At 38.5% G+C, this 121,896-nt stretch overlaps 2 protein-coding genes across 5 annotated transcripts; one reads left to right on the forward strand and one right to left on the reverse strand.

Annotated features, from left to right (window-relative positions):
• Window positions 1–26,960: 26,960 nt before the first annotated feature.
• Window positions 26,961–43,697, reverse strand: ANGPTL5 (angiopoietin like 5; the record flags this gene model as incomplete). Its single annotated transcript, XM_079786871.1, has 8 exons — window positions 26,961–27,280; window positions 29,104–29,289; window positions 32,644–32,764; window positions 34,817–34,917; window positions 37,058–37,151; window positions 38,245–38,348; window positions 41,574–41,718; window positions 43,605–43,697. The coding sequence occupies 8 exons, from the start codon at window positions 43,695–43,697 to the stop codon at window positions 26,961–26,963; spliced, it is 1,164 nt and encodes a 387-aa protein (XP_079642997.1).
• A 5,748-nt stretch (window positions 43,698–49,445) lies between these two features.
• CEP126 (centrosomal protein 126) lies at window positions 49,446–120,245 on the forward strand (the record flags this gene model as incomplete). Of its 4 annotated transcripts, none has more annotated exons than XM_079786998.1 (11): window positions 49,446–49,830; window positions 54,060–54,179; window positions 72,018–72,163; window positions 78,601–78,712; window positions 92,509–92,698; window positions 93,147–95,265; window positions 102,335–102,447; window positions 104,984–105,059; window positions 108,958–109,167; window positions 114,584–114,648; window positions 120,112–120,245. In XM_079786998.1, the coding sequence occupies exons 1-11, from the start codon at window positions 49,703–49,705 to the stop codon at window positions 120,172–120,174; spliced, it is 3,342 nt and encodes a 1,113-aa protein (XP_079643124.1). In that variant the 5' UTR covers window positions 49,446–49,702. The 4 variants fall into 4 exon arrangements, with proteins under 4 accessions (XP_079643124.1, XP_079643125.1, XP_079643126.1 ...); XM_079786999.1 differs by having other exon boundaries at window positions 78,616–78,712; XM_079787000.1 differs by lacking the exon at window positions 120,112–120,245 and having other exon boundaries at window positions 108,958–109,171; window positions 114,584–114,620.
• Window positions 120,246–121,896: the final 1,651 nt, after the last annotated feature.

Raw genomic sequence — 121,896 nt, forward strand, 5'->3', positions numbered from 1 at the left:
ATATTCTCTAGATGAGGAAACAGAAGCTCAATAATTTTTAAAAGTTGTTCAAGACTGAATAATAAATAATAGTGGGTTTGGGGTAATAATTGGGTAAATATATAAAATGTCTACAATTTATGACTGTACATTTATTTAGGTATTTTTAAATTTCAAGGTAAAAGGCATTATAACTCTTATTTTAGACATATGGAAATTTCCACTTAATATTCTGAAAATAAACACCTTCATAAGGTAATTCATGTATATCTTTGTACTTTGCAAACTAAGGAGTCTTAAATAATTTATTTTAGTACTCTTTTAGCCAACATGAAAAACTTCACTATGCAAAACATCACATATATGCATATGTATTATTTAAATAAGGTTCTTTAAAAGTTAATTTTGCTAAGAAAATTAATTTTTCTTTCTCACTTTTCATATTCTTTATTTATTTACACATTCATCCATCCCTACCTCCCAACTACAGGCTTTGACCAAACCAAGGGCTGAGATAACTAAGACACTCCCTGCTCCCTAGGGGCTGATACACAGGTAGAGGAGACTCAGAGAAAATTAACATAATTTGAAAAAATATTATAGAATATTAACAAAGAGCTTAGAGACTACAGTAAGAAGAGACTATAAATAATTATTTCTATTTTTATGTACTTTTAAGAGTCCTTTTTTATTTTCAAATTTTACATTTGAAGTAATGTTTAAAATTCAGGACAAAGCACCAATATTTCCATTGTGTATTTCAGATAAACAATGCAGTGATTTTTAGTGTTTTTCCATAAGTGGACTTTATATAATGTTATAAAAATGTTCAATATGAAACCATAAAAAATTGAATTAATATTAAAAATGACAGCCCAGCCTGCATGGCTCAGTGGTTGAGCATTGACCTATGAACCAGGAAGCCACAGTTCAATTCCTGGTCAGGGCATATGCTTGGGTTGCAGGCTCGGTCCCCAGTGTGGGTCATGCAGAAGGCAATCAATCAATGATTCTTTCTCATCATTGATGTATCTATTTCTCTCTCCCTCTCCATTTCTTTCTGAAGTTAATAGAAATATATATATATATATATATATATATTTTTTTTTTTTTTTTTAAAGAGTTAGCATAGTATCATGGTGAAGAGCACAGACACTGAAGCCAAGCTACCCGAGTTCACATCCAGCTCTACTATACATATTACATGAGCTTAGAACAAGACTCAATCTACCTTTATGAGGAAACTCATATACTCACGCAATTTAACAAATCAGTACTTTCCACAATGTTTCATGTGTTAATTTTGTCCTCTTAGCTTAATAATAGATTTTTGCATCTGACAAAATTCTGGAGTAGATAATTAATATTGTTGAATGTTATTGAAAAATCCATATGTAAATTAATATTTAAGGTTTTGGAAATATTCCTATGTAACAGCATAAAGTCACCAGTTCTGAGCACTTGAACTTGATTTCCAACCTGTATGCTAGTTCCACGAGCCTTTCAGTTTATTGACAAGAAATCAAAGCTCAGAAGTGGTGATAAGATCAAAACAAACAACTAATTATATGCAGGACCAATTCATCCTGACTTTTATTCTTATATTCTTTTTCTTATATCATGTTGGTAAAAAAAGGTTAAAATGGCTCAAGGACAGCCCTAGCCAGTTTGGCTCAGTGGTCTGAAGTGTCCCTGGTTTGATTGCCCAGTTGCAGCCTCGATCCCCAGTAAGGGGCTTGCAGGAGGCAGCCAATCAATGACTCTTTCACATCATTGATGTTTCTATCTCTCTCAATCTCTCCGTTCCTCTCTGAAACCAATAAATACATATTTTTAAAAAATAAAAATAAATAAAATAAAATAGTTCAAGAACAGGCCTACCTTTGTTTTCATTAATTGCTTCTTAAAAGTCTCTCAAGTACTATTTTCCAAAATCAAAAATATATCAGATATTCTTAGAAGTCAAAGAGGGAGACCTGTGAATAAAGTTAAGCTATCTGTAAGGTGACTAAAATAAATAAATACACATATACACACAAACACACACAGTAAAAATGTGAACATATGTGTATCTCCTGGAGAATAGAGTCCAAAATTTTAAGATACACATACTAACCCAGAATCCTAAAAAAGGAATAAGAACCATTGATATACATGATCTATTGAGCCTCTTCCATTCTAAAATTCTAGGACTCTATCATTAAACCTGCTAATTATAAATAGCTAAATTTTTGTGGTCAAATATTTCATAGTTAACATGGATTGGAATGTAATACATACTATTTTAAACTTCAAAAGAATGAAATTAACCACTATTTTTAAGACAATGTTAAAATAAATATTTTCTCATCTCTTCTGGCTTTGGGTCACTGCATTTTGGAACTCAGAGAATGAATGAACTTTATATGACTGACAACAGAGGGCAGTGCAGCACAAACTGCAGATGTGCTTGCATCCAGGAAGGCCACGCATCCCTTCATCACAGTAAAACACTGCTTTCCAATCATGGATAGTCTATAAATGATCCAGTTGGTACTAGGTCATTCCCATTTTTAAAAACAAAAACAATTCAAACCCAAATAGAATAAATTCGGTTTAGGAACAAGACACAAATCATGAGAGATCAAGAGATATCTCTATCTTCTTTGGCAAATTACTTAACCTTGTCCATGTCTCACTTTCCTCTGTTATAAAAGTAAGAAAGTAAGAAATCAAATCTCCTTTACTTTTCCCCATCTGCCAAAACCTTAGACTAGAGATGGATTAAAGACAGTCCCAGATATAAGCAGGATCAGAGAAAAAGAAATAAAAGGTATCTAAATTGGAAAGGAAAAAGTAAAACTGTCTCTCTTTGCAGATGGCATGTAGTATATACAGACTTCATTAAAAAACTATCAGAACTATTAAGTAAATTTAATAGTTTCAGGATACAACATCAATACACAAAAAAATCTGTTGTGTTGCTAAAAATAATAACAAGCTATCAGAAAGAGAAATTAAGAAAAAAATCCCATTAATAATTGCATCAAAAAATAAAATATCTCAAAATAAATTTAACCAAGGAGGTAAAAAGCCTATACTCTGAAAACTATAAGACATTGATGAAAGAAATTGAAGAAAACACAAATAAATGAAAAGATATTTTGTGCTCATGGATTAGAACAATTAATATTGTTAAAATGTTTATACTACCCGAGCCCATCTACAGGTTCAATACAATCCTTAAAATTCCAATGCCATTTTTCTTAATCCTCACCCAAGGATATTTTTTTCCATTGATTTTTAGAGAGAATGGAAAGGAGGGAGGGAGCGGGAAGAGAGAGAAAGAGAGACAGAGAGAAACATTGATGTGAGATACATAGATTGGTTGCCTCCCACACCCCGATAGGGGCTGGAGATCAAGCCTGCAACCCATGTATGTGCCCTTGACCGGGAATTGAACCCATGGGCCCCTTCGGTGAGTGGACCAACAGTCTAATCACTGAGCAACACTGGCCAGGGCTCCAATGCCATTTTTCACAGAAATAGAACAAATAATTCTAAAACATGTATGGTACCACAAAGACTCCCAAAGAGCCAAAGCTATCTTGAGAAATAAGAACAAAAGCTAGAGACATCACACTTTCTGATTTTAAACCATATTACAAAACTATCGTAATCAAAACAGTATGATATTGGCATAAACAGGCAAGTAGATCAGAATAGAGAGCCCAGAAATAAATGTACACATATATGGACAATTAAGACAAAGGAGCCAAAAATATACAATGGGGAAAGGACAGTCTCTTCAATAAACTGTGTTGGAAAAACTGGACAGCCACATGCCACAGAATGAAATTAGGCCCCTATCTTACACCATACACAAAAATTAACTCAAACTAGATTTGAGAGTACCTAGTTTAAGACCTGAATCCATAAAACTCCCAAAAGGAAACAGGCAGTAAGCTCCTTGACATCCGTCTTTGTGATGATTTTTTTGAATTTGACACAAAAATTAAAAGCAGCAAAAGCAAATATAAACACTGGGCTACATCAAACTAAAAAGCTTCTGCACAACAAAGGAAACCATCAACAAAATAAAAATGCAACCTACTGAATGGGAGAACATATTTGCAAATTATATGTCTGATAAGTACTTACTTTTCAAAATATATAAAGAATTCATGTAACTCAATAACCAACAAAAAAATAACTTAAAAATGGGCAAAGGATCTTAATAGACATTTTCCAAATAGCACATACAGATAGATGGCCAACAGGTACATTAAAAGATGGCCAACATCACTAAACATCAGGAAAATACAAACAAGCCATAGTAAGATATCTCTTCACACATGCTAGAATGTGAATCATCATGAGGACAAAAGATAACAAGTGTTTGCAAAGATATGGAGAAAAAGGAACCTTTGTGCACTGTTGGTGGGAGTGTAAATTGGTACCACTACTATGGAAAGAAATATGGAGTTTCCTCAAAAAATTAAAAATAGCCCTGGCTGGTTTGGGTCAGTGGATGGAGCGTCGGCCTGCTGACTGAAAGGTCCTGAGTTCAGTTCTGGTCAAGAGCACATGCCCGGGTTGTGGGCTCAATCCCCAGTAGGAGGGCATGCAGGAGGCAGCCAATCAATGATTCTCTCTCATCATTGATGTTTCTCTCTCTTTCTCCCTCTCCCTTCCTCTCTGAAATAAAATATATATTTTTGAAAAATTAAAAATAGAACTACCATATGATCCAGCAATTCCACTTATGGGCATATCCAAAGAAAACAAAAACACTATCTCAAAAAGATACATGGAGCCCACTGTTCATGGCAGCCGACATGGGAACAAATTTGAATTTCTAAAGATGATAACTCTAATGTCTGTGAGGGAAAACACACTTAATGGCATTAATACTATATTAGACATTGAAGAAAAAAGATTAATGAGTTTGGTGACATAGCCCTGAATGCTAACTAACATGAAACAGAAAAAATAACAACAAAAATAAAACTAAATGAAAGTGACCAGAGCATCACAGAGTTCTGGAGACTTAGAGTAGACTTACATATGCCAGTGTAATTAGAGTTTCCAAAGTGGGGATGGGTAAAAAATGTTGAAGAAATATGACCAGCCCTAGCTGGTTTGGCTCAGTGGATAGAGCATCAGCCTGTAGACTGAAGAATCCTGGGTTCAATTCTGGTCAAGGGCAGGTACCTCAGCTGCAAGCTCCTCCCCAATCCAGGCCCTGGTCAGGGCTCATGCAGGAGGCAACCAATCAATGTGTTACTCTCACATCGATATTTCTCTCTATTTTTCCCTCTCTCTTCCACTCTCTCTGAAACTCAATGGAAAAAAAATATCCTCGGGTGAGGATTAAAGGGGGAAAAAAAGGAAGAAAAGAAATATGACCAAAAGTTTCCAAATTTGATGAAAACTATAAATCCATAAATATAGGAGGTTTAACAAATCTGAAGAAAAGAAATATGAAGAAAATTAAACCAAGTTACACCATAATTCTGAGAGGGAAATTTATAGCTTTAAATGCTTAGTTTATAGAGAAGACAAAGCAACACTCGGCTTCCCCCAAGTGGGACACACGCCACGCCACCATCCCAGAGCAACAACCCACCAAATCGCAACCAATGCTGTCATGGCACAAAATGCAGCCCACAGCCCAGTCCAGCCCAGAAATGGTGGCTGTGGGGGCTGGGTAATGACGTCATGTAGTAATGCCTGGCTTCCTCTCCCTAGAGACTAGCATCCTTGCAGTTTCTTCAGCCAAGGAACACAGCTTGCTTTATAGCCAGGTGGAAACATTTACACTTTAACCAAATGTCTGTGAAGGATATTCCTGTGTCTCATCTCATTTGATCCTCACAGAAGTCCTGCAGTAGGTAGATAGGAGACTCGGTGGAATCCTATTTTCTTTTCATTAGCTAGAAAATGGAGATTTAGAAAGCTTAGAAACTTGACCTGACTGAAAAGAAGTAAGAAATGGTGGACCTTGAAAATGACTTCATATTTTCTCACTGCGCAGAATATAGTCAAACACTGCTGCAGTTAAATATTTTACCCTTTATTCTCCCTGCGTGATCTACAATAGTAATCTACTTTGTGTTGATATTTACTGCTGTGTTGCTGACAATTACGTACAAGAGAAGTTGGGGTTCTTCACTGGGCTGGAAAAAATTTAGCTACATCAGAAAGCAGGTCTAATTAAGCAAGTTTACCTATATATATAAAGCTCTCTCTGGCGCCAATCGCACCTTTGTGTTTCAATCTGTCATTGTCGATCATGAATTTGGTTTACACTTCTATTATAGAGAAAGGGCAAATAGTGATATTAAAATATTTCTTCTAATTAATTTCCTTTCAATGTGCACAAATTCATGCACTGGGCCACTAGTAATTTATAATTATGACATAATTTCAGTAAAATAATTTCTAATTCTAGTTCTTCATTAACACTTCTAAGTATTTATTTAGCCAATAGTTGCATGCCAATTATTTTGTTCACTCATTCATTCAACAAATAATTTATTGAATATCTACTATGCCAGGCATATCCTACCTAATAATAGACAAATATGCAAATTGACCGCACCTTCGCTATGCCCAAGCCACGCCCACCAACCAATCAGGACAAGCATGCAAATTACCCAAACAAAGATGGCGGCTAATTTGCATATCAAGACAGCCAAGAGCTGCAGAAGGGAGCAAAGCTGTGGAGAAGCAAGCAAGCCTGGGGGGAAGAGAAGGGAGGAGCAGAGGCGGGGCCGGGGGAGAAGGGAGAAAAGCAGGCGGGCTGGCAGAGAAGGCGGGGCGGGGGAGAAGGGAGGAGAGCAGGCAGGCTGGCGGAGAAGGCGGGGCGGGGGAGAAGGGAGGAGCGGAGGCGGGGCCGGGGGCGAAGGAAGGAGAGCGGGTGGGCTGGCGGAGAAGGGAGAAAAGCAGGTGGGCTGGCGGAGAAGGCGGGGCCAGGGGAGAAGGGAAAAGCAGGTGGGCTGGCGGAGAAGGTAGGGCGGGGGAGAAGGGAGGAGTGGAGGCAGGGCCGGGGGAGAAGGAAGAAGAGTGGGCAGGCTGGTGGAGAAGGGAGAAAAGCAGGGGTGCTGGCGGAGAAGGTGGGGCAGGGGACAAGGGAGGAGAGCAGGCAGGGCGGGGTAGAGTGCAGCAGGAAACCCTATTGCAGGATTTTTCCTGCAACGGGAACGCTAGTATATATATAACCAAAGATTAATAAATGCACTCAAACTACATTGAGGCTGCATTTTAAGTTTCCACAGCATATTCTGTAATTCCTGGATATTTTTACCACTTAACACATCTGTCTGTGCTACCTAAATGCATCATAGAATGGAGACACATTTAACTAGTAGAAATGTGTATCATAATTAACTCCTTTGTGAAATTGTTATTCGAAATCTTATTGTTGACAATATTCTGTGAAGATTTCTGTAAGTACTCAAAAGTATATTTCAGATTTAGGGTAATATGAGTATTATGTAATAAAACACTTAGTGTAAAGAGGCAAGCAACAGGAAACAGAATTATTTAAACATGAACTCTGAAAGTTCAAGTTGTGTTCATTATTATAATAATTAGAGGCCCAGTACACGAAATTTGTGCAAGGGCAGGCGTCCCTCAGCCCAGCCTGCACCCTCTCGCAATCCGGGACCACTCAAGGGATGTCCCTGCAGGATCGGGTCTAAACCAGCAGTCAGACATCCCTCTCATAATCTGGGACCACTGGCTTCTAACTGCTCGCCTTCCTGCCTGCCTGATCACCCCTAACCACTCTGCCTGCCTGCTTCATTGCCCCTAACCACTTGCCTGCCTGCCTCATCACCCCTAACCACTCTGCCTGCCTGCCTGATGCCCCTAACTGCTCGCCTGCCTGATCGCCCCTAACCACTGGCCTGCCTGCCTGATTACCCCTAATCACTCGCCTGCCTGCCTGATTACCCATAACCCCTCTGCCTGCCTGCCTGATCGCCCCTAACTGCTCGCCTGCCTGCCTGATTGCCCCTAACCACTCCGCCTGCGTGCCTTATCACCCCAACCACTCGCCTGCCTGCCTGATCGCCCCTAACTGCCTCTGCCTCGGCCCTCACAGCTGCAGCTTCGCCTGGAAGGACATCCAGAATGACATCTGGAAGGTCGTTCAGCTGTCCGGTCTAATTAGCATATTATGCTTTTATTATTATAGATGAGCAACTGAAAGCCCCAGCATCTGTTGGGTCCTCTATGAAGCAGATGCCCAGGAGCAGGCAGAAGAGCAAGAGACTTACTAGAAGCAGTGTCTATTAAAATAAAGGGGAACGGGAGCTGGAATAAGCAAGGGAAGTCACCACACTGATGGTGTTATAGGAAGAAGGAAGAAACATTGAGTAGGAAAAGTCTCAGACTGAGGTGTAGCTCTGTAAGAGTCTCACTTTACCCACTAGGAGCCCTAGAGCAAAGACCGCTGGTAGAAGAGACTCATCATGTCGGGCAGCAACGGTCAAGCCCTGGCCACCTCTTTTGTCAACAGATTCTGGGTCTGAGAAATGAAGTAGGGCCAGTTGCTGAGTAAGATATGTCACTGGGGAGGAGGGGGTGACTGACCTCAGTCTCCTGCCCATGTATTCTTGCCTTCTTCTGCTTGTAATATGTAGGGCAAAGCTTGTTTTGCCCCTGGAGATACCATGTTCTTTAACCATCTCCACAATTCCCTCAAGATTAAGCCACTTTGATGATTGCCTTTCCAACCTATCTGACCCTGGCCACCTGGCTCCTGGAAGTTAAACACCACCACCTTCTATTGCTGTGTGGCCCCATCACCACCACTGCAATTAACAAGCCAGCTCTATGACCACTTTTCCTACTGTCAACCTTGGCCTGCAAAGAGAGTCATCACAACCTTTGCAGAGGATGCTGGTTTTCCGTTCACAGTGCGTTCCTCATGGTGGAACGCATCCCTTGGGCCCTCCCGTGAAATAATAGAATTCCCTATTGGGTCTTCTGGCTTCACAAAATGCATCCATTTCAGTATACCTCCTTTCCTGCATCCTTTAATACTTTCCTACAGATTGTCAATTACTAAATTTAATATTATGCACTCTATTACAAAACTGGGTAAGCAGGTGCATATATTTGCACTCCAAAGCTACTTAGAGTATGTTACCAGCAATGAAAATATAGGAGACTTTTTTCTTTATGCATTTAAATATTTTCTAAGATCTTTTTTCATAATAATTTTTAAAAATAAAAGTGATGACAAGTAAGCACATTGGAAAGAATACACAAGCAGCATGAAGCATTTCTTCCTATAGTTAGTTTTGTTATGGCTGTATAAAACTTCAGATACCAGACAGTTTGATGGCCATGGTACAATAGATGTCAAAAAAAAAAAAAAAAAAACTAGAAGACCATTTCTAGCCCTGTTGTATAGGAGCTAAAAATATAAAAAACCACATAATTAAAGTAGTATTTCTTAAATTAGAGCTAGACTATAATTCTCAGAAAATTAAATCTGTTTTCATTCTTATCAGGAATTATAGAATGCCTTCTCCCACCTTAATAGTACTAAATTGATTTGGATTGTGCAAGTAGAAAGTAGGTAGAGTTTTATCAATTTTATGCAGTATGAACAAATTCCCTGCTATTGATTGACCTTTCAAACTGCAACCCTAATTTCATGATTTGAAACGTACTGGTAGGCACAAGTATTGACTACGTGTGTTTTTTTAAAACATTGCATTTAATCAAGGTGTCATGAGAGATGACCTCTGTACCCGCCTACTACAGCAAGTATCAGCAGAAGCTCTTTTTTTCCAGCCACTCGCCTTTATTTTATATGTCCAAGCTACCAGAAAATTGCACTAAGAGAACTAGAAAAAGAATAAAAGGACCTGGCCTAGAATCATAGATAATCACTAAATTCTCCGTGTTTCTCCTCTAGCTGTTTATAACCAAGATCTCAAGCAGCCAAACTGTATAAATGGCATTTGTTGTCACATCTGACACCAAAGGGCAAATAATTATGTGATGCTACACAATATTATTTCTTCCTGTCTCATCCTGGTTTTTAGAAGCTTAAATTAGTAATCCCAGGGAGTCAATTCTCCCCAAAATAAGTGTCTCCATACCTGCCTTCTTTGTTCCGTCCCCATTATTAATATTAATGCAGTGTAAGATTTTGGAGTTAGTCTTGGGTTTGAGTTCTAGTTCTCATGCGTGACTTTTGACAAGTTACTTCACCATTTTGAGCCTAGGTTTCATCATACATAAAATGACAATATCTACTAACAAAAACACTAAGCACATTATTTCCCTGTTGAAATATTTAATCACAATGCTTTCAAGATCAACTCTCAAATCCTATCTCATTATAAAATACCTGTACGACTCCGCACTCATTTCTTTCCACTCCTCTCATTCATTGAGCCAAAGGCAACATTTGAATATCCACCACTTGCCAGGTTTAGTAGAGGTGGTGGTAAGCAAGACTCCCATCACCCATATTCATGAAGCATATGTAACAAGCTGCAGTCACTATCAAGCATTAACTCTTTCCTGGACAGAATGCTTATTCACCCCATTTCTTTACCTTACTTATGGAAGCATAAATATTCATACCTTCAAGGAGGTGCTACAATAGAGACAAGGATGAAGAGAGGGATCAAATTATTTAGGGAGCTTTCAAAGGAAAGGAAGACAATGTTAAATTGGTGAATTCTACTTCTGGTTTTAGTTTTAACACTAGCAAGGGAGGAAACGTGCTACGGGAGCCACTGGAAGTATAAACAGCTAGAGCAGAGCTCAAATTCTTTAGAGGTGATCATCAGCAAGACTTCCAAGACAAATTGGCACTGTGCGGGGCCTTAAAGGTGGGTAGAATTTCTACAACTAGAAGAGTAGGACACTCCAACCAGTGGGAAGAGTATCAAGCCAGGCCAATCACCTTCCTGGCCAAGTTTAAAGTGACTATCAGAGAAACAAATTATTTGCTCAAATGGTAATCTTCAGGATTACTCAGCTATAGGAATTCTAGTTGTGTTAAAATAACCATTCTCAAATGTCGGTGTGAGTCAGTATTACCTGGAGAACTTCTAATGTATACTATGTCCCAGGCACATTAAAGTGTACTAACTATTTTTACCAAATTTCCCAGGTAATTCTAATACACACAAAATATTGAGAACCACTGTCTTAAAAGAGCTAAGCCTATTGTTTTCAAAGTGTGGTCCTTAACCACTAGCATCGTCACTGGTTATAAATGCAGGAAATCAGAACCCACACCAGATTTATTGAATGAAAATCTGTGTATTAATAAGATCCCCATGTGATTTATATGCACATTTAATTTTAAGAAAAACTGATCCAAACCAGTGACTCTTTATCCTACTTTCACAATGGAATCATACTAGGAACTTTAAATATCACTGATATCTGGATCTCAGCCTCAGATTCTTATTTAATTGTATGGTATGGCCTTGATGTGGGAGTTTGAAAAGCGTCCGAGGTGATTATAATAGACAGTAAAGTTTTCAAATCACTGTGCTAAGCAAATTCCAGGTGTTTCTGATATACCAAGATAATATGGACTCCTTGATCACTTTAAACTAGACTCAAATTTTTTAAAATGTAACTGAAGAAATTTGAGTTAAATTATAGAAAATGTCCATAAAGTAATATTTTCCCTAACTTACCTCATTTTACATACATGTGCACATCTTAGTTTATAATATATATTGTAGAAGGAAGCAATAGAACTTAACAATGTATCATATATGCAAGCTCTTCAAGTTATAGAAGTGTCCAGATTCCCAATTTAGCAGCTGGTTACAAAAGTTCCTGTTGTTTAATTTGTTGGGAAACGTACTTGATTTTAGGATTCTCCCTAACCAGTAAGGTCCTGACATTTAAAACAGGGTATTTGGACCTCATAAATCAATGCCTGCATACAGACCATGTCTGAATTGTCTTCATTTCAGAGCTAGCATGTATAATTTAGTTTGGTTTTGTAGTCTAATGAAGTATTTTAATGACACTATATATTTTTAAAATCTTTAAATTAATTATTTTTATAGCTTTTAAATAGGCATTAAAAGAAAAGACATAAAAAAGTCTTGGTTCAGGAAAATTATCTGGGTGAAATTGAGTTGAATCAATCAGTTTAATATGCTATTTCCATCTTCTGTAAATTATTTCCTACTACTAGTAATATTTAAGATTGTGTTGCCACCTGCTGGTCGATATGATATAATGATGTGGTGCTTATTTTGTTTTAAATTAAACTTTACTTTTTGTTATGGTTTTCAATGAATATATGTTTCATATTAAAATTTAAAAACTAATAAGAGAAAAACATTGCACCATCATATAAATCAGGAACACAGTTAGGGCATATTACAAACTATTCTCTGGGAAAATACACAAACTGAGGATTTGTATGGAGTATTCATTTACATGCAGCGTTTGGCCCATTGTCATCCTCAGTTCTAAGGCTACAGGATACTTAGCCAGATCACTAAAGCTAGGGAAGTCAGCAACCACAGATAGAGATGTATTCTTTGGCAAAGGTATTGACGCAGAGAAAGCAGACAAGTCAGGATTTGTGGGAATCATAAAAGAGCAAAGCTCGCATAAAAACAACTAGTGGCAGAACAGAAAGCAAAGCAGAGAGAAACAGAAAGTTATATATATACACACATGCCCACGTGTATATAAGATGTCCCCAAAAGATGTATACACACACTTTGAATAATTATAAAGGCAGTGTTTATTAAAATACATTTCATTTTCAAAATTGAGCTATCAGCTGTTAAAGTGTGCATACATTTTGGAGATACCCTGTATATATGTGTACGTTCATATATTCTCTATATGACTATATATATGATTTCTGTTTCTCTCTTCTTTTCGTCCTGTTCATATAAAAATGTAAATATGTGGACTTGTATAGAAAGAGGTAGACCATCATAGCCCTCTGGATGTGTTCGACTTCTGTTCCTAAGGAAATAATTAGGTGGAACCCATAGAAGGGGCTGACATGTGTCCCAGCTTTCACAAAGTGGGACTGCTCTCTTAGAATTCTGACAAGGCACTTACAGCATTGCTACTGATACAGAGACCCTTACACAGACTATATCACATATTGAATGCTACGAGTATAACTTTATGAATCATTTATTTTCCTTAGAAATAAAACATGGGCAGTTACCATTCTTTATGCCCAGTTTTTAGGTATATGTTCAATGACAAAATTCACAAATATTGATTGATACAAATAGGGATACCTAATATTTATAAGCGCTCATGTAAGTTAGATAAAGACAAAGCCTAAATAAACTTTGAGCTGAGAATACTATCTCATAAACCATGAATTAGGTTTTATTTTTATGTTCAGATTAACCATTGTTATCCCAAGGAGGGAACCTACGTGTGTGATCAAACTGCAATGACCAAGCCTTTATACCCTGCCCTATTCAGTCAATGGGAGTGAATTTCCCCAACAAAGGATTGACCTTGAGTGAGGAATGACCCAAGCGGTGACTGGGGGACCCTGAAGGAGCTGGCGGAGCTTTCTGTGTGCAGCACTCTGCACAACCGGCCTGTAAATCCTTACCTGAAGAGCAGAAGGAGGGAGGCACATCTCTATGTCTACCACACGGTGGCAGTAGAGGAAGAACTGGACTGAGATTATGAAAGGATATTTCTACGTGAAGTTGGCAAAATATCGGAAACCTATATGAGATTGGGTTGAAAAATGTAAAGCTACTAGACCAAGCACGCACTAACTTTTATCTCAGGTTTTATGTAGTGATATGGGTATAATTACTAGATTATGGATTCAACTATAAAAGCCAAAGCAGCTAGGCATTGCTTTCTCTTTCCTAAGCTAATTGATAGAAATTTGAACTCCACGTTCTGACCCCTTCTACGTTCTGGCTTATACATGGTAAACAAGAATTTATTTCAATTAAGGACTTCACAAAAAAAAAATTCTGAGTGGATCTATAACATAGAAATTAGGTGATTACTTCCTGTGCTCAATTATATTCTATTAAAGGATGCAGAAGTCACACTCCCTCCATCAGAACACAGGGGAGGAATATGCCAACATTTTTAAAGCACTGGAGTCATGATTCCTTGTAGATCAGATATGCTGGTGGAAGATGGTTAAAATTAAATGGCCTCTAAATACCATGATTGAATAGGAGTTTCTTACCCAGGCCTCTTTCCCTGCCCATAGCTTCAGAAACTGCCTCTCTATAGAGTTTCTGGCCTGGGGAGAATCAGAGCAACAGGGCATCTGGCAGCTCACAAAAACCATAATTGATCACTGATCCACCCACCCGGGATAAACCATTTCCTTAGAACAAAAGGCAAAAATGACACAGGGTCAGAAAGGAATTCTCCCTCCAGCCTGAAGCGGAATGAACACCCAGGAGAAGAGTGCTCAGACCGAATCACTGTAATGGGAACCCAGGAAGAAGAATGAAGACGGGACCGCAAGGAAGAGGAACCTGGGGAGACCTAAGAATAACTGGGGATCAGAACCCTTTCCCACATCCCCATATTTCTTCAATACAGTGAGGTAGAGGCTTCAGAGCTCACAAGTGTTTAGTGCTTTGTTCTCTTAAAAAAATCTAATTGAGGAAATGAGACATGTGCCAACCATTGGGAAGAAATAGGATTCTAATTGCAAAGACACCATGCAGAAACAAAAACTAAATATGTCCAATTTTGCAGTTAGGAAGCCTTTGAAACTTGAATAGGATTTTAACATTCTGGAAAAGATGATCATTACTTAAAGGTAAAGCTCATTGAGATCTCACTTCAGTATAAGCTTTAATATGAAGCATAGCATATGTCTATGCTGACAAGATTAGTTATCTAGAATTATAATAAGACTTGGCTCTTGATTTATTTTCCAAACCATGGCAATATTCAGTACTAGAGGCGTGGTGCACAAAATTCATGCATGAGTAGGGTCCCTAGGCCTGGCTGGCAATCAGGGCCGATCAGGGCCTTCTGGCTGCCAGTCAGGGCCTCCCTTCTCCTGCTGTTGGCTGCCAGTTGGAGCCTTCTTTTGTTCTGAGCCACCCCCTGGTGGTCAGCACACGTCATAGCAAGCGATCAATCTCCTGGTAGAACTCCCATGGGGACGATTTGCATATTAGGCTTTTATATATATACTAGAGGCCCAGTGCATGAAATTCGTGCACGGGGGGGGGGGGGGGGGGCTGGTGTCCCTCAGTCCAGCCTGCACCCTCTCCAATCTGGGACCCCTCGAGGGATGTCCGACTGCTGGTAGGATCAGGCCTAAACGGGCAGTCGGACATCCCTCTCATAATCCGGGACTGCTGGCTCCCAACAGCTCGCCTGCCTGCCTTCCTGATTGCCCCTAACCGCTTCTGCCTGCCAGCCTGATCACCCCCTAACCACTCCCCTGACAGCCTTATTGATGCCTATCTGCTCCCCTGCCAGCCTCTTTGACCCTATCTGCCCTCTCCTACAGGCCTGGTCACCCCTAACTGCTCTCCCCTGCAGGCGTGGTCCCCCCAACTGCTCTCCCTTGCAGGCCTGGTCCCCCCCAACTGCCCTCCCCTGCTGGCCATCTTGTGGCAGCCATCTTGTGTCCACATGGGGGCAGCTATCTTGTGTGTTGGAGTGATGGTCAAATTTAGACTCTTTTATTGGATAGGACTAGATAGGAGTGATGGTCAATTTAGACTCTTTTATTAGATAGGACTAGAGGCCCAATGCACGAAATTCATGCAAGCGTAAGCCTTCCTTCCCCCAGCTGCTGGCACCAGCTTCCTTCTGGCACTGGGGACCTGGGCTTCCCTCTGACATTTGGCAGGCACCCAGGACTCAGGCTTCCCTCACAGCCTCGGCTTCATCTGGAAGGATGTCTGGTCTAATTAGCATATTACGCTTTTATTATTATAGATAGATAAGGGCAAGGGCCACTTTTAGTAAGAAAATACTAGTGTGATTATAATTATTTTGAATTAATTCTGTACTGATTTTATTCTAACTCATAATTAAACACTATTTGGTTGTAATTAGCAATATTAATTTGATTTTTAATAAAGCCTATGATACTACTACTGTCAATAGTAAAATGTACTGAGAGTTTCAATTAAAGACATCTATCATATATTCTTCCATTTGAACCTGATTTTTCCAAATCAGATAGGTTCCTTTCCATAATCCTCAAAAATTCCATGAAAACAATGAGAACACTGGGTTGGTTTTTTTTTTTTTAATATATTTTTATTGATTTCAGAGAGGAAGGGAGAAGGGAGAGAGATAGAAACATCAATGATGAGAGAGAATCATTGATCGGTGCCTCCTGCATGCCCCCCACTGGGGATCGAGCCTGCGACCCAAGCATGTGCCCTGCACCGGAATCGAACCCAGGACCCTTCAGTCGGCAGGCCGATGCTCTATCTGCCAAGCCAAACCAGCTAGGGCTGGATTTTTTTTAATTGTCATAATGAACTTGTTGCAGAACTCTAGAAATTAATCAAAGGCTTACAACAATTTGGAATAATTCACTCAAGCAAAACTGCTGAATCTTTGTAAAAAACAATGAGCCTGTGGCTCTATTATTTAATTTACTCCTGCCTTTCCTCCCCAGATCATCAATAGCTTTAAAAACAATAACCTTCAATCACAGTAAAGAACCAACATTCTGGAACATTCAGGACAGGGTATAATGAGCCCAGATATCCACCATGATCTTGCTGACGTCCTGAGATTTGGGGGCATCCAACTCTACATTCAACCTAGAGTTTACAATCTGGTTTTATAGACCATTTGCTTCCTCCTCACGGTTCTTCATGAAGAGCAGCTCCTCCTTGAGAGCCTCCATTTTTGTCTCTGGCTGCAGCTGAATGACATTGTTATCACCAGTTACCTTTCAGAGCCCAGTGATGTCACTGTCTAAGGCATGGCCAGCTCTATCTCAGACTTGACTCTGAAGTCACCAGCAATAAGATAGGCATTCTCAATCTGCAGAACAGTGTGGCCATTGTCCAGAGAACTTACAAAGATCTGAGCCCTCAGGTTCTCGTTGGTCTTGAAGTAATGTCCCCAGTCTCTCACCTGGGGTCCTTTCTTCTCCAGGTGTTTCCGGATTTTGCTCTCTGGTCTCCATTTATCAGCCTTCAGGCTCCTCACCCCTCCAGATAAGAAGCCAAGCAGTCATCTAGACATTGCATAGTCTCCTTCTTGCTCTGAATGTGTCCTATGCCTACCAGATGTCCAGCCATCCCTCCAGCCAGGACCCCAGACCCTCAGCCACCCTGCACACTGTGGAGTGGGACACAGAGATCCCAGAGCCTGAGCCTCCAGTTCCTGTATAGACTCTGGCCAGTGGTTATTGGAGAAGCTAGAACGGGTGCTGAAGCTCATGCTGTTTAGGGAGAAATTCAACAGGCCAAGAGTTAGTTTCAAGTGGCCAAAATTTTTATTTAAGAAGCCCAACAGCAGACTTGAGGAGGCAGAAGAAAGAAATCAGCAAACTTGATTATGGGATATTTGAAATTACCCAGTCTGTGAATAGAAAGAAAAAAAGAATAAAGAAAAATGAATAGAGTCTCAGAGTCCTGTGGGACTCTAGCAACTGTACCAACACATGCATAATGGGAGTCCAAGAAGGAGTGGAGAAGGAGACAGAAGCATTTAAAAAATCTGAAGAAATAATAACCAAAAACTTCCCAAATTTAATGAAAATTATTAATCTAAACATCTAAGAAGCTCAATAAACCAAATAAGATGTACTCAAAGACAGAATAAAAATATTCTAAAATTTATTGTAGTAAGGGTTGCAGAACTCTGAACATACTAAGTACCATTGACTTGTACGACTAAAAAGCTGTGAATTGTGTAATAGGTGAATTATAAAGCTGTTTTTTAAAAATAAGGGAATGAAATACTGATACATGCCACAATGTGGAAGAAACTTGAAGGCATTATGCTAAGTGCAAGAAGCCAGTCACACACAAAAATAACATCTATATATACAAAAGCCTAAGCCAGTGGTCGGTAAACTGCGGCTCGTGAGCCACATGCGGCTCATGAGCCGCAGTTTGCCGCTCTGTTGACTAATGAGTTTGCCGACCACTGACCTAGACTCTCGATTCCAATAATTACAGGCTGTCGTTGTTCCTTGTGATTAAGCCCCTATCCCAGTGGTCGGCAAACTCATTAGTCAACAGAGCAGCAAAGGGCAGCTCACCAACTTTAGTTTGCCGACCACTGGCCTAAGCGACAGGCCAACTAGCAGGTAGCTATGACACACACTAACCACCAGGGGGGGCAGATGCTCAACACAGGAGCTGCTGAGCTGCAGTGACTTGGCAGCTGCGGTTCTCAGGTGAAGCACCTGGGACCAGAGAGGAGGGAGCCCGATTCTGGGGTGCAGCACCCAAGAACCGCCCTCTCGCAATCCAGGACCCCTTGGGAGATGTTGGAGAGCCAATTTCAGCCAATCCTTGCAGGCCAGGCTGAGGGACCCCACAGGTGCATGAATCCATGCACCAGGCCTCTAGTATTGTATGAGTTTGTTCATAAAAGGCAGTTCTATAGAGACAGAAAGTAGTGATTGCAGGAGCTAGAGGGAAAGGCTGTGAATGGGTATGGGATTTCTTTTGGTGATAATGAAAATTTCCTGCAATTCGTAGTGATAATGATTATACAATCTTGTGAATATACTAAAAATTACTGAGCTGTATACTTTTAAAGGGTGAGTTTCATGGTTTATAAGTTATATCTCAATTAGTTTTAAAAAGCAACCTCCCTCCTCCCCCTCCCCCATCACCACCAAATTTTCAATGGTGGAAGGAGATAAAACTATTGTTAAGCTTGTATATGATTAAGAGCATTCTTGTGCTGGAAATTTAGTAAATTAAAATGTTTAAAACAATGCCTATTTAAAACAGTACTCACTGGAAGATAGTTATTACTTTTAAAAAAAATGTTCTCTTTCTTTATCTGTTTTATAACTAACCAAAATTTCAGGGAAGAGAATAATATGCAATATATAATTTAAAAGTTATGACCAAGTGTCAGAGGGAGATGGTATAGGATAGTTATCTTACAGTTGGACCAGGACAACTCTATGCTTATCTCTGAGAATGCCTGGGATTTGGGCACTGGCTCTTAGCCAAGATAAGGGCAGTGAGCTCATGATTTATGAGATGTGGTTTCAAGTTCAAGCTCGCCTGGTGTCAGCCAGGACCAGATTGTTTATTGATGACTCACACCCAGTGTAACCAGTGGGACAGCCTGGCTTGGCTATGTGACCAAGAGGGATGTACGGTAAAAGACCCCAATGGAAACTTTTAAGTACCTCTCCCAAGAAAAAGATCGATCAGCACACAGTTCTTGGCAATTCAATCCGGATACAAAGTACATCCTTACACAAATAAGAAAGACACTGGGGAACTACATTGCAGTTTCTTGGGCTCCAGATGCTTGCTTGCATTCTCTTTCTCCTGCTGTGCTATGTCCTTTTCCTTTATTGATCAGGCTCGTTGAGGCCTCGTAAGTCTTTTAATTATCCAACCTAATGCACCCTTTGTCCTAGTAATACTTCCCATACTGCAAACTTTTTCGTTTTTATAAAAAGTAAAGGAGGCGCAGCCTCAGAATTATATCCCAGCGAAACTCTCAAAACCCCGTGATCAAATATAAGCAGAGGGTAGCCCTATCTCTGGGGCAGTGCCAATGTATCCAGCAGTTATTCATGCAAACGATGCCAAAGAGAATGCTGTCTACCCCAAATCTGGAAACTCAAAGCTGGTTGACCAAATCAAACCACCAAAGTTGGGGCATTTCAAAGACAAGGGTATAAGAGTTAGAGGTGAGGAAGAGAAACTTACAGTGACCAAGAATTTTCTCGGTGAGTCCAAGAAGTAAGGGTCAGGCATCCAACTCTTGAATCTAAGAATCTACACTTATGTACCAGCTCATCCCACATCATCTATCATCTAGACCACAGGTCTAAATCAGATAGATTTGCATCTATCATCTAGACCACAGGTCTATAGCACTTCAGCAAATTCATCACAAACATCCTCTGATCATTTTGGGGTAGAAAAAGGATTTGTTTGGGTTGAAATCCATCAGAAAAATTCTGGAGCCTGAACATCTAGATCAGAAGGACAAGATCCTTCAAGATCCTTCCACAACTCATATTCAGGTCCGCTAGAGCCACCAGAGCCTTCCCCACATATAATCCTATCTCTCCGGCACAAGCATTCCACTTTCTCCCAATTCCACCTCTGATAAGTACCAGGGGCACATGGATCCACAGCCTCACTGCTTTAGGTCTTCAATGTTTTTGTCTGTGTTCCTGAGCTCACGCTATCAAGGAGGTACCCAAAGAAAGGCACAACTCCCTGAATCTAATTACCAAACCCACCCCTTCTGATTGCTATTCAATCACTGTCATTCATTCTATCATGATCACCTGGATGTCATCCTTTCCACCCAAAGTGTAACATGTAGACAGCCTGGCTTGCCCCCACCCTAGAAGATTTTAACAATATCCTGGTTCTCAGTATACTGGCTTGTATTTGTCACTCACTCTATGACCTAGACCTCGCCACCTGGGACCATGTGGCTTTAAAATCCTAAAATCCATGCATTAAGACAGCACCCTGGCCCCCGCAGCCCATTCTTCCCATTTGTGTAAGTGATAGAGGGGAATACCATGATCTGCTGGAGCCCTAGCACAAGGATTCCTTCCAGGAAATACTCAGAGCCAGTGCAAACTCCATCTGAGCCAAGGATTTGCTTTTCCTGTTTAAAATACCTCTGGACGGCCTGGATGGCATGGCTCAGTAGTTGAGCGTCAACTTATAAACCAGGGGGTTCCTGGTTTTGGGCTCGATCCCCAGTGGGGGGCGTGCAGGAGGCAGCTGATCAATGATTCTCTTTCATCATTGATATTTCTATCTCTCTCTCCCTCTCACTTCTTCTTTGAAATCAATAAAAAAAAAATTTAAATACATACATACATATATACATACATACATACATACCTCTGGATGTTTCTCTGAAAGCTGATAGCACAAGGGAAGAAATAGATTCTCTAAACTTTTGGTTTTGTTTGTTAATTTTGGGGTGGAAGGGAGTGTAGTTGATTCTCCCTCAGGACCACCCACTTCCTAGGGGAGGGAGTGAAAGCTGAAGAACAATTCTCCAAAGACTCTCTCTTCCAGGAGGAAAAGGCTCTGGTCTTAGTCCTAGTCCCCAGGAGGATGACTCGACCTACCTCAGCAAATGAAAGTTAAACACATACAGACACATACTCACACATAATAAATATAAGTGACTTTATTCTTCCTCATACCTTAGTTTAGGGCAGACATAAATCCTTTTTCTTCCCAAACTTCTTTCGTTTTAAGCTCAGTGTTGGCTCTGTCAGGCTAGTGCATCTCCACCTGAGCACCTAAGAGGAACAATGTCACCTAAACCATGAGGTGTCATCTGTCTACTCTTGCAGATGTCTGCCCCAGTGCCCAGAAGTCTTGTCAACACCCAGGGGATACAGACACCTAGATGACTGGATTGAAAACATTGAAACTAAGACAACACAATGGTTGGCATATACAACAATTGCATTACAAGGTAATCCTATATAATAAAGAGCTAATATGCAAATGGTCATCACGCCCTCACACTGCAAAGCCGTAACAGCTCAGACACTCAACACTGGGGAGAGAGAAATGGGGACCAGCCAGGCACAAATGAGCTCCCAAGAGAGGAATGGAGAGACCAGCCAGGCACAAATGAGCTCACGAGAGAGGAATGGGGACCAGCCAGGCTGCAGCCTGGGAGAGGGACAAGCCACCTGCCCCACGGTCCTGGGCACCAGTGGCTATGCCTGTGCCTGCAGCCCGGGAGAGGGACAAGCCATCCACCCTGCAGTCCTGAGCACCTGCAGTTGCGGCCCAGGTGAAGCCACTGGCCCACAGTCCCCTGTGGCTGTGGCCGGCCGGAGGGAGGGAAGCCTGGGTTCCAGGTTCAGGTTGAGGCAGAGGTGGTTAGGGGCGATCAGGCCAGCAGGGGAGCAGTTAGGGGTGATTAGGCTGGTAGAGGAGCAGTTAGGGGCAATCAGGCAGGCAGGCAGTCAAGCAGTCCCAGATTGGGAGAGGCAGTTGGACATCCCCTGAGGGGTCCCGGATTGGAGAGGGTGCAGGCTGGGCTGGGGGATCCCCCATCTCTGTGCATGAATTTCATGCACGGGGCCTCTAGTATATATATATATATATATATATATATATATATATATATATATATATATATATTCATTTATATGCATATTCATTTAGAATTAAAAGTTTAATTCAAGCACCATTGTTCAGTTGGTAGAAGACTGAATAAAGCACTTAATTTTCAGATTATCAGCTGCTTTGATTTTTTTTTTTTTACTTTTTTTAAATATATTTTATTGATTTTTTACAGAGAGGAAGGGAGAGGGACAGAGAGTTAGAAACATCGATGAGAGAGAAACATCGATCAGCTGCCTCCAGCACGCCCCCTACTGGGGATGTGCCCGCAACCAAGGTACATGCCCTTGACCGGAATCGAACCCGGGACCCTTGAGTCCGCAGGCCGATGCTCTATCCACTGAACCAAACCGGTTAGGGCTGCTTTGATATTTTTGATATATGATACTAAGTCTGTTCATTTCCTATATATTTGGCAGGTTTTAAGAATCTTATTTTGAGATTATTTATAGAGTTTTACCCAAAACTTACATTTAAGTGTGAAATTGCAGTATTGTTAAAGATGTAAATTAAATGTTTTTAAATGCATTTCTTAAAAATGTGTATAACTTATAGGAAATAAAAGTTTTCATTATATCATTTGTTACAGTTTCAGAAGATTAGTATTGTTAAAATAAAAAATGTTCCAGGCATTAGTGGAAAATGAAATACCTCAAGTCTTATTCCCAGCTGTTTAATGCATTAAATTGCTAAGTGCCATGTAACAAGTATTTGACTTCTTAAAGTCTGCTTTTATAGAAAAAAAAAAGCAGGAATATATTAAAGGTATAATACTAGGGACCATGAAATGAAAATAGCCTTTTACATGCTTTAGTATTACCCATTTTTCTCATTTCTAGTTCTCAAAGTTTTTCTAGTTATGCTTGTTTACTTGAACTGAAAGCACAGGTCCTGTGATACTCTTACATCATCCCTTGGATAGTAGTAAGCAGCCACTAAGAGGCTGGTGGTAATCTTGCTTTGGGCCAATTTCCATAGACAATAAAGTTTTGCTTTTGTTTTCTCCTACTTACCTTGTTATCTCCTATTAGATCAACATAAGGCTTTCCAAACTCATTTTTAATAACATCACTGAAAATCTATTTCAAACTAGCAGAATTGACTTGTCTTGGCTGATGCCATTTTGGTCTCAGCCCTTCTGGCTAGCAGATGTAATAATAAATTTATAATTCTTTACCACCCCTCCCCCGCCCAAAAAAAGAATTGACTTGTCTTTATAAGAACACTAGAGACCCAGGGCATGAAATTCGTACAGGGGTAGGGTCCCTAGGCCTGGCTGGCAATCAGGGCCGATCGGGGCCTCCCTTCCCTGGCTGCAGGCTGCCCAGATGAGAGCTCAGCCTGGATGACTTTTTTTATTTAGTTAAGTATCGTTGTTATACAATATTATATTCATTACATTAGCTTCAGGTGTACAATAGTGATTCGACATTTTTATACCTTGATTTCAGCGTCATAATACCTTGAGCAGAAAGCCCACCCACACCTTGTCAAACATCTGACATACAGAACTGTGAGCTAATAAATGAGTGTCTCTTAAAGCCACTAAATTTGTGGTCATTTGTTACACCGTAATTTTAAAAACGCATATGTTTATAATATACTTTCATAATCAACTTATCATACTTCTAGAAGCACTTCAAATTTCTGCAAAATTTAAAAAAAAACAAAATCCTATTGACCTTTTATGGGGTCCTTATTTTAAATTTATGGACTACTTTGGAGATGGATCTGAATAGCCGAGGGGCTCATTGTCTCCCTTCTTTAGTAGCTTATCAAAGAGCAGGCTCAGTGGATCTGTGGTGGCTCAATGGAAAGAGCAGGTACCAGCCACAGAGCTTCAGTGGACTCTGCCTTTCAAGCAAGATCACTTTCTCAACCCTGAAGCTTATCCTGTTACAAAACTGGCCTCCCAGAGCACACTGCTCATTAAGATAAGCAGGCTCTCCCATCTACCAGCCTATACATTTCTCAGTAAAAGCTATGTCATATCTGCCAATGAGGCAATTTGTGTCAGTGACCTCTTGATACAACCTAAATCCTCCTCACACATTGTTCCTGCAACTCCAAACTGTTCTTGGTTCTCACACCCCATTACTCTACTTCATACATCTTGACGTAAGTCTTCTAATCAAAGATCATGCTTGTGTTGCTATTTAAAGTTGTTTATGTTTCTTAGTAATGCTTTAGAGTTCTTTTTTAAATAGATTATTACTTGCTTTTGGACTACTTCTAAGATCTATAGCTCTCAAAGCTATTATGTTGACTTTTTTCTATTTGTAACTAATCTATGATGGTTTAGAGAGAAACTTTCAGATCTGTATCTCTTTCTTTTGATTTTTAACTGGACACAGTTTCATGTTTACTGGTGATTACATTGATGAAAGAATAAAGTAGTTATGTTCTTAAATGGGACCATTTGCCTAGGAAAGTCCTCAGATCCCGAAAGAATGGATCTATAATGATGTCATTCAGACCACATGTGACTGAGACCTTTAAGGCCTCCAACATGTGCGTGCATGCTGTTGAAGTAGCAGATAGCAAAAAGGGACCAGTTGTCCTGATCTCTTAACTTCTGAGGGTCAGGTCACTTCATTTTGGGGAGTGTGAAACTCAAGATTATTACCCAAGGTATACCTTCTCCTTTGCAATGGTACTTTTACAACTTCTCACAAGGCATCCTGGAGGTTATCGTCCCTTAGCCATTCAAAATCATATATAGCTTCCCACTCCCAAGCCTAAAGAAAGTAAAATTTCTTGCTGCTCTCTGGATCTGTCTTTTCCGTATCATCCCAGCATTTATTCCCATTCTGCTTTTACCTCCAACGTTCCCATTAGCACCAAAGTCTTTATGGTGGGATTGAAAATATGAAGCCCCTGTACTTTGCAGTGCAATAAAGGAGATTGGCCCTGTGCAAGCTCAGCAAGAATTTCAAGATCCAGATCCACACATTAGATGTGGTTTACTAAGTAGCAACATAATGTCCTTAATTCGTAGATAGCGTTTTCTGGTGTTCAAATCACTGTAGGTATAAAAGGCAGTGCACCCACAGTTCTGTACTTCTCCAACCCGCACCTCAGCTGTGCCTCTGGGGCACAGGAGGCCACGTTCGTGCTCCTGCAACCTTATCTCGTGTAAATGCTGTCACATGATTTATTCACTGCTTGGAGAGTAGATCAAAGTGAAAGCAATTTTGAATGGTGACCTTGTCATTTTGCCCATCCCTAAACTCAGATCAGGTCCTATGTTCTGAGCTAGGTTAGCTCTATTCTGGGCTCAGGTCTCTCCCTGATATCTATATCCTCATACGTATTTTTAATTCAGTCCTCTTCCCACCTCATTTCTAAGCCACCTCTACCCTCCTTTGTACACGGTATAGTCCTAACTCTGGACAAAGTACTTTTCTAATTCTTAGTTCTTTCCCTCAACTTTTTTATCAATGACTGTCACTTGGCACAGCATGTTTCCACCTGTAGACCACTGATTCATCACTTTTTTTTCCATTGTCCTTCACTTAAAGTTCATACCATTCCTATTGGCTTAAAAAGAGAAAGATGTAAATGTGTTTAGAATGCAACTGATCAGGATATACATAATAAATTTATTACAAATACAAATAAAATTATTAATCACAATAAAATGCGAAAACAAGGACTTTATTTTTATAGAAAATTCTTATTACCTATAAAATGTTGTGGAATCACCTGGATATAGTAAGTTGTTTTTAACCATGTGAAGTTTATATATTAATCAGCACAAAATTTTTTCTTAGAATTGTCTTCAATAGAAATTATCTGTAGATTACATAGGTACCATTTAGAATAAGTATAGAAATAAGTATAATGTTCTCTTCAATTTTTCTAACAAACTATGATGGTTTGATGCTTTTTAAAAGGGGGAGAGCACCCCTATGTTCATAGCAACACAATTTACAATAGATAAGACTTGGAAACAGCCTAAGTGCCCATCAGCAGATGAGTGGATAAAAAAAAAACACTAAAAAAAAACTGTGGTACATTTACACTATGGAATACTACATGGCAATAAAAAAGAAAGAACTCTTACCATTTGCAACAACATGGGTGGACCTAGAGAGTATTATGCTGAGCAAAATAAGCCAGTCAGAGAAAGATAAATATCACATGATCTCACTCACATATGGAATTTAATGAACCAAATAAACTGATGATCAAAAATAGACCCAGAGACATAGAAGCATGAACAGACTGTTGAACCTCTGAGGGAAGGCAGGGGAGGGTGGGTGGAAGAGAGCAACCAATGAACTTGTATGCATATATGCATAACCCATGGACACAGACAATTGGGTGGTGAGGCCCTGGGGGTGGGGGGGAGCAGGCTGGAAGAGATTAATGGGGGATAAAGGAGGACCTATGTAACTTTCAACAATAAAGATTTTTAAAAAGGGAGGAGGTGATCCTTTAAAAGGACAACAGACTCCAGAAGACATCATAATTTACTTAAAATAAATTTTATTATTTATTATATAGGTAGTAATGAAAAGCATACATAGAGCCATGCTTTCTTTCATTAAAACTCTACAAAATACACTCTCAACCCCTAGATGTCATCCATAGTTAAATTTTGGCTAAAATGTTTGAAACACTCAGTAAAAAGAGATACTATCTAAAGTCTTTTATGTTTTATAAAAAAAAATAATTATGGAACATGAATTACAATTTAAAATGAAATTACTTAAAATATGGATTGTAAGTTCTTCTGATTTTCATTGAAACAGATTTAATCTTGACAGGTGAGTTGTTTTTAGTCCATGTGCCCCATTGAATTCCAGTTGCAAGCAATTTTCCAGGGAAGCGATGAATGCCGTTCAGATTTGCTAGTCCACATTGGTTGAACCACCAGCCAGTGTTGTTATTGAGGTGACTGCAGCTCTTCACAGACTGACCAACGACCAGGCATGCGGGACGACATCCATCATTATCAACATCTGCTGTGCTGAAAGGCATTGCATTTTGATTATCTTCTTTTCTGAAGCCCCGGAAAGCATCACCTGGGTAAAATAGATCTTGTAAATGACTAAATTTAAAGGCACTTTTTGTAATTTTTAATTGACCTTTACCAGCCTATTATGCAAAAGCATTGCATCTAAAAGTGAGATTTAAATTATTTTCTACAAGATGTCATATGACAAACTCTCCTCCAGATTGCAATATGGCAAAACATGTTGATAAATTCCTTAGCATAATAGGGATCTTTAAGTGGACATTTGATATAAAATTACAATTTAAAAAAATCACAATCCAAAACAGAAGTTTGGCTGTGTTGATTTATTCAGCTAATTTAGGACAAAGATGATGGTGTATAGACCTGTCATTCTTCAGGGAAGAGTAATGTGATCATTGTTAATTTAGAAAAAGAAAATAATTTATGTATAAGAGGTTTTCATACCACTACCATTTTACAACATGTAAGATAGATAGGTATGAGAGAATGTGAAACTTCTACATTTAAAAAACTTAGATTTGTTACTGCAAAAGTTGTTTGGTTTTATTTATAGGCTACTAAGTTTATATAAAACTAGAGGCCCAGTGCACAAAATTCCTATACTCACAGGGGGTCCCTCAGCCCAACCTGTGCCCTCTCACAGTCTGGGCGCCCTTGGAGGATGTCCGACTGACAGCTTAGGCCTGCTCCCCCCCGTCAGTCAGACATCCTTAGCGCTGCCACAGAGGCAGGAGAGGCTCCCACCACCGCCACTGCGCTTGCCAGCCGTGAGCCCAGCTTCTGGCTGAGTGGTGCTCCCCCAGTGGGAGTTTGCTGACCACCAGGGGGCAGCTCCTGTGTTGAGCATCTGCCCACTGTTGGTCAGTGCACGTCATAGCAACCAGTTGTTCTGCCGTTCGGTCAATTTGCATATTAGCCTTTTATTATATAGGATGCCCAATGCCCTCAAGAAAAAAATTAGGCACACTACTGAAGTGTGCCTTTTCTTTGTGGCTCTCCAAATGATATTTGAACTAACTGGACAATAGTTAAAAGAATACAATTTTTAAAGGGCTTACATTGGACATTATATGTACCATATCCCTGATATTCCCAATGATCTTCAAAGATTACGGATCTTGGCCAAGGCAAAGCAGTTAAATAAATTGCAGGGATAGGAGTCATGTTTTGATCACTTAAAGACTTGGGAATATATATCATTTCTTTTTGGATTTCTATCACTAAAAATACATAATGAATGAGTACCATGATGAGCAACAAGAGAGTTGAATTTCATATTTCTTAACTCAAATTTAAAATTTTAACATAAATTTATAAAAATATAAATTTAACAGCAAGTACTATGAATTTCTAACAAATTAAGCTTATTTGTAAATGAGTAGGTGTGCCAACATATAGTGAAAAAATACTAAACTAATTATTCTATCAACCTGATTTCTTGCCCTTGCTCAGATGTGATGAGCTGGGACTCTTGGGCAAGACACTTAATCTTTTCATTTTTTTCACCTGTAGAGTGAGACGAGTGAAGATCAGCTCTAACATTTATGATTTCTAAATGCCAGCCTCTTTGGACATAAAAATGTAAATAATATTTCCCAAGCCTAACCCACAGGCTCTCTAGCTAAAGAATCAACGGAGATTACATGTGGCAAATTGTTTCAAAGAGTATAAAGCACTGCAAAATCACAGGTGGTGCAATAATCATAACAGTTTCAAAACTCAAGACCTGGCCAGTTTTTCTCATTCCTAATCTTTTCTCTTATCAGTCATGTGTCATATACCAAGAGAAATGCATTACTTTTATCTTTACCTAATTCTGAGTCAGTTATATTTAAATCCTCTGGATAATTTTAGGAATAAAAAACTTACCAGCATTTCCTGAATACTGTCCTACATGCATTTTAAAAAATCTTGTTTCATCCTCTAGCCAAAAATTATCATACGAAGCATAAGCCAATGTATCATCTTCAGATTCCAATGCCACATGCAGCATAAAACTGGTATTTTTCTGATTTACTATGTAAAAAATCTTTTTTAGACCTAGCCAAAATTCACCTGTAAAATAAAAACACAGCTTTTTAAAACATATTTTAACACAAATTAGAATAACCCCTTAACATTGAGTGTTTGGTGTTATTTAATAACATAAATCATTGGAGGGACTGGATGGATCTCGTTCAAATTATCAGTGATTGCCTAATTTGGAGGGGAATAAAACTTCACACTTCTACTTCGCTAGACTGTGGATAACTAGACTCAGTTTTATTTCCCCAAATTAAATTCAAAAATTCATTTAAAGGTTAATTAAGTAAAAAGTCAAGTTTTACCTTAAAGCATGTCAATAAAAAGCCAGTTGAAATATTATAGCAAGTAACAAAATGATGTGTCCTGGTAAATATAAGAGGTCTAACCTCCAAATCAGCACCTTTTAATGTGACGTCCCCTGATAATGCTCAGTTGAAATAATTTTTTTCTGTCTTTGAGACTAATGCTTTGTGAACAAATATTTCTTTGTTATAATGCAGCTTGTGAATGACCTACAAATGGAAGCATAATGTAATAACATTGGAGTACCCTCAGATTTAGGGTCAATATTTCCAAAACAATTATAGATCTACTGAAGGAAGTAAGGGTCTAGTCAAAATAAACTTCAGAGAGTTGGGGGACAGTGTGACAGCATTCAAACTCTTAAAACTATAGCTAAGATACTAAGTCCCTCTCCAGGGCATACCTAAAATCCCAAGGTATTTTAGCTACACACCCACTTGGAATTGAAAATTATCCTGAAGAAGTAAGGGAAGAAGGGGTGTACAGGAAGTAATAAATAAATACAGGAAGTAAAATGGGTCCTCAAGGGTCTGTGTAGTGTCTCAAATCTATGACTGTCCATTTTAAATGTCCCTGCCATCTCTCCCCTCTACCATCACCCCAAATTTAAGACTTAAGATAGTTAACTTAATTACAAGTTGTTTAAAATATATATGAAGTACAAAGCAGTCTGTTTGTGTGAAAGAAATCAGCCTGAAGACCATTTTATCAAAACTCATATAATTTCCCCATAGAAACAAGCATAATGTATGGTAAGGAAGATGAAAATTCAAAGGCTGAATTCAGGAAGAAACACTCACTGGAAATTTATAGGTTAATGCTGAGAAAATACCAGTATGTTAACTACACTCCATAACATGGCAGATATTTGGCCTTATACATAACATTTTATTACATTTCATGGCCCTTCTAAAATCACTGGCATTCAGTGCTAAATCCTTAGATGACATTATTATGGGATGCTAAAGATTTAAATTATAACAACAGTAACTTAAACTAGCATAAAAATGATCGAAATCACCTGCAAATATTCCAACAATGTAAAATCTATAGTATTCAGAAATACTGATATTTCTATTCACCAGCAAAAGTTATGCTGTTGTGTGGCAATAATGTAAACAGATTTTACAATCAACCTGAGGTTTACATTTTTCAGATTTTGAATATAGTGATTTTAATTGATATTTTTATAAAACACTACTCCCAGTTCACATAACTCGAATTTGTACAGCCACATACCTAAATTCTCCATTTAATTTACTTGTGTAGACACAACACACATCTGAAGAATTTCAAGGTTTATGACAACCATGCCCATACATTTTTCATTCTACAAATATTTCTTGAGCACCTGGCCAGAACTCTTCTGGGTACATAGCAGATACTTAATAAATACCCAATTTAGAATTTTCACACAAATCATATTTCAACAGGTATCTAAAATTAAAGATTTTCAAATTCCAACTAAAGACCTACTTATCTATATATACTAGAGGCCCAGTGCATGATTGAATCATGCATGTGTAGGGTCCCCTACACGCTTTCGCTTTCGATCACAGGGGAGCTGGGTGCCTGTCCGCTGGTGCACCAGGCCTTTCAGAAGCCTCCGGCGCGGCGAAGGCTTCTGAAAGGCCTGGTGCCTGAGCGGACAGGCACCCAGCTCCCCCGCTTTTGATGGTCCGCGGTGGGACATGAGCTCGCTGCCCCAGAGGCCCCTTCTGTTCCGCAGCACAGCCATGGCGCAGATGCTGAGCTCAAGCCGCCGCTGGCGACTCGAGCTCAGCGTCCCGCCGGCCCAATCAGCCACCCCAGCCACCCCGAGTCCCGCCCCCCCCCCCCCCGCGCCTCCTGGCCAATCGCGGGCATAGCTAAGGTACGGTCAATTTGCATATTTGTATATTATTAGGTAGGATAAAATCCTAAGTGACCAGCCAACCAGCCAACCGTTTGACCAGCCAACCTGTAGCTATGACATGCACTGACCACCAGGGGGCAGACGCTCAACGCAGGAGCTGCTGAGCTTCAGTGACTTGGCAGCGGCAGTTCTCAGGTGACGCACCCAGAACCAGAGAGGAGGGAGCCCGATTCTGGGGGTGCGTCACCCAAGAATCACCCTCTCGCAATCCAGGACCCCTCAGGGGATGTCAGAGAGCTGGTGTTGGCCTGATCCTTGCAGGCCTGGCCAAGGGGCCCCACCGGTGCACGTATCCATGCACCAGGCCTCTAGCCCATTGGCTCCCCACTTTGGGTCTGGCTCCCCACCTGGACTCTAGCCCACTGCAGAGGTCATGGGTCTGGCCCTTACAGAAACTTTCCGACTCAACTAGCTAAATAGTGAGATGTGAGGCTGCAGCCCTAAAAACTAACGTCTGTGCTGGCCCACCTGCTTAATATTGATTTCCTGTGGAGGCCGCACATTCTCCCACTACCACTCTCGGCTGAGAAACTGGCCACAGCTTCCCTCCTTCCGGGCAGACAGTAGCACCAGCAGGCAACCTCCGGGAAGGGAAGGAGGTGAAGGAGCAGCTCAGGTGGGAAGAAGGAGGTTTCCGCCGCCACAGGACTCCACCTGGGCAGAAGGGCCTGGGTGGGAGCCTGACATTGAGCAGGGTCCTGCCCTAGGCCGACTAGATTCCAGGCTAAGTAAATCCCGTTTGCTAAATAACTGCATTTTGCAGCTAAATGCCCGCAAGTCATCAGTTACCACCAAACTTAGGGTAAAGTGAGATGAAAGAAGTGAGACATAATATTGGGAGAACGGAGGAGGGAGCCCGATTCCTAGGTATGTCACCCCAGAACCACTCTCTTACAATCCTGGACCCCTCGGGAGATGTCAGAGAGCCAGTTTTGGCCCACTCCCTGCAGGCCAGGCCGAGGGACGCCCTCATCCCCGATGCATGAATCCATGCACTGGGCCTCTAGTTTTAAATAATTTGTCATATTAAGAGAGAATGATTTAGTCATATTTGTATATTCACAAGTATTTACTATTTTCTTACTAACAATTTGACCAAGAGACAGTCTATAGGTGTAATACCAAAAAGAAGAAAAAATATAAAGGAAAAATAAATATAATTTGACCTAAAAGGTCGCCAAATCCATCCAGATAATCACACCACAACCTTTGGAAATCAATTATCCCATCAATCCTTTTCTGTATCACAGTCCATCCACCTCCTCTGTAATCCATGTCACACATTACCTAAAATAGACCCAGAAAAGACAAAAATAACATACTATGACTTTCATTCTTTTATATAAAACTCATGCTTCACCCTTAAGCCTAGAGAAAGAGAAGATGCTTTCACTGAAAGTTTCAATGCAATTGTATAATATTAATATATTCAATTGACTGATGCAGAGACTATACTTCCATTAACTGTAAGTTTGTTTTATGATAAACTAAATTCTTTGTAGAAATTTAAATGTCATTTCTATGGGTTCCTGCATCCATCATTTTTTTTTTTAACATATAAGTGTTTGTAGCATTTTAAGGTTATTCTCTTATCCCTTAACTCTAAATATTTTTCAGTTGAGTAATAAGAGTACCAATAAGATGTGGCAGAGTGATGTATTTCTTTACAAATTAACTTTTCCTTTGAATGAAAATGTTTATTTTTTTTAAATACAGTGTTAAATATGCCCGTGTACCTGTCTTTGTTCTTCTCTCCGAAAGCCCGGGAGGACTGTGTGTAGACTGCAATTTTCAGGCACAGCGGTATGATCTGTGTCCCATCTCAGCAGGCACTCATAGGTGAGGTGTATCTGTCGGGACTGTGTAAGATGCCCCTAAGAGGACAATTGTAGGGAACCCATAGAAGTGACATAGGGGGGAATCAGAGCAGTCCTCTCCAGTAGAAACTTCCTGCTGCACAGAGAAAGGCAGTATGGAGGGAGCTAGGGAACAAACGCTTTCCCACAAAAGAGGTAATTATGTGTCCTGCTCTTCAAAAATTAGAAGCCTCCTCTTTCCACATCTGTTCTGGCCCATTTTTTAATTAAATAATTTAAAATTATTTCCTGCCAAATTCCTAATTTTTTGACATCTTGTGAATAGGTATGAAAGAATAATGATAGCAATTCTAAGAAAAGAAATTGCTAGTATCTAGTTAGAAAAAAAATTATTTTATTTGTGTAATAAATACTATCAACAAGGTGTGATGCCAGTGAAATAAACTTTCTTATGCATAAAGAAGTATCAGAAAAATTATATATATAATATATATAAATATACAGAATTTCTAGTAGAAATTTCTTCTAGAAATCCCAGTATAGAACTACTGAGAATAGACATCAATGATTTATTTCATTCAATTTATGAATGAATCAGCTTTTCAATGTCTCACTTTAATGTTTTTTAATTATTAACTTGTACAATCACATAAAGCCACTTGTCATACAAAAAATTATAACTATATATAGGAAGGTAAATCAAAAGTATTTTTAGTGAGCTCTAAGGGAAAGCACACCATTATTTTCTAATATTTATAAGCTAATTAAAACAAGTAAGTATTTATATTGCACAATTCTGCCTACTGTAAAGATAATATAAGATCCTACACCAGCCCAGCTGGCATTGCTCAGTGGTTGAGTGTCAACCTATGAGTCAGGTGATCACAGTTCAATTCCTGGTCAGGGCACATGCCCGGGTTGCAGGCTCAATCCCAGTGTGGGCATGCAGGGGGCAGCCAACCAATGATACTCTCTCATCATTGATGTTTCTATCTTTCTCTCTCTCCATCCCTTCCTCTCTAAAATCAACAAAAATATATTTTTAAATATATTTTATTGATTTTTTACAGGGAGGAAGGGAGGGATAGAGAGTTAGAAACATTGATCAGCTGCCTCCTGCACACCCCCTACTGGGGATGTGCCCGCAACCAAGGTACATGTCCTTGACCGGAATCGAACCTGGAACCCTTCAGTCCACAGGCCGAAGCTCTATCCACTGAGCCAAACCGGTTAGGGCAATAAAAATATATATATATTTTAGAAAGATCCTAAACCAAAAGGATTTACTTTGAAAAGTATAACCATGAAAACTCAGATAGAAAAGTGAAAGACTCTGTAGTCTCTTTACACATTTGTGGTTTGGACAAAGAACTTTAAAAAACCAAAATTCGAAACTAGAACTTATACTAACTTATTTAAAATTTTTCAAGAGATATGTTAAGTATTAAAGCAATTAAATTTTAACATTAATTAATTTTGGTTGGATATTTATCCTATTTCATATAGTAAGGGAAAACTTTACCTCAAATGGGTAGCTAGATCCTTCCGGATAGATGATATATAAACCACTTGGTGTTTTGGTGACAGAGCCAACAGTATCTTTAATATCAGTACAATCTAAACCTAGAAAAGTAAAATTAGTTATTTAGGATATTTTCAAGTGTACATTTAAGATAATAACTTTACTGTAGAGAATTAATAGTGTTCTTTGAGATTATTACAAATTCCATTAATGATATGATGATTTTAACTCATGGAAATGAAAAATGATCTCAGTTTTGGAAATAAGGAGAAAATACATGTAAAAACTGGGATTAAAGAATGTATGCTGTAACAAACATAACATCACTGTTAGTTATTAATATTCAATACTGTTTAAAAGTTTCATTTGAGATCAACATTTATTTAATTTATAACTATACATCTCATGCCCAATAAATAATGCCTTTTCAGGAATGTAGGCTTATCTCTAGAGAGGAGAAAACCCAAAGGAATTATATAGACTAACTACTATTAACATACATTTGACTACTATATTCAAAACTTCAGAAACTTTGATGTATTGGGGACCACTATTACAAGCAGCAAAGGGAGAGGAGGGGGAAATCACCTTCTTCACCAAGAAGTTATGCTTGAAGCCTGCTCTGTTGACAATTGAATTGTAGCACCCTATAACCACCCTCCCCAAAGCTTTCTACAATTGCCAGGGAATTGTAAACATACTGTATTTGTGTGGATATGGATATTACATTTTACTCTACAATGCTTTATTCTGTATTACCTTTTATAAATCTAATAAAATAAATTCAACCCTCACAAGTGTCAATGACCCAGAAAAACAAACACATGAAAGCTTAGGACTCCAGAGCCAAGAGCCTGGGTTAGAGTCCTACTTCCTCTCCTTACTAATCGAGAACATTCGGCAAGTTACTTAACCTCTTTGCTTCATGTGCAATATAATAATAAATAATGATAATAATATCTACTTTGCAGTGTTAGCCTGATGATTTACATCATAAGGCTTTATGTAAAGCACTTAGCACAGAGCCTAGTACACAGTAAATGCTCAAAAGATGTCATCTACAAAAAATTAGCCATAAAATTATTTGCTTTTCCATTCATTTCCAGGAGATATTGATGTGTTGCCTTTGTTCTGAATTACTGAGACATTCTTGTAATAAATTTATGCTCAGAGATATGATAGAAGTTTCCAGTGAAAGACTGATCTGGATTGGAATCTCTTCTTTGACATCACCATCCATATAAGTGTGAACAGATTACTTAGATTTTTCTGAGCTGCATAATCCTCATCTGATGATAATCACTATCACAGCAAACCCTTATACTGTCTTACTACATGTCAGGCAATATTTTAAGAGCTTTTCATGTATTTACTCACTTAATCCTCACAACAACCACATGAGGTAGGTATTGTCAGTTTACAGATTAGGATACTGATTTTAAGGAAACAGTGGGTGAGATCTGAAGAAGGCAGTCAGACATTACAGTCCATGCTCCTCACCACCATGTAACACTATCTATCTTGGATGGTTATGGGAAATAAATGAGATACAACAAAGTGAAAAAAATAACAAAATAACATGAGAAAATGCCTATGTTAATCCCTGACACATAGGAGATTCTCAGTAGCTGTTTATTCTCTTCCCTTTGTAAGGGAAAAAAGAGAGATCATACACTACTAGGCCCTCAATAATATTCATCTACTTGGAATTTTTTTATATTAATTCATAGATGTAAGATTTATAGGCATTTTTCTTAGAAACCCAAGCCTCCAGGAATTACTATACTGTATTTTAGTATTTAAAAAATGCTAAATCCTGGTTTATTTCTGTCTTGTTCTTTTCAAATTTTAAGTCCCAATTTGAAATGTTTCAAAAATGTCAAAAATATTTTTAGAAGTGGGGGGAACTCTGAAACTTTCTTTTCTTCTAACTGAAGATTAATTATAATAAAATGGAAAGGGGAGCCCAGAATTCAATTACATAAATCTACACTATTTTCAACAGATTCATAATATCTGTATACAGCCATGGCTTTCAAAAGATCAGAAAAGTTTCCCAATTTAGGAAAGTACACATAGTGTGGGTTGAAATTTGTTTTATGGCAGATATTACTCCTCCAGTCTGTTAGATAATAGTGAGCTGTATTGTTTAAACAAAACTTCTAAACGCCCCAACCTGTCCAGGAAAATTTTAAGCAATAAAAGAGAAATATGAAAAGGTTGAAATACCAAATTTCTCACCATGTGACTGAACTGGTCTGTGAGGAAAAGGATCCAGCTGTTTCCTAAAAACTTCAGTGGTCAAAAGGAGAACTCGATTCATGAGCTCGTTAACCTAAACACACAGGCACACATTTAAGCAAATTTATAATTGAACAAACTTCCTTTAGCTGAATTCTACAACTAATATCTCTAAGCTTCTTATAAATCCAGCTCTGAAAAACATATGATGGCCATATTTCTACACTGAATCCATTTACTGTTTTAACAAAGCAGTAAAGGCAGAGCTAAATAGCACCCATTACATTCAGTACTGTTTGCCTCCTGCTCTTGCTTTTATCTGCCTATTTCTGCAGTGGACTGCTCTTGCAAATCTGTTCTTCATATCTTGCTTGAACCACTGTTGTAGTTGCCTATCTGGAGTCTCTCTTCCCTTCCTCTGCTCCTTCTGAAGTCATCCTTCACACCAGCTGCCAATCTAACCATTTAATTTCACTGCTCAGACATTTGGGTGGCTTGTTGGTGTGGCATGATTTAATTCCTATTTCTTTAAGTCAGTGTTTCTTCTACATCCTTAACTCAGCAGCCACTCCACAGCTGCACCAACTTCCAAGTATTTCTGAGAATACCATGCCCTACCCTCTTACCCACCCTTTGTGACCTTTGAAGCATCTATTCATCTGGGAAGGTTCCTCACATCTTGCATCTTGGATGCCTTTGTGTCATTCTGACAGCATTCAAAACGTTTTCAATACATTATTCTGCTCTTCTGGACCATATTGCCCTTAAGTAAAGGTAATTTGTTGTTGTTGTTGCTGTTGTTGTTATTTTCTGTTTGCCTGACGCTTACTATGGTGCCTCCAATATAGTAGACACTAAATAGATGTCTGGACATGAATGCATTCAAAAAAATAAATGATTGTACTTCTAGATCAGTGGTCGGCAAACTCATTAGTCAACAGAGCCAAATATCAACAGTACAACGATTGAAATTTCTTTTGAGAGCCGAAAACCGACTTCTGTGCATGGGCCACGAAGTTTCAATCGCACTGTATGTGAGAGCCCGCACGTGGTATTTTGTTGGAAGAGCCACACTTAAGGGGCCAAAGAGCCGCATGTGGCTCGCAAGTCGCAGTTTGCCGACCACTGGTCTAGATAACTATATCATTCTGCAAATACAATAACAACATGATACCAAAAATTCATACCTGATTAGATAAGTAATCCAAGGAAGCTTGCTGCTCATCCATTATATTTCTTAGTAGTTTTTTGGTACTTCGTGTGTAAGAAATAATAGAATTTTGCAAATTTCCTTAAATCATAATAAAAAGTGTTTTCTAAATATTAGATTGTTATAGAAACTAATTACAATGAAAAATAATGAATTTCACATAATTTTGGACAAATATGTAAACAACAATATCTATAAATACTCAGAATTGCATATTCTAGTTAGTGTATTTTTTGTATAACTCAGGATGAACCAAGAACACAACTTTTTTAACACTTCTTAATGAAGTTATGCTTCCTAATAATTTAGATTACCCCCAAATAATTTAATCTGATATAATTGAGAGACATCATTCTGAATATCAATTTTCACTTTAGAAGATGAGAGGTATAGAAGCAGGAGGTCCAAGACTCATTGATTCTTCCTATATGAGAAAGTAAAAGGCAATAATCCCCTATCATGAAATTAAATATTAAAACTTTTCTTTTAATTTTTTATAATAATGTTACATTTTTATATAAACAAATTGCAAGCACACATACATATACACACATCATAACTCTTAGTCACAAATTTTGGTTGGTTGGTTTCTGACTGAATTTTCACTATATAATTTCCTTTTAAAATGTTTTCATTTTTAAATAAGCTTAGTTGCAAGAAGAATAGTTGCAAGAAGAGTACAAAGAACTTTTTCCTAAATTATTTGAGAGCATCCTGCCATGATATCCCTGGATATTTCGCTGTGTATTTCTTACAAAAAGGCATTCTCTTCAACACAACTATCAAAAACAGGAAATAAACATTGACTGTCATGTATATCTCAGACCTAACGCAAGTTTTCTCCAATTATACTGAAGATGTCCTTTATAACAAAAGGAACCACACATTATTGCATACATTATTATTTAAAAAATTGTTTTATTTCTATGTTCCTAACTTTCACTCTAGCAGAATAACATTAGTAATTCTTGATATTTTAAAATCTACCTCACCCAGCCTTCATCTCTCTTCTTTTTGATGGGATCGGGCCTAAATGGGCAGTCAGACATCCCTCTCACAATCCAGGACTGCTGGCTCCCAACTGCTCACCTGCCTGCCTTCCTGATTGCCCCTAACCGCTTCGGCCTACCAACCTAACCACTCCCATGCCAGCCTGATTGATGCCTAACTATTCCCCTGCCAGCCTGATTGCCCCTAACTGCGCTCCCCTGCAGGCCTGGTAACCCCTAACTGCCCTCTCCAGCAGGTCTGGTCACCCCTAACTGCCCTCCCCTGCAGGCCTGGTCCCCCCCCAACTGCCCTTCCCTGCAAGCCCGGTCGCTCCCAACTTCCCTCCTCTGCCGACCTGGTCACCACTAACTTCCCTCCCCTGCAGGCTTGATCACCCCCAAATGCCCTCCCTTGCAGGCCTGGTCCCTCCCAACTGATCTCCCCTCCTGGCCTGATCGCCCACAACTGCCCTCCCTTGCAGGCCTGGACCCTCCCAACTGCCCTCCCCTGCTGGCCATCTTGTAGCGGCCATCTTGTGTCCACATGGGGGTAGCCATCTTTGACCACATGGGGGCAGCCATCTTGTGTGTTGGAGTGATGGTCAATTTGCATATTACTCTTTTATTAGATAGGATAGAGGCCTAGTGCATGGGTGAAGGCTGGCTGGTTTGCCCTGAAGGGTGTACTGGATCAGGGTGGGGGTTCCCTTGGGGCATGGGGCAGCCAGGGCGAGGGGCCTGTGGTGGTTTGCAGGCCGGCCATGCCCCGTGGTGACCCAAGCGGAGGCCCTGGTATCTGAGATTTTTTTATCTTCTATAATTGAAACTTTGTAGCCTTAAGCGGAGGCCAGGGCAGGCCAGGGCGGGTGGAAAGCTTGGCTTCCTCCATCGCCAGGGGCAACCCAAGCCTCCGTCTGGCTCCAGCTCTGTGGCTGCCGCCATTTTTGTTGGGATTTATTTATCTTCTATAATTGAAACTTCGTAGCCTTGAGCGGAGGCCAGGGCAGGCCAGGGCGGGCAGAAAGCTTGGCTTCCTCCATCACCAGGGGCAACCCAAGCCTCCTGCTCGCCATATTTGTTGGGTTAATTTGCATACTCACTCCTGATTGGCTGGTGGGAGTGGCTTGTGGGTGTAGGGTAGGTATGGTCAATTTGCATGTTTCTCTTTTATTAGATAGGATTAGAGTCTTCCTAATTTTAGACATCTATCTTTTTTTAGAAAGAACTTTTTTAATTGAATGTATTGGGATGATATTGCTTAAAATTATATAGATTTCATGTGTACAATTCTACGTCATCTGTATAGTGTATTGTGTGTTCATCCAAGTCAAGTCTCCTTCTATAACCATCACCCCCCATACCCTCCTCTACCTCCTCCCACCCCTCTTTCCCTCTGGTAATCATCATACTATTGTCTGAATCTATGAGTTTGGCGGGGGGGTGGGGGGGGGGGGAATTTGAAGGGGTGGGGTTATTTGGTGTGTGTGTGTGGCGTGTGTGTGTGTGTGTGTGTGTGTGTGTTTGGTGTTTTGGTGTTGTTGTTTTGGTGGGGTTTTTTGCTTAATCCCTTCACCTTTTTCACCCAACCCACCTCCCCTCTGACAGCTGTCTGTTTGCTCTTTATCTATGAGTCTGCTTCTATTTTGTCTGTTAATTTATTTTGTTCTTAATGGATAGAAAGCTTCACTCCCTGGTTTGAGAAGCCTGAGACACCTGTGTTACACATTGAATTAGGCGCATTAAAGTGAGTTTTTCATACTTTCTGACCAAGAAATTATGGCCCTGTAAGAACTGGTCCAAATCATCACCTCTTCCATTTCTGATTCCCCTTCTTCATCCCACCCCTCTGTACGTATAATAGACCATGAAATTTTCTGCATTGTTACTAAATAGTTCTAAACAAAAATTGAGATTTTAAAACTTGTTATGCTTTATTAAATAAGTTGTAAATTTGTATTATACCTTTTGTAGCAGTTATTCAGAATTAATGAATCCCCCCCCTTAAAGCTAAGGTGAAATTTCCTACTATCTCAAATGGAATTAACAAAATAGATTATACTGCTATCAGTGCCCTCTGGCTTGCCCCTGCCTTCTGTGGTCTCTTGATGCCAAGGGGCTATATAGAAGAAGAATTTGCTCATTTACCAAATATTTACTAAGCACGCACTATGTGTCAAACACATAAAACTACCAGCCTAGGATAATCAGGATATATATAAAATAACCCAAACAAAATCTAAGGCATATTTTTCCCATGTCCACCCTAGAAATAATAAAATCATATACCTTTATAATTATGGTTATTTGTAATACTTACTACACATGAAATGTTTTTCTTCTCGTGTAATTTTAGTTTTAATATCACATGATTTCTCACATTCTTCCTTATAAACAGTATCATTACTTTTACTTTCATCTTTTATATGAGATACATTTTCTACAATGTTAACTACTGGAGAATCCTTTACAATAAGAAAACAGAAATAAGAAAAAATATATGAAGCATGTTATATGGTCTAATTACACAATAAATAAAAAGACTAAAGAAAAAAGATGAGATATAAGGACTTAAAAATGATTATTAGGAAAAAAAACATGTTAATAAATTGGTTAGTTCAAACTTCCATAAATAAACCTTATAGGTAGATTTGGGGTATGAATAATAAGTATATGTTAATTCAATACTTTTGTTATCCTCTTTTCTTCTCAAATTCCAAAAGGACTTACAGTCATCCCTTGGTATCCACAGGGATTGATATCCAAATCTACAGATGCTCAAGTCCCTATGTAAAATGGCATAGTATTTGTATATACTCTATACATACCTTCCTGTATACTTTAAATTATATCTAGATTACTTGTAATACCTAATATAATGTAAATGCTGTGTAAATTGTTGTTATGCTGTATTGTTTAGGGAATAATAACAGATGAAACCATCGTAGGCCTAACTACATGGTAAACATTGCAACAATGTAACTTTTCCCCCAAATATTTTCAATCTACAGTTAGTTGAATCTGTGTATGTAGAACCCGTGGATACAGAAAGCCAACTGCACTTAGGGTCTACGGTCTACTCTCTATAACCATGGCTGTGTGGCTTTAATGTTTGCACATTTGGGAGGGTGATACAGTGCTGAGCCATCCCCCTTCTAGGAATCTGCAATTTTAAGTTCCTTGAACATGGACTAAGAGGGTTCCCTACAACATCTATGCCAAATGGACTTTCTGCCATCAATAATTAGGAATCATGTTGAGGGGTAGAGTTTGAGAAATGTGTAAGAGAATTGTCACGTTTGTATGAGCTAAACATTTAAAGATTTAAAAGTAAAATATTCAGGTTTGAGAGGTAGCAATAATAACAGAAAGAAAGCATGGAATTTTGCTTTGCAAAATCAACAACAGATGTCATTTTAAAAAGCAAACTGCAGCTGTCATTCCAACAATATCTATTCTGTTAGTACTCTGGTTTCTTCAATGTTAAAATATTCTTTGATAGAAGTTATATCGATTTAAATAACTGTTATATTTTTTTAATAACAAGCTTTGTCCTCCTTAGACCTGGATATTGAGAGAATGATAAACACATTTTGTTACATAGATTTATTTTTAACTTCCTGCTCTTTCTCTTCTACTCCTATAATGACTAACATACCAGATGTTTTCAAAAACCTACATTATAGGTTATTTTTTCAGATTTAAATAAGATACTTAGTTAGTATTTTAGAGAATTAGATTATTAGTATTTCTGTAGCTTCCCTGGAATTTATTCTTCCTTAACCTTGGAACTTCGGAATTTGGTATCTATACAGTGGTAAATACATTTAATAATGTTTAAAAATATATAAACCAATATTTAAATATGTAACATTCAAATCCTCATCTCTTCATAGTATTGTCTACACTATATTAAGTTATTATTCTGACATTATTTTGAATGACATTTTCTAACATCCCAGGTAACCACTCACAGACTATATTGGAAATGTGAAAGTTTATAGAATAGTGTTTTTATAAGTGAAGTGAATCTTTTTTTTTTTTTTTTACTTACCAGATAGTTCATTATCAAAGTTAACCAGAAAGTTGCTGGCTAGTTTTTAACCTAGGCCTGCAATTTGAATAAAATATTCTCACAAGAAATAGGTTAAGAGTCAATCCTCAGTTTACGGTTTCCTACATTTACAAATAACATCATTTAAGCAAAGTTTCAACATTTCTAAATTAACACTCTAATTTTGCCATAAATTATATTGGGTGGTATAATTAATCTTTTCAAACATCTAATATAAATCTATAAAATCATATAATCATGCTTTCCTAGCTAAAATAATATTGCTGAAATTCTTACCGTAGATTGATATACACAGTTACCTTGTATAGTTTCTCCACAAATAAAAATACATATATTAAAGAACAAGAGTGAGACTTGGGAAAGATACATTTTTCTTGGAGAAATAAAAAACTTCTTCAAATATCAGTCAGCTCTCTGTGGAAAGAACTACAGTGCATAGAGTCTTCAGTCAAAAATTTCTGGAAACTGTACAACAAAAACAGAAGCCAATACTTACTGGTTTCCATGCCCTCATTCAAAACAACACCCTTCACATGAAAAACAAGGTAGCTTCTAGAGATGCTGTCATTTGAAGTTATAAACCGCCCTCCCCTTTTTTTTTATTACTACAGGTATTCATTATAAATCCATGCCTTTTTAATATGAGCAATAAATAGCTAGATCATGTATTTATAAAGTCACCTAGTTTTATGAGTCATATTTTTTTGCTTTAGAAAAAAAATGCCTTTGATAAGATATACCTCAATAATTATGAGCCAGTTTAAATAAAAATAATAAGTGGAAATAAGTGATGGTGTGGAAATAGTTTTACATTGAAGCTATTTCAACAAAATGCTAAGTAGAAATTTAATCAATGAGGATATTCAGAATAGATAGATAATTCAGAGTTAAAATATCTTCTAACTGAATTTAGCTATCAATAATGGTTGTATTAACCTCAAAAGTGCCAAATTTCTAGGACTCTAATTGATGTGTATGTTTTACATCCAGATTGTTAAAACTTAAAAATTTTTGAACATAAGGGAACTATTGTTATTGAAAATTACCACTCTCTGAAAGTTGATAGATCAACGTCTGTGACAAGTCTTCATTTTCCCATACAATGCCTCCTTCTCTTCATTATGTAAACATAAATATGTCTTCTCTATCTTAAAATTAAAAGGCAAAGCAAAACTTTCCTGAGTCTTGCTTCCTATTTAAGGCATTATTTCCTCCATTTCCTTTCCTAGTCTGAGAACCACAGGGCAGAGACAATCATTTTTATAGTTCTAGCATAGTGATCCTATATAATAATCCTATATAATAAAAGGGTAATATGCAAATAGACCGAATGGCAGAACAACTAAACAACCAATCAAAGCATAATATGCTAATAATATGGTAAGGCTGCTCAACTGCTCGCTATGACGTGCACTGACCATGAGGGGGCAGATGTTCCAACCAGTAGGTTAACTTGCTGCTGGGGTCCGGCCGGTGGCCCCTGAGTGAGATGGGCTGGACATGCCCTGGAGCCCTCCCGCGGTCCCTCCCTGGCCCGATCACGCACCGGTGGGGTCCCTCAGCCTGTCTTGCACCCTCTCGCAATCCAGGACCCCTCGGGGGATGTCGGAGAGCCGGTTTCAGGCCGATCCCACAGGCCACTCCTTTTGAGAAGGCACCAGGCACAGGGCTCATGGCTGGTGAGCGCTGCTGTGGCAGCATGAGCCACTCCCTATCAGGACTGATTGGGTGCGAGCCCGCGGCAGGCACAGCAGGGCCAGGATGAGTGGGAGCGGCAGGTAGGAGCTGCAGGCAGCGTTGGACTGTGGGTTTTGGCCAGATCCCTGCAGGCCACCCATGCATGAATTCGTGCACCGGGCCTCTAGTTGGTATATAATAGGCACTCAAATATAAATTAATGAAGCAATATCCTAAATTAATTCTCTATTCTCTGACTTTATTTCCTCAACACCTATTATTTAAACAACTCATCTCTTAACCTAGTGAAAATTTCTCAGTTTCTCCAGTGAGGCAGTTATGGGGTAGTTAGGAGTGCTGGCTCTGGGACCAGACTGCCTGGGTTTGAATCTTGAGTCCCCCACTCCCTTGCTCTGGAAACTTGGGCAAAATTACTTAATATCATTGTAGATTAATTATTTCCCTTGTAGAATGGGGACGGTTGTGTGGATTCAATGATTTAATATATGTAAGCACTTAGCACAGAACACGGAAAACACAAGCACTCAAATGTTAGGTGGTGTCATTATCATTATTTAACTTGAACTATACTACAATTCTAACATTGCTGACAATATCGATGACTTCTGAAAACCACATTAGGAGTAGATGAGTGTATATCTTAAACCTTAAATGTCTAGTTGAAGTCTTATGAAATTGAAATGAAGATGGTAAAACTTAAGCAATTTTTTTAATCAGCAGACATTAAAATTCTTTTTTCTTTCACAGCTTGCCCAGAGACAAATTCAGAAAATTCTTACTTGAACAAAAAAATACTTCAGCAGAAGATGGAAAAAATAGCTTCATCCAAGATGAAAGTAAAAGCTCAAAAATTGTTCATCACAGGCTGTCTGAATATATGTCACAAGGTTATAGCGCTATTCAAATTAGATAAGTTATGAAACATGCTTTGTAGCCATAAAGTGGTTGTTATTAATTTATGTTATAAATACAACATATTTTTATGAAACCATGTTAATAAAGTTGTGTGTCTAATAAGCATCTCACATTTTACATGTTTGAAGCCTAACTCCTATTCCTTCTTCCATCCTCAGCCCATCCCACTCTATCTTAGTATACGGCAATTCCCTTTATTCAGTTGCTCCAGTTCCAAATCTGAGTCACATTTAACTTATTTTTTTCCCCTACTCACCACAACCACTCATCAACACTTCTTATTGGATCAAGGTTAAAATTTTGAACACTTCTTGCCACTCCCATAACTACCATTGTAGTCCAAGTCTCCATAATCTCTCACTTGACCAACTATAACATTCAAACCAGCCTCATTGTGTCTAGTTTTATCAATTAGTCTAAATTTCCCCACAGCCACTAGTATGATTATTTTTAAGGTTAAATTCTATCATATTACCCACCTACTCAAAATTCTCCAATGGCATTCCCTCCATTGGAAGCTGGATTTTATATTTATGTCCTGCATAATGAATCTGCACTTCTTCAATCTCATATACTAACACACTTCCCTTACCTCACTCTGTTCTAAATACAGTGTTCTTGTTGCTGTTCTTTGAACACATCAAATAACACTGCCCTCAAAGCCTTTTTCCCTTACAGCATCCTTTGCCTATAATATTCTTCATTCAGATATTTGAATGACAACTTCCTTTCTTCATTCAGACCTCTGCCCTAATTTCCCTTTCTCAGAGGACTTCCCTGAACACTCTACCTAAAATAGAACTGACATCGGTCTTTATTCCCCCTACACTATGCCATTTTTCCTCGTAGCACTTGTCACTACATGATATATTCTGGAGGGAAAGAAAATAAAAATACAAGTGAGCATAGGGACTTGGAAATTTTGTTCACCACCTAATCCTCAACACCTAAAAAGCTTGGCACATGCTCAATATATGTTTCCTTAACTAAAAAATAAATAAATAAATTATTTTAGCCCTAGACAGTTTGGCTCAGTGGATAGAGCATTGGCCTGCGGACCAAAGGGTCCTGGGTTCAATTCTGATAAAGGGCACGTACCTTGGCTGCAGGCTCCTCCCCGGCCCCGGGCCCTGGTTAGGGAGCATGCAGGAGGCAATTACATGGATGTTTCTCTTTGTCTTTCACTCTCACCTCCACTCTCCCTAAAAATCAATGGGAAAATATACTCAGGTGAGGATTAACACAAAAAAAATTATTTTATGGTTTTGGAGTGTAGAAGAATCAAGCATTATATTTAATATGAATATCTCTTCTGACAAAACATACAGATTTTAATGTATTCTTTTTTTTGCTTCAATCATATTTGCCTTTCTTGTCAAGAGATAAAATTTATAACTAATTAAAATTATCTTTCTATTATCCAAATATCTAATCATAAAGTCCTTTTAAAAGAATTTATGACTATGTAACTAAATAAAATGTGGAAAACTTGTTTAATATTTTGAAGAAATAAATAACTTAGGGCCAAAAAATTAGCTCCTGTGATTTATTTTTAAAAAGCTGGCAATATTATGCTTACAATTTACTTATTGTTTTGGTTATTGTAATACAACATATAAATAAACAATGTTTATATGAGCAAGTATTTGTAGGCAACCACGTCATGCTTCTTAATGCTAATATACCATACAACAAAGCAGTAAGGTGTCTAGGAGTTATGAGATACTAAACTTAATAATTAGCAAATGCTAAATTTTCAGGAAGGCTAAAAATGCCTAAATACTCCAAACAGCAACCACAACCTTCTCCCTTTTATTTTCACTGTGTACTATTCTACTTTACTCTCTCTCTCTCTCTCTCTCTCTCTCTTTTTCTCTCCCCTGTCCCCTCTCTCTCATTGCTCTATTTGGCACTAGAGAAACAGACTTGTGATAATGGCGATGGGAATAGAATCAAGGTCAATGGCTATGGCTAGACCAGTTAAAAGCTTGCCAAGATGGTTAATCGTCCAAGTGTACACATTTAGTCTTTCTCTGCCAGAATTATCCTATATAATAAAAGCCTAATATGCAAATTGTCCCCTCCACCAGGAGTTCAACCAAAATGTGGGGAGGCCCTGGCCAGCATCCGGCAGCTGCTAGAGACCCTCCCCGTGCACGAATTTCATGCACCAGGCCTCTAGTATATCATCTTGGCATTGTCCTTAAAGGGGCTTATTTGTTTTGTGTTTCAAGTTAAAATTGGATTTGGCCCTGGCCAGTGTGGCTCATTTGGTTGAGTATGGTCCCATGCTCCAAAAGGTCGCCGGTTCTATTCCCAGTCAGGCAACAAATTAATGTTTCTCACATTGATTTCACTCTCCATCTTCTTTCCTCTCTCTCTAAAATCAATAAAAATATATATATATTTTTTAAAAACTGGATTTTTTGTGGCACTTTAAAATCTGTTACCAGAGCACATTTTGAGTCAATGCACGCACCCAACTTTGCAAAAACTTCGTTTTAAATAGTTTCAACTGGAAAAGTTTATTACTTAAACTCTAAAAATGAACAAATAGATTCACAAAGGCAGAAATATTTGAATGATGGATGAGTGATCTTTATTTGGTTTGTACATTCTGCTTCCAATCTGGGAATTTTTCCACCAAAATAAAACCTGGCTGAAATACAGCCCGAAATTTATATGTACTTTTATAATGGGCTCCAACAGAAAAGTTCAGCCTTTTTTCAAATTTTCATTACACTGATGGCTCAAAAACCCATTCAATTTTCCATACCTCCTGGAACAACTTCAGTATCTCTTTTGGCAATACCTTCCCAGGAGATTACTAGGCTAAATCTGAACTTCTTTCCAGGCCACAGATGCTATGATGGTCTATTTCCAGAATCTGGCAGCAAGGCGGGCACCATTCGGAGCCTTGGAAATGTAAGCCTTTCAGGTAGGGAAATAGCCAGGAAAACGACTGCAGATCCCGGCAGAAGTAGCCTGGAGTGGGTGAGAGAACGCAGAGAAAGGAAATTTCCATTTCAGAAGCTTTTTAAAAGAGATGGTGTTGGGGATAATAATGCCCCAGAAAAAAAACAAAAAACAATTCAAAACCCCACAACAGCATCCAGGTAGCTAAACAACAATTATCTCCGAGGAAATCATTTCCGAATCTCCACGGCAGCTGTAGCTGGGGATTCTGCATCTCACGGTCTCTCGTGACTCAATACCCCCACGAAAACACCCTCATAAAAAAATAAAAAATAAAAAAAGATGACGGGACTGAGTCAGGTTCTGACGCACAATTGAATTCTCCACTTCAGCAAAGACGCGGGTCCCAGGAGACGCCAGGGCTCGCCCCGGTCGCCAGCGAGGCAATTGGAGCAGGCGGGGCCGCCGGAGCCTCCTATTGGCTGCCTCGGGCGTCGGCCCCGCCCCGCCGCACCCTGTCCCGCCCCGCCACGCCCCGCCTCGCCCTGGTTTCTGTCGCGAAGGACGCCGCGTCGGTTGGTTGTCAAGATGGCGGCGGCCGCGGGGTCGCTGTCACCACCTCTCCGGCTGCCAGGAAAGTTTGCCGCCGCAGCCGCCGTCGCCACCACAGCCACCAGCGCCGCTGAGCGCGAACCAGAGCCGCCGCGGGCCACCCTTCCTCGCCCGTGACTCCGGGTCCCGAGTGGCCGAGTGTGGGGAGGGGCCGAGGAGAAAGAGGTGGAGAGGCCGGAGCGGCCATGAGGGCGGCGCTAGGGGCGAGCCCGAAGGCGGCGCGGAGGTGAAGGATGCTGACCGGGAGGCCGGGAGCCCGGAGCGCGGTCGCGAGCCTGGGCGCCGAATCCTCGGACGTCCGCGACGGAGGTCCCCTCGACCCTCGGTTGGGCGACGGGCGCCGCCGACCCGGCGCTTACCTGTATCCTTCCTTCCCAGCCGCGGCCCCCGGGGTAGCGTGTTGGAAGCGGGCCCGTCTTTTCCCCCGTTAGATTCCCGTTACCAGGGACGCTAGGTCATGGAAACTAGCCGTCACCCCAGTGCGGACATTTGCTTTTAAGCTCCGTCGTTGCTCCCCCTTAGACCTGAAATTATACCGTTTTGTCCTGTGACCGCTTCCCCCGCCGCCTTGTTCTGCCGCCCCGTTCGTCCGCTTGGGTGTGAAATGGTTGCGAATTTTAAAATACAGACACGGCGTGTGCTGTGGGGATTGTTTTCTTGCCTTCTGGAATTGAGCCATATGTCCTTTCCTTCATGGTATTCTCCTCCTGATTCATCGTGCTACTTGGAGAGAAGGATTCCACAACGAAGTAAAAATGTCCTGCTGTGTTGCGTGTTTTAACAGTCACCCTAACACGCCGCTAATTCATTCAGCAGAGCTGCACCGCGGGGCGTTGTTTTGTTTTGTTTTCCATCCCCTGCCCCGTCCGTCCGTCCGTCCGTCCGTCCGTTGCCAGAGCGACAGCGGGGAGAGCAGGAGAAGCCCAGGACCGGGTGCTGCCTGCTGGGTGATCTCTGACCGTCCACCTGCGAGGTGGCTTGTTGGTGGCATGGTAGAAAATCGAAAGTTTTATTTTCAGAATGTGTTAAGTCGTGTTTATTCCTTTGGAGAATATTAGGATAATTAGCATGGAACTGTTGTGCTCTCAAAGGACTCGGTTGGCAGTGATGGTTGTTGCCTAATCATCTTTCTTTTTTTGTCAGGAAGTGGAGTGTCTTCTCTCTGCAAGTTAACCCCGTATTCCCCTCGTTGTCTCCCACTACTTCTCGGATGTTGCAAATTTAGCAGCAAGTTGACACGTTTAGCTTAGTGCCTGCTCTTTGCAGACTCTGTTCTAGGTCCTGGGGATAAAAAAATCTAGTGCGGAAGGCATATGTACAGAGCTTCATCTTTATGAAAACACCTCTCCTCTGATGGTGCTTTCCTCGAGCTTCCACCCTTCTGCCCTTTCTTTCTTTGGCTAAGTTCTGAAAATGGTAGCCTGCAGTAGCACCTTCTGGTCCCTCTTATCTCCTCACTATTCACCCTACTCATTTTGGCTTTTGCTTTGCTACTCCCCAAAATCAGTCCTCTCAAAGATGTATTCTGGAATAAGCAGTGTTGTTTTGGGTAGGGATTTGATTCTGACCCCTCGGCATTCATTGTATTTTCTTGAACACTAAACTCCTATTACACTGACCCTAATTTATCTCTAAATCTAGAGAAGCATTGTAAATGACTCATTGCCAGAGGGTATAGTTCCATCATTTTCATTAATGAAATGGCCGTAGACTGAATTATTTTAATTTTATGTAGCATGAATGTTGATACATATATCATAGAAATTCAGCAGTACCTCCAATGAACAAAACCAAAAAGACTTAATTCCAGAATTGTAATGACGGCTTTCTTAAAGACATCATATTACTAAAAATATACTTAAATACTAAATGTATTTATAACATATGGTTACAATTTTTAAAGCTGTAAATGATCATTTTAATAGATGCCCAAGGGGCTTTAACAAAACCCAATAACGTTTGCTAGTATGTATATATACACACACATATATAAACATGTACCTACATACATATTTTGCTAGTGTGTATAAATACTTAAATTGGAATAAAGGAATTCTTTTTTAATATAATAAAGACTGACACTAAATCAAGAATATCATCTTACTAATTAAAGAAACACTTAAGCATCTTTTATAAATATTAATTTGGACTTTCTTAATGTCTGTAATGCTCACATTTATTTGAACGAATGACTAAAGGAGAAAAATGAAAGACCTGTCATCTTTTAAAAAAATTAACTAACTTGGTAAAATTTCTACATGTGATTTTCAAATATGAAGTCAGTACTGAGAGACATCCAGCTTTCTATTTGTCAAAATTTCTTGACTCTAAATGCATTCTCCTAATTATAATTGGCTGAAGTGAATTGTCTCATGTCCCCTTCACACTGTGCTTCTTTTTCTCATAATTATCTCCACTCTCTTTCTCTTCCATTTTTATCCTAGACCCACTTTGTCTCTCTTTCTTCTCTACCCAATTTATACCCTATTCTTGATTCTCTCACTAACATCCTTGGTTCTTTGCACCCTGAAAAGATGAGTTAGCCAAGCATGTGCTAAGAGATAATGGCATGATATATCATGGCATGTTCTGTTCATAAGTATCCTTGTGTGGCTGGACATAGGATTCATGCAGGGAACTATTGAGGAATAATGTTGAAATTATAGAAAGCTTTATATTCCAAGAAATTTGGAATTTGTCATAAAGATGATAGGAACTTTTGGAGAGCAACAAAGAATGAAAAAAACTAATCAGATTTGCAATTAACTAGCTTAATAGAGTTTCAAAGGGTGGGTGACAAGGATAGAAACATGGATGAGAATCATCAATTGGCTGCCTCCTGCACACCCCCTACTGGGGGTTGAGCCCAAAACCCAGGTATGTGCCCTGACCGGGAATCACACCAGGACCTCCTGATTCATAGGTCAATGCTCAACCACTGAGCCACGTGGGCCGGCAGGATGACAAGTTTAGAAGTAAAGAGATGAGTTAGGAGATTACTGAGTGAGTCCAGGCAAGAGATTTAGAATGTGTGAGCCAAGGCAATGGAAGGGGTTACAGAGAAGAAAAAGTTTTAATCAGGAAAGCTCTAATAAATTTGGCAGTAATATAGGTTGTATGATACATAGTTGTTTTTATGGTAACATATTTAAAATAACCGTAAATGAGCTCCAATTGGAGAAAGACTAAATTGGGAGAGGGAGAGATGAGACTGAGGTGGAGTAGATTAGACTATGTTTTTAAATTATTATGTGTTACTTAATTCTACAACCCATATTATTCTTGGTTGGTTTGTTTTTTAATGTTAAGTATATAAAAATTATTTTCCTTTGAACAGGTATTTAACAGTGATGCTTATGGAAATATTTTACCTATATATTACCGCTTATAGGAAAAACAAAAGTTTAACCAACCATCTAATATTTTCTAAACTTGAAGAGCATACTTTGAAAAAATACAAAGGCAGCAGCATTCTTTATAATTTAGCAGGCAAAATTGTGTACATAATACACTTTTTATATGTATATATAAAAGTATTTATACGGGTATATATGGAGAGAGTCCTTTGATTAAATTTAACAATATATATAACTGTCAGAACCTTAGACACATTACATTTGTGATTTTCTTTAAGTTCTTATGATGAGATCTCAAACTTATTCAACGGAGAACAGAATTGGCTTGCTTCGCCCGAGCCAAAGCACCTTCTCCCCCGAGCCCCTTTCCTGCTGCTCTTGTGCCCTAAAGGAGCTAGCACTTTCCTCACTACCTGTGTGACTCTCAGTAGTTAGCTGTCTTGTTGAAGTTTGACTCCTTCTAATAAAATTCTGTATTAGAAAAGAACAAGATAAGTCTTTAGGTGTTTCCGTGCTAGCAAAGAACAAGATGTCCTTCCCTTTTGTTTCGTTTTTATAAATCCTCAAGAGAAACTTTAAGTGTGTGTGTGTGTGTGTGTGTGTGTGTGTGTGTGTGTGTAGGTATATGTTTGTGTTGAGGTGATGCAAAATTTTATAGTGAAGAAAAAATAAATTATTTTCAATGGTATAAAGATGGTTAAATAGCAATATCATTGAAAATTAATAAGCTCCCATTAGCAAAGTTTCAAACACTCAAAAGTTCAAATAAACATGATTGTTTTGAAATATATAATAAAATTTTTATAATATTAATACTGAAAGTATCCTGAAATCTACTGAAAAGTATAATTCATATACTATCTATGAGTAAAATATACCTTCATTTTCCTACATATATGCCTAGATAGTAATTTGTTCATCATCACTCAAACAGCTGTGTAATAAATGAAATGATATGCAGTCTCCTTATCTGAGCTCATGATGTCTAAAAGTGATCCCGTACTCCTCTTCCTCAGGGAAAGCGATATCTATCTTCAATTCTAATACCAAGTCAGAATTTTTTTTTACATAAAAAATTTGCCGGTCATATACTGACACTAATGTGTACACATACTAATTGTTCCACAAAAAATCATGATGTCATTAATATGAGGCTGTAATTGTATTTATCATATAGCATTGACGCTCACCCACTAAAAACATAAACCATCTCCTTAACTTTATTTATCATTAGAGATATGAAAATCCATCTAGAGAAAAATTTAGAAGAAGAGCGCCAAATATTACTGCAGCAACAAAAAATATTTCGAAATCGAGCACGTAAATATTTCGTGGAGTCAAACCGGAGAAAAAAGTAAGTAATTGTATTTTATTCAGAGTGTAGAAATTCAAAGTCTTTAAAAAATAATAATTCCTATACTTTGTAGCATTTTATGAGCCTAAGTCATGATAATGCTTTATCTGTAAAACATTGATCAAGATTTAGGTGGCTTTGTACATTTCATAATTGTTTTTCTGCCTAAAGCACAAACCTGGTGGTATAATATCTAGATTGCTGACTCTGACCATAAGCATCTTTTCTTGTCATAGAACTTCTGATTACAGTATCATATGCACTTCTTAAAATGACTATAAAATGTATTCTTTATTTTTATATAATTTCGTGATAAATTAAAAGATTACCAATTAGTATTTAGTCTCTAATAGAATATAATTTTATTTTAATTTATTATTCACTTCTATGTACTTTTTCTGTAAGAGCTATTCTCATTCATCTAGTCAGAATATGATAATGGTGAAAATGTGATAAAAGAATTTTATAAATGACTGCCACAAAAGATTTTTCTAGTATAAGCTGGAAAGGAAAGTAAAACCATCCAATCACTGCTTAACATTTTTCAAAATTTGTTTGAATTATTGGATTTTCTTAACATATAGTAAGTAAGCCATTTTTTATTATTGTTTTTGCTACCTTCTCTATATTCCTACAATGGACAAATGGCAGAAAAGCACTGGAGTTTATTAACTATATCATTAAGTATATGTTTCAAGTCCCATTTCGGAAATACAAAATTGTTTGCCTATAATTTGTTTTTCTGGCATATGTTTCTTTGTCTATTAACTCTTTCATTATCTGGTGTACTTAAAGTTATTTAATAAAACTTGTTTTTGTTTTGTATTTGTGTGCTTCTGTTTTTCTCCTTTTAGCTCCTGAAACCTACAAAAGGTGCATGATAAATGTTCAATGAAGATTAATGAAAGGGTCACGGGCTTTGGAGTCAGAGATCTAGGTTAAAGACCTAGCTTCATGAGTTAGAGGAAGTTATTTAATCTCTTTAAGTCTCAGTTTCTCATTTATTATTTGAATTAATACTATCTATTTCAAGGGTTTGTTATGTAGAACAAAAAGGGTAATATTATAGAGGAATAGTTGAGAACACATATACTAGTAAAAGTAATTATCGTGGTGTCTGTCACAGAGTGCTTCTTCCCTATTAAGCGTATTTATTTTGTTGATTAATAAATTAACATTTGTCCATTGTGTTTTCTAATAGTTGATTTGCTCTGTGAAATAGCAGACTTTATATGTGGATTTGATTTTTTTATTTAAAAATGTTTTTATTGATTTCAGAGAGAGGAAGGGAGAGGAGAGGGAGAGATAAAAACATCCTATCTAATAATAGAGTAATATGCAAATTAACCATCACTCCACGACAAAAATGGCAGCGCCCATAGACACAAGATGGCGGCGCCCAGTCTTCTCAGGCCCGCCGGAGACCCCCAGTCCCAGGGAGGGCTGCCGATGAGAGCCGGCAGCGTGGCCCAGGCTGTAGGCCTGGGAGGTGGCTGCGCCCCCCGCATGATCTGCTACTAGCCTCGGCCCTGGCCGTCCACCTGGGAGGCTCCCGCGCCCCCCCCCCCCCCCAACCCCCCTCCTGCGATCAGCTTCCAGCCCCAGCCCGTGGGCCTGCGAGGCGGCCACACCCTCCAGCGCCATCGGCTCCCAGCAGTGACCCAGGTCGTTGGCCTGTTGGCTGGGAGGCGCCTGCACCCCTCTCAGCACGTTCTTCTGCTCCCAGCCATGGCCAGGGCTGTAGGCCTGTCAGCTGGGAGGCGCCCATGCCCCTCTCAGAGCGTTTTGCTTCCAGCCGCGCCTTCCCGGTGAGATCCGCTCCCAGCCGTGGCCCAGTCCTTAGGCCTGTTGGCTCGGAGGCGCCTGTGCCCCTCTCCGCGTGTTCTGCTTTCAGCTGCGGCCATGGCTGTGGGCCTGGGAGGCAGCCGCACCTCCCAGGCGTGATCCACTCCCAGCCATGGCCAGGGCTGTAGGCCTGTCAGCTGGGAGGCGCCCGTGCCCCTCTCAGCGCGTTTTGCTTCCAGCCTTGGTCAGGACTGTGGGCCTGGGAGGCAGCCGCGCCCCTCTCCGCATGCTCCACTTTCAGCCACCGCCAGGGCCGAGGCCTGTCGCCTAGGAGGTGCCTGCGCCCCTCTCAGCGCGATCCGCTCCCGCGATCCGCTCCCAGCTGTGGCCCTGGCTGTAGGCCTGTTGGCTGGGAGACGCCTGCGCTCCTCTCAGTGTGTTCCGCTTCCAGCTGTGGCCAGGGCTGTGGGCACGCCTCTCCCATGCGATCCACTCCCAGCCATGACCTGGGCCGTAGGCCTGTTGGCTGGGAGGCGTCTGCACCCCTCTAGGCACATTCTGCTTTCAGCCGCCGCCAGCTTCTTTCCAACCTGCAAAACTCCAGCTTGAATCCCCTATAAAGGGAAGAGAATAGGACAGGACGTTCCCAGGAAATGGTGACAACAGGTTGCATGTGTGGACTGTGCTGGAGCTGTGTCCACGGCACTGTGGGAACACTGAGGAAGGAGCAAGCAGATCTGGCTGCAAGCATGGGGAGAGGGCCACAGAGACTTGGCCAACCCTCAAAGGGCCCAGTAGAACTTTCATAGGTAGAGAGGATTGAGATTATTAAGAGGAGAAAGGCATCTTGGAAGGAGTATTTCTAGCAGAAGGGAAAAAATGGGCCAAAAGTTTGTGGGAAAATGGATAAGTACAGTGTTAGTAGACCTCTATGTGAAAAAGCCTTCCATCTTGACACCTACATTACTTAACAGACTTGGCTCCAATTGACTTTGCCCTTTCAAAATAATTTTTGGAGGGAAAGATGGACAGTTGATTACATGTCTATTGTTTATAAAAGAAAAGGAAACTTTTAGAAAATATGAAAAAGTGTGAAATCACCTATAAACCTTCTACTTATTCAAATATATGCCCAACAACCACATGATATCACCTTTCCAAGGTCTCGTGAAATTCCTGTTTAAGGAGTTTATTTTATGACACCTTTAGTTTGGGTTTACATTTTTACTGGTTTGTTAAGACCACAGCAGGTACACTGTCCAATATGTTAAAGAAAAAACCCTATCTAATAAAGAGGGAATATGCAGGGGAGGGCATTTGGGGGTGACCGGGCTGTCAGAGGAGGGCAGTTGGGGATGATCCGGCTGGCAGGGGAACAGTTAGGCGTCAATCAGGCTGGCAGGGGAGTGGTTAGGGGCAATCAGGCAGTCAGGCAAGCAGTTGGGAGCCAGCAGTCCCGAATTATGAAAGGGATGTCCGACTGCCTGTTTAGGCTCGATCCCACAGGGATCAGGCCTAAACAGGCAGTCGGACATCTCCCGAGGGGTCCCAGATTGGAGAGGGTGCAGGTTGGGCTGAGGGACACACCTCCCCCCAGTGCACAAATTTCGTGCACCGGGCCTCTAGTCAATAATAAGAGAGAATCATCAATTGGCAGCTCTGCACACCCCCTCCTCGGGATCAAGGCTGCAGCTTGGGCATATGCCCTGACCAGGAATCGAACCGTGACTCCCTGGTCCATGGGTTGACAATCAACCACTGAGCCACACCAGCCAAGCTGGATTTGATCTTTAAACTTCCTACCTGTCTTCTCTCATCAAACAATTTATATAAATTTTGATGTGGTAAATATTGATTTAAAATTCTAAAAGACAGAACATTTTCCAGTACAATTTCATTACTTGTTATTTTTCAATTATACTACAATGCTATGTAAAGACATCAAAATTTCTTTTTTAGCCTGGCCAGTGTGGCACAGTGATTGAGTGTGGACCTATGAACCAGGAGGTCACAGTGCGATTCCCCATCAGGGCACATGCCTGGATTTTGGACTTGATCCCCAGTAGGGGGGCATGCAGGAGGCAGCAATCAATGATTCTCTCTCATTATTGATGTTTCTCTCCTTTCGTCTCTGAGATCAATAAAAAATATATTTTTTTAAAAAAAATTTTTTTAAACAGCCATTTGTCTCTATATTTCACCTTTTATAAAGGGGGTCAAATTATATATACACTAATGAATTTTAAAATATGTATCATTATGGTCTTTTTGGCCTTACTATTATCTATCCATTTATGCTTTACATCATCTAAGTTCATACTGTCCACTCACATTATAGTCACCAATTTGTTGGGGGATTTTTTAAGTATTTTTTTCTAGAGACCGTCTACTTTCATTATTTGTCAGATATACTTTGACATTGTCAGTGCTATCCCTAGTAGTATTCAAAGGAAAATGTTCATAGTACCAAGTGCTTTCTTTATTTCCATTAATTGCTAAAAAAAAAAAATCTCACTCATTTGATTTTTTTACTCCTTTTTTGCTTTTTTATTTGCCAGTATTTTTCTTGTATGTTTTTACCATATTCTCATGTTTTCCATTCTCGTATTGAGTGTCTATACAATGGAGTCCTTTGTTTCCCTTTAAGACCTCTTCCCTTCATCAATAGGTACTGGTTACGTTTTAGGCCTAGTGCACACTGGCATCCTGGGACTTCCTTTTATTGCTCTTAAGAGTTAGAGCCACAGTTTCTTGCCTCCCATAGCATTCCTTTTTCATTTTGTCCTATATCATTAGTTTGCTGGAGCACATCTTCAAGTAACTTTCTAGACCAGTGGTCAGCAAACTCATTAGTCAACAGAGCCAAATATCAACAGTACAACGATTGAAATTTCTTTTGAGAGCCACATTTTTTAAACTTAAACTTCTTCTAACACCACTTCTTCAAAATAGACTCGCCCAGGCCGTGGTATTTTGTGGAAGAGCCACACTCAAGGGGCCAAAGAGCCACATGTGGCTCGCGAGCCAAGTTTGCCAACCACTGTTCTAGACCAAGTAACTTTGTAGACCAAGTGATTTAAAGATACACATACACATGAAAGAAATAAACTAATTTATTTTCTACATTGCTTTTAATTTTCCATTTTAGAACTATCTCTTGGTAAATAAATGAACAGGCATTTCTTAATTCAACAAACATAGTTGATTACCAATGATTAAACATAATATCAGGGGAAAATATTTTATTTTACCATTAAACTTTAGAAATGGCAATAGATTAAATGTGAATTCATAAAAAAATATATTGTAATAAATTTTAAGAAGTAAAAATTCCAAAAGGAGCCTTCATATATTTTTTAAACAATATGATGTAAGCATATACAGATGATCAGAAAAATTTCTGTGTAACTAACTGACAGAATAAGAGAGAAAAGGTCAGAATAGGCAAAATAGCCCCAAAAAAGAGAAGAGGAAACACTACCAAATAACAGATGAGGGACAAGCACTTGGGAAGAATCACTAAAATATATAATAAAAAAGATTCCTTTAAATATCCTAAAGGCATAAAAAACTACCTAGAGAATAATGAAATGAATTATTTTGTGAACATGAAGTAGGGGATAGCTGCATTACCTATTAGTGAGAATGACAGAGTTTGGAGTTGTCCATAAAGCAGAAAAAAATGTACCCTTATAATTAATAGGAAGGAATTTTACTTTAAACAATAAGTCTTATTTGTCAAACCCCCATAAATGAAGATATGATATAAGCTAAAAAATATAAATAGGTTCAAATAAATTTAGATAACAGTAGGTTTAAATATCTGTGAGTATATTATTGATAATATATTAAATAAATTTAGTATATTTGGAAGTTCTCATTTACCATTTAAAATATTTATTTAACTTTTACTGGGTTTAAAATACTGGAGACTAAAAATAAAACGCATGGTAAAGTAATAAAAGATGGCAATGGTATGCAATAAATACTCTGATAGAGTCACTTATAAGGTACTATGGAAGCATATTTTATACGCTACAAGACAAGAAATAATAAAGGTTATTAGGTAACCAGGGAAATGAGGAGTAAATATGTTTTAAGCAAAGAGAATAATTGAAAAAGCTTAATGTTATGAATATAAGAGAAAAGTTTTGTGTAACTTAGGCACAGAAAAATGTAGAAGAGCATCAGGAGATGAAGCTATAGAGTTGGTAGGAGACATTTCAATAAAAAAAACTTTTCTGCCCAATCTAAAGAAATTAAGCTCTATCCTTAGGACTCTGAGATGCTGTTGAAATAATAAAATAGAAGTGTCATGATAAGATTTATATTTTAGATCATTATAGCAACGAGGTGGAGGATGACTTGAAGCACAGGCTGTAGGCAAAGAGAAGAGGCAAAAAGCTGTTACAGTGATCTGAGGTAGAGTTGGGTTTGAGTAGTTAGAGTCAAAAGGAGTTAAAGATCAATTATGGGTGGTACATGAACAGCATTATCATAAATGGGATACTTATAAATTATACAAACTTTATTTTAACACTAGGGGCCCGGTGCACAAAATTCGTGCACTGGGGGTGGGGGGTCCCTCAGCCCAACCTGCCCCCTCTCACATACTGGGAGCCCTCAGGGGATGTCCTGCTGATGGGGAGCGGGCCTAAGCCGCAATCTGGCCTCCCTTTGTGGGAGGCAACCGGGCTGATAAGGGGAAGGCACCAGCCCCATCACCCCGCTGCTGCAGCCACTGCCAGTCACCACAGCCACCAAGGTGTTTTCATCAACACGGACTCCAGTCCCTTCACCAAGAAAAAATGACAACTTTCTTTAGGCATTTTCAAGATGTGTCTTTCATAGGATATGCATTTCTTTATTTTTTTTTTAATCCTCTCCTGAGGATATGTTTCCATTGACTTTTAGAGAATGTGGAAGAGAAAGGGAAAGACAGAGAGAAACATCAAAGTGAGAGGAACACTTTGATTGGTTGCCTCCTGCATGAGCCCTGATCTGGGCCCCGGCCAGGGAGGAGCCTACAATCTAGGTACATGCCCTTGATCAGAATCAACCCAGACCCTGCTGTCAGCAGGCCGAGGCTCTATCCACTGAGTCAAACCGGCTAGGGCAGGATATGACATTTCTTAGCCCTCCAGCAGCGGACCTTCGTTTTTTTCTCCAGAAGTGTGGTAGAAAAACCCTAGATCACCTTTTTGGATTCTTATTACCCAAGTTACTAAAAATATTACCAGTGGCATACAGGAAGCTTAGCCAATGTGCAGTCAGAAAAGGTGTTTCCTCTATAGTTCACACCAATCGCGGGCTGGGCCCTGCCCAGGCCTAAAGCCTCTGGCCGAAGCTTTAGGTCTGGGAAGGGGCCCTCCAGCTCCCTCTGATCACCGGCCCAGGTCTGCCCAGACCGAAAGCCTCTGGCGGAGGCTTTCCACCTTGGGCAGGGGACCCCAGGCTCCCTGTGATTGCAGGCTCCGCCCCTTGGGCAGGGGACCCCCAGCTCCCTGCGATCAATCGCAGGCTCGGCTCCTGCCCCCTCATTCTGATTGCAGGCTTGGCCCTGCCCTGGAGCCCCCTGGCTCAGGCCCTTCCGAGGCTGCTCTGGGCCCACGCGGCCTTACCTCACAGTGACCTGGGTGCCAGGATGTTCCTGGGACACAGGCGCTGGGCACCTATGTATGCAAATTAACCGCCATCTTTTTTAGGTTAATTTGCATACTCACTCTGATTGGCTATGGACGTAGCGAAGGTATGGTCAATTTACATGTTTGTCTATTATTAGGTAAGATTTTAACATAAATCTAAATTACAATGTATATTTCTATAATCTTTTATACAGATAATGATAAGTATAGTTTGATCTTTTCTTCATACACTGATACTCATTATTGTGAGAATCAAATATTCTTTTCTGCTATATTACTAGTATTGTCTTGCCCTTGAGCTGTTAAGCTTTTTTAGTTTACAATGGCAGCCTTTGACAGATATGCCTGGTGAAATCTTCTGATCAAAAATTTTCTCCCTCTGTCCTGGCCAGTTTATTGGGACAGCATCCTGTGCACCAAAAAGGTGGCCAGTTTAATTTCCGATGAGGGCACATAGCCAGCTTGCAGGTTCAATCCCCAGTCAGGGCATGTGCAGCAGGAGGCAACCAAGTGATGTTTCTCATGTCCAAGTTTCTCTTTCTCTTTCTCTCCCTCTCTCTCTCTCTCTCTCTCTCTCTCTCTCTCTCTCTCTCTCTCTCTTTCTCCACCCACTCCTCTCTCTCCCTTCCTGTCTCTAATATCAATTTTAAATAATTTTAAATTTTTCTCCATTAGCTGTAATTTTTTTTAATTAAACTCTTTAACATAATTGTAGATTCACATGCAGTTTTTAAAAATAATATGGTAAGATCCCATAATACCCTTTATTCAATGTTTCAGAATGGTAAAATCTTGCAAAACCTATAGCTCAGTCTCACAACCAGATGATGACATTTATACATAGTCAAGATACAGTACATTTCCATCACCACCACGTTCTCTTTTTATAGCCAAACCTACTTCCCTCCCACATCAGTCCCCTGGAAATCACTAATATGTTCTCATTTCTAGAATGTTATATAAATGGGATTATACTGTTTGTAACCTTTCAGATTGGCTTTCCTCCCTCAACACAATTCCCTGGGATTCATCCAGGTAGTTCTTTCTTTTTTTTTCTCTCTCTCTCCTTAAATATATATTTTATTTCAGAGATGAAGGGAGAGGGAGAGAGAGATAGAAGCATCAATGATAAGAGAACCATTGATTGCCTGCCTTGTGCATGCCCCCTACTGGGGATGGAGCCCACAACCCAGGCATGTGCCCTGACTGGGAATCAAACTGTGACCTTCTGGTTCATAGGTCAGTGCTCAACCACTGAGGCACACTGGCAAGGCAGTAGTTCATTCCTTTTTATTGTTGAATTTTAATCCATGATAGAGATGGACCATAGTTTATTTAACCGTTTGCTCATTGAAGGACATCTGGGTAATTTCCAGTTTGGGGTTACTGTGAATAAAGCTGCTATAAAGATTCATGATAGGTTTTTGTGTGAGCACAAGGTTTTGTATCTCTGGAATAACCAAGAATACAATGGTGGTATGTTTAGTGTTGTAAGAAAATGCCAAACTGTTTTTCAGTGTGGCTAAAATCACCAGCAGTATAAGAGTGATCCAGTTTTCTAATCTTCACTAGCATTAGTATTTATTTTTTATTTTAACCATTCTTATAAGTGTGCAGTAATATCTCATTATGGTTTTAACGTTCATTTCCCCAATGGTTGGTTAGTGAACCAGAATATCTTTTCATGTACTTATTTGCCATCTGCCTATTCTCTTTGAATGAAATTTCTCTTAACATCTTTTATCCATTTTCTAGTTAAATTATTTGCTTTTTCACAGTTGAGTTTTGATAGCTCTATATATTCTAGATACTAGTCCTTTGTCAGATAAGTGGTTTGCAAATATTTTCTCTTATGCTAAAGCTTATCTTTCTATATTCTTAACTAGAAGCCTGATGCACGAAGATTCGTGCTGGAATGGGCCTTCCTTTCCCTGGCTGCCGGCACCACCTTTCCACTCCGGCCCAGCCCGAGAGCTGCCTCTTTCCGCTCTAGCCCCGCCTTTCCACGCTGCCCAGAGGCCCTGAGAGAACGGGGGGGGGGGGGGGGGTGCATCGTCGCCATAGTGACGACGCAAGCATCCCGCCTGCCCCAGGTCGCTTGGCACCTGTGTATGCAAACTAACTGCCATCTTTGTTGGGTTAATTTGCATATCACTCCTGATTGGCTGGTGGGTGTAGCAGAGTGATGGTTAATTTGCATGTTTCTCTTTTATTAGGTAAGATTTGGTCTTTCTCAGAACAAAAGTTTTTAATTTTTAGGAAGTCCAGTTTATCAATTTTTATTTTTATGGATTATACTTTTGATTTCAAGTCTGAGCTCTTTGCTTGACCCTGGATCCAGAAGATTTTCTCCTATATTTTTTCCTAAACGTTTATAATTTTATAAACTTTTTATAGCTTATCGGTTAATAAACTATATAAAGTTTATAGTTTAATAGTGATATATTTTAAGTTAACTCTTATATAAGGTATGAGACTTAGGTCAAGGTTTTTGTTTTGTTTTGTCTATGGATATTCAATTAGTCTAGCATCATTTGTTGGAAAACTATCTTTTCTCCATGAATTGTTTTTGCACCTTTTCAAAAACCAGCTGAGCATATTTGTGTGTGTTTAGTTCTGGGTTCTCCGTTCTGTTAATTTTATGTCTATCCCTCTACAAATACTATACAATTTTGAATATATATATATATATATATATATATATATATAGTAAATCTTCAAATATAATAGACTGATTCCTCTCTTTTTATACCTCTTTTTCAAAATTGGTTTAGGTATTCTAATTTGTTTGCCTTTACATATAAAATTTAGAATAATCTTGTCAGTACTTGCAAAAAGTATTGCCTGGATGTTTCTAGAAATTCCATTATTACCTGTATATCTATGTGGTATAGGGAGGACTGACATCTTTTCTATGTTTTCTGCTAATAAATCTGAGTTTTTCATTTTAGTTGTATTTTTTAAGTTCTAAAATTTCCATTTGGGTAGTCTTTATATATTCTATTTATTTTTGAAACCTATTTTTTTTATTTGCAAACATGTCCATAGTTGTTCATTGAAGCATTTTTATTATGCTTCAAAGATTTTTATCAAGCATTTAAAATCTTTGTCAGATAATTCTAACATCTCTATCATCTTGATTTTGGCATCTTTGGATTATCTTTTTCATTCAGTTTTTAGATCTTCCTGGTTCTTGGAATGACAAGTGATTTTCTTTTGAAATCTGGACACTTTTGTATTGTGCTATAGATTCTGAGGCTTGTCTAAACCTTCAGCTTTAGCTGGCTGTCTTTGGCACTGTGCCAAAATAGAGAGAGGTTAGGAGACACCACCTCATTGCTAGGTTGGTTGGGATAGGGGCTCTTTATTACTGCTGACCAGTAGTGGGAGTTCTAGCTCTTCACATGGTCTCCATTGACACCCTGGTGGGAATAGCCTCATTTTAAATGTTATATTTTATTCTTAAAAATATTTTTTTCTCCAATTGCATTTTTTAATTTGAAAGATAGTTTATCATATTTTAAAATTTCTTTAATTTCTAATTATCTCAAAAAATAATTGAATTTTAAACTAAAATATGATCATATGTCTAGAAAGTTGTAACTACCTAAATCTGAAATGTGGTTTCACTACAAAGAAAGAAATGCATCACAAAAGGCCAACTCTCCAGTTCTGCCTGTGTCTCCTGTGACCTTGAGTACTCTTAATACTGCTTGAGTTCTATTGTTAAAGAAAGTTGGGGCCATGATGGTTATTTCTGTGGTAACAGTTGTCACTTCTCCTCTTTCATTTTTTATTTTATTTATTTGGGTCCTTTCTCTTTTTTTTCTTCATGACTCTGGTTAAAGGTTTATCAATCTAGTTTGTCTTTTCAAAGAACCAGCTCATAATTTCATTAATCTTTTGTATTATTCTTCTAGACTATTGTGTTTGTTTTCATTGTGATCTTTATATTTCTTTCCTTTTACTCACTTTGTTTATCTTTTTTTAGTTTCTTTACATGTAAGATTAAATTGTTTATTTGATATTTTTCTTGTTTCTTGAGGTAGGCCTGTATTGCTAAGAATTTTCCTCTTAGGACTGGTTTTACTATGTCCCATAGATTTTGGGTTGTTGTATTTTAATTTGTCTCAAGGTATCTTTTTTGTTTTGTTTTGTTAATCCCAAGGATATTTTCCCATTGATTTTTAGAGAGAATGGAAGGAAGTGGGAGAGACACAGAGAGAGAAACATCATTGATGTGAGAGGGACACATTGATTGGTTGCCTCCCGCATGTTCCCCAACCAGGGCCAGGGATCGAACCTGCAAACAAGGTACGTGCTCTTGACCAGAATCAAACCCAGGACCCTTCAGTCTGCAGGCTGACACTCTATCCACTGAGCAAAACTGGCTAAAGGGGCTCAAAGTATCTTTTGATTTCTTTCTTAATCTCATTGTTAACCCATTTATTGCTTAGTAGTATGTTTTTTAACCTCCATTTGTTTGAGTGCTTTTCCGTTTTATTCTTGTAATTGATTTCTAGTTTCATACCATTGTAGTTGAAAAAGATGTTTGATATTACAGTCTTCTTAAATTTATTGAGACTTGTTTTGTGTCCTAACATGGTTTATCCTGGAAAATTTTCCAGGTGAACTTGAAAATAATGTATATTCTGGGGCTTTGAGTGAAATACTCAAAAGTATCAATTAAATTCATCTAGTATAATGTGTCATTTAAGGCTGTTATTCCCTTGTTGATTTTCTGTTTGAAAGATCTATCCATGATGTCAATGGTATTTTAAAGTCCCATAATATAATTGAATTACTGTCAATCTCATCCTTTATGTCTATCAATATTTGCTTTGTATATTAGATGCTCCTATGTTAGGTGCATAAATGTTTACAACAGTTATATCCTTTTGTTGGAATGATCTCTTTATCATTGGATATTATCTTTGTCTTTTATTATAACCTTTGTTTTAAAGTCTATTCTGTGTGATATAAATAGTGCTACCCAGCATTTTTGTTTCCAATTGCATAAAATATCTTTTTTTATTCCTTTATTTTTAGGCTGTACGTATCTTTTTATCTGAATTTGGTCTATTGTAGACAGCATCTATATGGATATTGTTTTCTTATTCATGCTGCTACCCTATGTCTTTTGATTGGACATTTAAATCTATTTGTATTTAAAGTAATTATTGATGTATACCAGTTATTAACAGTTTATTATTCATATTTATGTTCCTTTTTTTCATCCTCCTCTTCTTTAAAAGGGATTAGGTGTTTTCTGTTCCCTTATCTTCCAAATTGCCAATTCAGGCCTTTGCTTTATCTAATCTGATATTGGTTCCTTTTAGTGTAGTGTTCATCTCAGTTATTGTATTCTACATTTCTGGCTGATTCTCTTTTTTATGGTTTTTATGTCCTTTTTATACCATTGAAGTTCTCACTAAGTTCATAGAGCATTATTTTAACCACTAGAGGCCCGGTGCATGAAATTCGTGCACGGAGGGGGGTTGTCCCTCAGCCCAGCCTGTACCCTCTCCAATCTGGGACCCCTCGAGGGATGTCCGACTGCCCGTTTGGACATCCCTCTCACAATCCAGGACTGCTGGCTCCCAACTGCTTGCCTGCCTGCCTTCCTGATTGCCCCAAACCGCTTCTGCCTGCCAGCCTGATCACCCCCTAACCACTCCGCTGCCAGCCTCTTTGCCCCCAACTTCCCTCCTCTGCCAGCCTGGTCACCTCTAACTGCCCTCTCCTGCAGGGTTGATCACCTCCAACTGCCCTCCCTTGCAGGCCTGGTCCCTCTCAACTGCCCTCCCTTGCAGGCCGGTGCCTCCCAACTGTCCTCTCCTGCTGGCCATCTTGTGGTGGCCATCTTGTGTCCACATGGGGGCAGGATCTTTGACCACATGGGGGCAGCTATATTGTGTGTTGCAGTGATGGTCAATCTGCATAGTACTCTTTTATTAGATAGGATAGAGGCCTGGTACAGGGGTGGGGACCAGCTGGTTTGCCCTGAAGGGTGTCCCTGATCAGGGTGGGGTTCCCTTGGGGTGTGGGGCAGCCTGAGCGAGGGGCCTGTGGTGGTTTGCAGGCGGGCCACGCCCCCTGGCAACCCAAGCAGAGGCCCTGGTATCTGGAATTTATTTTCCTTCTACAATTGAAACTTTGTAGCCTGGACCGGAGCCAAGCCTGGGGCTCCCTCCACGGCCGGCAGCCATTTTTGTTGGGGTTATAATTGAAGCTTTGTAGCCTTAAGCAGGTGGGCCCGGCCAGGGTGTGTGGAAAGCTTTGCTTCCCCTGTTGCCGGGGGCAACGCTGGCCTGCTCTCTCAAGCTCCATTCTGCCGCCATTTCTGTTTGAATAATTGAAACTTTGTAGCTTGAGTGGAGGCTTAGGCCTGGCAAGGGCAGGCAGAAAGCTTGGCTTCCTCTGTTACCTAGGAAACCTTGCTCTCTGTGGCTGTAGCCATCTTGGTTGGGTTAATTTACATACTTGCTCTGATTGGATGGTGGGCGTGGTTTGTGGGCATGGCTTGTGGGTGTGTTGGAGGTATGGTCAATTTGCATATTTGTCTATTATTAGGTAGGATTGTTTTGAACTCTGTATCTGGTAGATTACTTGCCTCCATTTCATTTCATTCTTTTTCTGAAGATTTCTCCTGTTCTTTCATTTGCAATGTTTCCTTTTCTCCCCATTTTGGCTGTCTCTCTGTGTTTGTTTCTATATATCAGGTGGGTCTTTTATGTCTCCCATTCTTGGTATCATGGCCTTATGTAGTAGGTGTTCTATGGGGCCAAGTGGTATATGTCCCTGATCACCTCAGCCAGGTGTTCCAGGAGTGTCCCTTTTGTGGATTATGTCTGCCCTTCTTTTAAGTTTTTGTTTGTTTGTCTTATATTTGCATTTATTGCTTTCAGTTTTATATTCCACATGTGAGTAAAAGTCATATGGTTCTTGACTTCTATATCTGATTTATTTCACTTAGCATGATATTCTCAAGATCCATCCATGTTGCTGCAAATGGCAGTATTTTATCATTTTTATGGTCGAGTAATATTCCATTGTATATATCAGTGGTCAGCAAACTCATTAGTCAACAGAGCCAAATATCAACAGCACAACGATTGAAATTTCTTTTGAGAGCCAAATTTTTTAAACTTAAACTATATAGATAGGTACATTGTTATTAACTTAATTAGGGTACTCCTAAGCTGGCCTTTGCTAAAAACTCAAGGGGCCAAAGAGCCACATGTGGCTCACAAGCCACAGTTTGCCGACCACTGGTATATATGTACCACATCCTATGTATACCATCATCTATCAAAGGACACTTCAGTTGTTCCCATGTCTTAGTCACCATGAATAATTTTGCAATGAACATAGTGGAGCATCTATCTTCACATATAGATACCAAATTTTTCTAACATTATTAGCTGAAAAAACTCTTTTCTTCATTGAATGGTTTTGGCACCCTTCTTGTAAATCATTTGACCTTGCCAGGGTTTATTTCTTGATTCTATACTCCATTGGTCTATGCATCTGTCTTTATGCCGGTACTACAATGCTTTGGTTGCCATAGATGTTAGAAAGCTTTTACATCAGAAAGTATAAGACTTTTGTTATTGTTCTTTTTCAATAAAGCTTTGGTTATTTGGGGTCCCTTGAGATTACATATGAATTTTAGGATGTATTTTTATGTTTCTGAAAAAAAAAAAGTCATTGGGATTTTGATAAGGATTGTCATTTTGGGTAGTATTAACATCTTAACAACATTAAGTCTGCCAATCCATTAACATGGAATGTTTTTCCATTTATTTGTGTGTGTTTGTGTGTGTGTGTGTGTGTGTAATTTCTTTCAGCAATGTTTTGTAGTTTCAGTATACAAGTCTTTCACCACCTTGGTTAAGTTTTTTCCTAAGTATTTTATTCTTTTTGATGTTATTGTAAATGGAATTTTTTAAAATTTCCTTTCCAGATTGTTGTCTATTAGTATACAGAAACACAACCAATTTTTGTGTGTTGATTTTGTATCCTACTGTATTTGTTTAATTAATTTTAACAGTGTTTCCATAGAATCTTCCAGTGCTATGTTGAATCAAGTGGTGAAAGTGGGCTACTTTGTCTTGACATGGAGGGATTATTGAAGGAGTTTGTTTGGAGAAGTAAAAATCTTCTCTCCCTCCTATGGCACTACACTACAACCTCCTACTTACCACAGGGTTAGACCACTTGAAGATCAATAGCCCTACTTCCCAGAAATATTGTTCCACAAATCTGAGTTATTTAGACTGGAGTAATGCCCCAACCAGTGGATGCTTTGGAAAGATAGTTACTAGTAACCTATGACACTAAAAATCTTAAAGATTAGTTCTAACCAACCACCCCCATCACCATGCATTCCAAGAGGTTTCTCTACCAATGAGTTGCATGCTTGCTTTTTTTATTTTCCTCATTATCCAGCAAATAATTATTGAAACACACACATATTTTTCAAAAATTAATTCTTTGAAACAGTTTAAACTACAGTTTAAATTAGATAACATAAACTCAAGTGCCCAGGGGCAATCAGAAATAAATAAAATGTGAATATTAAGAAAAATAGGGACTGCTAAGGATTATAGATGGGTGTTTATAGCCATCCTATCTAATAAAAGAGTAATATGCAAATTGACCATACACCTGCTACACTACAAGCCACACCCACAAGCCACACTCACCAGCCAATCAGGAGCAAATATACAAATAAACTCAACCAAGATGGCTGCGGCCTCGGAGAGCAGGGGGGAGGCTTGGGTTTCCCCAGCAATGGAGGAAGCCAAGCTTTCCACCTGCCATTGCCGGCCCAGGCCTCCACTCAATGCTACAAAGTTTCAATTATAGAAGATAAATAAATCCCAACAAAAATGGTGGCAGCCACAGAGCTGGAGAGAGCAGTAGGCTTGAGTTGCCCCCAGAGATGGAGGAAGCCAAGCTTTCTGCCTGCCCTGGCCTGCCTTGGCCTCCACTCAAGGCTACAAAGTTTCAATTATAGAAGATAAATAAATCCCAGATACCAGGGCCTCTGCTTGGGTTGCCAGAGTGTGTGGCTGGCCTGCAAACCACCACAGGCTCCTTGCCCAGGCCGCCCCACACCCCAAGGGAACGCCTACCATGATCCGGGACACCCTTCAGGGCAAACCAGCTGGTCCCCACCCATTCAACAGGCCTCTATCCTATCTAATCTAATAAAAGAATAATATGCAAATTGACCATCACTCCAACACACAGGATGGCTGCCCCCATGTGGACACAAGATGGCTACCACAAGATGGCCAGCAGGGGAGGGCATTTGGGAGGGAACAGGCTTGCAAGGGATGGCAGTTGGGGGCGATCAAGCCTGCAGGGGAGGGCAGTTGGGGGGCACCCAAGCCTGCAGGGGAGAGCAGTTGGGGGAGACCAGACCTGCAGGGGAGGGCAGTTAGGGACAAACACGCTGGCCGGGGAGCAGTTAGGCATCAATCAGGCTGGCAGGAGAGTGGTTAGGGGGTGATCAGGCTGGCAGGCAGAAGCGGTTAGGGGCAATCAGGAAGGCAGGCAAGTGAGCAGTCCTGAATTGTGAGAGGGATGTCCGACTGCCTGTTTAGGCCCGAACCTAATGGGATTGGGCCTAAATGGGCAGTCAGACATCCCTCGAGGGGTCCCAGATTGGAGAGGGTGCAGGCTGGGCTGAGGTACACCCCATGCCCCCCCATGCACAAATTTCGTGCACCAGGCCTCTAGTAAGTGAATAAGAGTCCAGGGATGCCAAGTCTTCCACACTTTCAAGAGAGGTTAGAAATCAAGATTTTTATGTAAATTGTCTGGATTTTTAGCAAAGTTCAGACTTAACATGACAACAAATTTTAAATTTTTGGTCTAAAAGAAAAAGAGAAATATACAGTATTTTCTTGACTGCCTCATAATTTGCAAGATTGCTTCTTTCACCAATGAATTAATTCTTCACATTACAGAAAATAAGGTACCTTTTTAGAAAAGAATTTTTCTACAGCAGAACTTGGGAGGTAGGAAATTAGAAAGAGCCTCATTGTAAAGACTTCTCTTTGACATGGATAAAGTTCTGAAATTACCACTTACAAAGTTAATTTTTTGCCAATGGCTTTTTAAAAATGCTAAGTGTGTTGTTTCTAAGTCAGTAAAATTTTTAAATATATAGGGTGCCCCAAAAATATATACATACTTTAACAGCTGGTAGCTTGGTTTTGAAAATGAAATGTATTTTAATAAACACTGCTTTTATAATTATTCAAAGTGTGTGTATACATTTTTTGAGACACCCTATATTACTAGTAAATAATGCATTGTTTTGAAACTATTTTCTGTGTTGAGATTTTTAAAATTTATTACCTAATTCTGCTATCTTCTTTATGTTTAAATTTAGATATTTTGAAGAGAAACAAAAAGAACAAGAAGAAAGAGAACACGAAATTAGAGAACAAATACTTCAACAAAGAAAACAGAAGTTTGAAGAAGTTACTGAAAAATTCCAGCGGGCCCATATCCCTCTTCCACAGCGGAGGAGAGCAGGTATCTTAATTTTTAGAACAATATGAGAACAAAAATGAAAACTATAATCCTACATAATAAAAGGGAAGTATGCAAATTAACCATCACTCCGCTACGCCCACGATTGGGCCAGCAGGAGGCGCGGGGGCGGGACTTGGGGTGGCCAATCGCGCTGGCAGGAGGAGCTGGGAGCGGAGACTCGCGATTGATCCCTGGCAAGCCGAGCTGGCTTGGGCTGGGGGATCTCAGGCCGCCAGGCCTCACCCCCAAGCCGTGTGATGGCTGGCAAGCCACACCGGTTTGGGCTGGGGTATCTCAGGCCGCCAGGCCTCGCCCTCAAGCCCCCCGATGGCTCTCAAGCCCCACCGGTTTGGGCTGGGGTCTCAGGCCGCCAGGGCCACGCCCCCAAGCCACACAATGGCTCTCAAGCCCCGCAGATTTGGGCCGGGGTCTCAGGCCGCCAGGCCACGCCCCCAAGTCGCACGAGTGATCCCTGGCAAGCCGCACAGGCTTGGGCTGGGGTCTCAGGCAGCCAGGACCTCGCCCCCAAGCCGAGTTGCTTGGGCTGGGGTCTCAGACCACCAGGGCCTGGCATCCAAACCGCATGATCCCTGGCCGAGGCGGCTGCCTGGGCTGGGGTCTCATTCCTGCAGGGCCGGGCACCCAACTGCATGATCACCCAGCCAGCTGCAACGGCAGGGTGGTGCACCCCCACCAAGCTATCTTCAGGCCAGTGAAGGCAGCCTGGGCTGGAGACGCACACCCCCACCGGGCTATCCACAGCCAGGCTGAGATGGCAGCCTGGGCTGGGGTCTCAGCTTGGCTGGGCTGAGGCAGCAGCCTGGGCTGGGGTCTCAGCCTGGCCAGGGCCCCATCCCCTGCCAGCGGTGGCAGCCTGGGGTCCCAACCATTGAGTCACACCAGCCAGGCAGATATGGAGGAATCATAAATGTTTCTTTTTTTTATAATATATATTTTATTGATTTTTTACAGAGAGGAAGGGAAAGGGATAGAGAGCTAGAAACATCTATGAGAGAGAAACATTGATCAGCTGCCTCCTGCACACTCCCCACTGGGTATGTGCCCCCAACCAAGGTACATGCCCTTGACCAGAATCGAACCTGGGACCCTTGATTCTGCAGGCCAATGCTTCATCCATCCGCTGAGCCAAAACAGTTAGGACTGTCCAATATGCTAAAGAAAAAACCCTATCTAATAAAGAGGGAATATGCAAGGGAGGGCATTTGGGGGTGACCAGGGTATCAGGGGCTGGCAGGGAAGTGGTTAGGGGGTGATCAGGCTGGCAGGCATAGCGGTTAGGGGCAATCAGGAAGGCAGGCAGGCGAGTAGTTGGGAGCCAGCAGTCCTAGATTGTGAAAGGGATGTCCGACTGCCTGTTTAGGACATCCCCCAAGGGGTCCCAGATTGGAGAGGGTGCAGGTTGGGCTGAGACACACACACACACACATACAGACACACACACACACACACACACCCGTGCACGAATTTCGTGCACCGGGCCTCTAGTATAATATAATATCATATTTGGCTTGAGTAGACAATAAAATAATAAAGAAACACAGTAGAAATTTAAATTAAAAAGACCAGTATCCCTTTTTAAGTAATAAGACTTTAACCAAATGAAAAATTGCAATTTAATTTAGGTTTAATTTGGAGAATATTTTGTTGGCTGTATTAGTAAATTTTGAATTTTCTCAAGTTTGATTCTACTTTATCTGGCTTAAATGTTTTATTTTTTTTTAATTTGATCTAATAAATTGCTTTATAAAAGGAAAATTTAACATTTAGGTTCAGTAAATTAGTGTCACATTTATTCTGGCATTTATTCACATGTTACTCAAATTCATATTTGAGAGACTAGCAAAATAAAAAGAAAGTCTACACAGTGATATAATCCAGCAATCTAAGACCTGGAAACAATTAAGAATTTAAAAATGATGGTGGTTGATTCTTTGGTATCCATATACATTTTTTATACCTTAAATAATAACACGGAATTAACAGCGAACTGTCAAAGCTTCAGAAAGAAAAGGGATGGGCAGCATCTTTATGTGTTAACCAAACATATGTTATACTATGTTGTATGTAGCCCTGGGCTAAGCGCAACTATAGAGAAATCTAATTGTACTCTACCATTACAGGTCTCCCAGCTTATTTTGGAGCTGAGAGTAATACAAACATTGTCAATAAATATAGTGATAATTGCTATGGTAGCAGAATGTATTGTGAGAACATAGAGCAAACATTAAACCTATACAGGAATATCAAGGACATCATCCCTGGAAAAATAACTTAATTTTAACCTTAAAAAATAAGCATTTCACCAGCCAAGAGAAACCAAGCCAAAAATTAAAAAAAAACTTCCCAGACAGAAGGAATAGTTTTTACAAATAAATTATGTATTGCAGTATATCTGAAGCATAGTATGGGGGGAAAAGAGAAGAGAAGTGGTTTTGAGGCTAGAAAAATTTCCATTGGAACCAATTCTCAAAGAGCATTGTATGCCATGGTAGGAATTTCATCTTTCTACAAAATGAAATCAATGTATTTTAACTGAAACACAAACCATTATTGTTCCAGTAAGAGATATTACGGTCAGTAAGGGCAGCTAGTAATACTGCTAAAAATAATAATAGCTTAAAGGTGAAATGGATTTATTTTTCTCTTGTATATTATGAAAGCCTGAGGTTGTTTTGATGTTTATGCAATGTCACTAGTAACCCAGATTCCTTCTGTCTCTCAGCTCAACCATCCTTAGTATGTGGTTTATATCTCTTCATTTTCATGGTTTCATGGTAGCTGCTGGAGCTCCAGCCATCATGTCAATGCTATAGGCAAGGATGAAGGAAGAAATATAAAGGCCAAAAGGCTATACCTCTGAGCTACCTTTAAATATTTTATATCTCCATCTGCAAGAGAGACTTAAAAATTTTTTTATGTGTTTATATTGCCACCCCTAACAATATAGAATCTGTTGCCAAGGAAGAAAGGAAAAATTCATATTAGGAAGGAAACTAGGGATCCCTGCTACAATTAGATTTATTTGTTAGAAAGATAATTACAGTTATCACATGGAAGATGGAGTGAAGTAGAGACACTAAAGTAGGTAGAGATTATTTTAGTATTTGAGGCAAGAGATGCTAAACTACTAAATTAAAACATTTCACTGGATATGGTAATAAGAGGTAATATATTCAGGATATATAATCAGTGCATTGAATTTGAGCCTCGCATGACTCATTCAAATGGGGAAATCAAATCAGCAACTAGAAATATGGGTCTGAAATTTAAGAAAAAGGTATGGAATTGAAATGCATACTTAAGAGTCACTAATAAGTAGGTATATATAGGTTGATAAATGAAGCCATAGGAAAGATAAGCTAAATAACAGAGTATAAACCAAAGACTGAGTATAGGGCCTAAAATAAAGCCTTTATACACACTATTACATTTACTATAGGTAGAGCAAGAAAAACTAAAAGTGGATTTTGAGAAGTAGTTATCAAGAAAGCAGGTGTGACTCAAAAGAAAATAATGTATATGAATACAAAAGAGGAGGTAGCTTTAAGAGAGAAGATATAATCATTGTGTCAAATGCCTCAGAGAAGTAGTTACCTCTTATGAATACTGTTTGCTTGAAAAAGGGTGCTATCAAACGGTCTAGGTATAAAGAGTCAAAAGAGTTTTTGCAAAAACAAATAATGTACTTTCATTAAACCTGTATTTATCCCTGACTTCCAGGATATATTAAGTGTAAAATCAAGGCCCAGATCAGTATACATAATATTTTGCCTTCTATGTGAGAAAAGGGGAAAATTCCAGTATATTTACTTGCATTAGCATAAAGAGACAATGAAAGAATATATGAATGAGCAATGAGAGCAAGCTCCAAATGTGTATCATATATTCTTTATTTCTGAATATGAATATATTACCTATACAAAATATTAAATTAATAATTTAAGGAATTTCAGTGCTATCAATGAAGAACAAGAACAAAGCTATATAAGACAACTATTTATCTATGAGTTTAGTTTATCATGTATGCATGGTAGCTGACTCTTTCCCATGCTACAAAAGAAGGACAACAGATTGATGTTAGAGGGAGAATATGAAAGTAAAAGAATGGCACTAATGGGTTAAATGAAATAATAACGCCCTAATACACAGTAAGCACTCAAAAAATGTAATCTTATATCATACTCAGCAAATGAGAGGTAGTTACTGGGAGGTCATAAGATAACAAAAGTAGTAATGGTGGTTGTAAATTGACCTAAGTTAGTTTTTAAGTTGTCTTTGATAGACAAGTGGTGCAAGTTAATAAAAGCAAATCTCAAACTATCATCTAGCATAACTAGACAGTCATTAGCAAAGTAGATATAAAACAATTTATACAACTTTTTCAGTAAATTCAAGAAAGTCCTAGTTCTCTGTCTTTTTAGGTTCTCTGACTGCACCTTAAATGAAAGGTCCATACACAGCCACATTCCAGAGACAGAATTCTGTGCCTTCTGGTATTGGACATCAGAAATGTTCCTATATTAATGGCTGAACACTAGACTGGTTAGAGATCAAACATGAAATACCATTCGTAATGTAAAGAGTATAGACCTCCCTAGATTCTTATTCTTTGTTCATGCAAGGGTTGGGACTGATTAAAATGTTTAGGCAAATCCACTTATTTTGAATGCCTTTAATTTCAACAAAGAAAGCCCATATTAAATATTTATCAGGCTACTCAAAATGCTATTATTTTTCAATAATAAAAACCTATTTTGGACATTGATTATGCTAATTAGAAAAATCTATAGCTTGATACTATCTTCCTCAAGAGGACTGGTTCTTTATGATTAGAATATCCAGAAAACCATTCCATAATTGTGTTTTGGTCACTAGTATATTATGCTATTACTCCTTGATTAGGGAAATGGACTATCTCTAGAGTTCAAGTTTTGACTAATCCATACATAATAATATACTGGTTTTGCTTAAGCATTTTAGGGTAAATAACAAACTTTGTAATAAGGGAAGTTTGATGACAGGGGTTTTTCAAAGGTGAGAGCAGGAAAGACAGTTTGGAGGTGCCAGGCCTTGAATTATAGGTAGTATGTAATCAGGGAAAAATCATGTCTTCACTTAAGAGGGTTTCAGGAGAAACAATATACTTAAAAGACAGCTGTGTTTCGCCAGTGTGGCTCAGTGGTTGAGCATCAACCTATGAACCAGGAAGTCACGGTTCAGTTCCCAGTCAGGGCTCATCCCCAGATTGCTGGCTCAGGTTGTGGGCTCAAACCCCAGTAGGGGACTTGCAGGAGGCAGCTGATCAATGATTCTCATCATTGATGTTTCTATCTCTCCCTCTCCCTTCCTCTCTGAAATAAATAAAAATATATATATTTTTAAAAAGACAGCTGTGTTTCAATTCAAACAAGAAGGTAAGTTAGAGGTGCAAAGTAGTATGTAGATGAATGTCTATATCATATATGACTTTGAATAAGTCAATTACCTTCTGTATGCCTCAGTTTCCTCAGTGGCAAAATGGAGATTCAAATAGCATCTACCTCATAGGGCACTGTGAGTATTAAATTAAATAATACTTAGAAAATGCTTTAAAATCATGCCTACAATAAAAAATGCCTAACTCAATACATGTTAGTTGGTGTTTTCATAGCTTCCCCTTTTCTTCATAAGAATATTTTTGCTCAGTGGTTAGAGTGTCGGCCCATGGGCCAAAGGGTTGCGCATTCTATTCCCAGTCAAGGGCATGTACCTGGGAGGCAACCAATCAATGCGTCTCTCTCACATTGATGTTTTTTTTCCTCTCTCTCTCTCTCTCTCTCTCTCTCTCTCTCTCTCTCTCTCTTTCCTTCTCTCTTTCTCTCTCTCTCTTTCCTTCTCTCTCTCTCTCTCTCTCTCTCTCTCTCTCCTTCTCTCTCTCTCTTTCCTTCTCTCTCTCTCTTTCTTTCTCTCTCTCTCTCTCTCTCTCTCTCTCTCTCTCTCTCTCTCTCTCTCCCTATCCCCGCTCTCACTCTCCCCCCTCTCTCCCTCTTTTCCACTCTAAAATCAATGGAAATAAATATCCTCGGGTGAGGATTTTTAAAATATATATATTTATTTATAATTTTTTTTCAGAAATTTATGGAACTCTGAGATGAAATGTAATGAGTTTTGCATGAAAGAACAAAGAGTCTGGACTTTTTCACAGTTTCTTTTTTTCCAGATAAATATTCTTAAAATTGGTTATGAGAATTTTGAGGTAGCAATTTCTCTTTGTGGATTAGATCTCTAAATTTAAACTATTTAGACTATTCTTAAAAAATGTTTTCTTCTTACCAAAGTTTTAAAAATAGTATTTTATCATTGACCAATTAAATTACATAAAGAGATTGTTGAAGATGAAGTGATTCTGTACTATTTGATCTTTATTATCTCCTTAGTTTCTCAAAAACCAGTGCCTCCATTAGAAGAGGCCCTCAAACAAATTCAAGAATCCAACTTAAAATCAAAAGTAAACTTTCCCTCTTCCCACAGACCAACAATAAACTTGAGGTAAGTAATTTACTATTGTGTGTAATTATTAATGTATAATAATTAAGTAAGTTTCTAGTTGCTGAGTTTATAGGCCTTTTCATCAGTTACTCCTCACTCCTTAGTTACTATTTTATTTTCACAGATTAAATTAAGGTTAAGTGGAATATAAATATTTTGCTTCAAGAATAAGGCAAAATTTTAGTTTTTTGTCTTGGAATTACAATGCTGCTTAGGTTGAACAATTGTCTTTGGAAACTATCATCAAAACCATTTTTAAATATTGATATTGGTTATTCATCTTTGCCAAGATGAGAAAATTGTGTTGAATTATAGTGATATAATTTTAAGTAAAAGGAGTAACTCTATGGTTAGAAATGGGTTTTTCCTCACTGAAAATCTTAACTTGGTGTCTTGAAAAAGCTACAGTGTCTCCTGCTTCCTCTCCAGGTTAACTTAAATGTGTCATCTAGAAGCAATAAGATGGCCAACCAATAGAGTACTCTCTGACAATCCCATATTTCCCATTTATTTATTAGAAATGTTTGTTGAAGCTACTATATGCATAACACCAGGTCAAGAATTGTAAAGGGGATATGGAAAAGTATAACAATGTAAAATGCAATCCTATATAATAATAGAGGAATATGCAAATTGTCCGTTACTCTGTAACATAACGACCATTTAGCAGGCTGTGTGCGCAGCAGGCTCGGGTGGGCAGCCCATGGCAGCCGGGGGACATGAGCCTGTGGCGCCTCCTCTAGAGTTGGAGAGCTAATGATGGATGGGCTCTGGTCCTCCTCCAACAGCCCTCTCCAGCAGACATGGGCTGCTGAGACCCAGGCTGGGCCTCTGGCCACAGATGCACAGGTTCGTGGAGACCAACTCTACCAGGCCGCCCAGAGGCCATGTGGCCGGGCTGTAGGGTGCCCGAACCCAGTGCCTGTTCAAGACGTGAAACAGAGAGGAGGTACAGGATGAAATCCGGAGAATGGGATGTGGGGGTTCAAGACTCACTCCCTTTGGGCTTTGTCCTTCTTGGCCCACCTGAGGGGCAGCTCCCGGGCAAGTGCCGCGGCTTCAGCGAAGCTGCCGGCCAGGAGGCGGGCAGACCAAGGGGCGCAGAGTGCAGCCAAGGCGGGGTGCACCAGAGCGGGCTCGTGCCAGGGCAGGGGGCCAGTGGGCAGGGATCTGCCTCGCCCGTGGAGAGTAAAGTTCTGCAGTGGGTCAGCCGGTAGGAAACAAGAGGCTGACTGCCGACGTGGAAGGATGCCTGGGTGGAGGGGCACAGACCCACAGCCCTGAGGTGGGGATTGAGGGGCGGCACCACCTCAGTGGAGGGGCACCGCACTGCCGGGTACCCCACTGCGGTGGTTAGGTGAAGCTCCCAGCGCTAACTGGACCTCGCCCTGGCAGCCTGCGCATTTGAGAGGTGGTGACTCCTGCTCCTGCGGCCCAAAAGCAAGCCCATGCCTGCCCCGCCCCCAGTTCCCACGCTGCCACGCCCCATGGTGGCGCGCCCCTGCACAGTGAGTGCAAAGCCTACCACCTGCTCCCCAGAAGGAGAGGGCAGTAAAGAATGGGGGCTGGGGACAGGGGAGAGGAAAGAATGTGGAGCAGTCACGATGAAGAGGTGCTTGAGAACGAGGCTCAGAAGCCTGACAGGGAGGTTTGTTCTGTTTGCCCTGCAGAGAGCGTGGCTGTGAGGGCTCCCTGCGCGCTGAGTCCAGTTCCGTAGCCAACTGGAATTGGCCTCAGTTTCCTGGTCTGTAAAATGGACTAAGCGTGTCCCAGTGCCTTCACTGAGCTTTGAGGGCCAATTGAAATACTATATAAAGAAAATGAGGGAAGAAGTGAAAAAGAAAAGGAAGGGCAAGCTACACAAAAGAAAGATTGGAAGGAACCTGTAAACTTAAATAGGAAATATAGTCAATAGTTTTGTAATGACAGTATGATGCCAGGTGGTTACTGGAAATTTCGGAGAACACTTTGTAAAGTATATGATTGTCTAACCACTATTCTGTAACTAATATAAAACCTGAAACTACTACAAAATAATATTCAATGTAAAGAAATGAAAATAGGAGTGAAATTTTTACAAATTTCAAAACTTAAATAAAGGCTGTAATGGAAGGAAGGGAGAAAATAAAAATAGTGTTTTTCATTTTACCACTTTATTGTCTTTTCAGTACATGAAAAAGACAGTTGTCTTTATATGGTGCTTTTATACTTTTCTAAGTCATCTCATTTGATGTTCAAGGCAAGTTAAAGACAAGATAATTATTCCCTACACTATTCAAAGAAAGGAAATCTTGGTGTCTGACCCCAATGATTTAATCGTCAAGCCCTTATTGTAAAGCAGGGTTAGTGAAATTTTCACTATACTAATAAAAGCCTTGGGGGCAATCAGGCCAGCAGGGGAGGGCAGTTGGGGGTGATCAGGCCAGCAGAGGAGCAGTTAGGCATCAATCAGGCTGGCAGGGGAGTGGTTAGGGGCGAGCAGGCAGGCAGGCAGGCAAGCAGTTAGGAGCCAGCGGTCCTGGATTGTAAGAGTGATGTCTGACTGCCAGTTTAGGCCTGATCCCTGCGGCCTAAACCATCAGTCGGACATCCCCCGAGGGGTCCGAGATTGGAGAGGGTGCAGGCTGGGCTGAGGGACACCCCTGCCTCCCATGCATGAATTTCATGCACCAGGCTACTTGTCATTATATAATCTAGGAGAGAAGTGAATGCTTCAAAAGTTTAGAATAGTACCAAACAAGTAATGATAATAATATTTAATATTTATTTACATAGAGACAGCTATATTTCAGGCATAAATTATGTTAACATTTTACCTGTACATGATGTCATTTACTAAAGTACTTCCATTTTTAGAATACTTGTGGCCAATAGTTTCCTTGATCAGAACTTGATCAGGAACAATTAAATTCATCCTCTCAGTCTTCATTGTAGTTCAGGCAAGAACTCATGGAATAGGAGGAGACTCTTCAGCAAAGCTTTGAAGAAAATAAGAGTTAATCATTAAACAAGAGGGTGGATGGCATTCCAGACAGAGGGATGAGCATGTGCAAAGGCCAATAGTAATAGAAGGAAAGATGTGGTCTGGGAGTAAGAGTATGGCTGAATGATGGAATGCAAAATACCAATAGCTTGGCTAGATATGAGATTGGTGAGGTAAATACATCTGCATGCTTAGGAATATAAACTTCATCCTGAAAGTTTAAGAGATGCTAATGAAGTATTTTAAACCAATGGATAATAAGATCAACTTTTCTTTTTTAACATATTCCAACTTATTGTGAACAAGTGTGAATGATGGATTGAAGATGACTCAAAAAAAAGGGTACTTCATCATATGTAATGGATCTAAAGCTCAAGAGAAAGATCTACTAGTAAACTTAAGATATGTGAAGCTAAACAATGAATGAGATCAACCATGGAGAATTATATGCTGTGATAACAAGACTAGGATAAAACACTAAAAAAACAGCAACATTTAAGAAGTGGGGGGAAAAAAGAGAAGCCTGCAAAGAGGAATAGAATGGATAATATAGGACTGGGAGAGGGTGGTATCATGGAATTAAAGAACAGTTTATGGAGATCAAATTGTTTCTAGGGAACCAATAACAAAAAGTTACATCCTCCAAGATCCTGGCAGGAAACAGGTGGCACATTTAAAAGGGATAACTGAAAAGAGGTTAATAAAGGGACTGGGAAACCAACTAAGGATAATGAAGCACCCGTAGAAGTGACAACAAAGTCAGTATTACCACCACAGACCTGAACTATAGAAGAGGGCTGCCAGACAGGACCTGCAGTCCTAGGTAAAGGAACGTTGCCACTGTTAAACCAAGCTCAGCAGAGGAAGCCACAAGATTTATCATCAAAAACCTATTTTTTCTGTCACCCTCCCATTTCTTCCTAGTGTCTTCCATTGGCCAAACTCAGCCATAAAACAAAAGCCAGGGATCACTTGGTCTCTGCCAAGCAGAATCTGAGGGAGCAAAGAGAGAATATCCAGACAGATGTGTCACTATATTCCACAACAAAATAGTCACACTGGCAGCCTTTGTCAGAGCAATTTTATTGGAGGGATGGGGACAGAAAAGAGATTGCAATGCATTGTAAAAAAATAGAACAAGAAAGTAACGATAACAAATATAACTTGGCTGTGAAATGAAAAGAGTGATAGAACAATAGCTAGACAGAATGGAAATGTGAATGAGATATGGTCCTCTCTCCAAGAAAGTTTTGCAGTTAAGTTATAATACCATGCAATGATAATTACATTATCAAACATGTGTAATACCATGTAACGGGGCTGTTACAGAAATATTAGCATAGTAATAAAGAAGTAAAAAACTTACAGTTGGGAAGAGGACTTAAAGGATGAGTATGAATTGTCTAATAAAGAAGCATAGGTTGAGTTTAGGCATGTTTAGGCCTACAATGTTATAAAGGGCACCAACCCTAAGGAAGTAAAATTTGTTCAGAATGGCAGGACTGCGGGATATGTTCTGGTAGGACAGGAGATGATCTAGAATGCAAATTGGTATCAGATTTTAAATGCTTGTGTTTGGCTATGGAGCAGGAAGTGTTAAATTCCTCTTTATTATTTTAGAAAAATTATTGGTATGAATGTAGGAGAATAAAAAGGATGGAGAGGAATTGGGGGCAAGGAGACCAGAAAAAAATTAATGGAACAATCCAAGGGATTGATTATTACTGCCTAAACTAGAATAGTACTATCTTTATAAAGAATAAAATATTTTAAATAGGAGAAAAGGATGAGAAAGAAGAAAGAATAAAGTTGCCTTTTCACAATGCAAAGAAGTGACATAAATAAGTTTTAAAAGGTTTATCAAGCAGAAGTATAAGAATTGAAGTATGGAGAGAATAGTGGCAGCAAAATAAAAAAGATCCAGCTATGAATTTTTTTAAATCTTTATTGTTGAAAGTATTACATGTCCCCTCATTGACTCTGTGTAGCCCATCCTCACCCCTCACCCTATTGTCTGTGTCCATGGGTTACGCACACAAGTTCTTTGGTTGATCTCTTCTGCCTTGGCCGGTATGGCTCAGTGGTAGGGCATCGGCCTGCACACCAAAGGGTCTCAGGTTCGATACCCGGTCGAGGGCATGTACCTGGGTTGCAGATTCATTCCCCAGCTCCAGTCAGGGCGATTGCAGGAGGCAACCAATTGATGTGTCTCTCACATCAATATTTCTCTCTCCCCCCACCCCTGAGGAGACCTAAGAATAAGTGAGGATCAGAACTCTTTTTCCCACCCACCCCCACTACAATAGCAGAATATTACTTCAATGCAATGAGGTACAGGCTTCAGAGCTCACAAATGTTTAGTGCTTTGTCCTCTTAAAAACTTGAATTGAGACATGTGCCAACCATCAGGGAGAAATAGGAATTCTGACTTCAATTAAACAAGCTTAGAAGTCCCAGGAAGCTTTTGAAATCACAAATCAGTGGCTAAGAATAGCTGTTATCAAAAAGGTAACAGATGCTGGAGAGGATGTGGAGAAAGGGGAACCATTTTGTTGGTGGGAACATAAATTGGTACAGTCACTAAGGAAAAGAGTATGAAGGTTCCTCAAAAAAAATATATCTAACTAGTTATAAAAGGGATAAATTCTGGGATCTAATATACAGCATGGTGACTACACTTAACAGTACTGTATTATATACTTCAAAGTTGCTAAGAGAGTAGATCTTGAGTATTCTCACCACTACAACAAAATAAAAAGGTAAATATATGAGCTGAAGGATGCATTCATGGTTAGTGTGTGTGTGTGTGTGTGTGTGTGTGTGTGTGTGTGTGTGTGTGTATCAGCAAAATAGTAGCATAATAGCCAAAAAAAATGAGATAAAATTTAATTACAAAAATGGTTCAATCCCAAAATAGGGAAATATAAATAATAAGGAAGATAGGAGACAAATAGAAACAGAGTAAGATCATTGATTTTAACCAAATCATAGCAATAATTATGTTAAATGTATATGATTAAAAATCCCTAATTTAAAGGCAGAAATTATAAGATGGGATAAGAAATCAAAACTGTCCTAGCAGGTTTTGTTCAGTGGATAGAGTGTTGGCCTGTGGACTAAAAGGTCCCAGGTTTAAGTCCAGTAAAGGGCATGTACGTGGGTTGCATGCTCAGTCCCTGGCCCTGGTCTGGGGTGTACGGAGGCAACAAATCAATGTTTCTTTCTCACATCGATGTTTCTCTCTCTGTGTCTCTCCTGCTCCTTTCCACTCTCTCTAAAAATCAATGGGAAAAATATCCTCAGGTGAGGATTAACCTGAAAAATAAATTAATTAATTAATTAATTAGTTAGTTAGTTAGTTAATTAATTAAACAGACTAATGTTAAAAGGGTGGTAGTGAAGTAGAAAGGAAAAATAGAAGGAAAAGATATTTCATGAAAAGAGTAGATTATGTCTTTAGTATATGATAGAATAAAGAAAATGAAAAAAGCAAAACTATCAAAAGAAGCTGAAATTTTGAGTCTTGACAACTGAAAGAAGTTGGTGACTTTAAAAATAAAAAGGAGCATAATGAAAGGGTACAGGTTTGGCAAGATATTGCTAAATTTTCCTTGAGCCTTCTGAATTGAGATAAATGTCCAAGTAGAAATGTATAAAAATAATTTGAACTGAGATGAAATGAGTGGTCAAGGCTATAGAAATAGATTTGAAAATCAAGATTATATATGTTGTTGCTTAATTTTTATATGTACTTACATCTCCCTAACCAGATTGTAATATTTTTAGAAAACAGTGGCTAAATCTTACACATGCTTACACATCCTACAGTACTTAACTCAGTGCTGTCTATACGTTGTGGAGGTATTCAATAAATACTTTGAATGGAAAAAGATCACTGATATAAGTGAACACTTCTCAGAGGGTATAAACTTGACCTGAAATTTAATAGATGAGGAGAATATTCACCAGAGAGACAAAGATTGAGAACTCTAGACAAAGGTAGTGTGGTGTGTGAAAAGGCGTGAAGACATGAAAGGACATGTGTTAAGATAGCTGAAAATAGTTCAACTTGGCTAACATGTAGGGTGGAAAGATAGGTTGATTGGAAAGGAAATCATGAGTTAAATCATGATGAACCTTATTAAAAAGTTTGTCCTTAAACAATTACTGAAAGATTTGAAGCAAGCATACAGCATTTATTATTTTAGAAATATTGCCCGATGGAAAAGAGTATGGTAAGATTAAAGATGGGAAAAATCAAATAGAGTGGTACTTTAGTTCATGAAAATGATGACTTCTTGAGAGCTTTTAGGAAGTTGAATCAACATGATTTGGTACTGGAAGTTGATTAAGAAGAGACAAGGATGACTCTGGAGATTAGGTATGATTAATTAATGAATAGTGAAACCATTTATCAAAATGAGGACTATTAGGGAAGAAGCTGTTTAATGGAGGAAACAACTGGGAGGAGAGTAAGTTGTTGAGTTTAAGACACTTATGAGATATTCCAGGGTCAGTTACTTATGGTAAGAAGTCTAGGCCATAAATATAGATATGATAGTTGCCAATGAATAGATGAAACTAAAGCTGTGGGTCAGTACTCACTCACCAGTGGTAATCTTGGGTTCAGGCAAACTACCTGACTACTAAACAGGCAAACTACCATGACTACAAAAAAACATGTTTGGCTTCAAATGGAGGACAGAAGACACCTAATATCAACAATCAACATTCTTCAATAGGAGGAATCTTCATGGCAGGCCACAAAGCAGTCCAAGAGCTAGTCTTTACTATGCCCTTCTCCTCACAAGGGACAGTTCAGGTACAAGGAAAAGAAATCACAATGGGTGGGCACTCTGGGTTAGAAATCCCATGTTCTAAACAAGACCAGTATTTCTTGTGGTGACTCCACATGAATAGCTTCCAGGTCCATGCAAGAGACATGTCCAGCCAGTTATAAGAATTACCACACTCAGGGAAACCCAAAGCTATAGCTTCCTACCAAATACTTATGGTTTATTGACAGTTATTTCAATTCAGATGCAATTTACCAATGAAGGGTCATTTTTAACATAATCAATGTGCCTTGTAATACAGTTCAAATCCTACTAATAATCCAGGGGGACAGATTTAGAAAGTTAACCCCAAGTCACATTGGTTCATAGAGAAGAACAGATTTTGTTAACTCTTCACTCACATGCAGATATAGATAAGACCACACAGGCAGTATAAATAAGATTACACAGAGAGTATATATGAATAGATAATCAAAGAAGACGGTCACATATCTTTCAAAAATTCTAGCATGTAAAAGATGAACAAAAAAAGAGTAGTCAAGAAAGACCCTGAGAAAAAACACCCAGAGAAGTAGGAAAATAATCAGGAAAGCATGATAATATGGAAACCAAGGGAATTAAAGTCAGGAAAGATAGCAGTCAAGTGTCTATTTTTACAATTATTAGACCAATCAGTTAATTATTAGCAAAATCAGTACATTGAAGTGGTAGAGGTAGAAGCTAGATAGCAAGCAGTATGTTAAGGAAAAAATAAAAGTTGAGGCAGTGAAGGCAATACTTGTAGAGTACTATGGAAAAGCTTGTCTGAAAAGGGAAGATGACTGACAATTAGAGGGGGGTTTAGGGTCCAGAGGGAATTTAGAGTGATAAAGATTTCCAAACCATTTAGTGTAGAAGTAATATGCATTTTTGTACAGTTTTTACTCTCGGGTGTCTTTTTCTATGTATCAATTGTTATCCCTTGTGTTATCAGATATTTTTAATAAAAAAGCTCTTGTACTATGAACGAAAGGAGAGAATTTTTTGTCTTAAAGTCTTAGAACAGGTAAAATATCACAACAACTTTGATTTCCCTGTAACAAACAAGCATAGTTATCATTACACTAAATCTCTGCTAGGACCATTGAATAACATACATCATCATTGTTTTATGAGAAATTGTCTTCATTCTAAATTAGAATACATAATTGTTATATTATTCTTGTAATCCTATATAATAAAGAGCTAGTATGCTAATTAGACCGAACAGCAGATCGGCCATCCAGATGACCTTCCAGACGAAGCTGAGCCCCTTGCATGAATTTTGTGCATCAGCCTCTAGTCTATATAATAAAAGCCTAAGCAACCCTTATGACGGAATGACCAGAATGACCAGTCACTATGATGTGTACTGACCACCAGGGATAGACGCTCAATGCAGGAGCTGCCCCCTGGTGGTCAGTGCACTCCCACAGGGGGAGCGCCGCTCAGCCAGAAGCCGGGCTCACGGCTGGCAAGCACAGCAGCAGTGGCGGGAGCCTCTCTCGCCTCCATGGCAGCACTAAGGAGCAGCAAGCCGAGCAGTAAGGAGCAGTGAGCAGGCAGGCAGTAAGGAGCAAGGGGTCCTGGACTGCGAGAGGGCACAGGCCGAGCTGCGGGACCCTCTTCCCCTCCCATTTCGTGCACCAGGCCTCTAGTATACTATATTGAAATATACTGTTATGACTATGACTTTATGATATCTATATCTATATATACACACATTAAGTTATGTATTTGGAAAATAACATGTATAAAATTTATAAAGAGAACACTGGTTTACTTATTAAAAAGTTGAACTTTTCTTCACAGATAACTAACAATATTAAATAATGTGTGTGAAAATGCTTTGTAAACTATAAAATGCTATACAAATATAAGATATTGAAATATTAATGATCAGATGTAAGGTTAATAGAAATATTTATATGTAATATTTATCACAAATATAAGTAAGCTGCAAGTATTGAAGAGCTATTTTTACATTAAAAAGACATTTTTTTGTGGAATATAAACCTAAAATGCATTAATGAATAAAGCACAGTCATGCGCCAGTTAATGACTGGGATACATTCAGAGAAATGTGTAATTAAACAATTTCGTCATTGTACAAAATCATAGAGGGTCCATACACAAACCTAGGTAGTATTGCCTACTACACATCTAGGCTGTGAAGCATGTTACTGTACAAAACAACAGATTAAATCAAACACAAGAGAAAATTAAGCAATCAAGAGACAGTGAACGCAAGATGTATGAGCCTGCTGCCAGTGTAACACAGCACGCCGTTTTACAGCAAATGTTTTTTATAAACAAGTACGCTCTAAAATAACAATAGAAAGTATAGTATAGTAAATACATAGGTAACATAGTTGCTTATTATCATTATCAAGGATGATGTACTGTACATAATTGTATGTGCTGTAGATTTGTTTATACCAGCATCACCAGAAACATGTAAGGAATGTGTTTGGCTAAGATGATATGATGGCTACGACATCACTAGACAGTAGAAATATTTTATTTCCCTAATAATCTTACAGGACTACAGTCATATATATGGTCTGTCATTGACCAGAATGTCATTATGCAGCAAATCACTGTACTGCCAAGAAATAGAGAGTTTCCAAAGAAATGGAGATATATCAGTACCCATAAACAATTGTTCTAATATGGAAAATATTAATAGTAGATAAAAAAATTTAAGATGTTGGTAATGTGGTCTTCTAAAGGAGAAAAATTTTATATGACAAAATGAAAGGTATTCAAAGCTTACGCCTCAAGAAAAAGAGAATGTGTTCATATGACAATTGAAGCTGCCTCAGGAAATAATGAGATACAAAAATGTTAATATGGGACTAACATTTAACATATAACTCAACCTTCCAGCACATTCAAAATCCTTATCACAAAGATAATATACTTGACTCTTCTGGTAGATGTAAGGTAAAAGAAGCTATATTTTACTCTCATATTAAATTTTTATACTTTAAAAGATGTTGTTAGATATCTATCTCCAATATCCATGTATTTGTGGTTAGACCATAAATTCTAAACCACATGCTATCCTGAGAAATCTGGCCAGAACTGAGCAGCGGTCTATTTGACCTCTATTTGCCCTTTGTACTAATGCTTTAAACCAGATCATCTAGCCCAGTGGTCGGCAAACTGCGGCTCTCGAGCTACATGCGGCTCTTTGGCCCCTTGAGTTTTTAGCAAAGGCCAGCTTAGGAGTACCCTAATTAAGTTAATAACAATGTACTTATATAGTTTAAGTTTAAAAAATTTGGCTCTCAAAAGAAATTTCCATCATTGTACTGTTGATATTTGGCTCTGTTGACTAATGAGTTTGCCGACCACTGATCTAGCCTATATTCATTATCCATATGACTATCAGACTTCTGAGAGGTAAAAATATTCTAAGAGCAAGGAATGAGAAAAAGGGAATCTGAATAAGCTATGTACATTTCTCAGCCCATGTGAGAGCACATGATTGAACAAAGAAGATTATACATGGATCCTAAGAACAGAAAAATATTATTAATCAAAAGCCTATAGGCAACCCATAAACTAAAAATAAAAATAAACTAAAAACCATCTTAATAAGACTGTCTCTCTACCTGCCTGTCCAAATACTTTTCCACCTGTGCAGATCCATTCCTGCCTGTCCAGCTGTCTCCACATCTGATCCCCACTTACCTGATCAGCTGTCTCCCTCACGGGCCCCATTGCTATCCCACCAATCCCAAATTCTTCCAAGCTATCCTACTGTTTCTCCCACTCGCCAGCCCTTTACCCTGCCTATCCATCAATCTGTTCCCCCTACTCTTCCGAAGACCTTTTTACCAGGACCGTTATTGTCCTACCCAACTAAATATCTTCCTCGCCCTCCAGCCCCAGTAACTCCCAGCTTTTCTAGCAGTTTGCCTTTTCTACCAGCCCCAATTCATTGTGGCCCACCTGACCATTTACCACAGCCACCCCGAAGTTCCCCAACCATTCCTGATTCTGACTCACATAGCAAGTTATTTTACAAAACTTTCAGGCATAAACATTTCCTTCCAGCACAACATTCTACCTCAGCCACGCGAATGCCTCCCCTTGTTCGCCGTTCCCTTCCAGCTCAACTGGTTGTTTCCCCAATCCCTTCTGAAGCTTTCCCACCTTTGAAGCCTTCCAGTTTATCCAGTCATCCCCCTCATCAATTTGTCCCCACCCTTTCTTATGTTGCTCCATTGCCAGAACATTCTGCTAGCTTAGATTCTTTTCAGTCAGTCCAGCAATCTGTTCCACAAACCACATTGTCAAATCTGCCCCAGGCTATTGCAGACCATCCGCCTGCTTCTCTTCTCTCCTATCTGCCTCCCCATCATTCTCCATCCTCTTCTTTGTCTTCATCTCCTTCTAATTCCACATCCTCTTCTTCACCCTCTGTACAGTTTTCTTCCTCTTCATCCTTTCCTGCTTCTCCTTCACCTTCCTCTCCTATCTCTCCATCCTTCCCTCCCTCACCTATCCCTCTTTCTTCCTCATCTTTGCATTTAACTCCCTCTCCAAGTTTGCTTCCAACTTATTTAGATTTTCCCTCTCCAATTCCTCCTGATTCTTCTTCCTTTATGATTTCTTCTTCCTTTCCCCCCATGCTTCATTCTCCCTTTCTTTCTACCTCCCCATCTCCTTTTATTCCTATCCATCCCTTCAATACTCCTCACTGGGGGAAGAATGTAGAGAAGAGAAGAAAAGCAAATGGAGTAGAGAAGAAAATAGAGAAGAAAGAGTTGAGAGACGACAACTTTAAAGGTAAATAAATTGAGTTTATTGAATACTTTGCAGATTTAGCAATATTTTGTTTGGGAAGGGTAATTGAAGGGGAAGGAATATGTTAGAGTAGAAAGGCCTAAAAGGAAGAGAGAGAAACATACTTTCAATGTTCAGAAATTTGTGTTAAATAACTTCTTGCTCTCCCTGATTTCCCTGTGGTCACAAAAAGATAGTCAGGAATCTAGTACTCGTTGACCCAGACTATTTCAGTTTGTCCAAATAAAAATATATTTGGGTATTGGAGATAGGTATATGTACATACATCACCTTCTAAAAAATTTTTATCTTCATTGACTTGAATAATTGAATTCAAATGAATTTGGAGTAAATGCCTTTTGGATTCACACTAATGTCTCTAGTGCAGCAGCAGTCAGCTTTTTTTATATACCTCATCCTGATCCCACCTCCACCCAAAATCTTCCTTTGTTCTTTGTTTTGCACTTTGTACTTATGCTAAAATGTAGCATGCTGTAAGTTTCTAGAAGATGCAAAATTCTAGTAGAAGATGATGTCATCTCCTGATGATTTTGGGGTGCCATTTTGGCACACTGAAAGTAGAGTCTAATTAAAGATACCTTTCTGTGGCATAAAAGCCATGCTTATATATGTGATTCAACCAAAAACAAGTGTGTGCACTCTTCTCCATGGAATAAGATGCAAGCACCCAAGCCTAGTAAGTTAGAATGGAAATTCCTGCCTACCCTGACAAGCAATTTTTATATTTTTTACCTACCTGAATCTTCAACCAACTCTATTAGAGTGATAGGACTATCTACTAGCCATGAAACCAACTTAGAACTAAGGGTAATGCAAATTATTATCCAGATAGGAATGCTCTTAAAGAACTGAGGACTGACTCTTCACATCTGTAGGAATTCCTTCTGTATCTGTCCTAAACAATAGAGGAATAGGATTTAATAATCAAAGTCATAAATAATTGGACATTCCTACATGAAGGTGGAGTGCTTTATTAGAACTATAATGCTACAACCATTTTTATTCTATTGTTGACTGCCTTAAATTTCCATGCTAATATATCTATATATTTCTCCAATATCCTTATATGTAATTATCTGGACACACACACACATGCAAACATTACATGAATGTGTCATTTATATGTATGTATAAAGTTAACTTATTTAAATGTACTAAGCATTTTTATGTATGGTTCACAGAGCTATAGGTAATGCCTTGCCTTCATCACTATCAAAAAATGATCAGAAACATCTCTTATCCAAAATTAATTGTGATAAAGAAGTGAAGGAAAACAGCAGGACACACTTGGCTACTAACAAAGATGCATTCCAGCTTAAACTAATGGAAACTCAGAAACTCCTAGAAGATCAACATCTAAGGAGTTTGCAAGTATGAAACTATAGATATAGTATTAATATTTTATGATCTAGTAACAATTCTATGTTTATTGCAGTTTTCTCCATTAAAGAAATTTATGCCATTTGTCAATGATAGCCATAAAAAAGAATGTGGATGAATCAATACAAATTCATCACAGATCCTAGAAAAATAATTTCTTGGTCTTTTCCTTACATTTTATTCATTTTCCCCAGTTACTTTAGGCATAGAAATTAAGGCTACAACTCTATTATCAAAGTCTTTTTTAGCTCCCTCTTTTTTCACTCTGAGGACTGCTTCCAGACATATAGATTATGGATATGCCTACACTGTTTATGATTACTTTACTGTATTTTATATGACAAGAAGAATTGGGCTCAGTAATAATGATGTGTTGAATCATAAATGTTGGCATTTACAAAATGTCTAAGCTATAAAACTTTGTTCTTTTTTCTTTCAGAAATTTTGTGATGAAGTTAATCAGATAACAAATTCTGAAACCCTCTCAAGTATAGATAGTCTTGAGGCTGGAGAACATGAACAAATCTATTTAACGCTTATTAATAAGGAGCCTCCCACGTCAGTTCAGCAGAATTCTGTTTTCCTCAAATCAGCAAATCTACAGTCAGCTAATCTAGATTGCTTTGATAAAGATAAACTGTCATTCTCTAAAACTCAACATATAAATAATTGGCTAAAAAATTTAGATGATCCAAATACTCAAACTGACATACCTTTCTCAGATATTTTAAGTAAACCTAATGTTCAACCTTCAGATGAATGTTTTAATAGTAAAGAACAAAATCCACCTGCTCTATGTAGAGCTGTGGAAGGAACCACAAATGCTAATAATTTATTAGATTTTATATGTAGTTCGCCCATATTTATACCCAATAAAAAAAACAAAAAGACCTCTGAAACCAGCACTATGAGGGCAGCTGACTCCTGTTCTGGGGCATTCAAAAGAGAGAGACCATCAGTTACTGAGAGCCCAACATTTAAATGCAGCAAAGCCTGGGACACTCCAGATTCTCTAACTCAAGAAATGGCTACAATTTCAGACCAAGTGAAATATTCTGAATTAACTCAAGAAAATAGAACTACTTCAATTCCTACTTCATTTGTACCTGTGGCAACATCTTTAATTTTGCCATCTAATACACAATCAACTGAACCTTTACCAAAGAACATTATACATATGAAGGAAATTGACCCAGTGCAGTGTTCTGATAATTTAGGAGAATTGAAAGATGATAAAAAGATAAAATATTTTAATTCTAAAAAGGAAGAGTTACCTTTGTTTTCAGACAATTTTCCAGCTGCCTACATACCTCACAACTCTGATTCAAAAGATAAAAAACAGAAAATAACTGAAACACCAACATTATTGTCTAATGTAATTTCTAATTATGACTTAGTTGGTCAGCAAAAGAAAAGAAAATACAATATTGATGGAAGAAGCAGTGTGAGGTTTCTTAAAAGTATTTTAAAAAAAGAATCTAAATATGAACATGATTCTTTTAAGGCGCTAGTTATAAATCAAGGCTTTAAGTTAAGAAATCAAAAAGCAGAAGCTATCAGAGATAGTATCGAATTAACAAAAGAAAAAGGGGGAAATGCAGAAATTCCAAAGACTATTAAAAAACTGAGATGGGTTGATGAAACTGAATATAATCATTCACTGAAGAATGGACTAGAAATATCTCAACAGCGGTCTCAATCATTCCACACTCAAACTAATAGTGGTGTTTCCAACAACATAATTAGTGTTCCTGCTTGTGCTGTAAATTCTGCTAATAGAAAAAAGCCCAAGGATGATTCTATCTCTGAAAATCTGGCTGCTTCAGGAGGATCTAGAACAAACCATGTGTCTTTGAACTGTTTTATACCTTCAGCTTTTAATATTGCTAAACAAGCCTGGCCAGCCTCAGAAAAAGAGGAAAGTAAATCTCCTATACATAATAGTGATTCTAAAACTCAGAAAGCTAATATACAAAGAGGTAGAGAAAAGGTAATTAGAACAAAATCTGCTCAAGTCCAATCAGGATTTCTATACACAAACAGAAAAGGCACTGTTATTCGAGCACAGTCTGCAAACAAAGCTAACACATTTTTACAAGCTCAGGATAAATTAGTTGTACCTCATCCTCCTAAAACGTCACCAAATATTAGGAGTGATAAAAATATACAAGTATTTCAGTGTCAATCAGAAATGCCTGAAAATTCTCAAAACATTATTACAAATAACTATTTTACTTCGAAACATGTGCTTCCAGCAGAACACAAGGTGAATCAGTGGAATAAAGTATGTAGTCTTCCACTCTCACATGTTTGTTCCAACTCAGTCCCTGTGATGCCATCTCTACCATATTGTTCTGAGTGCCAAACTTCAGCAAAAACAAATCATTCAAATGGCACTCAAATCATTGCCCAGCAGGATGGAACATTATATTGCACACAAAGATGTCCTGTTTATGAAGAAAGTCATCACTCAGTGGCTTTTAGACCTACTAAAGAAGAATCTGTTCCCTCGTGGAAAAGACGGCATAATAGTCTGGGTCAACATGAGAAGGCTGCTGGTAAGAATAAATTTATATATTTTTATAGATAAAATGTATAACTTCTTGAAATTCATGTGACATTTTTCTTATTGTACAGTAATGTAGACCATATATATTAATGTTAATAACCTTATAGAAACAACTTATCTTCTTTAATATTGCACCCTTAACTATCTACTGGCTGAAGTTAAGAGAATTACCCAACCATTGCTCAACTAAAATTAGAAACTTTTGCTAGCCTCCATTTTTTTCATTACTTTTGTTAATTTAAATGAGGGAGGACAGAGAATAGGACCTAATTGTTATACTATTTCACTCTGTCATTACCCCAATATTATAGTCAAAATGTCTGTAAAATAATCTCAGTAAAAATAATGTTTAAATTATTCCAGATAAATAAATGATGTTATAATACTTTTCTTTATTTTTGTTTTAAATGTTTGTGAAATTGAATTGTTATAAACTAATAATAGGTGTGCTAAACTCTTCCATCCCCTTTCCAAAAGAGTGGCAGCTCTACTGTTATCTGTTATATATGTTGGTTTCCATATGAAGAGAAAAAATAATAGCGTTCCTTTAAACATTTTTGAAAAGTATTTCTCTACAGAATGTCATTGCCCTTTGTAGCTGGTTGATGCTTCATCAAGCTACTTTCCTCTGAAGAATGGACTAGGTGACCATAAATTTTCCTACCACTGGGAATCAGTTCCCTATTGAGAAGTACCAGGTAGATAGGACTTGGAGGGGGAAGGGAGGGCAGTCAGCAAAGCAATGCTTTCCTTTTCCCAAAGGTATGAATAAATATTAAGAAGATATAAAGAAGGGAGTTACTTTAAAATTGATTATTTAAAGTCTTCTTCAGTTAGACCATGAGATTTTAAGAACAAGGAACTTTTTTTGTAATTTATCAGGTCCTAACTGTGCCTGGTACTTAATTTAGACACCCATACTTTCTTGAATTGAACGGACACAAGCCATATTGGCAGATGGAAAGCTAAATGCAAAGACTATAATCTGAAAATCTTCAGTACATATCTACAAAACCTAGATTTTAAAAAATTATATCTCTCACTAGAGTGGAATAAAAAAAAAATAGTCCTCTACTCTCACATGTTTGTTCTGACTTACTCTCTATGATGCCATCTCTTTTTATCCAGCCATTTTACAATGTAACTTTAGTTTTCACACTGCTTCCAAAAGATGAAAGCATCATACAGATTTGACACTCTAAAGTAATAATGATAAATAAATTATGAGTTCCTACTCTATGCCACTAACAGTGCCAGGTGCTTTATAGTTATTATCTCATTTAAACCTCACAACAATCCTGAGAAATAAGTATTTTTTATAACACCACTTGCAAAGGAGGAAATAGAATTGCCCAAGGTCAAGAGCAAGTAAATAACAAAATTGGTATTTTAATTTAAATATCTATGACTCCAAGTTCCATGCTTTTTCTACTAAAATTATCTACACTAATAAAAGAGAAACATGCAAATTAACCATCACTCTGCTACACCCACAGCCAATCAGGAGCGAGTATGCAAATTAGCCCAACCAAGATGGCAGTGGCTGTGGAGCTGGAGTGAGCAGGAGGCTTGGGTTGCCCCCAGCAATGGAGGAAGCCAAGCTTCCCGCCCGCCCTGGCCAGCCCTGACTTCTGCTCAAGGCTACAAAGTTTCAATTGTAGAAGATAAATAAATCCCAGATACCTGCTTCCAGCCAGCCCTGGCCTCCACTCAAGGAGGTGCTGAAAAAAAAGAAAGAAAAGAAAAAAAGGGTGGGCTGGGAGCCTGGATCACTGGGGGGTGTGGCCAGCCTGAAAATAGCCTTTAACTCCTTACCCAGGCTGGCCACACTCCCATGGGGTGAGGGTCCCTGCTGGGGGGCTTGGCCAGCCTGCAAACAGCCATCAGCCCCTCACCCAGGCTGGCCAGGCACCCCAGTGGGGACCCCCACCTGAAGGGGGTGTGGCCAGCCTGAAAACAGCCCTCAGTCCCTCACCCCGTCAGTGGGGGTCATTGGAGGTGATCAGGACAGCGGGGGGAGGGGCATTTTGGAGTGAGCAGGGGGCATTTGGGGGCAAGCACACCAGTGGGGAGGGGAGGTGGGGGCAAGCAGGCCGGCAGGGAGGGCAGTTGGGGGTGAGCAGGCCAGCAGGGGATGCAGTTGAGGGCAAGCACACTGGCACAGGGGGCAGTTGAGGATGATCAGGCTGGCGGGGGGTCAGTTGGAGGTGAGCAGGCCAGCAGCAGGGGCCAGTTGGGGGCGAGCAGGCCAGCAGGCAGAGTGGTTAGGGGCAATCAGGCAGGCAGGCAGGCAGGTGAGCGGTTAGGAGCCAGCAGTCCCAGATTGCGAGAGGGATGTCCTGCTGCCAGTTTAGGTCCAATCCCTGTAAACCAGCAGTAGGACATCCTTCAAGGGGTCCTAGATTAGAGAGGGTGCAGGCTCAGCTGAAAGACATTCCTCCCCCCATGCACGAATTTTGTGCACCAGGCCTCTAGTATAATATATATATAGTTATTAAGCAAATATCATTTATCAGAGTCTAAGCTGATCAGGAGAAAATATTAAGAAACATAGTTTCCCAGTAGCTTAAGCATAAAAGGATAGCATATTAAAATTATGTTCTCATTCTCTGGTAAAAGAATATATACGTTTATCTGGAGAAACCAATAGTTAATCAAATGGAATAGTTCTTATGGATATTTATATAAGGACACTGAAAAATGTAATGAATTTTAACACTTTCAGCCATGTTTTCAAAGAGAAATATTCAAACTGTTGTATATGTCTATACTTTTTTTTAATACTTAAATTCTATTTTTATATATTTTTTTACAGAAAGGAAGGGAATGAGAGAGGGATAGAGAGTTAGAAACATCTATAAGAGAGAAACATTGATTCATCTGCCTCCTGCACACTCCCTACTGGGAATGTGCCCGCAACCAAGGTTCATACCCTTTACCAGAATCGAACCTGGGACCCTTCAGTCTGCAGTCTGACGCTCTATCCACTGAGCCAAACCAGTTAGAGCATGTCTATACTTCTTAATACAGTGATTATACTTAGAAAATCTAACACTAACAATACTAAATATTTTGTATATTTAGTCACTCAAAATTATTTTTCAAAACTATTTAAATATTAAACATTGTAAATGAACCCTTTGCTAATACTGAATTATAGTTCAATGAGCATCTATTCATTTTTTTTCCTACTTTCCTATTTACCAGATCATTTTTATTCTCAGACTAAATGTACCCAGTGTTGATAATATGGATGGCATCTTCCTCTCCATTGCATTTCCAGAACACTCTAGCAAAACTCTCCAGTAAAAACTCTATTCCCTTGAGGCCTAAGCCATTCAAGTATACCACCTCCTTACCTCTCAAGTCATTTCTTCCCTCAAAGGTGACTTTGGCATCTGGTTCACAGTCTTCCTTTCTATACATTCTGATTCAGCATTCATGTGGATGAACAATCCAATACCCTAATCTCTCTCAATTACTTCTCATCTCTTATGATTTCCTGTGCCATTCTGCCTCAAGTACCCATTCCCTTTGTCATACCATGCACCTTGTCAATACCCATAAGTCCTCTGCATCTAAAATCAGTAATTCAGCCCAGCTGGCATGACTCAGTGGTTGAGCAATGACCTATGAGCCAGAAGGTCATGGTTCAATTCCCAGTCAGGGCATGTGCTTGGGTTTCAGGCTCAATCCCCAGTGTGGGGTGTGCAGAAGGCAGCCAATCAATGATTCTCTCTCATCATTGATGTTTCTCTCTCTCTCTCTCTCTCTCTCTCTCTCTCTCTCTCTCTCTTATTCTCTGAAATCAATAAAAATATATATATATAATTTATTAATTAAATCAGTAATTCAATTTACATCCTCCTCTCAGACTACAGTATGGTATCTGCACAAGGATAGTTAGACCAATGGAATAGAATACAGTCTAGAAACAAACCCACATATTTGAGACCCACATGTTTGAGTTTTGGCAAAAGTGGTACTGCACAGCAGGGAGAAAAGACTTGTCTTTTCATTAAATAGTGCTGAATCAATTTCAGTGATCACCTGGCATTAGTAAAATGACCCTTAATTCACGCCATACATAAAAATCAATTCCAGGTAAACTGTAGATATAAATATGGAAAAGAAAAAGAAATGTTTCTAGAAGATGATGTAGACTTTATAATGTACAGAGATTTCTTACCCAGACATACAACCATTAAGGAAAAAATTCATAAATTGTACTTTAAAATTAGAAACTTTTTCATCCAAAAACACCATTAAGATATTGAAAAGGCAAACCACAGAGTGACAGAATATATTTATAATGTATAATACTAATAAAGAGCTCATATCCCAAATATATAAAGAATCCCTACTATTTAATAAGGAAAAAACAACCCAGTTATGTCAGTCAATATGTCATCTGTGAATAATGGCAGTTTTACTTCTTTTCCAATTTGGATGCCTTTTATTTTTTCTTCTTGTCTGATCACTATGGCTAGCACTTCCAGTACTATCAGTACTATGTTGAACAGGAGTGGTGAAAGTCAGCATCCCGGTCTTGTTCCTGTTCTTAGGGAAAATGGTTTTAGGTTTTGCCCATTGAGTATGATGTTGGCTATAAGTTTGTCATATAAGACTTTTATTATGAAGATATGATCCCTCTATTCCCACTTTGCTGAGAGTTTTTAACAAAAAAGGGTATTGGATTTTATCAATTGCTTTTTGCATCAATTGACATGATTATGTGATTTTTGTCTCTCAATTTGTTTAAGTGATGTATCGCATTTATTGATTTGCGGATATTGTACCAGCCTTGCATCCCTGGAATAAATCCCACTTGGTCATGGTGTATGATCTTTCTAATATAATGCTGGATCCAATTCACTAGAACTTTGTTGAGGATTTTAGCATCTATGTTCATGAGGGATATTGGCCTGTAATTCTCTTTCTTTGTAGTGTCTTTCTCCTGTTTTGGGATTAGGGTAATGCTGGCTTGGTAGAAAGAGCTTAGAAATGTGCCTTCCTCTTGAATTTTTTGGAATAGTCTGAGGAGGATAGGTTTTAGTCCTTCTTTGAATGTTTGATAAAACTCCCCTGTGAAGCTGTCTGGACCAGGGCTTTTGTTTGCTGGAAGTTTTTTGATTACTGCTTCAGTTTCTTCGTTAGTTATCGGCCTATTCAGTTTTTTTATTCTTCCTGATTGAATTTTGGAAGATTGTATTTTTCTAGGAATATGTCCTTTTGTCTAGGTTGTCCACTTTGTTGGAGTAAAGTTTTAATAGTATTTTTTTATAATCCTGTGTACATCTGTGGGGTCGGTTGTTACTTCACCTCTTTCATTTCTGATAGATAAAATACTTTTTTCTATCATATATTATTAATAATCCTCTGAATACTTAGTTTCAAATATCTTTTTTTCTTTTAATCTTTATCAAATGCCTTATCAATATAGATGACTCCACTTCATATGCCATCATTAGCTAATACCTCCAGGTGCAATATGTATTTAGGGTGAGGTTTATTATTTTTTTTTATAAATATTTAATTGTGATCCTAACTTTGTTACAAACATAATTATACCGTCATTATCATTATGTGGCAAAGAGTTTACAGTGAGAATAAGAGATGTGTCAGTGTGCCTTTCTTATTCGCCAATGCTTGCATTATTTGTATTACTTTTGATCTCTGATTTTGCAATTTATATTTTTAAATACATTTTTATTGATTTCAGAGAGGAAGGGAGAGGGAGAGAGAGAGAGAAACATCAATGATGAGAGAGAATCATGGATCAGCTGCCTCCTGCATGCCCCCCCCCCCCCCACTGGGGATTGAGCCCGCAACCCAGACACGTACTCTTGCTTGGAATCAAACCTGGGACCCTTTAGTTCATAGGCCAACACTCTATCCACTGAGCCAAACCAGCTAGTGCAAATTTACATTTTAATGTTATACAAAAAGCATAGAAAAATAATATACTCATGTACCCACCACTCACTTTAAATTATAAAACATTACACATGTAATGGAAACTCTACAAAAGTCTTGTTAGCCTCTTTCTCATTTTGTGAGGACTCATTCAGATAATACGAGATATCCATAATCTGCTTAACTAAATCACATATAAAATTTAGTACATTGAAGAATGCAAAAGCGCACATATAAATAACACTGCCAACTTCACACACTTAGAATCTCTTGCTCCAAGATAACTTTGTTTCTGTGTGCAATATGTGACCATTTACCTTGCAAACTGACAAGGGTGATAGTGCTAACCATATACAAATTTCCCATCCACATTTGGAAATCCAAGTGTGCCCAGGGCCAACTTAAATTATACAGGATTTTCCACTGCATGGGTGGTCAGTGCCACTAAAAGCCCCCACCCTGTGTCAAGGGTCAACTGTATTACCATAATATAAAGTTTAATATTACTTCTAGGTCATTAATATAAAGTAGAATTCTAATATGTTCTTCATGCACAACAGTGATTGATTTTGGTGATGCACCACACTTTGGAAGTCACTGCTCTAAACTGTAACCACCTCAAAAGCAGAGATTATTTTTTAGTTTTTTAATTAATTTTTTAAAGAGTAAGGGAGAGGAAAAAACATCAGTTTGTTGTTCCACTTGTTTTTGCATTCATTGGTTGATTCTTTTTTATATCATCTTTTTAATTTATTGAGTTGAGAGAAAGAGAAAGGAAAGAGAGGGAGAGAGGGAAGAGGGAAGAGGAGAGGGAAAGGGCGGGAGAGGAAGATGGAGAGGGAGTGATTTGTTGATGCATTCATTGGTTGCATCCTGTATGTGTCCTGACTGGGATGAATCCACAACCTTGGCGTATAGGGATGACGCTGTAAGTAACTGAGCTACTCGGCCAGAACCCAGCAGAGATTTTGTTTAATTCATCATTGTAACTGTGCCATGTTAGAGAATAGTAGGCAAAACAATACAAGTTTGCTGACTGAATGAAACAGAGTTTTCTGTGATGTTTGAAGGTAATTTGGAAGTTTGTGGTGGATATACTACTTACTCGTATAAATTTGATATTGTGCTGGCATTTATTTAAGATTCTACTATTATGAGAAGAAAACGAATTGTTGAAAATAAACAAAGAAATCTTTTAGAGCAGAGAAAACAAAACCTTGGATCTGTAGGACAGAAGTGCAGTGAGCAAATGAATGTAAGTACATTATTAGTAAAAATCCCTATTGAATGGTGGAAAATTGCTTGGAAACAGACTGTTCTGTTCAAGGACTCTGCTCTTGCTGTAAACTATGCCCCACAACAGAAATATAAGTCTACCCAAAGTCATTGTCAAGCAACCTTGGAATCTCTATGCTAGGAGCTTGCTGTACTATAATTATTTGCTTCTAGAGGCCCGATGCATGAAATTCGTAAAAGAGTAGGCCTTCCTTCCCCCGGCTGTCGGCATCGGCTTCCCTCTGGCACCCAGGACCTGGGCTTCCCTCGCAGCCCCAGTTGTCTGGAAGGATGTGTGGTCTAATTAGCATATTACACTTTTATTATTATAGATGTGGTCAACTCTGGGGAAAAACTGAGGTTATTCACAGCACAGTTATTTAAATATACATTACGAAATTAGATGCATGGGTAGAGGAAGCAAGTACTAATATGCTAATCATAAAGACTAATATAGTTCCCTGTGTTTAAATGTCCTATTTGGGTCTGAGCTTCCTGGAAGACATGGTAAAAAGAAAAATAGGATGTTATACAGGTCTCAGCAGATATTGATAATGAATTTGTTTGAATTATACTATTTAAAAGACATTTACCATTGAGGATCTTCTATAGTGAACCTTGAAGTTCATAATGGACATAACCCTATTAACAATCAATAACAAATGAATAGGAAGTTTCATATGGCTGTTTGAAATAGACATCTTCAATAAAAGTCAAAAGCACAATACTATTAATTTTAAAATTAGTGACGATAATTATGTGAGAGCTAAGTAAATGTGACCTAGATATGACATATTCTAGGGGTCTAACTTGATCCAAGGATTGAATATAAAATATTAAAAATTCTAGATATGTGAGTGAATAGCATTTTACTTGGAGTTTCTACTGTAAATATCACTTCTAATGTTTTTTAATAAAACTGGAATAGTGCCTTATGAAGAATTTATATTTCAAGTTATAGGTTGAGGATCCTATTATTTTATGTTGTAGAAACTATTGATTTTTATGTGAACAAATTTATTAATATGGAGAACAATCAACCATGATATATCTTATCAGCAAAAAAAATCATTTATTTAAGTAAATTAAGTTGTCCTATTACCAATATATTCTTACTGCTTAATACCAAACATAGTACTTATTATAAACCTAACTTTATGATTATAAATATTAAATCCTTTTTTAACTTCCATGTTATTCATATCAAACATCTCAAAATCTATAAACTAAACAAAATTTTTTAATTTTTATTTATTTTTATTAATATAGTTTAAATTTAAAATGTAGTTGTTATAAAAAAAATAACACAAACTAAATTTTAAATGGCTGTTATTTGTGCCCGCTCTAAATTCATCTTTATTTTTCTGGTTTTATGCTGTTCTTCTGTCTTCCTCCTTGACATTTTATATTAGTCTTTAGAATTCTGTTTTTGTCCTTTCCAGAAGCCTTACTTCCACTTTCACTCACACACCCACTTTACACATGTTCTGAAATTAGCTTTAGAATATAGGTCCGAGTCAAAATCAAGTTTGAAATTTAATTTTTCAATTTTATTGTTTTGCTTTGATTTGGGGTTTTGTGGGAGTGGAGGGGGGGGTTGTATTTTGTTTTTACTTGAACTGTGGAATTCAGTTACTATAGCACTGACTCCTGTCACCTTGTGTTAGGAAATGTATTTTGTCATCCCTGATTTTTCCCAGCCCACCACTCCTGTGTGGAGAATCTAAAAGATCAGTGAAAGATAGAAAAAGCACAATTACCACTTTGTGCCAGGGTCTCAGTCCAGGGTGTCTCAAGTCTATAATGAAGATGAGGCTAGGCTCTGAGAGCTACTGAAGGAGGGCTGTTGCGGAAACCTGCACCAGCTACTCTTCAGAACAGAATGATCAAAGGTGAGGTATGGTGATAGCCGGGCAGTTTTATCAGTGAAAAAGTCATTTCTTAAAGTGAAACAGAATAGGAGTAAAGAAGCAAAGTAGAGTATATCCAGGGAAGGAGAGTGGGTATTCCTGAGAGTGCTGAATGGGTGTACTGACAGCCAGTGCTCTGAGATTTCCCATTTCCCGGTTCTATGCAGCTCTTTCCGCTTTAAGTTTTGTCATCTAAAATACTTAACCTATCCTTGTCATTAGCCATAATCCAAGGCTTTAGGCTGGTAGTAGTGATTCACCTGTACTATGATAAATCAAGTAGATTATAAACATTAAGGTAGTTTTAAACTTTTCTTTAATTAGCATTTTAAATTACCACCCAAATTACTTCTTTCTTCCAAATATCCAAGACAACACTGCAACCTGAAAAGTTTTCAAAATTGAAATTAAACATTTTAAAAAATATTTAGGTACTATAGAAAGGTCTTAGTAATTCTCCATTAATACTTTAAGAAAATATATACAATTTACATGAACAGTGATAACTGAAAATATATACTGCAAATAACACTTTTTTAAAAGTCAATGTATATATCATGAAATTTAAATACAGAATTATGTTGATTTAATATTCTATTTTTATAGAATTTTGGACAAAGGGTCAAAATAAGTTCAAGTGAGCCAAAAGAAGCTACAAGGGATACTTCTGATATTGAAGAAGGTATGTTTTAGCTTAAATATTTTCCCCTGACCAGGGGATTTTTTTTCTTATATGTATTTTCCCAAATACTAACATACTATGTGAGTGTTCAAGCACCACTTGGGACTTAATTCTCCTCCCCCTGCTCATTTAGATTGTTGCCAGTTTTTTCTTTATTCTAAGTTGTAATGTACCGAACATCTTTCTACATAAGTCTTTTTCTGACTTTTCAATTCTTTTCATAAGTTAGATTCTCAGAATTAAAATTATAGTAATTGGCATGTAATTGGCACCTAATAAATATTTATTGAATAAAAGTTTGTATTAAATAAATTCTGGATCAAAGCATATAAGTATTGTTATGGCTTTTCATATATATGTTACTAAAGTATTTTCCTGAGTGTATTATTATTCAATTTTGGGGTATGTACTAACTTGAGATATATCACTTATATTATTTGCTTATATCACAGGAAAAGATATGGTGTTTTGTTGGTTTTGATTTGTACATTGTTTATTAATATACTTAATTGTTTTTGTATGTATATTTATTTTTGGTGAATTGTTTCTTTATATTCTTTTTCCCTCTGGATATTGGAGTTTTTGTATTTTCTTACCAACTTCTATAAATTGTTTAAATACCAAGGATTCTAATCCTTATACTGATTGCAAATATTTTTACTACTTTATTATATGTATTTTATTGCACTTATGTTTTTTTTAATAAATCTTTATTGGTCAAATTATTACAGACATTCCTCTTTTTTCCCCCCATAGCCTCCCTCCACCTGATTCTCCCCCCTACCCCATGTCCTTACCCCCCAACACTGTCCTCATTCATAGGTGTAAGATATTTTGTCCAATCTCTTCCCACACCCCTCAAGCCTCCTTCCCCCGAGAATTGTCAGTCCATTCCCTTTCTATGCCCCTGATTCTATTATATTCACCAGTTTATTCTGTTCATCAGATTTTTTATTCACTTGATTTTTAGATTAACTTGTTGATAGATATATATTTGTTGTCACTTTGTTGTTCATAATTTTTATCTTTACCTTTTTCTTCTTCTTCCCCTGAAGAATACCCTTCAGCATTTCATATAATCCTGGTTTGGTGGTGATGAACTCCTTTAGCTTTTTCTTATCTGTGAAGCTCTTTATCTGACCTTCAATTCTAAATGATAGCTTTGCTGGGTAGAGTAATCTTGGTTGTAGGTTCTTACTGTTCATCACTCCCTTCTGGCCTGCATAGTTTCTATTGAGAAATCAGCTGACAGTCATATGGGTGCCCCCTTGTAAGTAACTAACTGTTTTTCTCTTGCTGCTTTCAAGATTCTCTCTTTGTCTTTTGCCCTTGGCATTTTAATTATGATGTGTCTTGATGTTGTCCTCTTGGATTCCTTTTGTTTGGGGTTCTCTGCGCTTCCTAGACTTGTAAATTTATTTCTCTCACCAGGTAGGGAAAGTTTACTGTCATTATTTCTTCTAATAGGTTTTCAATATTTTGCTCTCTCTCTTCTCTGGAACCCCCATAATTCGGATATTGGTATGCTTGAAGTTGTCCCAGAGGCTCCTTATACTATCTTCATATTTTTTTATTCATTTTTCTTTTTGTTTTTCTGGTTGGGTGTTTTTTGCTTCCTCATATTTCAAATCTTTGGTTTGATTCTTGGGGTCCTCTAGTCTACTGTTGGATTTCTGTATATTATTCTTTATTTCAGACAGTGTATGCTTAATTTCTGACTGGTCCTTTTCCACTTTTTTGGCATTCTCATTAAGATCCTTGAAGGTCTCATTAAGTTCCTCAGATGTCTCACTAAGTTTCTCGGTGGTTTTTAGAAGATTCTTGAGTAACCTTTATAACTGTGGTTTTGAGCTCTATATCCAATGGTTTGCTTTCCTCCATTTCTTTTATTCGTGACATGTTTCTTTGTCTCCGCATTTTGGCTGCTTCCTTGATGGAGTGGCTTTGTGTGGTGGGTGACCTATAGGGCCCAGTGGCTCAGCCTCCCCAATCACCTGAGGTGAACACTCTTGGTGCACCCCTTTGGGGGCTGGGTGCACAGTCTTGTTGTAGTTAAGCCTTGATTGCTGTTGGTACACTGGGAGGAATTGACCTCCAAGCCAATTGGCTGTGAGGGTCGGCTGTGTCTATAATGGAAGAACTGCTGTGCTGGAGACACCCTCATGGGGCAGGACTTGCTTCAGTGGGCTTTGGTGCTCACTGAGTCAGCCTCTTGAGTGTGTCACTTATGTATGTGAAGAGTTGAAATCTGGTGTCGTCTCACACTGACCTCTAGGTACACTGGTTCTTGGATCTCCAAGGAGGTACAAGTCAGCTACTGTCTGAGGCCACCCAGCAGGAGCTACAGGGAGATCTGCAGATTTCTCCTCTTTGCTTGGGGTTTGGAAGTTTTAGAGCTGTCTGACCCAGCTGCAATTGGTTAGGTTAAGCTGAGAAAGGGCAGGCCATTCATATGCAAAAACCGCTGCACACACCTCGGGCAGGTTTGAAAATTGGGTGGGGCGGGGTCTCAGGGAATCACTAGGGCATGGCAAACAGCAATGGCTGCCAGTCAGCCCTCTCTGCATCTTCGCTTTTCCGCGTCCCACACCCCACGCCCCAGCACAGTAAACAATGATTCCTGCGAGCACATCTGCAAGAAAGCCACCCTCACTTTCCAACCCAATGCCAGATAGTCCAGTTTCTCCCCGTATGAGTCTGGGTCCCCAGAGTCTCGCTGGAAACTGGAGTTCAGAGGAGTCGGGAGCTTGTATCTCCCTTCCAATTGGAAAAAACAGCACACCCAGTCTCCAGCCCAATTCGCGCACGACTCTGTACCTCTGCCTTTCCGCACCTCTGCACCTCCTACACAGTCTCAATGAGCTTCTTTCTTTCCTTCTAGCTGTAGAACTTCTACTCTGCCAGCTTTCCCGTGGTTCTGGGTGATAGTCGTTTTGTCTTTTAATTGTAGTTTTGGTGTGGTTGTGAGAGGCAGCACATACAGGTGTATACCTTATGCCGCCATCTTGGTTTCTCCTGCACTTATGTTTTATTATTACATATAGAGGTCTTATTTTTATTTTTTTCATGCAATAAATGATTATGAAAGCCAATTTCCAGCTGCAGCTAAATATTGGATATACAATAATGAACAAAACATACAAAAGTCTTGCCCTTCAAAAATTTAAAGTCTATTAGGGAAGACTGGCCTTAAATAAACATGTTTTCAGTCTTTTTTAGTGATTTCTCCATTATTTTTTAGCTCAAAAAACCTTTTCAATATAGAAATTTAGAAATGTTTTTTTTTTCCTTTAGATTAAATTTAATTCTTTAATTTCTTTGGAATTTGTTTAAATGGATGATGTGAAATGAAACTCCAAGTTGATTCTTTTTAAACAACAAACTTATTGTGTCATCTTTCTTTTATCTCATCTTTGATCAAGTGTTAAGTTCTTATAACTAATTTGATCTGTTTCTAGGTTGTCCTGTTCAGCTGATTATCTCATTTTCTAATCTTTCTTTAAGTTTATTTTCTCTTACTCTTTTATTTATAACTCATCTTAATTGCTGTTGCAAAGACAGTCTACTTTATTTCCCCTTTGTACTACCAATGAATGACAAAAATACACAAAATAATTTTAACAGAATGTATTTTTTCTTTACTTCAGGTAACACTTTATAGGCATTGTTATGACCTCAATGCCATCATTTGGATATCCTTTTTTTTTTTTTTTTTTAGTTAGGGATGGGGAAATGCTAGGTATAGAGGGTTCTGATAAACAAAATGCAAAGGAACAGAAGATTGACTGGGTTCTTGTTAGTGAAATGAATACATATAGACATGTCAGTTAAGTATGTATAAGTGCTGATCCTAAAGACAAATAGGGATCAAAGAGTAGTTAATGTTAAGTTTCTTTAGTTTCAGACAGTACTTCTGAGTTTTTGATGGCTGAAAACCTAGTGAAATCTTCAGTGGCTGAGGATGACATTCTGTCTGTCATGAGTAACAAGCAGCTACAGAAACCAAATCTGGCTTTAAATAAGACCCAGCAATTGGACATCTGTGCACTATCAGCTGAAGAGCAGAAGATCCTGCAGTCCCTTAATCGTCTCAATGAAAGGTTATTCTGTAAGTGTGGAAGAACACCTTTTGTAAGAAGGGTTATATTTTCTACTTACTATTTTAATTTAAAATTTAATTTAGCTTAAGAATTAAAAATACAAAATGTATTCAGATTATCACCTCTTAAATCAAGTAAATAACAATTAAAAATATATTAGAATATGCTCTACTATTATACCATACTCATATACTGTTTATAAATAAGATATTTAAAACATAAGGATATGGAAAAGCTTTAAAAAGGTGGAAAATAAATTCTAACCAAAGGAAACTGGTTTAGATGTATTATTATCAGACTAATTTGACTAGAAAGCATGGCTGTACACATAAAAAATAACTTTGTGATGGTCAAAAGCTGTAGTTCTGGAGAAATATATACATATTTTCACTTTGTATGCATTTAAGAACATAGCCTCAAAATATATAAAATATTTTTTAGCCATTGTGAGAGATTTTTTTTACATTGTTAGTAATTGATATAGACCAAAAAAATCAAATAGATATATAAGAATCAAACATGATTAAAAAACTTGTTCAAAATGCATGTAGAATATTAGTAATAATGGACCATATATTATACCATAAAATAGGCCTTCACACTTTTCAAAGGATTGAAGTTATGCACATCCTCTGACACCAATTTAATTAAACATGAATTAACAAAATGATAACCATTAAGAAACACATTTGTAAATAAACCATGGTTCTGAAAAAACTACCATAATGGAAATTACAAAATATCTATGTTTTTTAAAATATAGTTTTATTGATTTCAGAAAGAGGAAGGGAGAGAGAGAGATAGAAACATCAATGATGAGAGAGAATCGTTGATTGGCTGCCTCCTGCTCGCCCCCTATTGGGGATTGAGCCCTCAACCCGGACATATGCCCTAACTTGGAATTCAAACATGACTTCCTGGTTCATAGCTCTATGCTCAACCACTGAGCCACACTGGCTGGGAGGAAATTACAAAATATTTAGACATGAGCAATAATAACAGTATTTTATGTGTGAGTGTATTTAGCATGGTCTCTCAATCTTGGCACTACTGATATTTTGGGCAAGATAATTCTTTGTTGTAGGAGCTGTCCTGTGCATTGTCAGATGTTTAGCCACATGTCTGACCTCTCTACACACTGAATGCTATATAGTACCACCAGTCATGATAAGTGTCCCCTGACAAATGTTCCCTGGGTAGCAAAAATCATCTATGGTTGAGGACCACTGGGGAAAAAATCCAACATAATATATACACATACATTCCCTACATAAGGCATATATAAAAATGTTTCTGTATGCATTATGTGTGTATTCCACTTCTGCTTAAAATGTAACTATAATGTGTCAGTCCCACCCTAAGACTAAGAAAAAGCAAATAAACAACAACAGTATAGCTTATTTTAAATGCATTAGAAAATTGAAGTCACAGCCCAGCTGGCGTGGCTCAGTGGTTTAGTGTTGACCTATGAACCAGGAGGTCACGGTTTGATTCCAAACCAGTCAGGGCAGATGCCTGGGTTGCAGGCTTGATCCCCAGTTTGGGGTGTGCAGGAGGCAGCCAATCAATGATTCTCTCTCATCATTGATGTTTATATCTCTCTCCCTCTCCCTTCTCTGAAATCAATTAAAAAAACCACATTTTTAATTAAGGAAGGAAGGAAGGAAGGAAGGAAGGAAGGAAGGAAGGAAGGAAGGAAGGAAGGAAGGAAGGAAGGAAGGAAGGAAAGGAAGGAAGGAAGGAAGGAAGGAAGGAAGGAAGGAAGGAAGGAAGGAAGGAAGGAAGGAAGGAAGGAAGGAAGGAAGGAAGGAAGGAAGCTGAAGTCACAGCACAAACAAGTAGCCTGGCATCCAAGGAAAGACAGGAATTTCCAAAGAGACACAGCACATGACTATTAGCTCACCTGTGGCAGAGTATAGGAGACATTAGGAATTCTGCTTAGACTTTTAACAAATTACAAAAGGATAAACGTGAACTATTATGAGAATATAAAACCCCTGGGAGTCACAGACACAAGAGTTTACACTCACTTATAGATTTTTTTCCATGAGCCTATGTGGTGTGTTCATGAGAAAATGAGGGGGCAGAGCAGGAGGTTAGAGAAATCCTTCCTCAGTGGTGCAGCCTGGAAGAGAGGACCAGCCATTGCTGTAGAAAAAGCATGAAACCCAATACAGAACCTTCTTTCCTACAGAATAAAGGCCAAGGATACTGGAACAGAGGCAGCAAGACTGAGAAAGAGGCGCAGAGCATAGAGCACAGAGAAAACCTCCTTATATTGTGCAGACACCTCAATTCCTAAGATGATTAACTACACACACATATACATGATTACCTAGCAGAAGATGCATGCCCATGTTCAGTTTTGACTCAGGTAAAAACTATTTACCTGAGTATCTACTATTCTAAACATGAGATCCAGCATTTAATCAAAAATTATGAGACCTACAAAAAAAAAAAGGGGGGGGGAACACACACACACACTGTCAAGGGACAGAGCAGTCAACATATTATGACAGAGATGACCCAGAAGTTAAAACTATCAGATAATCCTATCTAATAAAAGGGTAACGTGCAAATTAATCATCACTCTGTCACAAAGATGGTGGTGCCCATAGCCACAAGATGGCGACGCTCAGTCCTCTCAGCCCCACCAGAGCCCCCCAGTCCCGGGCGGGGGGGGGGCGGCTACTGAGAGCAGGCAGCGTGAGTGGCCTGGCATGGCGATGAGGCAAGCATTCCACACCCAGCCGCAGATGGGCCTCTGGGCCATAGAGAGCCTCTGGGCAGCGGGTGCGGAGCAGCCAGGCCCTGCAGAGAGCTACTGGCGCATGGATTCATGTGCAGGGCTCCTAGTTTTAAATAACTATGACTGATAACAGGTTATCGTGGAAAAAGTGGACAGTTATGGGACAGATAGACAACATGCATGAACAGATGGAAAATTTCAGCAGAGAGATGAAAACTAGAAGAAAGAATTAAATAGAAAAGTGATAAATAAAAACTGTAACAGAAATGAAAAATATTTTCTATGGGCTAATCAATAGACTCAACATAGCTGAAGAAGGAATCAATGAATTTGAAGAAAAGCAATAGAAATTTTCCAAACTGAAACACCCAGGGAGGGGGGATCAAGAGCAGATGATCTAACAGTAGTAGAACAATGAAATTAGTCTAACAAACATGTTATTGGAATCCCAATGTGAGAAATTGCAGCTTTTGTTAGTTTTGCTTTTTGTTTGTGTTTTTTTGGGTTTGTTTGTTTTTTGTGTGTGGGGTGGGGGGGAGCAGTTTGCTGGGAGAAGGAGCTACTGATTTCATAGGAAGTTAGATTTAGGCACAGCCACTCTCACATGGATCCTGTTTTTGGATCCTAGCTCTGAAGAACTTATGGGGTCATTTTGAGACAAGCTGTTTGTCTCTCCATATTGAAATAATTGGATACAAAATAGAAAATTAAATTGAACCCCTACCAAATACCATACATAAAAATAAGTTCCAAGATTAAATGTAAAAGAAAATATATAAAGTTTTTAGGGGATAATATAAGTATTTTCTAGCCTTGGGGTAAGGAATAATTTTTAAACAGAGCAAAAGGAACATAATCCATAGAGGAGAAAATAAATTTGATTATATTAAAATCACAAACTTCTGTTCATATCAAATGTCATTAAAAGAATGTAAAGACAGTTTACAAATAAGAGAAATTATAATATATACAATAAAGGACTCATTCAAAATCTGTAAAGAATTATAACTCAATAAAAATAAAAGACAACTCAAAAAATAGGAGAGCCTGACCAACATGGCTCAGTGGTTGAGCATCGACCTCTGAACCAGGAGATCATAGTTCAAAGTCCCAGTCAGAGCACATACCCGGGTTGTGGGCTCAGTCCCCAGTGGGGGGTGTACATGAGGCAGCCAGTCAATGAGTCTTTCTCATCATTAATGTTTCTATCTCTCTCTCCCTCTCCCTTCCTCTCTGAAATCCATAAAAATATTTTTTAAATAGGAGGAAAAAGACTTGAAGAGGAATTTCACAACAAAGGAAATGCAAATGACAATAAACATTGATAGATATTTACCTTCATTAGAAATAGGGAAATGCAAATTAAAACAATGAGATATAGTTATATCCTCATCAGAAAGAGCTAAATTTAAAAGCCTGGCAATGCTAAGTGTTGGTAAAGATGCAAACAATTGGACCTCACATGTAATGCTGGTTTAAGTGTAAACTGGGGCAACCTGTTTGGGAAATGTTTTGCCACCACTTAATAAACTGAACGTGAACATACCCTATAACCAGCAATTTCACTTCTACATGCATATCCTAGATAGAACCCTGCACATGTACATCAGGAGACTTGTTAAGTATATAGAGACCATCAAAGCCAAACTGAAAATTTTAAATGTTCTGGGAATACCAGTCAGCAAGAAAAATGAACAAACTACATCTACAAATATCATCATAGATGAATCTAGGTAATATATAATTTTAAGGAAAATCACAGGAGAATAAAGACAGTCCAATTTAATTTATATGAAGTTCAGAAATGGGCAAAACTAAACAATATTCTTTGGTGGATGTATACAGATGTGTTAAAACTATAAAGGAAGTCAAAGTACTAGGTTACCTCTGTGTGAGCAAGGGAAAGGAGTGCAATCCACAGGGCACTATAGAAGGGATATTGTTCAATTTTATTAATCTAGGTGGTTACACAGACATTAGCTATATTATTCATTAAAATGTGCATGTACTATATACTCTGTTAATTCTAAAATTAAATCTTTAAAATATATTAATAAAATGGTGCTACAACACAAAAGCAATATAGAACTAAAGCTGTAAGTTTAAAATGCAAAATTATGCAGAAAAAGGTAAAAAACCCTCAAGTCAGTTTTTATGTAGGAGTTTTTTCCTATTAAATATTTCCATATATTTAAATGCTTCCTGCAAAAGATTCTGCCTGAAATTTTCTTTCTTTTGCCCAAACCCTTGCTATTGTATAGACAGAGGCCTAAATATTGAAAAGGCAAGAGTTAAACTTTTTTGTGCCTCTATAGCTAAATAAACATCTCTTTCCTAAGATGTTCCAAGAATGAAATTCATTTCTTTGGTGTGTTTTTTTAAAGAATAAAATGAAAAAATGAAGAAAACCTAGCATTTGAATAAAGATTGTTATAGAATAGTCAAAATACTAGAAATTCCATTTTATCAACATAAGTTTTACATATATTTTTAATCAAATTCTATTCCCTACTCTAATATAAGTCTAAAGACTACTTCTGGGAACAATAGAAAAAAGTCTCTTACTCAATGTTGAATATTTTGTTACGTCAGAATTTAATTTAGTATTTGATTTAGTCATTCTTCTCTTTCAATAAACATAGCAATTATATTTTGTATTATTATAATTATTTCAGATGTACAAGCAACCATTTGCAAAAATCCATCCATTAAAAATACCTTACAAATAATGCCATTTCTGGTAAGTATCTTAAGAAGGTGGGTTTTTTTTTTCTTTTTATGAAACTTCATGATTGTATATATAAGAATCCTGTATTAATATTAATTTTTGAGATTAGTTTTTAGGGAGTTTTTCTCCTCAATCAACTTTCAATTATAAGACGTTCTCTTAGAATCAAGCAAATATCCTCTCATTTAAAAAAAAAAACTGTAAATATTTTTATATCCAGAGTGTTTCATCAGTCATAAGAACAGAAACAGGTATCAGTGTGCTAGTTTTCTAATAATTTTAGATATGTAGCCTAATTGGAAAAGTGTTAAGAAATTTCATTGGCAATGATCCCATCATTGCCCATGTCCTTTCCATGTCTTCAGAGTTCAAAACTAGACCTTACTGCTTTGAATTTTGTTTTTGCCTTGGCATTGGATCCTGGTAAAGATAGAGATAGATAGATAGATAGATAGATAGATAGATAGATAGATAGATAGATAGATAGATAGAGATATGAAAAACAGCGATTCAGGAATTTTCAGTCTAAAGGAGAAAGACACACATGGACAGTATATCCAGAGAAATAATACAAGGTAAGCTAAGACTGTGCTGCATAGTCTTAGGGAATCACAGGAGGAAGAAATCATGTCGGCCTAGAAGTGATAGGAGACATTCAAGTTTATAAAAGGCACATCCTCAATTTAGGTCTTCAACAAAGAAATGTTTTGTTAGAGAATTAATTGCATGTTTGTTCAATTGTTTTTCCATTATGTACCCTCAATTCTGAAATCTTGACAGGAAAAAATAAGATTATGCAGTATACTTCATTTCTTATTTACTTTTACATGAAGTTATACATTTTTTACCTGCGTTTCAGATTTCTGCATGCTCTGAGTTGCAGTGGTGAATAATAGGAAGTAGAAAAGACTGACCCTGCCTCCTGAAGCTCATTTAACCACTGGGCACATGTTTCTTAGAAATGGTCTTTCTGGTGTGGCATTTACGATGCTGTAATTTTTAGACACAACTCATTTGCAATGGTTACTTTGACTCCTGGTATATTATTTTTCATGGTTACTTTTTACATGCTAATTTGGATTTTTTTACCAAATTTTCATTTCTATCAATTCAGCAATTTAAGTAATTTTTGCAGTGATAGTTTTTCTGTGTCTGAATTTTAACTGTGACAATTTTCTGTATCTTAGTGCATTTATGGTTCTTACCTCACTTTAGTGAGGTAAGACCTGCAGTGACTGAGATCACTCTTCTATACACCTCAGCTCAACTTGAAAACAGTATACTAACCACAGACAACTACCTGGTCATGAATTGGAAATACTCAATAGGAAGAGAAAGTTACCTAATCAGCAAATTACTCTACTGAACACATGGATATACTGTGTTATTATATTGCTAGGGTATATGACAAATAACTGAAAAGTTAATGGTGGGGATTAGGGACCAGGAGTAGACTTGAAATAATTTTTGTTTTTTATCTTTTTTCATTCTTTATGACATGTGGTAACCATTAGCTTTATTCAGTCTCTTCATCTCCAAACATGTTAGTCTTCCTTATTCTGACATCACTAACATAAGTCAGAAACCTTCTATTTATTTTCAGGGAAAATAGTATAAAATCACAGAATTATTAAGTGCTTGTTTAAACAGCCAACATTAAAATTACCCTGTCCCCCTCTGTCATCAAAATTCATTTGCCATATTCTTCAGGGGGATTTTAACATTTTATTCTTGTTTGCCCTTTTTTTGCGATATTTTTATTTGATTATTGTCGACATTTTGCCACACTTGCTTTATCTGATGGATGGATGATGGATGGGTGGAAGAATAGAAAAGAAAAGAATAGAATAAAATAGAATGCAACAGGAGAAACATACACACTCACACAAACATAATGAACTGTTTGAAAGTAAATTACAGACCTAATGATACTTTCCCTCTAAATACATAATCACAATACCATCATCACACCCAAGAAATTTAATATTGACACAGTATTATCTGATACACACTCCATATTTAAAGCTCCTTAGTTGTCAGAAAAGTAATGGCTTCTGTGGCTATTTTACTTCTCTAACTCAGGATCCAACCCAGGATTATACATTGCATTTGATTGTCATGTCTCTTAACCTAGAAAAGTCTTTTTCATATTTCATGCACCGTGACACTTTTGTAGACTAGAGTCCAAACCAGTTGTCTTGTTGAATACCCCATCATCTGGATTTGTCTGATTGTTTTCTCATTATTAGACTCAGATTAACATTTATGACGAATATATAGTCTCAAAGTTTATATTTTTATAGCTTTTTTGTTTTCTTTTTATCACCTGGGATTACCTGTACCTCTATCTTGCCTTCAATTCTTCTGTTTAGCTGCTTGTAATTTACTTTAAGTTCAGAAAATATATGTCCAAACTTTTTGAGTTATATTTAAGGCAAGGATACATTGGCACTTAGTGCCTCCCCCCTCCCCGGAAATAAAGTAAATGGACTTTAGATATACTTTTGTCTTTTAAAAGCTCTCAAAATTTGTTCCTGGATCCCATTGCATTTCAATAAGTAAAATTATTTAATATGTAAGTTCTCAAAAGGCAATATTTAATTTTAAACTTTCTGTATGTATGACAAAAGAGATCACCAAAACTATATTGTATTTACCAGGACAATTGTGGTTTAGCCTAGTTTTTCAATAGGGATGTTTCCTAGAAAAAGATTTCCGTCTCTCCATACAATAGCAGAAATATCTATTTGGGAGTATTTGTTGTTTTGGAGATGTTGCAGGTAAGATTTTTATTAACGTTTTTATTTTCTTTTACATCCAGCTCCAATGTTTTCATATCCATATGAACTTAGAAATACTTTGTTTTTAAATTCTAACATGTGTCATATAATATACTAAAGGCCCGGTGCATGGATTTGTGCACTGGTGGGGTCCCTCAGCCTGGCCTGCAGGGATCAGGCCAAAACCAGCTCTCTGACATCCCTTGAGTGGTCCCGGATTGCAAGAGGGTGCAGGCCTGGCTGAGGGACCCCACTGGTGCACCATCAGGGCTGGGGAGGGACCACAAGAGGGCTCCAGGGCATGCCTGGCACATCTCACCCAGTCCCAATTGGCCGGACCCCAGCAGCAAGCTAAGCATCTGCCCTCTGGTGGTCAGTGCGTGTCATAGAGACTGGTCGAATGGTTGAACCAGGGGTCCTCAAACTTTTTAAACAGGGGGCCAGTTCACTGTCCCTCAGACCGTTGGAGGGACGGACTATAGTTTAAAAAAAAACTATGAACAAATTCCTATGCACACTGCACATATCTTACTTTGAAGTAAAAAAACAAAACGGCAAAAACACCGCATGTGGCCCACGGGCCGTAGTTTGAGGACGCCTGGGTTGAACGAATGGTTGGACACTTAGCATATTAGGCTTTTATTATATAGGATGTCTAGCTTTACAATTTACAATGTATTGTGTAGTCAATTCAGGAACTAAATTTCTCAGCTTAGCAAGAATTCCTACCACAGAAAAGTACTGGATTCCTACCACAGAAAAGTACTGTGCTGCCCGGTTGGTGTGGCTCAGTGGTTGAGCATCAACCCATGAACGAAGAGATCACAGTTCAATTCCCGGTCAGGGCAAATGCCCAGGTTGCAGGCTCCATCCCCAATAGGGGGTGTGTAGGAGGCAGCCAGTCGAAGATCCTCTCTCATCGTTGATATTTCTATCTCTCTTCCCTCTTCCTTCCTTTCTCTGAAATCAATAAAAACATATTTAAAAAAGAAAAGTACTGTGCCAAATGTTGTCACACATATTCTGTTGTTTAATCTTCTAAACTAGGGACATCAAATAATGTCCTCAAATCTTAGAGCTGTTCAATGGCAGAGCCAGGATTTACACTTTCCCCTCACTGCCTCCCCACCCCCCCAAACTATGTTCTACTTTTTATAACTATTTATTTATCTTTATGGTTGAAACTATTACAGATGTCCCCTCCCTTTTTTTTTTCCATTGACCCCCTCCACCTTGCACCCGTCCCTCCCAGGCCTTCAACACACTATTGTCTGTTTTCCATGGGCTGTGTGCATATATGCATATAAGTTCCCGTTTATCTCTCCACACCCACCCCTGGCTTCTCTCCAAAATCCATCAGTCTGTTCCATGCTTCTATGTCTCTGAATCTATTTTGTTCATCAGTTTATTTCTTATTTCCATTAATGATACCATCATCCACCAAATTTCCCAGATAAAAATTAGAAGTCTCATCCAAGCTTCTCATTCTCTTATAGCCCTAGACAGTAAATCTTCTAATAACACTATGTGCATCTCAAATCCATTCACTCCTCTCCACTCTTACTCATAGTATCTTAGTTTAAGAATTCATCATGTCTCATCTGGACCATTTCAACAGCCTCCAGGTTTGCTCTCTCCAGTACATCTTACACCCAATTACTACCAGAATAATTCTTTTTAAAACATGAACATATCACTCTCCTGCTTAAAACCTAACCTCAGTGGTTACCCATTACCAAAAAGACAAAACTCGGGAGAACCGCATTGAAGACCTTTCCACTCTCACCTCCATTTGCTTCTCAGCTCAGAACTTGCACACAGCTGAGTACAGGCTGATCCCAGAACTCTGCACGCTTCCAGGGCCCACGCTGCCCCCACTGCCTCACAGGGATTGCTCTTGTAAAAGCCTTTCTCTTACTCTTTGAGAACTGACTCTAGTGTCATCCCTTCTAGAAAAGCTTATTCAGCCCAAGCTTTGTCCTGTCCAAAATTACTTTGTCCTGTCCTTTTGGCAACCATAGCAGCATGATTTTTTTTTAAGTTATCTTATTGGTCTCTTCATTGAATAGATATTGCCTAAATGTTGCCATGTGCCGGGCACTCTGCTAGGACTGGGACTAGAAGAGGAAAACATTTCCTGTTCTCAAGTAGCTAATATTCTAATAGAGATAATATGCAAACAATGTAGTATAATAGAGTTACTGCAGGGCATCCTCAGGACACCTGCCATGACTTTTCAGTGTAAAAACTATGAATCTTATTAGCAGAATTTTCATTTGGAATATTTTACTTACTTTTTTAAATAAAATTAATTTAATGAATTTTGAACAATTACCTTTCCAAGCAACTTCTTTAGCCCAATGCATGTTGTTAAACTACTCCTAAGGTACTATATGAGTTACAAGTGCTTCCTGTAGAAAATAAAATTATTAAATTTTAAACATTTACACATCAGATTATGATTTTAAAAACCTCTTAAACAACTATTACCAATAGCAAAGAGTGAAGATTATGAATTATTGTAATTAGTCAGATGTCTTACATAAGGTGGTATTCTATGTTGAGATTAATGCATATGTAGCATTTGAGAGTTTTAATTATGAATTTAACCTTATTAAAATCTGTAATCTATAAGGAGATCCACTGTAAAGTCCATAATACAACAGTAAAAGAATATTCTGAAATTATGTTACAGAACATACAGCCAAGGACCAGTCTATCCCCCAACATTGGATCCAGATTGCACAGAAAATACTGATGAAATATACCAGTAACTATTAAATGGAATCATTTTTTTAAATCTGTAAATATATCATTTATTTATGTATTTTGTTAATGATTAAAACACTATAACCATAAAATAAAGGTAAAGTATAACATGGGTAATAGAAATAAATTAACTAGTTTACATTTTTGCTACAAATTATACTTTATTATGTATTTTTATTGATAATACATTTTTAATGAATGGAAATATTTATTATTTTTAATGAGCATGCACTGGAAATAAATTCATTATATTTAAAAAGAAAATGAAGGCTAATTTGTTATTCAAATTATTAGCTACAGTTGCGAAGCTTTGTTTTTCTGAAATTTCCAATAAATCCTATTAAATTTGTGTACAGTGGTATACGAAGTTTATGATTAATAATATTTGTCATTAGTAGTAAAACTATTTGTTTAGGACTTTGAAGGATCTCCATCCTTTGGAGATGTTACCAAGGGGTCTTGTTCTCAATTCTGCATGTCAGAAATTAGTTATCATTTTAATTTTGATTGGTGTCTAAAGAACTGACTTCACTAGTAGGGCTCACAGGGTAAATGGTAAACATAAAACATCAACTGCAGTCCCCACTGGATTACTTGAATTGCCTAATTAATATGTTATTTTCCCAGGAGAAATGTCTATTGGGGAAACCAGTTACATTAGAAGGTTGGTTTTTTTGTTTGTTTTGGGTTTTTGGTTTTGGTTTTTATGTGGGGTTTTTTGCCACAAAAATTTTTTTTTAATCTTTATTGTTGAAAGTATTACATATGTCCCCTTTTTTCCCCCATTGACTTCTTCTAGCCTGCCTCTACCCCACCCCTACCCCCACCCCAGGCCTTCACCACCCTATTGTCAGTGTTCGTGGTTATGCAAATATGCATACAAGCTCTTCCCACCCACCCACCCCTTCCCTCTGAGATTTGACAGTCTGTTCCATGCTTCTATGTCTCTGGATCTAGAAGGTTGTTTTTTAAAGTATAGAAACAAAGACAAAAGTTATAGAATTACTAAAAAAGATGTATAGAATTATGTCAGTCTCATATAGCCTTTTATTTCCCCTCAACTATTTCTACTTCAGACTCTAATCTAGACTTTTCCAAGCTGAATTTCTTAACTTTGGCATTTCTAACATGTGAGCAAAATGGCCCGAGTGAAAATCTGTTTTATCAATCTCCTCTTAAAGGTTTTCAGAGCTTCCCGTTCAGCGACTGGAGGAAATGTGTATTCCTTATCATAACATCTAAGGTTCTTCACATTCTGAGTCCACATTGCTTACTTGGCACCATCTTTCCCACCTTTCCCACCACATCACTTACTCCAGTTACCAAAGTCTTTACAGTTCCCAAATGCCATCTGCTATTTCATGCCTCTGCCTGCACATACACTATACCCTTAGCTTGGAATGCCTTCCCTCTCATTCTTCCTATACGGGCCTGATAAACTGTTATTTATTACTTTAAATTCTGCTCAGGTTGAACTTTTCTATTTTTTTCTAATAATCCTCTCTACTACCTCCTCTCTATAATTACATCCTTTGTACGCTGAATCACAATTCTGTGTGTGTGTATATAAGTCTGTTCTTCTAAATGAAGGGCTCCTGGAAGGTAGAGATTGTCATTCATTTCTGTGCCCTTCGGAATTAAAATAGGGTACATAGTGGCAGATCAAAATAATGAATAAAGTTCATTTGTTCAATTATCTAGTCCCTATTAT

This window comes from Cnephaeus nilssonii (genome assembly GCF_951640355.1).
Source record: "Cnephaeus nilssonii genome assembly, chromosome: 13".
In the NCBI taxonomy this organism is placed as follows: Eukaryota; Metazoa; Chordata; class Mammalia; order Chiroptera; family Vespertilionidae; genus Cnephaeus; species Cnephaeus nilssonii.